General features: G+C 43.6%; 2 protein-coding genes and 1 long non-coding RNA gene across 3 annotated transcripts; 1 reads left to right on the top strand and 2 right to left on the bottom strand.

Annotated features, from left to right (window-relative positions):
* The first annotated feature begins 44,382 nt into the window (after positions 1-44,382).
* On the top strand, positions 44,383-101,241 carry DDAH2 (DDAH family member 2, ADMA-independent). Its single transcript, XM_081934216.1, has 7 exons — positions 44,383-44,775; positions 63,574-63,882; positions 84,432-84,531; positions 88,878-88,951; positions 92,257-92,376; positions 95,557-95,700; positions 98,954-101,241. The coding sequence occupies exons 2-7, from the start codon at positions 63,577-63,579 to the stop codon at positions 99,068-99,070; spliced, it is 861 nt and encodes a 286-aa protein (XP_081790342.1). The 5' UTR covers positions 44,383-44,775; positions 63,574-63,576; the 3' UTR covers positions 99,071-101,241.
* A 2,879-nt stretch (positions 101,242-104,120) lies between these two features.
* Positions 104,121-121,029, bottom strand: LOC309396321 (TNF receptor-associated factor 1-like). The gene is made up of 6 exons (XM_081961364.1): positions 120,913-121,029; positions 114,254-114,323; positions 112,416-112,694; positions 110,816-110,993; positions 108,144-108,292; positions 104,121-105,552 (listed from the first exon to the last, which is right to left on the bottom strand). Exons 1-6 carry the CDS (start codon positions 120,915-120,917, stop codon positions 105,334-105,336), a joined length of 900 nt encoding a protein of 299 aa, XP_081817490.1. The 5' UTR covers positions 120,918-121,029; the 3' UTR covers positions 104,121-105,333.
* LOC309396534 lies at positions 104,121-121,547 on the bottom strand. The gene is made up of 2 exons (XR_014176126.1): positions 121,484-121,547; positions 104,121-104,968 (listed from the first exon to the last, which is right to left on the bottom strand). It is a non-coding gene; the product is annotated as an uncharacterized lncRNA (long non-coding RNA).
* Positions 121,548-140,995: the final 19,448 nt, after the last annotated feature.

A 140,995-nucleotide genomic window follows, 5' to 3' on the forward strand; every position in this document is an offset into this window, starting at 1 on the left:
TGGACTAGATCAGATTAACAGAGTTAGAAGGGACCTTGTAGGTCATCTAATCCAACTCCCCACCCAAGCAGACCCTACACCATTTTTGACAGAACTCACAATTTCCCAGTTTCTTGCCTGGTACCTTAGCCAGTGTATCAAACGGGCTCTTGAAGTGAATTCTATTGAGCACTTAATGCAGGAGTGTTCAAGGGCAAGGAATAGGCTCCAAAAAGTGTGAAGATTGTAGTCACAACAAGGCAGTAGAACCCCTTTTTATGCCTGTTGGTGTATGTAAAAAAAATAAAAATAGGTAAGATTTGATTTCAAATCAAATCTTGCCTTTTTTGACACTTTTCCACTAAATTGTTGCTGTTGTTAGTTGCAAAGTTGTGTCTGACCCATCGCGACCACATGGACAACGTTCCTCCAGGCCTCCCTGTCCTCTACCATCCTCTGGAGTCCATTTAAGTCATGCCTACTGCTTCGGTGACTCCATCCAGCCACCTCATTCTCTGTCTTCCCGTTCTTCTTTTGCCCTCAATTGTTTCCAGCATTCGGCTCTTCTCCAGTGAGTCCTTCCTTCTCATTAGGTGGCCAAAGTATTTGAGTTTCCTCTTCAGGATCTGGCCTTCTAAAGAGCGGTCAGGGTTGATCTCCTCTAGGACTGACAGGTTTGATCACCTTGCAGTCTAAGGGACTTGCAGAAGTCTTCTCCAGCATCAAAGTTCACTAGATACCCCTGATTTAATGGAATTTAAGGAAAATTTTCCTTAGGTTGCATTTCTGCCTAAAAAAAAACCCTTTGGAATGGCACAAACCTGGATTATCAAATTAGTTAACCTGCACTTTATAGTTTTAAAACTTTAAAACAGTCGAAAATAACAAAGAAAAATCCAGAACCTATAAATACAACATTTCAAAAGAAGAATTGGGAGAAGTAACTTCAAAGACCTGAAGAAATCAACCACTTCCGAATAAGCATCAGAATGGATATAAAAGGGAAATCTGTTGGACCTTTTAGTGAAGGAAGTTTGGAAACTTATCTGTGGTCCTGCTTCATGTTCCTGCAAAGACATGGACCTATTCATCTGTGGACAGTGGACAGATTTTTAAATACAGCTATTTATGAATGCCTCAACACTGGAAGTCTTTAAGAAGATGTTGGATAGCCATTTGTCTGAAACGGTATAGGGGTTGGACTAGAAGACCTCCAAGGTGCCTTCGAACTCTGCTATTGTATAGTCCTCAACTTATGGTCTCTTAGTGATCATTTGGAATTTATGGGGGACCACCCCCCCTCCAAAGGTTCATAAGTCCTAGTTCTGAAGTTCTGATAGATGCCCCTCCCCCTAGTCACATGACTGCATTTTGTACGCTAGGCAACCGGCCCGTTTTTTGCAGTGTCTCACAGTCACATGACCAAAATGATGATATTTTTGTGGAAAATTGGCATTTACTTCCAGTTTTGGGCAAAAATACCCCATTAAGTTCACTTAATGCCTACAACATTTTTGTAATCTCTCTGACGTTTGCTTTACTTCTGCCATGTTCGTTTAATAACCACTGCAAAAAAAAGGGGGGTAAAATTGTGAAGTCTGGAAAATGGAAAGAGGATAAAAGTCACCGCGTGAATTGGGTGGCCATATAAAATGAAATTCAATGGTGAAAAAGAGTAAGGTTCTACATTTAGGCAAGAAAAACGAAATGCACAGGTACAGCATAGGTGGTACCTTGCTCAGTAGTAGTAACTGTGAAAGGGATCTTGGAGTCCTACTGGACAACCATTTAAATATGAGCCAGCAATGTGCAGCAGCTGCCAAAAAAGCCAACATAGTTCTAGGCTGCATCAACAGAGGGATAGAATCAAGATCACGTGAAGTGTTGATACCGCTTTATAATGCCTTGGTAAGGCCACACTTGGAATACTGCATTCAGTTTTGGTCGCCACGATGTAGAAAAGATGTGGAGACTCTAGAAAGAGTGCAGAGAAGAGCAAAAAAGAGGATTAGGGGACTGGAGACTAAAACATATGAAGAACAGTTGCAGGAACTGGCTATGTTTAGCTTAAGAGAAAGAAGGACTAGGGGAGACATGATAGCAGTGTTCCAATATCTCAGGGGTTGCCACAAAGAAGAGGGAGTCAAACTATTCTCCAAAGCACCTGAGGGTAGAACAAGAAGCCATGGGTGGAAACTAATCAAGGAGAGAAGAAACCTAGAATTAAGGAGAGATTTCCTGACAGTTAGAACAATTAATCAGTGGAACAGCTTGCCTCCAGAAGTTGTGAATGCCCCAACACTGGAAGTCTTTAAGAAGATGTTGGATAGACAATTGTCTGAAATGGTATAGGGTTTCCTGCCTAGGCAGGGGGTTGGGCTAGAAGACCTCCAAGGTCCCTTCCAACTCTGCTATTGTGTTGTATTGTAACTGCTTTATGACCGTCGCGATTTATGATCATAATGGGCATTATGGCTTTAAAGTGGAGAACTACTTATACTATCTATATTCTTTGACTTACAACAATTCATTCAGTGACCTCTCAAAGTTACAATGGCACTGAAAAAAGTGACCTGACCACTTTTCACCCTCACAACCTTTGTAGCAGCCCCATGGTTCATGCTTATGACCGTTGTTGTGTTCCAGGGTCATGTGACTTTCTGAGTCAATGGGAAAAAGTGATTCAATTAATAACCATGATACTAACTTATCAACAGCAGTGATTCACTTAACAACTGTGGCAAGAAAAGTCGTAAAATGGGGCAAAACTCACTTAACAAATGCCTGACTTAACAACAGAAATTTTGGACTCAATTGTGGTCGTAAGTCGAGGACAACCTGTAATCTGATTTCAAGTTTTATTCAAATCAAATCGAGTCTTTTTTGTTATTGGTTCCTGCATTTTATGCTCCTCGCAGGGTCTAACTCTGAATTTTCAATGATTACTACACCTCCTTTTGTGTTCTGATTTTAATTTGCTTTAGATTAGAGGAATTGGCATTCTCAGTATGAAATCTACAAATCTCTCCTATCGGTGGAAAAAGACATTGGCTTGCAGAACTATTCATTCAGGTGGATTTTAATTAAGGGAAAGATAACAGATGTATAAATAAAAGAAATGCATATACAGGAACAGTGGAGAAATCCCTTTCCAATTCTATAACCATATTGTGCACAGTATTAAATTATTCTGACTATTTCTAATGGGGAGGAAAGGGTGACATAACAGTATTAATTATTCTGATATTAAAGTTGTGAATTAGACACGGTCAAAAGTAATTGCATTTGTGAACAATAGAGGTGTACTGTATTCAAAATATATACTAAATGATAGAGTTTGTCCTTCCAGCCTAGAACTGTCTCCTTGAGTGTGTAGTAGTGTTGGAGGAAATGTCCTTCTGGGTTCAGTTCCAAATGGGGTAAAAGACACTGGAAACACGGAGGCTGCTTGGAAAGAAGGTTTAATGGTGGACAGGATAACATGGCTTGAGTTCCTGAACAGAAAAGGGGGCACATGCTTCCAGATGTTGGGTGAAGAAGAAAAAGAACAGAGATGCTGAAAGTCCCTGGTTTTATGCCCTCTCTGGCCTTTGATCTTGATTTTGCATTCTGATTGGTTGTCAGATTCCCATGGGACCATGTAGGAGCAACTCTGTAGGGTGTGTTTTGAGTCCAAGTTTGGTTGAGCATTGCTTCTTCCCAGGTTCCCTGGGAAGATGGGTAAAGGGCTAATATTATCATGCCTTAATCCCATCACCCTGAAGCTGAAGGAGGGAGATATTTGTTATGTAGAATAGACTGGTTCAGATCTTTTAATGGCCCATTGACAAAGGTGGGGCCTATTAAGAGTGAGTCTGTTTCCTATCTAAACACGTGTTTCTTTATTTCTTATCCAGGGGAATATAATATTCTGCCTTTTCATTACTTCCCAGGATATTTCATTTTTCTACGAGAGGGATGGGCGCTAACTTCCTACAAAGGCCTGGGCCAGTCTATTCTACATGACAAAGATCTACCTCCTTCAGGAAGAGCTATGGTAGGAATCCCAAAGCCCTTTCATTACATCATCTCCTAACAAGGCTCAACCAAACTTGGAACTCAAAAAGCAACCTACAAGCCTGAGACTCAAAACACAACCTATAGAGTTGCCCCAGCATGGCCCCATGGGAGTCTGACAACCAATCAGAATACAAGCTCAAATTCAAAAGCCGAGAGAGGGAATAAAACCAGGGCACTCTCAGCATCTCTTCCCTTTTTGCCCAGGACCTCAAACCATGTGATCCTGTTCATCATTAAACCTTCCCAAACAGCCTCCATGTTTCCAGTGTCTTTCTCCCCACTTGGAAGGGAACCCAGAAGGATATTTCCTCCACTGAGATCAAATACAATACAATACAATACAATAGTAGAGTTGGAAGGGACCCTGGAGGTCTTCTAGTCCAACCTCCTGCCTAGGCAGGAAACCCTATACCGTTTCAGACAGGTGGCTATCCAACATCTTCTTAAAGACTTCCAGTGTTGGGGCATTCACAACTTCTGGAGGCAAGCTGTTCCACTGATTAATTGCTCTGTCAGGAAATTTCTCCTCAGTTCTAAGTTGCTTCTCTCCTTGATTAGTTTCCACCCATTGCTTCTTGTTCTACCCTCAGGTGCCTTGGAGAATAGTTTGACTCCCTCTTCTTTGTGGCAACCCCTGAGATATTGGAACACTGCTATCATGTCTCCCCTAGTCCTTCTTTCTCTTAAGCTAGACATACCCAGTTCTTGCAACCGTTCTTCCAACATGCGTTTCTACAGTTGGGAATCAGCTCATATTTGCGAGCCAGGTTTAAAAGCTCCGGAGATTTGAGATTCACAGAGAATTGATTTGGGCGGGGCAGGCTGTACATGGAGCAGAGATAAACGTTCACATCAGGAGAACTTCAACTGCTGCCTTCAATTCAAGCAATTTACACAGAAATTGTGTTGAAGCTGCCACGCCTGTCGTTGGAGTAACCCTGGGAGCTCATGCAGTGAGCCAAGGAGCAGAACGTATTTTGTGCCTCTCTTCCCCCCCCCCCCCTTTTCAAGCAAGAAAAATAATTCGGTATTCAGACACAAGGGACAGCTAAACAGAGTATCCAAGGGCACCAAATTGCACCCTGCCTGCTGAACGTTATTTTTAAAAGTGGAAAGAGAAACTAGTTCTGCAAAACAACAGCCTTTCGCTTCGTATTTCTTTGCAAGGATCCCTTTGGGATTTCAAGAAATCCCATCAGCCAGGGCTGACACAATATTTTCTGAGCTAAGAACCATTCTCAGTTTTGCAGCAGCTTGCCAAAAAAAAAACAAAAAAAAAACACCTACACACACATTCCCCAAAGAGGTGCAGCCAAGTCAAAAATTAAATTTGGGCTTCATTTCATTTAGAGTATATCTTAATTAGAAATGAATAGAATCAGTGCAGTGACTCTTCTGCTCTTTAGTGGGTTGAGCCTTTCCCCTTTCTGTTACATTAAAAAAAAAATTAGGAACAGATGTTAGAAAGTTCTGTAGGAAGTTAGCACCCACTCCTTTCCTAGAAAAAATGAAATATTTTAGGAAATATTAAAAAGGCAGAATATTATCTTTCCTTGGATGAGAAAAGGAGAAACATGTTTTAAAGACAAAGCAGCTCCCTGCTCCCCCTCCCCTTTGTCAATGGACCATTAAGGCCTAGGTCAGTTTATTCTACACAACAAAGATCTACCTGCTTTGACCAGCTGTCTGCAAGGAATGCAAGTTCTTCCATTCCCCACCATCCAGTCAGAGTTGAAGAAGCTTCTTGGATGAGAAGCGAAACGTCTTCAAAAGAAAAAAAAACAAGAAAGTCCAGTTGCCTCCTGAAAAAACACTTTTGGGACAACCATGACCTAGATGACTGGGAATCTCTACAGACTTCTAACCACGTGCATAGTTTTTCTTCATAATGATCTGTCTTTCAAGTATTCCAATGGCACTCCATTGCCATTATATCTGCATCCATCCCTTTCTGCTCGTCATCTTCTTCTTCTTCTCTTTTCTTCCTTCTTTCCCAGTACTTCTCTAGAGAGCTTGTCTTCACATAATGTGTCCTGTAGGAAATTAGCACCCAACCCCTCTCCTAGAAAATGAAATATTTTAGGAAATATTAAAAGGGAAGAATATTTCCCCCTAAAAGGGAGGCAAAAACTCAGTCCCCCCCCTTTGTCAATGGACCATTAAGGCCTGAGCCAGTCTGTTCTACATAACAAAGATCTACCTCCTTAAGGTAAAGCCATAATAGGAATCCCATAGCCCTTTCACTGCATCATCACCCAGCAACAGCTCAACCAAGCTTGGGACTCAAAAGACAACCTACAGAGTTGCCCCTGCATGGCCCCATTGGAGACTGACAACCAAATCAGAATACAAGCTCAAATTCAAAAGCCGAGAGAGGGCATAAAACCCAGGGACTCTCAGCATCTCTTCCCTTTTTTTCTTCAAGATCTTCAAGGGATGTGATCCTCTTCCCCCTAGGACCTCAAACCATGTGGTCCTGTCTACCATTAAAACCATCTTAGAAAAGAAATACGAATAAAAGAATATAGATTAAACAACCCAGATGACACGCTGCTAAAAGTGGGGGGAAACAGAATAGTATGAATAGACAAATATATGTTCAAAAGATGATATAAATGGAATTATTGCAATGTAAAGCAAAATGAGGAAGAAGGGATTTAAGATTGTTGTTTAAATACAAATAACCATACGGTTTGCCATCCCGAATGCCATCCCGAAAATACACCAGACTGAAGAGGAAAATATGTAAATACAACAGCAGAAGGAGGGAAGGGAGAGAGGAGGAGAGGGAAGAGAGGAGGAGAAGAGAGGAGAGGGAAAGGAGAAAGGGTAAAGGAGAGGAAGGAAGGGACGGGTAGCAAGAGTAGGAGAGTGGGGAGGAAGAGGGAAGCAGTGGGGGAAAGGGAAGAAGAAAAGAGAAAGGAGAGGAGGAAAAGAAGAAAGTAGAGAAGAAGGGAGGGTAGGGGAAAAAGAGGGAGGATTGTTGTAAAACAAGATGGATGTACAGAAAAGCAATCTCAATTATACTATTAAATTTGTAGGGGAAGAACTGAATTGTTATAAATGTTAAAAGCCAACACATAATATTGATAATATCTATAAGAATGTATATTTGTGACTGTATGTATGAGAATAAAAATTAAAAAAAAACTTTTTTCAAATCCCCCACCACCATTATTTTTCCAAGCAGCCTCCATGTTTCCAGTGTCTTTCCCCCCAGTTGGAGCTGAACCCAGGAGGACATTTCTCCCAACAGTCCGAAGTAGGATAATTTACATTTAGTCCTTTGTACTGAGGCAAAGGGGCAACTTTGTAGGCTGTCTTGAGTCCAGGTTTGGTTGAGCATTGCTTCTTCCCAGCTGCCCTGTGGTGAGTTGGGCTAATACTATCATGCCTTAATCCCATCACCCTGGAGCTGAAGGGGGGGGGGAACTCTTTGTTATGTAGAATAGACTGGTTCGGGCATTTTAATGGCCCATTAAGGGAAGTGGGGGCTATTAAGAGTGAGTCTGTTTCTTGCCTAAAAACACGTTTCCCCATTTCTGATCCAGGAAAATATAATATTCTGCCTTTTCAATATTTCCCTGGATATTTCATTTTTCTAGGAGAGGGCTGGGTGCTAATTTCCTATAGTACCTTGTATGAGAACCTTGAGTTGGTTTCTTTGATGATTGATTTGTTTGTTTGGCTTTCTACAGTACTCTCGGAAGTCTTCTCCAACACCAAATTTCAATCCAAACTGTTACGTCCTCGAGGCTACGACGCCATTGACTATCATTGCCGGCCCCTGATTGGTTGAGACGCGAGCAGCAAGCTGGCGGGAGAATGCAGCCATTCTATTGGTTCAGCGTCTGACAGCGCTGGTATAAAAAGGGCTGTCAGCTGTCAAATGCTGCTGTTTGCCGGGTTGAGGTTCGCCTTGCATTTTGCCTTGTTAAACTGTTACCGTAATAAAGGTTGTGTTAGCTTCAACCTGCCTTGCCTCAGTTCCTGCCTGCCTCGTTCTCCCGACAGAACAGAAACCTCAATACTTTCCATATCCTGCTTCTTCAAAATCTTTCACATGCATAGAGTAGTGGGGAGGGAGGCTACCCTTGACCTAAACCTAAACCTTCAGATTTTAGTTGGATGGGAAGACCTATAAATGACTTATAATCTGATTCTGAATGAGTTTGAATGGATCATACATCTTGCATTTTAAGGATTTTGAGTTTCTGCACCCAGTGGTGCCTCCTGGTGCTGTTGTTGAGTTATGGTCTCCTCTGCTGATTACGATGACCTTTTCAAGGTACTTTATACCAAAGACCACAATACAGACAGTCCAGGGATGAAATCCAGCAGGTTCTGGCAGGTTCTGGAGAGCCGATAGCCGAAACTTTGAGAACTGGTAGCAGAAATTTTGAGTCGTCCGGAGAACTGGCAAATGCCACCTCTGGCTGGCCCCACAGTAGGGTAGGAATGGAGATTTTGCAGTATCCTTCCCCTGCCATGCCCACCACCAAGCCACGCCCACAGACCCGGTAGTAAAAAAAAATGAATTTCACCACTGAGGTAGTCCTCAACCTATGACCACAATTCAGCCCAAACATTTCTGTTGCTAAGTGAGAAGTTTGTTAAGTGAGTTTTGCTCCATTTTACGACGTTGCTCGCCACATTTGTTAAGTGAATCACTGCCGTTCTTAAATTAGTAACGCCGTTGTTAAGTGAATCTGATTTCCCACATTGACTTTGCTTTTCGGAAGGTCGCAAAAGGGGATCATGTGATCGCGGGACACTGCAAGCGTCATAATTGTGAGTCAGTTGTCAAGCATCCAAAGGTAAACCATGTTATCATGGGGATGCTGCAATGGTCGTAAGAGTAAAAAATGGTCATGTTACATTTTTCAGTGCTGTTGTAACTTCAAACAGTCACCAAGCGGACTGTTTTGGGACTGTTGTAAGTCAAGAACTACCTGTATTATGTAGTTTAGTTTACTTTATTGTCATTGCACATCGTACAACGAAATTAAATGCCAGCCTCAGTTGTACATTATAACTATAAAAATAAAAACACAAACACACATCCTCCACGTTCTATATCAGTGATACCTATCCACGCGGAGCCATTTGTCAGGGCACATGAGGCGCTGCCCTTTCAGCTGGCCAGCATGCATGCGCGCGCTAGCCAGCTGAGTTCACCCTTTTCAAAAGCCATTTTCGCCCTCCCCTGGCTCCAGAGGCTTTATAGGAGCCTGGGGAGGGTGAAAAGAGCCTCCCCCCCCCCCGGAAGCTCTATGGAGGCTTCATGAGCTTCCCTGAAGCCTCCAGAGCGCAAAAAAATAGCCCTACGGGTAAACCGGAAGTTGGGGAACGGACTTCCTGTTTGCTTGGAGGGTCGTTTTGAGCACTCCGAAGGCTTCAGTGAAGCCTCTTGAAGGTTCCTGTACCCTTCAGAGCGCTTAAAACGACCCTCCGAGCAAACCGGCACTTTCGGTTTGCTCGGAGGGTCATTTTGACTGCTTCAGAGTCTTCAGGGAAGCCTGAAGGCGGGGGAGGCTGTTTTCGCCCTCCCCAGGCTCCTATAAAGCCTCTGGAGCCTGGGGAGGGCGAAAAAAGCATGCAAAAATGGGGGGGGGGGTGTCTTGCCTGTAGTGCGTGCATGCGCGCTGGGGGGTTGCGCATTGCATTATGGGTGCGGCACGCCTGCACACGACCCCCCTGCGCTTCCCCCACTTATGGCACGCGAGCCAAAAAAGGTTCGCCATCGCTGTTCTATATAATTGAAATTGAAAGCCCTATATTGCATTAATATTGCACTATACTGTAGAATTCAATATAGTTACTGCCCTGGGATCACTGGGACACTGCAATCCTCATAAATATTAACCAGTTGTCAAGCATCTGAATTTTAATCATGTGGCCATGGGGATGCTGCAAAAGTTGAAAATGTGAAAAATGGACATAAGTCACTTTTTCCAACGTCGTCATAAATTTGAACGGTCACTAAACGAACTGCTGTAAGTCGAGGACTACCTGTATACCCATATCTTCTTTTATAAGCAATGCCGTCCTGTAGTGAACAGACCGTCACTCTGGATTGTTTCGAATGGTAGTCATAGAATGCAAAATGTAATTAATGAGCTCTTATGATAGAGTGAACCCACGAGGAATTACCACATGGTTGTTGAATATGTGGTTTTGGGTGTGGACTCTGAACAGAGACAAATTAGCCAAAGGATTTCCTCGTGCCGATAAAACATAGGCTTCATTCATTTAAGATTGCATCCTGGGGTGAATGAAAATGTTGTTTTAGACAAGGGCAATACATGGCCTTCTAGATACTTTGGGACTAAAGCTCCCGTCGGATGTCTCTAGCACAGGGGTGTCAAACTGGATTTCTTCCAGGGCCAGCTCAGCATTGTAGTTCTCCTTCGTGGGCTGGCTCGGGGAGGGGTGGTGGGGGAGGAGATGGGACAGATGCTTCCTGCAGCACTTTGCCAGCCAAAATTGGTGCTGCAGGTGGCCGTCCAGGCCAAAAGCGGGCCACAGGGAGCTACACGTGGCCTCCACATGCCCCCTTTTTGCTAGCAGAGGCACCGCAGGCCGGTCATTTGCTATTTCCAGGCCAGTCCCGCAGGCCAGATTTAAGGTCGGATGTGGCCGCGGACCTTGAGTTTGACACCCCTGCTCTAGCAGGATGGGTGATGGGAAATGAAACCTAAGACCATCTGGGAAGCCCCTCAGTCAGGAACAGGTCCATTCATCCAGATGAAAGTGAAACGAGCAGAGGGCAGTGGAAGTGACCACAGACTATAGAGATGGAGGTGCAAGGATGTTGCAGATGATGACACATGTGTCATGATGTTGCATTCCAAATGCATTTGTTGTTGTTTGTTGTTTAGTCGTTAAGTCATATCCAATTCTCCATTACCCCATGGACCACAGCATGCCAGGTCCCCAGACCCTCCGCTGTCTCCTGGAGTCTGCCCAAATCCATGTTCACTGCGTTGATGACACTATCTAACTGTCTAATCCTCTGCAGTCCCTTTCCCCATTTGTCTTCCATGTTTTCCAAGATCAGAGTCTTTCCCAATCAGTCCTCTCATTTCGTTAGGTGTCCAAAGTATTTAACCTGGGAAAAACATTTATCAATTTTACTAATACTTTTTTGTTTAGATTTTGTTAGAAAGATGTAATCTCTCCTGGGTACTTATAAATTCCATTAATAAATTTATGTCTAGATTTATTATAAAGATGTTAGATAACTACAATAACAATAACGAAGTGTTAATGGATAATGTTTAATGATTTTATACGTGTTGGCATTGGTGAAAGCAATTGGGTATAAGCCTGAGGTTTACAGAAGCAGCTAATGAATGCCAGTATGGGGTTGTGTCTTTAAATATAAATGATTCTAGATAAAAGCACGTTTAAACAATTATAGTTAAATGAGAATGGTGGTACATTGATGGTAAAATGCATAAAGATCTTTGATTTAAAAGGTACAACCCAATATGAATGAAGTATAAAGGATGATTGTGGTAGTAACGCACGAAATTTACTTGTAAGCAATCGACATGCTTTCTGGAAGATGTAATGAAGAATGATTTTTTTTGTGTGTTTTTTGTTTAATTAAAACAATAATTAAAAAAAAAAAAAGTATTTGAGCTTCAGCTTCAGGATCTGCCCTTCCAGTGTCAATTTCCTTTAGGATTGACTGATTTGATCTCCTTGCAGTCCTCAGAGACTCTCAAGAGTCTTCTCCAACACCACAATTTGAAAGCATCCAAATGTGTAACAGTGTCATTTATGCATGATGCTTTTTGTCATGAGACATGTGCTGTCACATTGACTTCGTTGTGGTTTATGATGGATGCCGAGTTTGGAACTGTATCACTAATTTCAGATTTGGAAGATGTTCTCCAAGGAGCTAGCAGTCTTCTGAGGTTCCAATTCATCTGACAGGTTTCTCAGTTGCGGCTCACCAGTTTTGTAAACCTTCTGGGGAAGTATGATTAACTCTTCCCTCTTTCAGTGCTGAGTGAATATCCTGCCTTAATCTCAATCTCGTTTAAAAGACTTGGAGAGCTACATTCCACTGTCCATATTACTCTGTATGCACTGATGAGTTAATGTGGTGCTTTCAATGCAGAGGTGATATTCAGCCAGTTCTGACCGGTTCTGGACATTTTGAGTAGTTTGGAGAACCAGCAAATACCACCTCTGACTGGCTCCGCCCCCATCTACTTCCTGCCCCCCCCCCCCCCCCGAGTCCCAGCCAATCCGTGTCCCAGCCAATTGTCTGAGTCTTCTCCTGTTGCCCTGCACAGGAGAACGGAGCGGGAAAATAGGTTAGTGGGGTGGGGAGGGAATGGGGATTTTGCAGTATCCTTCCTCTGGAATGGGGATTTTACAGTATCCTTCTCCTGGAATGGCGTGGGAATGGGGATTTTGCAGTATCCTTCCCCTGGAATGGGGTGGGAATGGGGATTTTGCAGTATTCTTCCCCTGGAATGGGGTGGGAATGGGGATTTTGCAGTATCCTTCCCCTGGAATAGGGTGGGAATGGGGATTTTGCAGTATCCTTCCCCTGGAATGGGGTGGGAATGGGGATTTTGCAGTATCCTTCCCCTGGAATGGGGATTTTACAGTATCCTTCTCCTGGAATGGGGTGGGAATGGGGATTTTGCAGTATCCTTCCCCTGGAATGGGGTGGGAATGGGGATTTTGCAGTATCCTTCCCCTGGAATAGGGTGGGAATGGGGATTTTGCAGTATCCTTCCCCTGGAATGGGGATTTTACAGTATCCTTCTCCTGGAATGGTGTGGGAATGGCGATTTTACAGTATCCTTCCCCTGGAATGGGGTGGGAATGGGGATGTTACAGTATCCTTCCCCTGGAATGGGGTGGGAATGGAGATTTTGCAGTATCCTTCCCCTACCATGCCCACCAAACCACGCCCACCAAGCCATGCCACGCCCACAGTACTTGTAATAATTTTTTTTGAATCCCACCACTGTTGCAATGGTACGAGGAACATGAAACATCTTAGTTCTTACTGAAATCCCAACTTTCCTCACTGTAGACCATGTTAAATGGGGCATTTCAACAACCTCTGGAGGGCCCCGACTTTCTCATCTAGGGAAGTACGGAATTGGGCTTCCCAATCTTGGAGAATTTAAGATGCGTGGACTTCAGCTCCCAGAATTCCCCAGCCATGTGTCTTAAAGTTGCCAAGATTGGGAAGCTCTGCTATAGAAGACTAGTTAGAATTACACTGCAGAAAATCGAAGCCTCCTGGGAGTAACCATCTTGGTTAATAGCTACAGAAAAATATCACATAAAGCAAGGTCAGTCCCTAAGATTAGGTTAGGCAGTGTGAAGTGGTTAACTGAGGCAGTGTGATACGGGATATAAAATGGCTTGTTGTGGCTGTTGTTGCATGTCGACTTCAAAGCTGGAGGAAAGAAGCTTGTGGGAGTTTAAGTATCTAAATTGGTAATGGGAACCTTAAATTATATCTTCAATCAATCAAATCAACAAACAAGCAAACTGCTTGTGGGTATCTTTATGCACGTCTGAGGTGCCGTTTGCTTCTCTGCACCAGGCATCCAAGAATCTTCGGTCCCTCTTAAAATCGAGCAGCTAATTACAAACAGCACTAAAAATGGAAGACAGATGAAGCACAAATTAAACCAGGCTGAGGAGACTTTGGCAAAGAAATCTCTCTTTAGCCAGCACCCAAGAGAAAGAGAAAGCAATGCTGCTGAGGTGCTGTTACATGTTATAAGAGGATTATAAATGTGGGGTGAGGTAACAGATGGGCGCCTGTACAATTTGATAAATAAATAAGTAGATTCGCCCATCCTCATTTCCATCTCCCTTGACACGAAGCTTCTTTGGTCTCCCAGAGCTGTCACATTCGACAATTGTTTAAAGATAGGGTTTTTTTAAGGCTTTCATTTGTTGCTTTGAAACAAATCACTTTCTATTGTAATGCCTATTATAACTAATTAACAGGTTGGGGAAGTAACATTTGAAGGGGAGGGAGGGAGAAAGGAAGAGAAACAAAGAAAGAAAAAGGGGGAGGGGGAGAGAGGATGAGAGAAGGAGTATGAAAGAGACAGGGAGGAAGAAATGACAAGAAGGATAGGGGGAAAGGAAGAGGAGAGAATGAGAGGAAGGGAGAGGAGAGAGGGAGAGAGAGAATCAAAGAAAGAAAAGAAGGGAAGGGAAGGGAAGGAGGAATGAAGAGAGAAGAAAGAAGGAAATGAAAGAAAGAAAAGGAGGGAAAGAAGGGGGGAAGGAAGGAAGAGGAGAGGAGGGGAAGAGAGGAGCACAGGCAGGAAGAAGAAGAAAGGAAGAAGAGGAGGGAAGGAAAGAAGGAAATGAGAGGAAGACAAGGAGGGAAGGAAAGGAAGGAGGAAGAAAGAGGAATGAGAGAGAAATAAAAAAGAAGGGCGGAAGAGAGGAAAGGAAGAAGGGGAAAGGAAGGGAAAGAAGAAAAGAAGGGAGGGAAAGAAAAAAGAGGGAAAGATAGAAAAGAGAAAGGGACGGGGAAAAGGAAACGAAGGAAAGAAAAAGAAAGAAAAAGAGAAAGAAAGAGAAAGAAAGAGAAAGAAAGAGAAAGAAAGGAAGGAATAAGAGGCAAAGAAAAAGCGAAAGGAAAAGAAATGTGTGCCAGGGGAAAGGGTACTCTCAGCACATGGCTCTGAATAATTCAAACGGATGAAACGCCTCAGGGGAGCCAGCGAGCAGCCTTCGCAGGGTCAACCCGAATATGACCCAGGTATGAATTGCGAGCTGCCTCCTGCCATGATGAACGCTCAGCGAAAGCCATTTTATGCAGCGAGGGGTGGGGGGACCAAAGGAAAGCAATGGGATTGCATGGCTGCAGCCTGGGGCCATCTGTATGCTTGTGTCCTGCCTCCCCCTTTCCCTCCCACTCTCAGAAAAACAGCCTGTTGAAAACGAGTGTTGTGTGACTGCAGCCTCCTTGTTTTACAACCTTTTTGGAGAACCGAATTGGATGACTTGGCATAATCCCCACAGTCCTGTCATTTTTGATGAGGCAGGGAGCCGGGTTTGTTGTTGGTAGGAAATAATTCCCTCCTAATAGTCTCCCTACAAATCCGATGGAGGACCGAAATCGGTTGCCGGCGGGGGGCATATTTTTAAGTTATGATTTGACACCTTGCGCTCCTCTCGGGCTTATCCCCTAAATAAGAAAATATCGCCCCAGTGCTATAAATCCCTTATTTCCTTCTAAAAAAAATACGGAAATCGAGGGAAGCCTCAGCACCACAAACCATTTCACTACTCATGAGGAGAACATAAGCATGTAAGACAAGGGTGGGATTGAAAAATTTTAGCAACCGGGGAGGAGGATCCAACGTTGCGACGATACGGACGTGCGGTCTCGATGCTCTGAGACCAAAGCCGATACTTTTGCCACTGGGTGGTCCAATCAGACCTAAACCGTCCCGCAGAGACGGTGAACAGGAAGAATACATCTTGCTGATCTCAGGGACATTGCAAAGTCCCTGATCGATGTAAGAGAAGTTCTTCAAGCCGGTGACAAAGAATCCATCCAAGGCTGATGAACTCGGGGCGACTTCAAAACGGAAGGATACAGAAAGAGAAAGTGTTTCCAGCTGGTGAGGAATTTTTACCGTTTTAAAAGAGACTGCCTATAAAAAACTTAAAATTAATTCAAATTGAAGAACAGAAGAAATAAGTGGTGGAATTAAGCTTTGAATGGTTTTGGACAGTGGGTTATCTTACTTTTTAAATGCTATGTTCATGGATGGAATTTATGCAAGCCTTTTAAAATGAATGGATTAAGTTTTCTTCTTCTATTTTTTTCTTTTCTTTTTTTCTTTTATTATTCTTTGTAACCTATGGAGTAAAATTCTTCTCTTTCATTACTGTGAGTGTTTTTCTAACTCATTCAAGAATCGGACCTTTTTTTAACTTGGAATACAAAAAAGATACAAAAAGAAACAAAGAAAATTGTAACAATAACATTGCTACTCGGAGGCTGGAGGTTTGTGTATTGGAAACGAAACACTTTTACTTTTCTTACTGATTATCCTGGCTTGGTACTCCAAGGTCTCACTGCTTGTTTATAAAGAGTGATAAGAAGAAAAGCACACCGATGTTCCTTTGAAGTATGTCTTTAACCAGAGAAAAGTGAAAATAAAACTTTATTGTGAATTTATGCTTAATCTTGTAAAAGCCTTCCAAGCCAGAGCAGCAGTGTTTGTTAGCTGGAGATAATGGCACAACTTCAACAGCAGAAAGAAACTTTAAGCCTGCAAAAGATATTCTTAGAAATTCAGAAATTATCAAACACATTTGAGAGGACGGAGAAGAAGTTGGAAGACTTAGAGCATCTAACAGTAAAATATGATGAAGACGTTGGAGATGTTTATCAAGTAGAAAAAGTGGAGGTTAGAGTCCTAAAAACTGAAGAGAAAAATGACCACAAAGAAATCCAATCCGCTGATATCTATGGTGATTGGTTTCTGTCTGGAAATGGAAAGAGTGGAATACGGAAAGAGGAATTAAATGGAGGGGAACTCTACCCCAGATGGCAAGACACAGAAGAAGAAAAAACAAAAGAATTTATGGATTTAAAGAGACAAATGTTATTAGCAACATCATTGATAATACTACTGACAATTAAAGATAAGCTGATTAAGGAAACAGAAGAAGGGCCACGAAATTACATGAGAGATTTTATAAGCAAGGAGTTGCTAAGAGGAGTCCATATAAATTTGATTAAGGAGATGATTAGAGGACTGACACCACAAATGGCAGAAGACATGAGACTGTTTTGCTACTGGAAAGATACAGGTTGATAGATGGAAATGTATAATTTAAAACTAGTTAAACTTAATGAAATTTAGTGAAAATAGACATAGTTAAATAAATAATTGATAATGATAATAATGTATACAATGTGTAGTGTTATGATAAGTAATAATTGGATATGAATATTGAATGGAACCCATGAAAGGAAGATTATAAATCCTTTTGGATTATATATAAAGGTTAATAAAAAAGATAGAAGTTAGATTCAGTTAAGTCTTGATTATTAGGTGGGAAATGTTATGATACAGGATATAGTCAAATAAAGGAGGGATAATGATAACAACGTATATATATGTATGGGTACAACATAAGGAAACTGGATGTAAATTGTAAACAGTGATTTGGAAAGGAGGATTAGAAAAATTTGTTACTAAATATTATGGATGTTTAGCTAGAATAGGACATAAGGATTCAGTGTTATTGGAGGATTTTAGAAATAGTAAATGAAATGCCAGTATGTGGTTGTGTATTAAATCTTGGCATATTTTATGATGAAGGACGTTTAAACAATTATAGTCAAATGAAAATGGAGCTATGATGATAATAACATGTATAAATATCTGAGTTAAAATACTTGAGTTAATATTAATTATGGTTGATGACTGTGGAAGAGATGCACGAAAGTCTTTTGTAACCAACTGATACACTTTCTACAGTATGTAAAGAGGGAAGATTCTTTGTGTTGTGTTTGTTTTGAAAATAAAAAAGTATATTAAAAAAAATTAGCAACCAGTTTTCTGCCGGTTGGGCGTGGCCATGGGGGCACGGCCTACTCAGCCTCCTGCATCACAGCAGCGGGGGGCCTTACTCGAGCCTTTGGGAGGGCAAAAACGGCCTCCCCCAGCCTCCGGAGGTCCCCCGAAGGTGGGAAACAGGGCCATTTCCAGACTTCCAGAACTTCTGGGAGGCCTGTTTTTCATCCTGCACTTACCTGGTATGATGAATGGGCCGTGGGAGATTCCTGGGAGGGGCAGGGTGGGGTGAGAGGGGCCAGCCAGTCCTTCCAACTACCGGTTTGGCGAACTAGATGCAAAATTATCATCCGGTTCGCCCGAACTGGTCCAAACCGTCTGAATCCCACCCCTTAATGAAAGACTTGAAATGGTATCATTCCTTGCTGGAGATGAACATTGATGAACACACAAGCCAACTTACTCAAGGGTGTGTTGTGGGAACATTAGCCATGAATTCAGAATAATGGAGTTATTCTGAGGAAGGGACCTTGAAGGTCTTCTACTCCTGCTCAAGCCGGAGACCCTACACCATTTCAGACAAATGTCTGTCTAATCTCTTCTTTAAAACCTCCAGTGTGGGAGCACCCACAATTTCTGAAGACAAGTCATTACACTGACATTATTGTCAGGGTATTCCTCCTTAGTTCTAGGTTGCTTCTCTCCTTAATTTCCATCCATTGCTTCTTCTGCCTCCAGGTACGTTGGAGAATAGGTTAACCTCCTCTTCTCTAGGGCTGCCCCTTAGATATTGCAAGACTTCACATCCAGGGAATTTTCTTTCCACATAATTTATTTCCACTCTTAGATCTGTCTGTGCTCAAAAAGAAGTGGAAAAGATTTTGGTTTTGAATTCTTTGCAAAGTAGACCTCAAGAGCTGGGCTAGGCCTGGGAAGTTTAGATGGGACACCACTGGGAAATCCCGAGGCTGAAGTTTAGACTGGGAAGTTGGAGACAAAAAATCTCAGAATTAAGCAGCAGGAAATCATTTTTGTACCATTGCTAAGAAGGCAATGCAAAAGTACCCCGTGTGATTGCCAAGAACCAAGCACAAATCAAAATGATCTTTTTGTTTGCATTTTGGCACAGTTGCTTAGCATGATTGATTGATTTAACTAACATCCTGCCTTTATTATTTTTATAAATAATTCAGGGCAGTGAACATGCCAAATACTCCCTCCTCCTCCTCCCATTTGCCCCATAAGAACAGCCTTTTGAGGTGGGTTGGGCTGAGTGAGAGGAACTGACCTGAAGTCATCCAGCCAGCTTTCATGTCTAACGCAAGACTAGAACTCATGATCTCCTGGTGATTGGCCCAAAGCCATCCAGCTGGCTTCCATGCCTAAGGCGGGACTAGAACTCATGGTCTCCTGGTGATTGGACCGAAGTCATCCAGCCAGCTTCCATGCCTAAGGCGAGACTAGAACTCATGATCTCCTCGTGATTGGCCCAAAGCCATCCAGCTGGCTTCCATGCCTAAGGCGGGACTAGAACTCATGATCTCCTGGTGATTGGGCCGAAGTCATCCAGCCAGCTTTCATGCCTAAGGCGGGACTAGAACTCTCAGTGTCCTGGTGATTGGGCCAAAGTCATCCAGCTGGCTTCCATGCCTAAGGAGGGACTAGAACTCATGGTCTCCTGGTGATTGGCCCAAAGTCAGCCAGCTGGTTTTCATTACTAAGAATTTTCATCAACCTCAAAGACCTGCTGTGTTTGCTTTGAGGGTTGGTGTTATGTTCTGGGTGAAGAATGGAGGTGAGGCCTGAGTGACTTCTCTTTATTCAATCCTGCCTGTGAGGCAACTGCTGCTCCCTGGCTGACACAGCTCCTTTTATAGGGAAGCTATAAAGCTGCATTCAGTTCTGGTCGCCACGATGTAGAAAAGATGTGGAGACTCTAGAAAGAGTGCAGAGAAGAGCAGCAAAGATGATTAGGGGACTGGAGGCTAAAACATATGAAGAACGGTTGCAGGAACTGAGTATGTTTAGTTTAATGAAAAGAAGGACTAGGGAAGACATGATAGCAGTGTTCCAATATCTCAGGGGTTGCCACAAAGAAGAGGGAGTCAAGCTACTCTCCAAGGCACCTGAGGGTAGAACAAGAAGCAATGGGTGGAAACTAATCAAGGAGAGAAGCAACTTAGAACTGAGGCGAAATTTCCTGACAGTTAGAATAATAAATCAGTGAATGCCTCCAGAAGTTGTGAATGCCCCAACAATGGAAGTCTTTAAGAAAGATGTTGGATAGCTATTTGTCTGAAACGGTATAGGGTTTCCTGCCTAGGCAGGGGGTTGGACTAGAAGACCTCCAAGGTCCCTTCCAACTCTACTATTGTATTGTATTGAAGCTGATCAGCCCACAACCAATCAGGAGAGAGTACCTTCCCTCTCCAACAGAGGACCAGACTGAGAACTTCAACTGACAACTATATGCAATACATAACAGCTGGAATTTAGATTGTGCCATCCCCCACAATAACTTGACATTTTTGAACCCCCAATAAAGGCCCTTCTTTATTAGTCCTTGTCTATACCAGGAAGCCCTCGCCGCCCCGAGTCCTTCGGGAGAGGGTGCGGCTAAGAAATAAATATTTATTATTATTATTATTATTATTATTATTATTATTATTATTATTATTATTATTATTATTATTATCTATGATAATGGTGGAATAACCCAAGATAATACAATACAATAGTAGAGTTGGAAGGGACCTTGGAGGTCTTCTAGTCCAACCCCCTGCCTAGGCAGGACACCCTATACCACTTCAGACAAATGGCTATCCAACATCTTCTTAAAGACTTCCAGTGTTGGGGCATTCACAACTTCTGGAGGCAAGCTGTTCCACTGATTAATTGTTCTAACTGTCAGGAAGTTTCTCCTCAGTTCTAAGTTGCTTCTCTCCTTGATTAGTTTCCACCCATTGCTTCTTGTTCTACCCTCAGGTGCCTTGGAAAATAGTTTGACTCCCTCTTCTTTGTGGCAACCCCTGAGATATTGGAACACTGCTATCATGTCTCCCCTAGTCCTTCTTTCTCTTAAGCTAGACATACCTAGTTCCTGCAACCGTTCTTCATATGTTTTAGTCTCCAGTCCCCTAATCATCTTTGTTGCTCTTCTCTGCACTCTTTCTAGAGTCTCCACATCTTTTTTACATTGTGGCGACCAGAACTGAATGCAGTATTCCAAGTGTGGCCTTACCAAGGCATTATAAAGTGGTATTAACACTTCACGTGATCTTGATTCTATCCCTCTGTTGATGCAGCCTAGGACTGTGTTGGCTTTTTTGGCAGCTGCTGCACACTGCTGGCTCATATTTAAATGATTGTCCACTAGGACTCCAAGATCCCTTTCACAGTTGCTACTATTGAGCATGGTACCACCTATACTGTACCTGTGCATTCCGTTTTTGTTGCCTAAATGTAGAACCTTACTCTTTTCACCATTGAATTTCATTTTATTAGATAGTGCCCAATGTTCAAGTGTTGGCTTTTTTGGCAGCTGCTGCACACTGCTGGCTCATATTTAAATGGTTGTCCACTAGAACTCCAAGATCCCTCTCACGGTTACTACTATTGAGCACGGTACCACCTATACTGTACCTGTGCATTCCGTTTTTGTTGCCTAAATGTAGAACCTTACTCCTTACTAGATTTGGGAGGATATTCTGCTTGTTCCTCATCTCTTAACCCCAAGGCAACCTTTTGACGATGAATAGAGGTTGCTGAAAGACGCTGATGTCGATTTCTGAGAAAATTAAACCGAATATCTGTAAGACTGGATTAAAAGATGTCAGAGTTGGGTGTGGAAGCGTTGTATGTGTGAGAGAGGAAGAAAAATCAACATGACAAAAAAAAAAACAGGGTAAAGGTTAAAGGGGAAAATGTGATCCAAGAGGAATTTGGACATTTATTTATAGCATTTAGTATTGACATTTCCATCCCCAACAGCTTGGAGTGACAGACTGGAAAAAAAATAAATACCGAGATTAAAGAATGACAGAACACACCGAAAGCAGCGTGAATCCTCATGGAACAATCCAATAAGCGTGGATGCAAACTTACCATCTCCCAAATGTTCTCTTCCTGAGCCAGATTTTTGTCATCTCTCTACAGAAGCTCCTCAGGACCAAACAATATGGGGGCCTGGATCTTCCACAGAGAGGACACCTCCTCTATTGCCAAGGCCCCACCAAAAGAAGATGGCACCGCTGGTGCCGCTGCCTGGGAAACCGGTTCGGGGGCATGGCAGGCCTGGGTTGCTGCCGGTTCCAGTGACCCAGGCTGCCAAACCACTACCGGTTCGGCCGAACCAGTCCGAATCGGTAGGAACCTACCATTGGGCCCCACTATGGAGTCCTTGCAAACGACATGCACATGAAATAAAGTGTTAGTATCACTTTATAATGCTTGGTAAGATCAGGGTGGGCTGCTGGGGGTTTGCAGGGGTTTGGGAGTACCTCTAGCTAAGATTCTGTGCAGTTCGGAGAACCCCCAAATCCCACTCTGGCTGGCCCCACCCACCCCACCAGGAGTTCCCATGCGGCCTGTTTTTGATGCAGGTAAGTGCAGGGTGTGTCCGGAGGCTTGGGGAGAGTGAAAAACAGGCCTACTGGAAGTTTGGGAAGGCTGGAAATGAGCCCATTTCTGGCCTCCAAAGGGCCTCCAGAGTTTATGGAGGCCGTTTTAGCACTCCAGAGGCTCAAGGAAAGCCTCTGGAATCTGGAGAGGGCAAAAATGCCACACACCCCACGCCGTGATGTAGGAGGCTGAGTAGACCACGCTGACTATGGCCACACTGACCCAGCAACCGGGCAGAGAACCCCTTACTAAAAATTTTGAAGCTCACCCCTGAGTAAGATTATACTTGGAGTATTGCATCCACCTTTGGTCATCAAGATGCAAAAAAATGATGTTGGGATTCTAGAAAGAACAGCAACAAAGATGATTAGGGACTGGGGGCTAAAGCATATGAAGAAGAGTTGCAGGAATTGTGTATGTCTAGTACAGTGGTTCTCAACCTTCCCAATGCCGCGACCCTTTAATACAGTTCCTCACGTTGTGGTGACCCCCAACCATAAAATTGGTGTCTTGGTTCCTAAGACCATCAAAAATATGTGTTTTCCGATGGTCTTAGGCGACCCCTGTGAAAGGGTCATTCGGCCCCCCAAAGGGGTCCCGACCCACAGGTTGAGAACCACTGGTCTAGTATAATGAAGAGAAGAAGTAGGGGTGACATCATAGCAGTGTTCCGATATTTGAGAGGCTGCCACAAAGAAGAGGGGGTCAATCTATTCTCCAAAGCAACTGAGGGTAGAACAAGAAGCAATGGGTGGAAACTAATTAAGGACAGAACTAAGGAGAAATCTGATCGGATCCACAACCCACAAGTTCGGAGAATGAATGTTCACCCTCATCCTACCCCCGAGCTACAGATATTCGCCACTATTGCTAAAGAGAAGTCTCACAACAATGAGGACCAGTGAAACGGCTTGCCTCCAGAAGTTGTGGATGCTTCATCACTGGAGGTTTTTAAGAAGAGATTTGATAGACACATGTTTTGTTTGTTTGTTTTGTTTTTATTGGATTTATATGCCGCCCTTCTCCCAAAGGACTCAGGGCGGCGTACAACATTAAAAAACACACATCCCGAAAGTTAAAAAGAAATTAAATACATATCCAAAAAAACAAACCCAATTTATAGGACAATACATTTAAAAAATGAGTTAAAATTAACAGGCCAGACCGGCTTGCTGGAAAAGCCAACTTTTTAGGGCGCGTCGGAAGGACCGGAGGTCAGGGATTGTGCGAAATGGCATTGGGTCTCCTGCTTAAGCAAGGGGTTGGACTAGAAGACCTCCAAGATCCTTTCCAACTCTGTTATTCTGTTAAATGCAGGAACCTTAACAGGGACACGAATGGACGGATTCATTTTGGAGCAGGTGATGTCAGAGACAACCTGGCCCAGAGCCATCCATGCACATGGACAGGCTCATTTCTTTCTCTGGGCAACCCCCACTCCCTCACCAATTTTGGTTTTTTTTTCCATTCCCCACCTACCCACTTGGGACTCCCAATTCCTTCCATTTGATCTTTTAGACACCAATGAGCTGTGCATTCATAATCCATGGGCACCATTGTTTTCACTCGTCACTACAGCAACTTTCCAGGTGGTTGCATTGTTGACCTAAGTTAAAGTATAACTTATTAGCCAACTGTAACAAATAAATCTTTGATTGATGGTTGTGCCCAAAAACATGGAAGAAAAAAGGCGGGGAAGGAAGGAAAATAAATAAACAAACAAGCAGGCAGGCATTTCACATCCTTTGTGTTCTTGTGGTGGTTTCTATACCATCCCCCTCTGTCTATGTGTATGTCTATGACATGTCTACTATATCTATCCTCTCATCTCTCTCTCGTCTGTCTGTCTCTCATCTCTCTTTCTTTCTCTCAGATCTCTTTCTCTCAGATCTCTACTCTCTGATCTCTCTCTCCTGCCTTTCTCTCTCTCTCATCTCTCTCTTTCTCTCTCATCCTTCTTTCGCTCAGATTCTATTTATACGCCGCCCTGAGTCCTTTTGGAGAAGGGCGGCATATAAATCCAAATAAACCTAAACCTAAACCTATTCTCTTTCTCTCTCTTTCTCTCTCTTTCTCTCTCTTTCTCTCTCTTTCTCTCTCTCCTGTCTTTCTCTCTCACTCATCTCTTTCTTTCTTTCTCTCATCTTTCTCTCAGATCTCTATTCTCTTTCTCTCTCTTACTCTCTGTTTCTCTCTCTCATCTTTCTCTGTGTCTCTCTCATCTCTCTCTCTCTCTCACGTCTCTTACTCTCTTTCTCTCTTTCGCATCTCTTTCTCTCTCTCTCTCTTCCATCTCCCACCCTCTTTCTCTTTCTGTCTCACCCTATATTTTCTCTCTCTCTCTCTCTCATCTATCATCTCCTTCAAGTCAGTGTTGACTCCTGATGACTGCTGGATGGAACCCTGCAGTTTCTTGGAAAGATTTCAGAAGTGGTTTGCCATTGTCTCCTTTCCAAGGTTGAGGAAGAAGGGCGGGACCCAAAGCAGGCTTTGTGCATAAGATGGGACTAGAACGCACAGTCTCCCAGTTTCTAGCCTGATGCCTCCATCACCACACCAGTTGTACACCACTACTACAGATATTCTGTATCTGATAGGGCAAGTCTGTTTTCACTCAGCAGTGGCTTGCTTTGTTGGCAACATCAACTCAGTAGGCATTAAGATGCTTGGTTCTATTTCCTGTCTGAGATTCCAATCTCAGATTTATGGGCAAGCAATTAAACAGATCAACTTTGGGCTTGCCAAACTTCAAACAAGCTTCAAACCAGCAAGGGTACCTAATCAAGCCCAGTAATTTTGTATTACACCCTACCCCACATCCACTTATCCATATCTACACAGCAGAAGGCAATTATAGTTACAAAGTGCAAACGGAGGCTAGGAATGTGTTACACAAGACAGGAGATATCAGCCCATGTTTTGGAAGAACGTGGAACTTGGAGACAGCAAATAGGGTTGAAGAAGTCATATCACACCTACAGAAAGGGGAGGGAGTGAAAAGAAATATATAGATGCATGCAGATGGCTTGAACAGATATTTTGTCAATATAAACATGAAAATACAAACTGACGGATAAGTCCGCTGCCTCCTTCCTTGGAGCCCAAACAAACTCTGGAAGTCAACCAGGAACACCCACCATTCTCTGGTTTCCACAGAGACTCACTTGGCAAAGTAGGTAAGATTGTGATACTTTATTGGAATGTGGGGTTTTTCCAACAATATAAACAGAGAAATGTAAGAGTTCCATAGAGACAATTAAAATATTGCTGTGTGTGTGTGTGTGTGTGTGTGTGTGTTTGTCAGTGGTGGGATTCAAAAATGTTTACTACCAGTTCTGTGGGTGTTGCTTTGTGAGTGTGGCGTTGTTTTGTGGGTGTTGCTTTGTGCAAACTCCCCATTCTTCCCCACCCCACTAACCTGCTTTCCAGCTCCGTTCTCCTGTTCAGGGCAACAGAAGAAGATCAGCTGGGAGGCAGCGGGGCGGGGCTAGCCTATTTGCTGGTTCTCTGAACTACTCAAAATTTCCGCTACCGGTTCTCCAGAGCTTGTCAGAACTGGCTGAATACCACCCTATGGGGTGTGTGTGTGTGTGTGTGCGTGCGTGCGTGCGTGCGTGTGTGTGTGTGTGTGAGAGAGAGAGAGAGAGAGAGAGAGAGAGAGAGAGAGAGAGAGAAGAGAGAGAGAGAATATGTCAAGCACAGGAAATCAGGAGTTCAGGCAGTTCAAATGAGTATAAAGGTTTATTACAAGCTTATGCTCTCTACAATAATCTGAACTACTAATGGTCAAGGCAAAGAGTCAGTGGAATTCCAGGTGGGCTGGACTTAGTTCTCTTGTGGACCTAAAGAGACTCGAGACTGATGACGTGTTTAACCCCTCCCTCAGGCTCTTCTTGGTTATCTCCTACACACAGAGAGAGCTGAATCTAGATTTAGGGTACAAACCTATATGCATTTATTTAGAAGTGTGATGGAATGTAGCCTGGATTCCCAGGAAGGAGGGGCTGCATTCCAGAGGAACAAAAAGATAGTGAAGTTGGGAGAAAAAGAGTGGAGGCAACTCTTTTTGATTATTCAAGCTTCCTCCAAATTGGCGCTGTACATTAGCAGTAGTTTAAACTTTTCGGCAAACATATGTGGGAGGAATCACTGGGAAAGGTGATGAGGACTTTGGCCAGGACTTTGTTGGAGAGGAATTACCTTTAACCTAAATAAAAGGGATTTTATCGGGATGAGGAGTCGGCTTCGTGCTTTTGGGAAGCCTAGGTCAGAACACAACTTATGGCAACAATTGAACCCCAAATTTCCATTGCTAAGCAAGACAGTTGGTAACTGAGTTTTGTCCCGCTTCATGACCTTTCTTGCCACCATTGTGAATCCCTGCAGTTGTTAAATTAGTAACACGATTGTTAAGTGGATTTGGCTTCCCCATAGACTTTGCATGTCAGAAGGTTGTGAAAGGTGATCACATGATCCCGGACCACTGCAATCATCATAAATTTAACCCAGTTTTCAAGCGTCTGAATTTTGATCATGAAGATGCGGCAACGGTCACAAGTGTGAAAAATGGTCATAAGTCACTTTTTGCAGTGCCATTATAACTTTGTACGGTCACTAAATGAATGATTATCTGCTGAGGACAGCCTGTATTGAAAAAGGAACTCCTTATTTTAAAAGGAACATAAATAACTGTAACGCGGAATATGAGAAGCATGATCCAAAGGAAGCTGGACATGGTCAAATCAGAAATGGTGTGTACTAAATTGGATGCTTCAAGAATCAGTGAACTTAAGTGAACTGAATGGGTCCTCTTTAAATCAAATGATCATATGACATTCCAGCACATGAGAGCACATGGAGGAATGAAGAGACGGAAGAAGAACATTGCTAAGTAGATTTCCGGCTATAACCCAACAAATGACAGGATTGTATCTATCAGAATTAGAGGATAGCAATAGCAATAACACTTAGACTTATATACCGCTTCACGGTGCTTTACAGCCTTCTCTAAGCAATTTTACGGAGTCAGCATGTTTTCCCCAACAATCTGGCTCCTCATTTAATGACCTCGGAAGGGTGGAAAGCTGAGTCAACACAGCCCATCAGGATCGAACTGCTGTGAGCCTGCGATACTGCATTCTAACCACTGCGCCACCAAGGCGCAGTAAATATCAATGTTGAACAGTAAGACTTTGATTTAGAAGACAGGATATCCATTCAAGATTAATTTATATTAAATGAGAATGAGATTTTATGCACTGACATGCGGTAAGGTATGTAAAATGGATGAGGCTTGTCAGGATACATTTGCCAAGCAAGGGGCTTTGTCTAGTCTTTGGGATAAAATGTGTTATTGCTTGAAATTCATACTTGTCTGTTATTTCCAAAAAAAACCCTGAATTGAGGTTCATCAAATTGAGAATTTGTTGTACAGATGTTTGAATCACCCATAGTTGTAATGAAAAATTCTGGGAGAAATCAAAACAGGTACCAAACACAATATCAAGAATAGAATAGAATAGAATAGAATAACAGAGTTGGAAGGGACCTTGGAGGTCTTCTAGTCCAACCCCCTGCTTAGGCAGGAAACCCTATACCACTTCAGACAAATGGATATCCAACATCTTCTTAAAAACTTCCAGTGTTGGGGCAGTCACAACTTCAGGAGGCAAGTTGTGATTAATTGTTCTAACTGTCAGGAAATTTCTCTTTAGTTCTAAGTTGTTTCTCTCCTTGATTAGTTTCCATCCATTGCTTCTTGTCCTACCCTCAGGTACTTTGGAGAATAGCCTGACTCCCTCTTCTTTGTGGCAACCCAGATGAAGGCAGTGGAACCCAGAATAAATTCTAAGTATCACACATCTTAGAGGTTTTTTTAAAAAAATAAAGGAAGCAGATATGCCAGAGAGATCTGACTTAAAGATGCAGTCAGGGTATAAATCAGTGTAAGGAACAGATAATGACATTTAATTTATGCAAGAACTAGAGAAAGAGATAAGAGATGTCATGAAAGTAGTAGAAATGGTCCCAAAATTTCAAAGAGCAAAAAATGAAATGGCTTTCAGATACCGCTTTGATAGACAAAGAAAGATGGAGAATGAAAGTCTTGGGCAGCAAAAAGAAAATTCACTTAGTGAATTTCAATACCAAGCAAGAAAGGAGAAGGAAAGATAATACAATAATAATACAATAGTAGAGTTGGAAGGGACCTTGGAGGTCTTCTAGTCCAACCCCCTGCCTAGGCAGGAAATCCTATACCGTTTCAGACAGATGGCTATCCAACATCTTCTTAAAGACTCAGTCAACATGTTAATCAACCAAAGAAAATGACAGGAAAAAGGGAAAATGAGAGCTGCTTACAGATCAGAGGAATCATAGGAAAATTTACAACTTAGGAAGGAATATGCAAGAATAATAAAAGCAGTAACCTACCTCCTAGACTAGAGACATATGAGGTTAAATAAAGTTATAAAATCTGAGGAACATTTTAGAGAGAAAAAATAATCAGGAAATAAGAAAGCACTGGGACAGATGAAATATCTACTGAACAATTTAAAACTGCAGAAGAAGAGGCAATTAAAGTACTAATCGTTATTTGCCAACAATTACAGAACAAGACTGTGAGGTGCAGAGATTGGAAAAAAGGTTTTGTGCAGCAATAAGGATCCAAAGGGGAAAAGGTGATTTGGAACAAATCAAACTCAAGAACGACATAGAAAGAACAATCCAAGCCAAATTTTGGGTTCGTTATTTGCTTACATGTGGTAAACAGAATCTTACTAGACTAAATCCTTATTACTCTCACTCCAATGGATATACCTTGGGAGATTCTAGGCAGTGGCTATCCTAAATCTCTTCCTGTCTCCTATCAAGTTCTGGGTTGTGCTATCTCTTGCCTCATCCCCCCTCCCCTCTCCTTGGAATGTTCTCCCTCCTATCTGGGAAACTGCAGTCCATCATACCACCTTCTCTTCCATAGGCACCATCCCTCCCACGTACATGGGAATGTATATTGCACATCCTTAAATGAAACATTTATTTTGCTTTTACTGAGTTGGGCCAGGAAAAGATCCAGATCTGGATTGCTGCCTAGCCCTAATTTATAGGTCAGTCTTTTGAAGACAGCAAAGTTTACATTCTGGACAGTTTTCACTGTCAGGAAATTTCTCCTCAGTTCTAGGTTGCTTCTCTTCTTGATTAGTTTCCACATATTGCTTCTTGTCTTGCCTTCAGGTGCTTTGGAGAATAGATTGATTCCCTCTTCATCCTGGACCACAGCCCACTAGGAGCCAGGAAGTGCAAGCAAGCGAAGATTCATTTGCACTTGTGTAGGATCAAGGTAGCACATGAAACTATGCCCCACCCCCAGTCTGTGGAAAAATGGTTTTCCATGGAACCAGTCTCTGGTGCTCAAAAGGTTGAGGGCCGCTGCTGTAAAACACACATATATGGGGGGGTGGGGGGTCAACCTATTTTCCCAAAGCACCTGAAGATCCAGGCAGGGAATAATAGATGGAAACTGATCAAGGAGAGATTCAACCTAGAACTAAGGAGGAATTTTCTGACAGTGAGAACAATCAACCAATGGAACAGTTTGCCTTTGGAAGTTGTGGGGGCTTCATCACTTGAGACTTTCAAGAAGAGACTAGACTGTCATTTGTCAGAAATGGTGTAGGGCAGGGGTGGGTTCCTGCCAGTTCTAACCTCTTCTATAGAAGAGGTTCCACAAATCTACAGTGCCGTTTAGAACTGGTTCCAGCTCCCTCCCCCCACCCGTCCACACATCATCAAGATGAAGAGCGAGAGGAGAAATTCTGGGAGTTGAAGTCCACAAGTCTTAAAGCTGTCAAGTTTGAACACCCCTGGGAGTTTTTTTCTAAAGGGTTAGGGGTGCATGGGTCTTGTAACTTGACAGCTTTAAGACTTGCACGCTTCAAATGCCAGAGTTCCTGAGCCAACATAATTGGAGGAGGAATTCTGGGAGTTGAAGTCCACAAGTCTTAAAGTTGTCAAGTTTGAACACCCCTGGGGGTTTTTTCTCTAAAGGGTTAGGGGTAGCTTTAAAACTTGCGTGCTTCAAATGCCAGAGTTTCTGAGCCAACATTTTGGTTGCTAAGCAAGAGCGTTGTTAAGTGAGTTTCACCACATTTTACAAGTTGACCACACCCACCCAGTCACATGACTGCCAAGCCACACCCACCTGGTCACATGACCAGCAAGCCACTCCCACCCAGTCACATGGCTGGCAAGCCACTTCCACAAAGCAGGCCACACCTACAGAAGAGATTCTAAAAATTTTTGAAACCCACCACTGGTGTAGGGTCTCCTGCTTGGTGATGGTGGTGGTGGTGGACTAGACTCGGGTCTCCAACCTTGGCAACTTTAAGACTTATGGACTTCAACTCCCAGAGTTCCTCACCTCAGCTTTGCTGGCTGAGGAATTCTGGGAGTTGAAGTCCACAAGTCTTAAAGTTACCAAGGTTGGAGACTCCTGGACTAGATGACCTATAAGGTCTCTTCCATTATTCTGTTATTAATTTGGGCATGTGATCGTGAGGATGATGAATGATTATCCTGGGCCAGTGGACAGTTGAGAAGACAACAGATTAAGTGAAATGACAGGATCAGAAAAATTACCAGAGCATCACTGGAACCATTATGGACCAAACTAAACACTGCTGAGAGGGACATGCAATTACAAGAATGTCCTACTCAACCTGATACAGGTAGTCCTCAATTTACAACAGTTTACTTAGTGACCGTTCCAAGTTACAACGGCATCGAAAAAAGTGACTTATGACCATTTTTCACAGTTACGACCATTGCAGCATCCCCGTGGTCACATGATCAAAGTTCAGTTGTTTGTTGACTGTTTTATACTTATGACCATTGCAGTGCATTGTAGGGTCACAGGATCACCTTTTGCAACCTTCTGACAAGCAAAGTCGATGGGGAGGGCAGATTCACTTAACAACCGTGCTACTAATTCAACAGCTACAGTGATTCACTTAACAACGGTGGCAAGAAAAGTTGTAAAATGGGGCAAAAAACTCCCTTAACAATTTTCTCACTTAGCAACATACATTTTGGGCTCAACTGTGATCGCAAGTCAAGGATACCTGTAGTCAGGGGTGGGATTCAGCTGGTTTGGACTAGTTCGGGCAAACCGGATGCTAATTTAATATCTGGTTCGCTGAACCAGTAGTTGCAAGGACTGGCTGGCCCCTCCTCTCCCAGGAGTCTCCACATGGCTTGTTTTGGATGCCAGATAAGTGCAGGGCCTGTGCAGAGGCTCTAGGAGGGTGAAAAACAGGCCTCCCAGAAGTTCCAGAAATCTGGAAACGGGCCTATTTTTGGGCCTCCGGAGGCTGGGGGAGGCCATTTTCGCCCTCCCAGAAGCTCGAGGAAAGCCTCTGGAGCCTGGGGCGGGCAAAAATGCTCCCCGCCCTGGCCATGGTGCAAGAGGCTGAGTAGGCTAGCCCACCATGACCACGCCCACCCAGCAACCGGGCAGAGAACCCGTTGCTAAAATTTTTGAATCCCACCCCTGCCTGTAGTAGCACCATTAGCCCCTTTATTCCTTCTGTGCCAGTTTATTCATGAGGAGGCAAACCACACTCCTTCTGCCCTTCCCCCACCGCCTAATAGCTGACAGCCCAAGGGGGTCTTTCGATAAGACCCCTGCCAGAAAGAGTGTCACTGATTAATTAAGCATTCCAAGCCTTATTATGTACATCAAGGTCAAAGAACTAAAAGACAGCTGAAAATGGAGAAAAGATAAAGAAAGACGAATGGAAGAATGATTGCTGAAGTGGCTGACTTTAGTTAGCCGTTCTGGGAAGACACCGAGAATGCAGCTAGGCGCTGATAGAGAAACTCTCAACGGCTTCGATCCTAGTCTCTGAAATAAATCAAAATTATACCACATCCAGCTCCATCGGTCCCTAGTTTGCTATATAATTCCCAGCTCGGATTTCATGGCTTAGGGATTCTCCTCGTTGCGAGGCTTTCAGCGGACGGTGGGAACAAAGACAAGAAGCCAAATGTGAAAGGCCCCCTCCTCTTTCTCAAGCCTAGCGAAGAAGGAAATCTTACCCTCACCCCTCTCAATTGGGTCTTCAGAATTTGATTTCCCAGGGGTTCAAACGTCCTGCTGCTTTTACCTGGGTTGACAGATTCAATTTTATTGACAAGCTGGGGTCCCCCCACCACCACCTCTTTCATTGCTTGAGCCCCAGACGTGACAAAAGCCCTCTGTGGTTTGGAAGATTAAACACACACACACACACACACACACACACACACACACACACACCAGGTTTTCCTGAATGTGGAAAGCTTTGTAAGCCCAAGAGACCTGTGAAGCCACACAGCCCAAAGAGATGATGGAATATTATACAGCTCTTATACAGTAAATCCCTTCCCTAGTTTAGCCCTAGATTTATTGCATGCAAATGCGTGCATGGTTACTTCCAATCCAGACTTTTGCTAAGGGTTTTTAAAAAAAATTATTGTCTTTCATAATCAATAAAAAGGTAATGGGTGGAATGTCTATGGAGATTCTCAGTTCTCCAGGTGAAGGATGTCCCAAAGGTATTTTTTTTTCAAGAGACATCTGGATTTCTTGGTTTTTCTTTGAAGATGTTTCTCTTCTCTTCCAAGAGGAAGCAAAATGTCTTCAAAGAAAAAACCAGAAAGTCCAGTTGCCTATTGAAAAAAGCACCTTTGAGTAACGGGTGGAAGCTTGTTATAGAGACAGCCAACCTAAAATGTTAAGGTAATGATGATTTAATAGCTGACCAGCTGGTGTAAGGCTGTAAACTGAGATAATGAAATGAGAATGAGCCAGCAGGGTTACTGTCACTTTAAGAGGCTGTCTATATAAGAGAGGCCCTGTGAGGGCGACTCTCCCCCTCCCCTGTGTGCTTCTGTGTTATAGTTGAAGATTGATTGATTGCCTGGTTTTGCCGTGTGTGTGTGTGTGTGTGTGTGTGTGTCAGAGGTGGGTTGCTGCTGGTTCAGCCCGGATCAGTAGTAGCAGCAGCGGGAGGCTCCACCCACCTGCCCAGATGCTTCTGTGCATGTGCAGGATCACGCCTGAACTGGTAGTAAAGAAATTGGCAACCCAAACCCAGAGGTTTGAAAGATAAAACCTCTGTGTACTGTATTTTGCTCCTGGGTTGTCTCAAAATAGTAGTCACACTGTGCACACTCTGACATAGAAATTAGGAGAAATTTCTTGGCAGTGAGAATAATTAATCAATGGAATAGCTTGCCTCCCAAGGTGCATCATCATTGGAGTTTTTCAAAAATAAACTGGACAACCATTTGACCCAGATGGTATATAAGAACTCCTGCATAGAGCAGGGGGTTGGACTAGAAGACCTCTGAGGTCTCTTTCAGCCCTATGATTTTATGTTCTGTGAATTTTATAGACCGATCCAGTCCTAACATCTATTTGCACACCCTCGGTTTTCCAGTGCTGATTGCTCCATATATCGTCTCTTCCACTGAAGACAGGTGCTATGTAGGAAGAAAATGACAGGCAGTCCTCGACTTATGACCAGAATTGAGCCCAACATTTCTACTGTTAAGTGAGAGATTTGTTAAGCAGATTTTGCCCCATTTTATAACCTTTCTTGCCACAGTTGTTAAGCAAATCACTGCAGTTGATAAGTTTGGAATCGGATTGTTCGGCGAATCTGCCTTCCCAATCAACTTTGCCATAGGCACCGCCATCTTGTTTTTTGCTTGCACAGAAGTAATTTTTTTGCTACTGTGCATGCATGTGTTGTGCGCATCAAGTGTGCAAGCGCGCGAAGCACGTGCCTGAGCAAACCGGCAGTAACAGAAGCCGGAACACGCCCCTGCTTTGAACGGTTATTAAATGAACTGTCAAGGCTACCTGTATACCGTGGCGCAGTGGTGAGAGGGCAGTACTGCAGGCTACTTCTGCTGACTGCCAGCTGCCTGCAATTTGGCAGTTCGGATCTCACCAGGTTCAAGGTTGACTCAGCCTTCCATCCTTCCGAGGTGGGTAAAATGCAGACCCAGATTGTTGGGGGCAATAGGCCGACTCTGTAAACCACTTAGAGAGGGCTGTAAAGCACTATGAAGTGGTATATAAGTCTAAGTGCTATTGTTACTAAGGATGGATGGCTGCTCATCAAGGATAGGAATAGGGCACAAAACTTTGTGTGCAGACAACTTTGTAGGGGAAAGTTCTGAGTGTGTCTGCTTTCTCCTGGTTGAAGCCAGCAAACCCAAAAATCACGCTGGAGATGGATCGGTTATGTTAACAACCAATCTGGAAGACTTTAGCCGAGTTCTTATCTTCTCTAGTAATTCAGCTCACTCGCTCAAGTCCATGAACTGAACTGAGGCCATCCTTGACGTACACCCATCCATTCCATTCATTTAGTGACCGGAGTTACAACGGCACTGAATAAAGTGAGTTATATTTTTCACGCTTACGATGGTTACATGGTCACGTGATCGAAATTCAGAGGCTTGGCAACTGGCATGTATTTATGACAGTTGCACTGTCCCGGGGTCCTTTTGCGACCTCCTGAGAAGCAAAGTCAACAGGGGAAGCTAGATTCCCTGAACAACCCTGCTACTAGCCTAACAGCTGCAGTGATTCACTTAACAACAGTGGCAAGGAAGGCCGTCAAGTGGGGCAAAACTCATTTAACAACTGTCCTGTTTAGCAATGGAAATTTTGGCCTCAACTGTGGTCATAAGTCAAGGACTATCTATATTGTTCTTTGTTGCAAAGTCGTGTCTGACCCATCGTGACCCCGTGGACAACGTCCCTCCAGGCCTTCCTATACTCTACCATCCCCTGGAGTCCATTTAAGCTCACGCCGACTGCTTCGGTGACTCCATCCAGCCACCTCATTCTCTGTCATCCCCTTCTTCTTTTATCCCCCATCTTTCCCAGCATCAGGCTCTTCTCCAGTGAGTCTATAGTTCAAAAATTTACATCAAGGAAATTCAGATTTGGGACTATGTCATTCTGAGGCAGCAAGCAATACACACATCTGTGTTTTTTTTCAAACCAACTGCTAATACTTCTTTTCTCTGCTTTCTGTTCCATCACTATTTATATTGGTGGAAATAGTAAACAGAGCTATTGTGGCAGTAGAATATGGATTTTGCCCCTTGTGTTCTGAAGTTTTACGGTATTAATGCTGCACACAAACCTAGTCTGAATGGAAGGCAAATATATTTCCTGCTAGAATTCTCCCACATAGTGCCTATCCTTCTATTTCACAATATGGGCATCTGGGTGCATGTGATTTGGCATAGTTTGGTACTGTGCTGCAGTTAATTCTGTACAAATCTTGGGTGATCAGCATCTGGATTTGGTTTTCCTTCAGCTAATCAGAGAACTTGGTATCACAGATGCTTTGACTGTACAATGTGACGATGATGACAATTATACTGGTATGTTAATAATAATAATACCCTTTCCAAGATAGCAATGGCAGTTGTGAAAATATAGGTCTTCTTGGAGGGGAGAATACAATACGGTATCGAGCAGAAAAATTAAGATGTTATCCCATCTCACATCTGTTTCCTACTGAATTATCCTAACGCTGCAATTTATGTCTTTGCAGTTCTACGCAACGTGGTCAGAGGTGAATGAACTAGCGAGAGTCATTAGACAATGAGATGAGCAGCATATATAAATTTAATAAATAAATAAATAAGTAAATAAACAAAAAAACCAATAGCTCAATCAATCAGAATAGAGCTGGAAGGGACCTTGGAGGTCGTCTAGTCCAACCCCCTGCTCAAGCAGGAGACCCAATAACATTTCAGACTAGTGACTAGTGACAATCTCTTCTTAAAAATCCTTCAATGATGGAACACCTACAACTTGTTCCACTGATGAATTGTTTTCAGTGTTAGGTAGTTTTTCCTTAATTTCAGGTTGCTTCTCTCCTTGATTAGTTTCCATCCATTATTTCTTGTCCTGCCTTTTGTGCTTTGGAAAATAAATTGACCCCTCTCTACTTTGTGGCAGTCCCTCAGATACTGGAAAACTGCTATCATGTCAACCCTAGTCCTTTTTCCCCCCTAGACTAGCCAAACCCAAATCCTGCAAACCGTTCTTCGTATGTTTTAGTCTCCAGGCCCTTAATCATCTTAGTTGCTCTTCTCTGCACTTTTTCCAAAGTCTCAACATATTTTTTGTAATGTAGTGACCAAACTGGATTTGGTGTTCCAGGTGTGGTCTTACCAAGCTTACCAAACGCTAGTGGAACAAACACTCCAGGCTGTTGTTAAAAAAAAAAAAGACTTTCCAGAACTCCAATACCTATGTCTCCAAAATACAAATGGCAAAAACAACGATAACATTAAAATTCACTCCAATAGATGAGGCAGCAGGGTATATCAAATAAAGAATGACAGATAGGGATGAATATTTGAACTTCATTGGTGTGAAGTTCCGTACTGCATATGCGAACGCTGCTTCTCATCTGAATTATTGTATGATTGTTCCTCATATTAATTTTATTTGTATCCTGCCTTCATTATTTTTACAAGTAGCTCATGATGGCAAACATATCCAACACACCTTCCTCCTCCTTTTTCCTCACTACAACAACTTTGTACGGTGTTAGCAATGTCTGTCCCAGGAAGAAATGCCCAATTCTGCATATAGTATCTTGCACCCACATGTCTCTGCTAAAGACCTTTTATAGCTGAAAACTAAGAACAGTCAAGTAATGGCAGGCTATCATTATTAGATTGATTTATTGATTGATATTAGCCATCCAGTTCCAACAGATGTGTATTTTTTTTAATCGGGCATTGTCAGATAGAAAAAGCGCTTAAGATTTATATATGGCTTCATAGTTCTTTCCAGCCCCTTTAAGCAGTCAGCATTTTGCCCCCGACAATCTGGGTCCTCATTTTATCGACCTTGGAAAGATGGAGGGCTGAGTCAACCTTGAGCCGGTGAAGATCGAACTGCTGGCAGTTGGCAGAATTAGCCTGCAATACTGCATTCTAACTACTGTGCCACCACGGCTCAGTCCTATTTCCCAAACCCCCAATATGACCTAAAAGTCAATTGCAGAAAATACAACTTTAGCAACAGATTGGTCAATGCCTGGAATGCTCTACCTGACTCCATTGTTACATCCCCAAACCCCCACAGCTTCAATCCTAAACTGTCTACCGTGGACCTCACCTGATTCCTAAGAGGTCCTTAAAGGGGGAGTGCATAAGCGCACCAGCGTGCCTACCATCCCTGTCTTACTGTCCCCATTTATCTGCATCTACTTCCTTTGTTTACATTTATGTTCATACTTATACCTTGTACAAGTTTGACAAACAAACAAATAAAAATAAAATAAAGTCTCATACAAATGAGATCACAGTTAAGATAGTATTAAATCATAGTTTACTGAAATCAAGTCATTCCAGTCTGGTTGACATATGTTAACTAAATGTTAAAATACGAATGATCAATCTCGGTATCTAAATCACACATTACATTCAGCTCCAACTCAACAAACCACACTTTAAGACTTAGTCAGGGGTGGGATTCAGTCGGTTCGGACCAATTTGGGCGAACCAGATGCTAATTTTACTTCTGGATCACTGAACTGGTAGTTGCAAGGACTGGCTGGCCCTGCCCACCCCTCCCTCCCCGCCCTGGAGTCTCCACATGGCCCGTTTTGGATGCCAGGTAAGTGCAGGGCCCGCACGGAGGCTCTGGGAGGGTGAGAAACGGGCCTCCTGGAAGTTCCGGAAGTCCAGAAACAGGCCTGTTGTGATGGTTGTGATGGTAGCTACACCCTGTTAACACGTGTCACAGGTGAATGCCCCGATGTATCAGTGGTGGGATTCAGCCAGTTTGCACCTATTCGGGAGAACCGATTGTTAACTTTCTAAGCAGTTCGGAGAACCGGTTGTCGGAAGAAATTTTATTTTGTTTATTTCCACTTTACAGGGCTAATCCTGTAAGGAAGGCAGGAAGGAAACATTCTGGTGTTGTTTCTAGCCTAATCTTTGTTGTCCTGCTTACAGGAACTGCCTCTCTGGTTACCCCTTATTACATTGTAACAGCTAAGACGAAGCGCTCATCGACGTGAGTGATGTTGAGTTGGCCACGCCCACCCAGTCACATGACCACCAAGCCACACCTAGCCAGTTGGTCATTAGGGCAGAGAACGGTTGTTAAATTATTTGAATCCCACCACTGCTATGTATGTCCCTGTGTAGCAGATTCCATCTGTTCTCATGTAAACAGAGCCCGAGCAACTGAGTTATGCATGTGGTTGTCTGTAGCCTAGAAATAAATTATATTACAGAGACTGACTCCAGGTGTAACAGATTATCTGTGGGAACAGATGTCCATTGCCCTTAAAAATAGAGCATTTAATTTCCATCAGTTACATACAGAAATGAAATGTTAAGTTGCGGTACATGGCTTGTTACTCAGCTCACAAATGAGAGACTTTTGAGAATGTAAGTAGTCCCGGACTTACAACCATCCGTTTAGTGGCTGTTCAAAGTTACAATGACACTGAAAAAACCTGACTTGTGACCGTTTTTCACACTTACGGCTTTGCAGCATCACGTGATTAAAATTGGGAGGCTTGGCACCTAGCTGATACCGTGTTACCCTGAAAATAAGACGCAACTGGAAAATAAGTCCTAGCATGATTTTTCAGGATGCTCATAATATAAACCCTACCCACATATAAGCCCCAGTTAAGAGCGTCAGCCAGACAGATTCATTTAGTATCTACCCTTATTTTCCCTGAAAATAAGACCTAACCAGAAAATAAACCCGAATACGTCTTTTGGAGCAAAAATTAATATAAGACCCAATCTTATTTTCAGGGAAACATGGATATTTATGATGGTTGCAATATCCAGAAATCATGTGATCAACTCTTATGACCTTCTGACAAGCAAAATCAATGGGGAAGCCAGCTTCACTTAACAATCATGTTACTAACTTAAACAACTGCAGTGACACCCCAAGAAAATAAAAATTAAGAGCTGGAAGAGACACCTACAACAACAGAAAAAGAAAGGAAGAGAGGAGAGGAAATGGGAGGACGAGGAGGGAAGGAAGATAGAGGTGAGGAGAGGAAGATGGAAGGGAGAAGGAGAGAATGAGAGAGGGCAGGAAGGGGAAGAGAGGAGTAGGGGAGAAGAAAGGGAAGAAGGAAGGGAAAGGAGAGAGGAAGGAAGAAAGTAGAGAAGGGAGGGAGGGAGAAAACAAAGGGAAAAGAAGATAGTGTCAAAACAGGCGAGGGATGGTAAACAAAGCAACCCAAATGGTATATTATAAATAAATGGAATGACAAATGTATAAGAACAACGAATGTAAAAAAAGAATAATAACTATGTGAATGTATACCTTTAATTGTATATAGAAAAGAAAAAATAAAACACTTTAAAAATAAACAATTGCAGTGATTCATTTAATAACGGTGGCAAGAAAAGTTGTAAAAATCTTCCTCCTTCTATTTTCCTCACAACAACAACCCTGCGCAGTATCAGCAATGAGAGAATCGTTGATCCCAGGAAAAAATGCTCATTTTTGCATCTGGTATCTTGTACTTGGGATTCTGCTTACAGATCTTTGGCAAAACTCAGTTAACAACCTAACAACAGAACTCTTTGGCCTCAACTGTCGTGATGGCCAAATATGGCTTTTTCAGGCTCGTGCCTTGGTGTGCATTTTTTCCAATGAGACAAAACGAGACAGGAAGATCACTTTATTACAATTTATCCGAATATTCAGACAAAAGGAATTCCTCTCATTCAATGAGGGAATCCTGATCTTTAGCTTACATCCCCTTTTATAGTTAACATAACAAAGAAGTCTGAAAGAGGAAGGTTGATTGGACAGGATAATACAATACAATACAATAGTAGAGTTGGAAGGGACCTTGGAGGTCTTCTAGTCCAACCCCCTGTCTAGGCAGGAAATCCTATACCGTTTCAGACAAATGGCTATGCAACATCTTCTTAAAGACTTCCAGTGTTGGGGCATTCACAACTTCTGGAGGCATTTTCTGTTCCACTGATTAATTGCTCTGTCAGGAAATTTCTCCTCAGTTCTAAGTTGCTTCTCTCCTTGATTAGTTTCCACCCATTGCTTCTTGTTCTACCCTCAGGTGCCTTGGAGAATAGTTTGACTCCCTCTTCTTTGTGGCAACCCCTGAGATATTGGAACACTGCTATCATGTCTCTCCTAGTCCTTCTTTCTCTTAAGCTAAACATATCCAGTTCCTGCAACCATTCTTCATATGTTTTAGTCTCCAGTCCCCTAATCCTCTTTGTTGCTCTTCTCTGCACTCTTTCTAGAGTCTCCAAAACTGAATGCAGTATTCCAAGTGTGGCCTTACCAAGGCATTATAAAGTGGTATTAACACTTCACGTAATAGCATACATGTTGATTAAAATGAGGTCTGAAGGGTCATAAATTGTAAGGAGAAAGGTTGTTTAGGGTTCACAAGAGATAATAAGCCAGACCCCAATTTGTACTAACAAACTTTTCTTATCAGGAGCTAGTCTCCAGCTTGTTTATCAGTTTAGGAATGTTAAAAGTTAATAAATCTTGAGCATCACTTTAAAAGAAAGAATGTAAATCAGATTAAAATGCAAGCTAGCTATGTTAGTTAACAAATAACAAAACCCATGTTTATCTGCCCCTCAGTGGTCATAACTTAAGGATTACCTGCATCAGTATCATGTATTGTCTTCAAGACAAATACAGGTAGTCCTCGACTTGCGACTACAATTGAGTCCAAAATTTCTGCTGTTAAGTGAGTACATTTGTCAAGTGGGTTTTGCCCCATTTTATGACTTTTCTCGCCACCGTTCTTAAGTGAACCCTTGCAATTGATAAGTTAGTAGCCTGGTTGTTAAGTGAATCTGGCTTCTCCATTCCCCATTGACTTTGCTTGTCAGAAGGTCACAAAAAGGATTACATGTCCTTGGGACACAGCAGTGGTCATAAATCTGAACCAATTGCCAAGCGTCTAAATATTGGCCACATGATCATGCAGAGGTTGCAACTGTGAAAAACGGTCATAAGTCACATTTTTCAGTGCTGTTGTAACTTTGAATGGTTACTAAATGAACTGTTGTAAGTCGAGGACTAGCTGTAGTCTTCTATGGAGCACAGAATTTTGATTGTAAGTTATTGTGGTCTTAAGTCTAGGCCTGATCGGACTTGATTCCACAACTGCTTTTACAACGGTCATAAAGGTGGTCACCACAGTCACTAAACAAATCACATAGTTGGTAAGCGAATCTACCTACATTAGGACTGCCTAAATACAATGTTCAAGGTGGGCCATAAGGAAAGGGGAAAAAATGTCCGTTGCATCCTGAGATTGTTTAAGTGAGGTGCGCTAAACCTCAAGGTTTCTGTATGCCTTTATTTATGTCTCTATATATTTATTTATATAATAGATTTAATACAATACAATAATACAATAGCAGAGTTGGAAGGGACCTTGGAGGTCTTCTAGTCCAGCCCCCTGCCTAGGCAGGAAACCCTATACCGTTTCAGACATATGGCTATCCAACATCATCTTAAAGACTTCCAGTGTTGGGGCATTCACAACTTCTGGAGGCAAGCTGTTCCACTGATTAATTGTTCTAACTGTCAGGAAGTTTCTCCTCAGTTCTAAGTTGCTTCTCTCCTTGATTAGTTTCCACCCATTGCTTCTTGTTCTACCCTCAGGTGCCTTGGAAAATAGTTTGAATAAAGAAACTATACAATAAAGGAATTTGGTTTAGATGGTTATTGCCAGAAGGAATGTTGATCTTTTGGGAGGGAAACAGGATAAGAATTAATACAGTGCAGGAGGCGGAAGCCTTCATTAAAAAGAATTTTCCTCTCCTAGAGGACGAACATAGCGAAGGTAGTGGAAGGGACACTAAGGTGCAAGATAAGAAGGAGGGGGGGGCTGAGGCTTCCTCTGGGGACAGGGATGAAGGAGCATTATCGAAAAGGCTCAGATCACAAAAATAAAAGTATTTGAAATAATAGCAATTGGTGATACTCTATGAATGAACACATGGTTGACAATATAGAATAAGACCTTGTTTTCTGCTTATCTTTTATATTTTGTTTTTAAGATTGTAAAAATTGTGAGTTTTGGATGGGTTTCTATCACTAGTGTGGGAGCTGCCAAATTTTTTTGTATCCCCTTACCTTTTCCCATATATGTATAAAAACCAATAATTTTTTTTCAAAAAAAAAATAGTTTGACTCCCTCTTCTTTGTGGCAACCCCTGAGATATTGGAACACTGCTATCATGTCTCCCCTAGTCCTTCTTTCTCTTAAGCTAAACATACTCAGTTCCTGCAACCATTCTTCATATGTTTTAGTCTCCAGTTCCCTAATCATCTTTATTGCTCTTCTCTGCACTCTTTCTAGAGTCTCCACATCTTTTCTACATCGTGGCGACCAGAACTGAATGCAGTATTCCAAGTGTGGCCTTACCAAGGCATTATAAAGTGGTATTAACACTTCTCGTGATCTTGATTCTATCCCTCTGTTGATGCAGCCTAGAACTGTGTTGGCTTTTTTTGGCAGCTGCTGCACACTGCTGGCTCATATTTAAATGGTTGTCCACTAGGACTCCAAGATCCCTTTCACAGTTACTACTACTGAGAAAGGTATCACCTATGCTGTACCTGTGCATTTCCTTTTTGTTGCCTAAATGTAGAACCTTACTCTTTTCACCATTGAATTTCATTTTATATGGCCACCCAATTCACGCGGTGACTTTTATCCTCTTTCCATTTTCCAGACTTCATAACCTTCTCCTTTCCCCTGAACTTCAGCCTTAAGCCAGGCTTTGGGCAAGCCCAATGCCCCTAGACTGTGTTGTGTCTCTTATGTCATATAATATATGTAGGTATGTGTGTATGTGCATAATTTATATATATATATATAATTCAGATCAATGCCTCGTTGCTGGGTGGGCATGGCCGTGATGTATGTGGCCTAGTCCCTCCTGCACCTCGGGGGGTGGGGTGGGGAGGGTGTTTTCGCCCTCCCTGAACCTTCGCGTGGGCCCTGCCTTTACCTGGCATCCAAAACAGGCTGCAAATATGGTTTTCTGCCTGCATGGTCTTCTGTGATAAGCCGAAGGACAGAAAGAGGGAGTAGTGACCTTCCTCCCATATTTAGGCATACCAGGGGTTGTAACACAAATATATATATAGATATATAGATATATAGATATATAGATATATAGATATATAGATATATAGATATATAGATATATAGATATATAGATATATAGATATATATATAGATATATAGATAGATATAGATATAGATAGATAGATATAGATATAGATAGATAGATAGATAGATAGATAGATAGATAGATAGATAGATAGATAGATAGATAGATAGATAGATAGATAGATAGATAGATAGATAGTGTGCCTATACATATAGGTTGGGTAGGGGCACAAGATTCACATGTATACATTCGAACCAGACTGTATTGTTTCTGTGTCAGATAATATATGTGGGTATATACATGTTTATTTATTATTATTTATTTATTTATCTTGTCATGTTTATGTAGTGTACATTGGAAGTGATGACCCTTTTGGAGAGCTGTATGCCACGAAATTTCATTTTAACGCTTGCCGATTAGTGTACGTTTAAAGTACCCAATAAAGTTATTCTAGGGCTAAGTCAACTCGCTCTTTCTCCGTTTCTCAAGGGATCTTCCGTCAAGAGCTCCCGTCCCATTGCACCGCTTCGTTCGGACGGCCCTTTTTTTTTCATTTTCTTTTTCAAGCCCCGATGCGGGCTAGAAACTTTTTTTCATTTTATTTTTAAGAATCCTGTTTTTGCCGGCCCCGCTTCCTAGGAGACCCCGAGCCTCGCGACCCCACCCGAGGACGATCCCTCCCTCCCTCCCACACTTCTCCCAGACGCCGAACAGATGCCTTCTTTTCGGGGGGGGGACCGCTCCCGCCGCTCTCTCCCCTTCCGCGAAGGGAAAACGCCTTTTCTCGCTTTTCCCACGTCGCGAGAGGCGTCCATTCTTGGACCGACGCCTGGAAGTGGGAGTGAGGTGGGTGTTTTGCTTTGGAACCAGCCCTGTGGGGAAAAGGGAGGGACTTGCCGGAGCCCCACTCCCTCCCGCCCCCCAGCCTCCAGACAATGAGCTTCCGACCCACCGACCCCCCCTCTCCCTCCCGCGCGCGTCCAGAGTCCCCCCCCCGCTCCGCCTGCTTTGAGAAAGAGGAGTGTGGGGGGAGGGAAAGGGGGCTGAGCGTCGGGGTTGATCCCGCCCTCCCTCCTGGCCGGCCGTTCCCCGCTGCCCAGCTTCCGTCAGGCTGCTGAAGGGACGGGCGGGCGGCGAGTGGCAAAGAGAAGGGTGCTCCGGTCCGGATAGAAAGAAGGATCGGAGCTCCGGAAGGCGTGGGAATCCTCCTTACTCTCCTCGATCCCTTTCTCTGGAGTCGCCGGCGAGGAGAAGAAGGAGGGGAAAAAAAGGAGAGGAGAGACGGGACTTTCCAGTGAATGGACTCGCCGAAGGAGCGGTAAGGGAGCGGGGGGAGTGGCGGGGCTGGTCGGCGGGGTCCTGCGGGAGGGGAAGGATGAGTGGCGCGGGAGGGACGATGTAAGGAGTGGGAGTGGAGTGAGTGGAGCTCGTGGGTGGGGCAGGGATCTCCGACTCCGCGGCTCTTTCTTTTTCCCCCAGGCGAGCAGGTCGGCTTGGAGAAGGGTTGATTTCCCCTGGTCCGGGCTGGGGAGAGAGGTGATCTTCTTGGATCTCCTCGGGGAGAGATTTGGGGCGATGGGGAGACGCGCAGCGGGGCGAGTCTTGCAACGGCTTAAGAGGGGGGGCTGCTTCACTCCGGGGAGGGAGGAATTGCTACGAACAGCCCTTGGTTGCATAAAAAGAGGCATATCGAATCAAAATCACTCCCAAGTAGGAGTTACCGCTGTACAAAGCCTTAGTATAAGAACACACCTGGAATCCTGGATCCAGTTTTGGGGACACCACGTTATCAAACACAGACAAAAAAGATGTTGAGACTTTGGAAAAAGTGCCAGAGAAGAGCAACTAAGATGATTTAAAGGCCTGGAGACTAAAACATATGAAGAACGGTTGCAGGATTTGGGTTTGGCCAGTCTAGAGAAAAGAAGGACTAGGGGTGACATGATAGCAGTGTTCCAGTATTTGAGAGGTTGCCACAAAGAAGGAGGGGTTAATTTATTTTCCAAAGCACCAGAAGGCGGGAGAAGAAACAATGGATGGAAACTAATCAAGGAGAGAAGCAACCTGGAATTGAGGAGAAGCTTCCTAACAGTGAGGGACAACCAGTGGAACAGCTTTGCCTTCAGAGGTTGTGGGTGCTTCATCATGGGAGGTGTTTAAGAAGAGACTGGACAGTCACTTGTCTGAAATGGTATAGGGTTTCCTGCTTGAGCAGGGGGTTGGACTAGAACACCTCCAAGGTCCCTTTGGTGGGTGATTAACCAGCAGAATTAACCAGCTAATTAACCAATTAACCAGTGGAGTAGCTTGCCTCTAGAAGTTGTGGGTGCTTCATCACTGGACTTTTCAAAAAGAGACTAGACACCCACCTGTCTGAAATGGTACAGGGTCTCCTGCTTGAGTAGGGGACTAGAAGACCTCCAAGATCCCCTCCAGCTCCATTCTGATTGATTGGTTTTAAGAAAAAGGAGTGAGCTGGAGATATCAGCCCTGGTGGGATGGAGGTTACAGGCTCTTGAGTCTTGAAGGTCTTGTTTGGTCTGCTTGGCAGAAAAAGAGTGCATTTGTTTCTAGGACAGGAGAGGGGAGATTGAGCTGAGTGGTGGGGACAGGAGAGGAGTTAGAGGACTACTCAAGTGGGACAATGTCTTTTTCATCAGGGATGCATCAGAAGAAGCCCAACAGAGGTTCAGGGGTAATAACAGAATAACAGAGTTGGAGGTCTTCTAGTCCAACCATCTGTGTAAGCAGGAAACCCTATACCGTTTCAGACAAATGGCTATCCAACATCTTCTTAAAGACTTCCAGTGTTGGGGCATTCACAACTTCTGGAGGCAAGCTGTTCCACTGATTAATTGTTCTAACTATCAGGAAATTTCTCCTCAATTCTAAGTTGCTTCTCTCCTTGATTAGTTTCCACCCATTGCTTCTTGTCCTACCTGAGGTGCTTTGGAGAATAGTTTGACTCCCTCTTCTTTGTGGCAGCCCCTGAGATATCGCAACACTGCTATCATGTCTCCCCTCGTCCTTCTTTTCATTAAACTAGACGTACCCAATTCACAAATTAGGGTGTTGGTTCCTTGGCCTCTTTTCTCTTCTGGTCCTAACTAGGCCTTTTCCACTAGTGTTCTCCAAATACCTTGGATCTCAGCTGTCATTTTCCCAGCCAAGGTTGGGAGGGGGTGCGTGATGAAAATTGTGGTTCAGTATCTTTGAAGTCAACCAAGGAAGAGCTGTTCTAGCAGTTGTCCATCCAACCCTCAATCCATTAGGACTCTGAAATCGTCCAAGCACAAAACTAGTATTATTATTTGGGGAAGGACTTGCTGGATTTCTTTGAGGAAGGAAGAACTTGGAGATACATTTGCCGGGTATGAGGATGTCCCAGAATTGTGGTGGGTCTCTTGAATGTCCAACCTAGAAGAGGACAAAAAGGAGGAGACTGTAGCTGAGATGGGCAACAGATTGTTGTTTTGTGGTTAATCCCCCTAAAGAAGTTAGTAAAGTGGAACAAATCATGGCTAGGATCAGGTAAAAGAAGCAAACATACTTGGTGAGATGGTCCAAAAGCTAGCTTGATGGCCAGAGTGTTTAAGAGACTTAATGCTCTTCAGAGGGTCCCAGATTTAATTTCCATCGTCATCAGAAACAGCAAGAAAAGTTAGTGGCCGAGTTCACTACATCTGCCAAGATGAAGCTGGACACAAACCATTGTAAAAGGGTGAAGCTGGCCTTCTATAATGTGGATTCCAGTTTCCAGTGATTCTTTTCTTGGCTGCGAGGGTGAACTTTTTCACTTCAAGGGTGTATCCTGTCATCTTAGCTACAGAGGCTGCTTTCTGGAGCGGAAAGCATTAAGGCAGTCTGCTCTTGATTATAGGATGTGCTGCATCTTTTGTTTCAGTACTATTCACTGGAGTCGTGGAATGGTATGAAGTTGATTTTAATTTCCCGTGCATTTGGTACCATGACTGAGTTTCTATCATGGAAGCCACATCCTTCTTAACAGAAGGGTTTTCGGATGGTGGTAATGGGACATCTGGGTTAATGGTAATAAAGAGGCCTTTGAAATTTCACTAGTAGTCTGTTGTGGGATTTAGTTATAGGGAATTGATCTCGCTGCCATTCCTATTTTGGCATGATTGCATTGTTCGCTTCGGTGTTGGAAGAAAAAGTGGCAAATATTAAGACGAACCTGAACGGCTCTGTGCAAACTGAATTGTCACCAAGAGAGCTGTTCGCCCCCCCCCCCCGGCCCAACCTGATGCCAATCCAGTAGCATCGGACTGTAACTCTGACCACTTGAGTCAGCAGGTTGGTAATCCTATTGTCTGGAGATAAAAAGAGGCCATGGATGGATCCAGATTTTAGCCCCCACTCAGCATAGGAACTCGCTGGATGGGCTTTGAAAAGGGATCTCTCGGTTCACTGTATCTCGTACATTCATAATGAGGTTAAAATGTGGGGTGGGAAAACCTACAAAGATGATGAAGGATAAACACGCCATAAATCAGTGCCTTGGTTTGGGCTCAACGGAACCTTTGAAGTTGGCCTCTGCAGTGAAGTCTTGATTGTTGAATTAAAATGCCGAAGTGGATGCATGTAAGATCTTATATGTGTTTTGAGTGCAATTCCTCCCTCCCTCCCTCCTTTCTTTCTTTCTGTCTGTCTTTCTGTCTTTCTTTTCCCTCCCTTTCTTTCTTTCTTTCTTTCTTTCTTTCTTTCTTTCTTTCTCTCTTTTTTCACTCTTTTCATTTTCTCTCTTTTCTTTCTTTTCTCTCTTTTTCTTTTTCTTTCTCTCTCTTTTCTTTCTTTCTCTTTCTTGTTTTCTTTCTCTTTTTTCTTTCTCTTTCTCTCGCTTTTCTTTCTCTTTTCATTCTCTCTCTATTCTTCCTTCCTTCCTTCCTTCCTTCATTTCTTCTTTCCTTCCCACCTCTCGCCCCCTCCCTTTTCCCTCCCTCCCTCCCTCCCCCCTCCCTCCCTCCCTCCCTCCCTCCCTCTTTCTTTCTTTCTTTCTTTCTTTCTTTCTTTCTTTCTTTCTTTCTTTCTTTCTTTCTTTCTTTCTTTCTTTCTTTCTTTCCTCTTAAACATGCAGTGTCCAAAGTTGATTATTTCTCATCCCACATGGCCAATCTGCTTCCTTTCCCATGACCAAACCAGACCAAAAGGAAGGAAAGAATTCCCTGGCTATGAATTTCATCGTTTTTTCTTTGCAGAGAGGGAAGAAATTGGACTGTGGATTGAAAACAACATGGAGTAAAGGAAAGGAAAGGAAAGAAACAATACATATCTTTTTTCCTTGACAAGGTTTATGCTCTGCCTAGAGGACTTTTTCTCATTTCATTTCAGCTCTGTAGCCTTTTGCTCCTCCTGATTGCATCTGTGTTTTATGATTCCTGTTGGGATAGAAGTGAATCTTCATTTGTATGTCCAGCGCGGCTGGCCTGGAATCACCTCGTGGTTGATTAGAAAAACTGCTTCTTGATAAACTTACCTGACTGTTCCGCATTAGGTGATAAAAGAGTCCAATTGTAACATCAGCAGTATATAATGGCAACCAGCCTATTGGTACCTCTGGAGCATGAAGGTTAAATGGGTGATTTACATGGGACGTGAGAATAAGCTCTGAGCTCTTTCCCACTCAAAGTGGTTTGGACTAAAAGAGGCTTATGGATAAGACAGAGCTCATATGCTCTTGCTGGGTCACTGACTTGCCTTCTTATGTTCCTTATCAACAAAGAGAAGACTAAGGGTCTGTCTCCCAAAGAGCCCTTTGGGCGTGCACTTCACCATTCTTCTATGCCAGAGATGGGAAACGATGAGCCCTTCATAACTTGTGGACTTCAACTCCCAGAATTCCTGAGACAAGCATGGTTGCCTCAGGAATTCTGGGAGTTGAAGTCTGCAAATTAAACAAGGGCCATCGTTCCCCACCCCTGTTCTATGCTTATGCTTTCCCCATAAGAGAAGGAAGGGGCTGCGTTTTCCCAAAGGAAATTGGGAAGACCTGCCAAAGAAGTGTATTCAGTTCATATCTGCAAAAATGCCTGGAAATAAGAAACATTTCTGCTAAAAGGAGAATTAGTTGAAGGGAGTCTTGAAAAGAAGAGTGTTTAAGGACCTCCTAAATCTTAGAGTCGCAAAAACATGGGGCCATCACTGAGAAAACCCTGCAGAGTCCATAATATTGGTACAGTTCTGACCTAGGCTTCCCAAGAGCATGAAGCAAACTCCTGGTCCCGAAAAACACCCCTTTTATTAATTTACTGTGTATATTGCTCATTGACATCCAGTAAAGTCTTTCCAGGGAGGATTTACAGTCACAGACCTTATCTGGCTTGGAGAGCTGCCAGGCTGAAAACTTGATTAGGAGTCTATGAGAGTCACGAATCAATTAAGTGAACTGTCTCCTGCAAACTCCACTCCCCTTTCGCTCCTCTTTTATTTCCTCTGGGAGGGGCCATTCATCGTCCACCTGTGGCCTTACTCCCAAGTTGACCCCTGTTCTTTAGTTGTTCCCTTCATCTGACAACTCTGCGCGTGCGCACACTGGGAAGAGGCTCCAGCTGTTCTTCTGCCTCACTGATGTCTGACTTTGAAGGCAGCTGACAACTGGTATACGGCTCTGGTCCCCTCTCTGCCTCCGATGCAGAGCCCTCATCAGAGCCTTCCCCAGACTCCAGGACTGGCCCATGTTCCTCCCCAACCTCCTCACTGTCCAAATCTGCTGCCAGCTTTGCTGGCTGCTGGCGGGCCACAACAGGTACAATCTTAATTACTGGCACTGGAGAAGGAGCCCTGAAGTTGGTTTCTAACGCGCAGACAAGATTGGAAGGCAATTCTTGTCACAGGGGGATGTTTTTTCTGTTTCTGTGTAATGTATATAACTTGGAATCACACCAAGGAGAGAAAAACCAGGGCTGAACAGAGCTGGCTCTGATGTTCTCCTGGCATCAAGATGACTCCACTCATCTTAAAAATCCTGACCAGAGATCTTTTTCTTGCCATTGGGGATTAAACCTGTAACCTGGTCATCTGCGCATCCAACCTAGAAGGCATTTTCTGACAGTGAGAACAATTTATCATTGGAATAGCTTATCTCCTGCAGCTGTGGGTGCTTCATCAATGGAGGTTCTCAAAAATAGGCTGGACAATCATTTGAACGGGATGGTGTAAGGTTTCCTGCCTTGAGCTGGAGGTTGAAGACTAGAAGGCCTCTGAGGCAGCTGTGGGATTCAGCCAGTTCGGACCGGTTCGCTCCAACGATCAGGTGGGCCTGCCTGCCCCTGCGCGTTACTTACCTATATCCACTCAGCTGATTCGCGCAGCAGAGCAGAATGCTGTGCCTCAGCTGTGTTACTCCCCAAGAAGTAACGTGGAAGGTAAGTTTTATTGAAACTGTGCACACACATGTAGCATGCATCAGGTGCGTTGCATGTGTGGCGCATGCGTGCGTGCAGCACGCGATCACCAAACTGGTTGTTAACCGGTTGTTAAACCAGCAGGATCCCACCACTGCTCTGAGACCTCTTCCAGCCCCATATGATTCTACATCCTATGGGTTATGGTTTCTTTCCCCAATCTTGGTTGAATGGATAACAGCTGGATAAACTCAGTGGGAGGAAGTTTCTCCTTCACCTTCTACCTCCTTTATAAGCCACAAGATTGCTTAACATTCTCGGCACTTGCCTGACAGTTCTCCTATCCCAGACATGCATGAGATTCTCTGAGAGATGTGGGGCCATTTTGGGGGGTCTCTTGTTCCCAAACATCCATGTTTATCTTACATTCTACAGAGACTGGGGGTTCTCTGTGTTTGAGTTTGCTCATCCTGTTGTCTTCTTTACTTCTGGATCTTCTCTGTCTCCCTCTTCCTCCGACAATAAACTTTAAAGAGAAATATATATGGCAATTCCCCCCCCCCCCGCCCTTAGTAGTACATCCTGGCTGCTCCCTTTAGCCAGAATTCTTTCTGCTCCATGAGGCCCAGTTTCCTTTTCTAAATAGTCCAGTTGCACAGGGACCACCCATGCTGACCCATGCTGACCTCCGTTGGTGACTTCCATAGTTCAGCTTGCATGAGGAAAATGTGTGTTGCTTTGCAAGAGTGGGCGGTGTGCAGGCCTGTGGAGATGTCAAGATTCCTGGGCCGAAAGGTTTTTGCCTTTGCAATGAATCGGTTCTTTTGCCAAAAGAGCTGAGTTGCAAAGCAAGTTCTTTTTGTGACTGTGTTTTGTCTGGAGGGGACTCACGAGACCGAGATAAGGGCCATTAGCCTTAGGAGGCCATTTCTGGGGCTGCGTCTGCCTCTAATCTCCCACATGAACTGAAAACATACTTTTTTAAAAAAAACCTATCTGTATATCAAGGCATTTGGGGGAGAATCAATTCTCCCCCCCCCCTTTAACTTTGAGCCTTATGTGGCTTTAGGCATTTTTTTTTGTCTTATTTCGCTGCTACGTTGCCGCTTTCTGATTTATTTTTTTAGATCAATTTGTACGGCTTCTCCCATTGCAATAGGGACTCTGGGCAGCTATTACAGGGTTAAAAACTCAAATGCAATGAAACAACTGCTAAGTATACATCAGGGTAACCAAGTCCTTATTCATCTTGCAGACCCCATTAGCATCCTAACTCCCCCAAGTTTGGGAAAACAGCCACATTTTGAAGACTTTTATGAAAAGCCAGCAAGGTTGAAGCCAACTAGAGGCATGCGATGTTCCAGAGAGCAGGCATCTACACAAAGGTCCTGATCAGATGACATTCCCTGATGAATGGGATCTGGACCATTCCTCTTTGATTGGATCTAACCTTTCTGTTGTTGTGGCCTGCCAGTGGAGCTGGCAGCAGATTCGGACAGTGAGGAGGTTGGGGAGGAACGTGGGCCAGTCCTGGAGTCTGGGAAAAGTTCTGATGAGGGCTCTGTGTCGGAGGCAGAGAGGATGGCCAGAACCGTATGCCAGTTATCAGCTGCCTTCAGAGTCAGACATCAGTGAGGCAGACGAACAGCTGGAGCCTGTTCCCAGTGTGCGCACGTGCAGAGTTGTCAGATGAAGGGAACAGCTAAAAAACAGGGGTCAACTTGGGAGTAAGGCCACAGGTGGCCGATGAACCTAGTGATTCTCTTCAAGTGTGGTTACTGATCCTGGTTTAGTGTGGCCTTTGACCCCAGCCCCTTGTGGAGCCTTGTTGGGAGATTTATTATTTATTTACTTATTTAATAGATTTGTATGCCATCATCCATCTGTGACAATTTCCTAGAATCAGGCCCTCTTTGAGATGCCGAGGTAGAACATGTTTGAACCTTAGGTCAAAATCTTCATCTGATTTCATCCCAGCATTGTCTGGACTTGTTACAAGCTTATCCCAAACTTGTTTCTTAAACTCAATTCAACCGTTCTTTTTGTTTGTTTGTTTGTTTTCATTGGGGATTTTCTGGTGGAGCATCATGTTTGAACCTTAGATCAAAATCTTCCATCAACCTTAGTTCAAAATCCTTTGTGCTCTCCCGAGTTTAGTTTTTTGCTTGCACCAAGAATTCCACAGTGCAATCCTGAGCTATATGTATTTTCTTCTGCTGGTAGAGATGTACTTTTCTGGCCCTTCTCTTTGATCCATTACTTGATTGGTGTCCAGGTAGTCCTTGACCTATGACCGATTGCTAAAATGACTGTTCCAAGTTACAACGGATTCCCCCCCCCCAATTATGAACTGGTTCCAAAGTTCTGACTGCATTTTGGGTGCTCAGAAACCAGACCACGTTTATGGCAGCTTACAGTAGCATGTGGTCACAAGATCATGATTTATGATGTTTTTGCAGAACATTGATGTCTATCATCATTATTTAACTACTCCATATTCCCTTGCGGGGTGGAGTCCAGGCAACTGAGTGGAGCTAGCAGAGTGTTTAATGGCCGGATGCCCTTCATGTTGCCAATGCGGAGCTTTGTTCAGCAGATATATTCTCATTGTGCCCAGAGAGAGAAATACGTGCCGCTACCTAGGATCGAACTCACAAATGGATGTTTATGACCACTGAAAAAAGGTTGCAAAGTCAGTTTAGCCATGCGATGGCCCACGTACCATGGATCCCTAGGACTAGGCTTCTTTATGGTTGTAAATTGAGGACTGTCTGAACTAGATAGCGAAGGAGGCATGGTTACAGCGTTACAAGCTCTCTTGGGGGTGGGTCTTGCTGAAAATGGGTGCAACTACTTTGGAGTGAATTTGGTTCCTCTGTACAGGTCCCTTCCACTGGGGTCAGCTTGTAAACATGGCATTTCTGCTCTGCACTATAAAACAGAATTCCCACTGAACAGAAACATGCAAAGATTCAACTGTGTGTTGAAATTCATGCTGGCACCTTTGCTATGTTTCTAAAATTAGAAAATCTAGGCGCTTGGGCAAAGCTACAGATGGCATAACACAGGGGTTCCCAACCTCCGGTCCATGGACCGATCCTGGACCGCAGCATGCCAGAAACCGAGTCATGCAAACAAATGAAGACCCACCCATGGGATGCAGGCAGCACACAACGGTCCCTCCGGTCTGCGGAAATTTTTTTCCCCCATGGAACCAGTCTCTGGTTGAGGCCACTGCCATAACAGGACCATGGCTTTCTCAGCTAGCATTTTATCCCTGCCTTTGAAAAAGGTTATTCCATCGTCCTTCCAAAGCAGCTGTGTGAATACACCAACTATGGTTTGTTAAACCCGGCTTAGTGAAAATCCTGCCGATTCTAGTCTACAGGTGAAACTCGAAAAATTAGAATATTGTGCAAAAGTTCATTTAATTCAGTAATGCAACTTAAAAGGTGAAATTAATATATGATATATTAATATATTAATATATGAGATAAGACTCATTACGTGCAAAGCAAGATAGTTCAAGCCGTGATTTGTCATAATTGTGATTATTATGGCTTACAGCTCATGAAAACCCCAAATCCACAATCTCAGAAAATTAGAATATTACATGCAATCAATAAAACAAGGATTGTACATAGAACAATATCGGACTTCCCGCCTTTGCGCGTGCAGGGGGCAAACCAGCGGTAACAAAATGTAGAGCTCACCGCTGGCAGGGATGGTTTTCGCTCCCAATTAATCTTGTTTTGCAAACCAATAAAAGTCAGGGCTATTGCTTGCATTGAAAACAGAAAAAAAATCCCTCTTATTTTAACTAGGTATTAATCATTCAATTAATCTCACTGCATAAAAGTTCAGATGGATAAAGCATGCTTTGGGTTTTTTGAAAGAAACAATTCTTGTCACTTAAAAAATGGGCACAAATATATATATATATATATATCAAGCTGCTCTCCTCTTTTTACGAGACACGTGTCATCTTTTAAAACAGACGTGCTTCTAGTTATTTTTATGGGGACAGAAATATATATATATATATCAAGCCGTCTCTTTTTAATAGGTATCTTTTAAATGGGTCAAAAGGTTTTTTTTTTAAACCTGCACAATTGTCTGGATTTGACTCGTGACCAGCCTCGTAAAAGCATTTTGATACAATACAATACAATATAATACAATAGCAGAGTTGGAAGGGACCTTGGAGGTCTTTTAATCCAACCCCCTGCCTAGGCAGGAAACCCTATACCGTTTCAAACAGATGACTATCCAACATCTTCTTAAAGACTTCCAGTGTTGGGGCATTCACAACTTCTGGAGGCAAGTGTTCCACTCATTAATTGTTCTAACTGTCAGGAAATTTCTCCTCAGTTCTAAGTTGCTTCTCTCCTTGACTAGTTTCCACCCATTGCTTCTTGTTCTACACTCAGGTGCCTTGGAGAATAGCTTGACTCCCTCTTCTTTGTGGCAACCCCTGAGATATTGGAGCACTGCTATCACGTCTCCCCTAGTCCTTCTTTCTATTAAACTAGACATACCCAATTCCTGCAACCGTTCTTCATATGTTTTAGTCTCCAGTCCCCTAATCATCCTTGTTGCTCTTCTCTGCACTCTTTCTAGAGTCTCCACATCTTTTCTACATCGTGGTGACCAAACCTGAATGCCTTTTGCAAGTGTAGCACTCTCCATGTGCAACGCTGCGTTTGAGGGATAATTTTCACAGCTTTCCCTCATTTGGGGGTGGTGGGAGGGAGCTGTCTGTCGGCAGCCGCCACGCCTCGTAGGAAGCAGCACATATTTTGCCTGCTAACAAAGCATTCTGATTTCTGAGTGGTTGAACAAAAGAGAGCTTGTCCTACCGAAGCCTGAGAAACGGCTCCCTCTTCGCAATTCTCCGTTAGCATTAATACTGGCAAAGACTTATTTATTTTTCCCTTGTTGACCTAACCCTAACACAGCAAATAGGAGAATTTATGGCTGATCCTTGTCCTTTTGCTTGGCTAAATATGCAGTGGGTGTCAAATATGCTTGCGCTTATGGAATGTTAGGTCAGCAACAAGGCCTTTCTTAACCGAGCAATCAGTGCGAGCTAGAAACGGAGAGACCCTGTGTTCGAATCCCTCCTTTGGGCACAAAGACAGTAGGGCAGAGGTGTCAAACACGCGATGTATCGCGACTTTCCCCCTACCCCTTTTGTTAAACTGGGAGGTGGGCGTGGCCAGTGTGTGACGCACCTGGCCCGCGGGCCATGAGTTTGACACCCCTGCAGTAGGGTGAACCTTGGGCCAGCCACTTTCTCTCAGCCTCAGGAATGAGGCAATGGCAAACCACTTCTAAAAAGCCTTGCCAAGAAAACTTGTCCAGGTAGCCTCCAAGAATCGGACAGCATTGGACAGAAGGAAGAACAAGCAAAGCTACAATTCAATGGAGATTCTCAGCCATCCAAGTCAGGGTTGTCCCAAAGGGGCTTTTTTCAAGAGGCAACAGGACTTTCTTGGGGCTTTTTTTTATTTGAAGACATTTCGCTTCTCATCCAAGAAGCTTCTTCAGCTCTGTCTGGATGGTAGGGAATGGAGGGATCCTTCCATTCTCCACCATCCAGTCAGAGCTGAAGAAGCTTCTTGGATGAGAAGCGAAATGTCTTCAAATAAAAAAGAAAACAACAACAACAAAGTCCAGTTGCCTCTTTAAAAAAAGCACCTTTTTGGGGACAACCTGAGGTACAGCAATTGCACCCAGGTACTTCTTGATTTACAACCGCAATTGGGCCTAAAGTTTCTGTTGCTAACCAAGACAGTTGTCAACCTCATTTTATGACCTTTTTTTGCCACCATTGTTAAGTGAATCACTGCAGTTGTTAAGTTGGTAACTTTTAAGTTCTGAGGTAATGAAGTACGAGGAGGCTGCTGAACGTTTAACCCTTTTATTCGTAACAGTAACTTTACAGAACAGAGCAACAACCCCCCCCCCCCGGCTGACAGCTATTTATACTGATAGCTGTCAGTCGGGGTAACCAATGGGGTAACCAGAATTCTCCCGCCGGATGGAAGGGCCAATCAGGGAAGACCCGGACAGCGCCACCTGCTGGTGGACAGTCTCGGTACACAACAGTAACCACAGTTGTTACCGTGTTACCGTGACTCTGGCTTCCCAACCGACTTTGCTTGTCATGGTGATCACATGACCCTGGGACACTGCAACTGCCCTAAATATGAGCCAGCTGCAAGTGTCCTAATTTTGACCATGGGGATGCTTCAACAGTTATAAGTCACATTGTTTTCAGTCCGTAGTTGCTTCGAACTTGGAAATTTGATCAGCTGTTGCAGTGATAGCTAACCTTTTTGCTGTTGCGTGCCATTGCATCCTTAATGCAATACAAGCGCGACCACCCCCGTGCTCCCCCACCCCCCTACCCGTGCGCCCTGCTACCCCTTGCCCGTTTTTGGTTTCCAGATTGGTGCAGGAGGCTTTCCAGGCCCAAAAGGGGACATGGGGGACCTCGTGTGGCATCCCTGCATCCTGTTTTGGGCCTGGAAGGCCCCCTGCACCAACCAGGAAACCAGAATTGGGCGTTGGGGGGGGGGAAGTGGCACGCGAGACCCCAGAAAGCAATGCCAGTGCCCCCTGTGCATGTGCACACAGACCTGAAGACCAGCTGACTGGCGGGAAGCTCATGTGCATGCACTCTGGGACTGGGCTGGGTCAACAAATGGGTTGTCCACAGAGAGGGCTCTGCATGCCACCTGTGGCACATGTGGGCCATAGGTTCGCCATCACGGATCTATTGCCTTTCACACAAGGAAAGTCAAAGGAGAAATTCCCAGCAGCTAAGATTTCAACTCGTCTTCCACAAGATAGTCCCAAAGCTGCTTTTTTTTCCAGGAGGCAACTGGACTTTCTTTGTTTTTTCCTTGAAGACGTTTCGCTTCCCATCCAAGAAGCTCTGAAGAAGCTTCTTGGATGAGAAGCGAAACGTCTTCAAAGAAAACAAACAAACAAGAAAGTCCAGTTACCTCCTGAAAAAAAGCAGCTTTGGGACACCCGTGACCCGGATAATGGAGAATCTCCATAGGCATTTAGCAATACTTCCACAAGATACTTTCACGCTACCATCATTTCCATTTCCCTGGTTGTGATTCTGATCGCAAATGAATCCGATTCTGGTAATAGCAATAGCACTTAGACTTGTATATCGCTTCACAGTGATTTACAGCCCGCTCTAAACGGCTTACAGAGTCAACATGTTGCCCCCAACAATCTGGGTCCTCATTTTACCCACCTCGGAAGGATGGAAGGCTGAGTCAACCTTGAGCCTGGTGAGAGTCGATCTGCCAAATTGCTGGCAGCCGGTGATCAGTGGAAGTAGCCTGCAGTACTGCACTCTAACCACTGCACCACTACGGCTTTTATAGTGTATCTGACAACAATCAAAGCTGTTTTGACTGTTTTGGGATATGGTATGTCCAAGCAGGGTTGAAATTCTCTGGAGTTCATTTGTTATAGACCGCTTGGAACAGTCTGTTCTAGGATGCTTGGTTTGATCCCACGTCTTCCATCTGCCTCCCCCTCCCAACCCCTCATTTCAACGACAGCAAATGCCCAATAATGGAAACTCCCTTGCTGTCGAAGGGTTTGGGGGTTGAGGGCTCACCTCTTGCCCCCTTCCTTTACAGGCTGCCTTTTGTGCTTTACTCTTAGCTCATAGTAAGAGTCGCCTAGCTTTTCAAAAACAAAAGAATTGAATCAAGAGTTTCCAGTGTTTTCTTGGTTTGGCTGAATGAAAGAAAAGAGGAGGAACACGTAAGCTACAAACTATGCTTTTAGGACTGCATGTGAATGAAATTGCAAGGAGAAAGTTTAAAAGAACACAGTGGAGAACAATGTTGAGAACTGCTAATATTGAAGACAATCTGTCCCCTTTTCCTATTCAAGGATATTTAAAATCAAGGAGATGTTAATCAAACTAAATTCAAGGCTCCATCTATCAGTGCCGTAAGACCTTTCATTCCATATCTTGTTTAAAAATTAATTTTAATTAACTTTCAGGCAGTTCGGGAATATAGGGATTAAAAGAGTGTGTACGTTAATTGGACGGTTGACACCGAGAAGCAATTAACTTAATCCATTGATTAACTCAGGGAAACGTGGAAGGATTAGCCAACTTGAGTTGTATCTTCAGTGAATGAATCTGACCTCTTTTGAAGCTGCCGGAGAAAATTAGCTGAGCAGAAATTTGCTCTCAGGAATAAGAAATTAATTCAAAAATGTGGGTGAACATGAAGTAAACTGGGCAATTCCTTTTGCTTAGTGTTCAAATGAGTTTCCTTTGGTTCAAGAGGCTGGAGAGAATGTATAATTGCAGGATTATAAAGGTGGGATTTGTGTAAATGCGAGCGTGTAATTAAACTGTAGTCACCCCTTCCCATTTCTTGAAATATTTACGATATGGCCTTGATGTATGATGAAATGGCTATAGAATCAGGATAGATACGGTGTTTTCCCCAAAATAGGACAGGGTCTTATTTTCTTTTCACCCCCCCCCCCCCAAAATGTGCTTGGCCTTATTTTCGGGTAGGTCTTATTATTTTTGAGGTGCAGGAGGTGGTGAGTGTGGCTACCTCATGGCTCTTGCTGTGTTGCAATAATTTCAGGGAGGGCTTATTTTTTGGGGTGGGCTTATTTTAGTGCATGCGCTCAAAAGCCCGATTGGGCTTATTATCCAGGGAGGTCTTATTTTCAGGGAAACAGGATATGAAATAACATTATTGAATGGCACGCTTGGCTGTTTTGCAAAACTGAGGGAATGAACGAACGAACGAACAAAGAAACGAATGAATGAATGAATGAACAAACACCCCAGAAATGAACACAACTCATCAGGTGGTCTTCTACAAAATGAGGATCTTTAGAGAAGACAACAGCGCAGTCGGGGATGGGGTGTTGGGTGGAGGTGGTCTATGCATACATTACTGGGACATCTTGATTGATTGGTTGCTTGTGATCCTGTTAGTGCACTTGAGTGGGCAGTTGCCATAGAAAGCTCATCCTAGATGAGCTAATTAATTCCTTGCCAGGTGAGGCTTTCTTTTCCTGGGGGGCTGGGAGGGGGGGTTGGCTGGTTGTGCTGATTCCCTGCAGCTAGGATCACCACGATACCAAAAAGATGTCGAGGCTTGAGAAAGCCCGCAAAGAAGAGCAAGAGATGTTTAGAGGACTGGAGACTGTGACATGATGAATGGTTGAAGGAACTCGGTATGTCTAGTTTAACTAAGAGAAGGACTAGGGGTGACATAGAATGGAATAGAGTTCTTTATTGGCCAAGTGTGATTGGACACACGAGGAATTTGTCTTTGGTGCATAAGCTCCGTGTACATAATAGATATAAATCATGATAATTATCATGATTTTATCATGATAAATCATGAACATAGTCATCATAAATATATTCATTGTGAATCATGAGATACAACACTTAGTGATAGTCATAGGACCCTAAATGAGCAGCCAAAATCATACTAGGAAACTAAATAAAACAATATAAACCATAAAGTTACAAGCAACAAGGTTATAGTCATAAGGAGAAAAGGAGATAGGTAATAGGAAGGGTGAGAAGAAGAATAGTAATACAGTAAATGGTTTGACAAAGGGATGTGGTGGCTCAGTGGCTAAGGCAATGAGCTAGTCAATCAGAGAGGTTGGCAGTTCGGCTGTTTGAATCCCTAGTGCCCGGTAATGGAGTGAGCTCCCGTTACTTGTCCCAGCTTCTGCCAACCTAGCAGTTTGAAAGCATGTAAAAATGCAAGTAGAAAAATAGGAACCACCTTTGGTGGGAAGGTAATAGCATTCTGTGCACCTTTGGCATTTAGTCATGCCGGCCACATGACCAGGGAGACGTCTTTGGACAGCGCTGGCTCTTCGGCTTTGAAACAGAGATGAACACCGCCCCCGAGAGTCGGGAACGACTAGCACATAGGTGCGAGGGGAACCTTTACTTTTAACAAAGAGTATTGAGCTCTGTCCCAAGGAGAGGCAGACCTTTGCAACGTATTTACTGTGACAACAGTCATCAGACCAGTTTTGAATAACCTGCACAAATTGTTCCAGTCCTACTAGACTAGAGGATGACAGGAGTATTTTTGGGTTGTGGAAGTCGTGCTTGTGGACCCCCTGAGATTTGTACCGAGCCTCCCAAGGTTGCCTGGCATTGCCTGCCTGCTGTGTCTTGGAATGTGTTCGTCTAAGTTGTCATTTTTAAAAAATGGATGGGATATTTGGCTGACATTTTTTTTTTTGTCTTTGGAAGAAAACTGAGTTTCTCCAACAGTGGAATGGTTAAGGCCTGACGCCAGTTCTCTAGCCGAGGGTTTCTCAGATCTCAGTAACTTTAAGATGCGTAGACTTCAACTCCCAGAATTATCCAGCCAGCATGACGGCATGAGTTGAAGTCCACACATCGTAAGGTCCACACATCCTAATGTTGTTGAGGATGGGAGAAACCCTGAGCTAGCTTTCTGTCTGATCAATTGGATGATGTCCATAAGTTGGCAGTCTCTCTCCCTCGGACAGCTCCTTGATCCTTTATTGGCTTCTTTTGCAAATAGGAATCGAATTGGTTGGATAGGTGCAATCTTCTGGTCTTTAGTGATTGGCCTTTTGAAGGAGCCTCTCAGGAAGTGTATAACGGCTGAGAGTATTGATCTGGAGCTGAATGAGCTATAAACCTCCCCCTTCCTGAAGACATCTGCTGAAGGAGATGGAGAAAGCAATTGCATTCTTCTCAACTTTGCTATCCCACACCCTTTGCCCGGTGGGAGATGAGCACATCTCTCCCAGCTCTTGAGAAATGTCCTAGCTTCTAGAGCAGGGGTTGACAACACTCAAAGAGCCACAAAGGGGCTAACCGGAAGCCCCCCATTCAATTCTGGAGCTGACCAGAAGTCCAGTTCCCCATAGAGTCTCCTCCTAGCACGGCATCCTTTTTCCTCTACCTGTCCTAACCGAAAGCCCTATCAATTGAGGAGATGACTGGCAACAGGGAGCCGCAGCAGAGGGATGAAAGAGCCACATGAGGCTCTATAGCCACAGATTGCTGACCCCTGTCCTAGAGAATGGGCCAAGTCCATTTCGCCGAAAATATATCAGTGTTGTCACATAGCTCAAGTACATGGGAAGATGCTGGAACTCAGTTCTTGGGAAATCTTGAGAAATGTATAAGTCCTAAACTTGAAGTAAAGTTTCTTGAGTAAATGTCTTAGGATTGGAAGACCTTGGCTTCAAACACTGGATTTCTGTGGCTTATCAGAATACAGATAATCCTTGATTTACGAGCCCAATTGAGGTCCACATTTCTGTTGCTAAGCAAGACAGTTGTTAAGTGAGTACTGCCTCAATTTACGACCTTTATTACCGCAGCTGTTAAGTGAATCACTGCAGCTGTTAAGTTAGTAACATGGTTGCTAAGGGAATCTTCGTTTCCCCATCGACTTTGCTTGTCGGAAGGTCGCAAAAGGGGATCACGTGACTCCGTGGGACACTGCGACCGTCATAAATGTGAGTCAGTTGTTAAGCATCCGAATGTCAATCATATGACCACGGGGATGCTTCAACGGTCAAAAGAGTGAAAAATGGTCATAAGTTACTTTTTTCAGTGCTGTTGTAACAGTCACTAAGCGAACAGTTGTAAGCCGAGGACTGCCCCTATTATGCAGTTCACATCAATCTGGGCATGTACAGGTAGTCCTTGATTTATGACCACAACTGAGCCCAAAATTTATCTTGTTAAGTGAGACATTGATTAGGTCACTCAATGAAGAATTGTAAGTTGGGGACAAGCTGTAGCAAATACAAGAAAAGACAGAGCGAAAGAAAGAAGGATTTCCACTTATTTTTAGAAAGAGTGGCCCCACCTATTGTTTGGTTCAGCTCCGTCCGTTAGTATTTCTCAAAAAATATTACTGGGAGAATATTCTTGCATCCAGAAAATATAGTTGCCTTCCCAGTAGATTTAGGCTCTCTGCTGGCGTGAGTCATCTATGAAATCTTGCATTAATCTTGCAATTTTTCCACTTGACTTGACAAAAATTAAACTCTTTGTGGCCAACAATAGAGCTTCCTACTGTTTTAGGTGCAGAATTGCCGTATTTTTCGGAGTATAAGGTGCACCCCCCCCAAAAGAGGGTGAAAATCTGGGTGCGTCTTATACTGAATAAAGCATTTTTGGACTCCCGAAACCCTGCCTCCTTCACAAAAATGGGGCATGCAGAGAGTTTGGGAGGACCGCAAATTGCTCCTGGGGGCTTGGGAGGGCAAAAATGAGCGAAAAAATGGGTCATTTTTTGCTCATTTTTGCCCCCCTCCCAGTCCCCAGGAGCACACTACAAGCATCCTAAAGGCTATGCATGCCCTTTTTTGGCAAAAAACTGCCCGTTTTTTGCTCATTTTTGCCCCCACCAACCCCCAGGAGCACTTTGCAGGCCTCTCAAACTCTCTGCATGCCCCATTTTTCACAAAAAAATGAGGCATGCAGAGAGTTTGGGAAGTCCAATAAACAAACAAACAAACAAACAAGTCAGCAGAGTGCAAAAACTTTTTAAAAAAAATTTACCTCTTCAAAATCTTGGTGTGTCTTATACTCTGAAAAATACGGGAAGTCATTGCTGGTCACTGCAGAAGATCTGTTGATGCGGAACTTCTCTCTGATTGAAAAATGGGGCCCATTTCATCCTAATGGTTGTATTTCTTCTGTCTTCCTGCAGAACATGGCCAGCGTCTCCTCCTTTGGCAAGTACACCCACGCCATCGTCCGCTGCATTCCTTCCTCCTTTGCCACAGCGGAGACCACAGCGGATGGATCTGACAGTGGGGCTGATCCGGTGGACCTAGCCAAGGCTCACCGACAGTACGGGGTCTACACTGGCATACTGCGCCAAAAGCTAGGGCTGCAAGTCATTGAACTGCCGGCAGACGAGGGCTTCCCCTATGCCACACTGGTGGGGGATCTGGCAGTCATCCAGGGAGATACTGTGCTCCTCACTCGGCCATGGATGCCCACGCGGCGAGACGAGGTAACATTTATACATGGCTAATGTGAAGTTTAAATCTGTAAAGGATGTTGGTTCTCTTGCAAATACACTGTTTTTCTTTGAGAATGCAGCTGCACAGCAGCTTGGAGGCCGTTGTGAAGTGTTATTAGCAACCAGACAAAAGGTCTTGTACAAATTTGGTTGGGAATATAAATGTTTCACTTAGGTTTATGAAGCAGGCATTCGATTAACTCTTGCCCCTGGAGGGTTTCATTTTAAATTTACTTCTTTCAATTATTTTAACCTTGATCAAATAAACCAACTTTATACTCTTTCCTTTTCCTTCTAACAATTTGTATTAAGGATTTGGATTGCAATAGTAAAAACGGATACAAATTAAATTTAAATAAAGAGAAGAGATTAGAAAGAAGAAAGAGGGCAAGAAAGAAGGAATAGAATAGAATAGAATAGAATAGAAATAATTCTTTATTAGCCAAGTATGATTGGACACACAAGGAATTTGTCTTCGGTGCATAAGCTCTCACTGTACATAAAAGTTATAAGTGATAAATCACGATCCTCGTCAACATAAAACTACATTCATCATGAATCATAAGATACAACACTTAGTGATAGTCATAGGATACTAAATAAGCAATCAACATAAATTATATGAAGAAACTAAATAAAACAATATAAATCATAAAGGTATAAGCAACAAAGTTATAAAAAAGGAGATTGGTAATAGTTTGACAGTGTTGTGACAATTAGTTTAGCAGAGTGATGGCATTCAGGAAAAAACTGTCCTTGTGTCTAGTTCTTCTGGTGTGCAGTGCCCTATAGCGTCGTTTTGAGTGTAAAGGTTGAAAAAATTCATGTCCAGGATGTGAAGAGTCTGTAGATATTCCCACAGCTCCTTTTTGACTCGTGCAGTATACAGGTCCTCAATGGAAGGCAGGTTGTTAGCAATATATAATGTATCTTGAATACAGATTAAAAATATATGAAGAAGTGACTTTCAGTCTCTATTACAGGACAGAATTTTTAGTAATGCTTCACTTTCATTAGAAATAAGATTTCATAGTTAAGTTTGTAAACTCTTCATAAAGCTCGTAAACTCTTCCTAAAGTTAGAAACAGTTATCTCTTCATCTCACATGCCATCCTTTATCTATAAGCATAAAAGATCAACTTTTAAAGTATTTAAAGTATAATTAAATTCACTTCTTTCAATTATTTTAACCTTGACCAAATAAACCAACTTTATACTCTTTCCTTTTCCTTCTAACAATGTTAACCTTTAGTTTAGTGGTTTTCAACCTTCCCAATGCCCTTTAATACAGTTCCTCATGTTGTGGTGACCCCCAACCATAAAATTTGTGTCTCGGTTCCTAAGACCATCAAAAATATGTGTTTTCCGATGGTCTTAGGCAACCCCTGTGAAAGGGTCATTCGACCCCCAAAGGGGTCCCAACCCACAGGTTGAGAACCACTGCTTTAATTGATGCAGTATTGTCATAGAAACCAGCAGGATTTTGTTCTTGAAAAACCTTACAGCTGGATAATTCGTGGTTGCTAAACTTAGGAACACAGGGGGAAAAATGTGTCAGCAAAACTAAGACCTGATTTAACTTATTAAATTATCCCAACTATTTTTTTTATCAGTAGCAAACTTTGTTTTCTTTAAAAAAAATATCAAAGTAAGCAAACACTAGTAAAGGAACTGCTGTGCATATTTTGCAACGTTGGCTTTACTGATGTTGCCTTTTTAATATTTCCCCCTAGGAAATTGCGATCACATCCATGCAATGCATTTTGTGATTTTTTTTTTCATCTCAGGAGAGATGGAAATAGTCACCTCTGACTTAATTGTTTCTCAGTTCGCCTCCATTGTGAGCAAATGCATCTATACTCGGGCTTACCTGTTGTGAAAAGAACCATCACACCTGGTTAAGACTCTTTCGTGACTTTTCCTTGACCCTGTAGTTTAAGGGATCATATAAGACAAGTTGTATATAGAAAATGTCTTGCAGGTCCTCAATGGTGCATATAGTGAACTCATGTACAGTGTGAATTGTGTTACTGGTGTTACTAGCAAAGTAAAGATATAGGTTCCCCTCGCACATATGTGCTAGTCTTTCCCGACTTTAGGGGGTGGTGCTCATCTCCATTTCAAAGCCAAAGAGCCAGTGCTGTCTGAAGACGTCTCTATGGTCATGCAGACGGCATGACTAAACACCGAAGGTGCATGGAACGCTGTTACCTTCTCACCAAAAGTGGTTCCTAATTTTCTACTTGCATTTTTACATGCTTTTGAACTGCTAGGTTGGCAGAGGCTGGGACAAGTAATGGGAACTCACTCCCTTATGCGGCACTAGGGATTTGAACCACCGAACTGCCAACCTTTCTGATCGACAAGCTCAGCCCCTAAGCGTCCCTGTTACTACCAAAATGATCCCTACTAGGCTGGGACAAGTTTTACTACTGTAGTAACTTATAGTAGTTATGCATATACCCACATGACACAGAATAACAACACTGGGATGGTATAAGGCTCCCGTCTTGAGCATGGGATTGGACTAGAACAGGAGTCCCCAAACTTTCGTACCTCAGGGACCACTAATTCATAATTTTAAATCCCATGGACCACTAAAATTATCTAATGACTGGCTGGGTGGACGTGGCTAAGTGGTCATGTGACTGGATGGGCGTGGCCAACTTGATGTCACTCATGTTGAGGGGCGCCTGGCCAGCCTCTACTCACCCCTCCCCTTCGAGCCACTCCTTGCCTGCCCACTCGGGCTCCTTAGGGCCTCAATAGGATGCAGTTGTTGGAACTAAGCAGCCACCACGAGAAAGAGTTGGCAAAACAGCTCAGTTCAAATTGGATCTGACCAAGAAGGAGGCTCAGCAGAAGCACTCACTGAGGACTACGAGCATAGGCTTTCCAAGCAGAGGGAAGACTGGTGAGAGTGCGAAAGGCCAGGTATCGGCCCCTGGAAGTTCACTGGGCTGAGATGGTCAGCCAGTTCCAGGCCATGATGCAGTCCTCCTGGAACAAGGACCTCCAGCTCTTTGCCACCTGCAGTGCTTCCCTCCAGCCTTCACCCAAAGCCCCACACCAGCAGGTTGAAGCAGATCCCAAGTTGGAATTTCTGCCCCCTTCCGACCCGCATAAAAAGACCCCGAAGTGGGAGACTTTCTGCAGCAACACAAGCATTAATTGCATGTATCCAGCCCAGGGGCCGTAGTTTGAGGACTCCTGATTTATTGCAATATAAAAAATGCAATGTAATTTCTCTGCGGACCACCAAAAATTTCTTGCAGACCACCAGTTGTTGACCGCTGGACTAGAAGACCTTCAAGGTCCCTTTCAGCCCTATGATTCTATGGTTTAATCTACTCCAAGGATATTAGCAAGAATTGTTGGTGTGTGTGTGTGTGTGTGTTACCAACCAGTGTAACCACTGATAATTTTATCTACTAGTTTGGCCTTGGAGAAATGTAGGCTGGGAATCTGGAGAGAACCACCCTGGAGAAGGTTGAACTAGCTGGCGATGTCAGAAGAAGGTCCCATCTGTTCTGCTGGAGGAGGATCTGGGATTAATTGCACCCTTGTGTTTCTGCAGTGCAGTTCGGTTGCCTTGGCAATTGGGATCCTGTCTCGCCCTCCCTTCCCGGCCCATCCTCCTCCTCCTCCTTCTCCTCCAGTGCCGCTTATAGGTGTCTGCGGATGCCCAACCCACCAAGATTACATTGCACAAGTTCCATATCATCCTTGTCTCTTAAAGCTGAGGGCCACAGAGGAGTGGGTTTGGTCTGAAAGGAAAGGGGATTTCTTTTCACAGAGTACATAGTGGGAAACCTTAATACCACCTTTTCCTTCAGTGGGAGCTCCGTGTGAAGAGCTCCGAGACGGGTACCACTTCATACAAGAAACGTGATGCTTGTAAACATTATGCTTCCTTTTGTTCTCTAAATGGCTTTTCATGTTGAACAGCCCTAACCAGGCACGGAATAAAATGCCCTCCTCCGTCAACAAGAAGTATTTCTTGAAAATGCTTCTGAATCTCATGTCAAAACCAAAATGTCAAAATGGCCCAATAAGCACATTTTAGAAAAAAAAAAATACAGCTGCCAATCCATCCAACCATCCGTTTCCCTGTCAATCCATCCATCCCTCTGTCTCAGTGATTCTCAACTTTAGCCACTTTTAAGATATTTGAATAGGGGGGCATGGTGGCTCAGTGGCTAAGATGCTAAGCTTGTTGACCAGAAAGGTCGGCAGTTTGGCAGTTCGAATCCCTAGCCCCGCGTAACGGAGTGAGCTCCCGTTACTTGTCCCAGCTTCTGCCAACCTAGCAGTTCGAAAGCATGTAAAAAAGCAAGTAGAAAAATAGGAACCACCTTTGGTGGGAAGGTAACAGCGCTCCGTGCGCCTTTGGCGTTTAGTCATGCCGGCCACTTGACCATGGAGACGTCTTCGGCTTTGAAACGGAGATGAGCACTGCCCCCTAGAGTTGGGAATGACTAGCACATATTTGTGTGGGGAACCTTTACCTTTTAAGATATTTGAACTTGAATTCCCAGAATCCCCCAAACAGCATGGGGAATTCTGGGAGTTGAGATCCATATATCTTCAAGTTGCTAAGATTAAGAAACAGTGCTGTAGCTGGACACCAACTGGACATCTATCCAGCTATCTGCTGCTTCCATCAATCCTACCACCTATAACATCTTCCAGTTGGAATCCTAGCTGATTTGGCCACTTTGTGCATACAGGAAGTCCTCAACTTACAACAGTTCACTTAGGTTTAGGGTTGGGGTTAGGGTTACCCCATGCTTCCACCCACGATTTACATTCGGATGCTTGACAACTGACTCAGATTTGTGATGGTTGCAGTGTCCTGGGGGGGTCATGTGACCATCATTTTGCAACCTTCTGACCACCGAAGTCAATGGGGAAACCAGATTTACTTAACAACTGTGTTACTAATTGAACAACTGCAGTGATTCATTTAACAAATGTGATGAGAAAAGTCGTAAAATGGGGGCAAAACTCACTTAACAGATTTCTCATTTAATGACATACGTAAATGTTGGGCTCAATCGTGGTCGTAACTTGAGGACTACCTGTACATAATCATGTCCAGGAAGAGGATAGGTGTATGTCATCATTTGTACATCCAGAGTGATGTAAGAATGCTGTGGGTGCCAGGGTTCCAAGTAATACATCCATAGCAAAGAGAACTCCGAGGCAGTCAAATTCCTCAAAGAACAATTTATTAGGAAATAACATATTGGCGCAAGCTGATGAAAACCAACTCTGAATATTCCCGCGGTTTTCACCTGATTAAAAGGGAAAGTTTGTCCCTTTCTGAAAAGAATCGGGCACATGGTCCAATCAGGATACTGTCCAGTTGCTAAGTGACTTCAGTCCCCTCCTTCCGAGCAGGAATGTCCTTGGTTCCCACGAGAAAGAGTTTTGTTTTGGCTACAACACTCCAATTATCTCTGCTCTCCTCTCCACTTTCCCTCTTCTCTGGTGTGTCAGCACTGAAGTCTCAAAATGGCCTCAGTCAAGCCAGCTTCAGGGTTGACAGTGGGATTTCAAGATTGTAAGTCCTCTTGAAACAGGTTGTCCTTACTCTAAAACTCTCCCATCTTTTGGGGAGAGTAATATTATTGGAGCTTGTCCTGAGGAGTCCCACACAAAAACCACCAGGAGAAACCTGTCCATTCCTCAAATAGGAGGTCAGTTAAGAATAGCTGCAGCAAAAGACCAATTTTGTTGTATTTCTTTTGTACAATGACAATAAAGGCTATACCCGTGAGGGCGAACCTATGGCACATGTGTCAGCCTCTGCTTTGCTGCTTGCTTTCGGCTGCCATTGAAACGGGGAGTGGGGGGGATGACATGGTATTTGGGAGGGGAAGCTTCAGCACAGGAGTGAATTAAGAAGGGAGTGGTTTTCTCACCATCTACTGCGTATGCTGCAGATAGTGGAATTGCCACCAAGGCCAACTGTCCGGCATACCAACCTGATGATGGGTTTTGAAGATGCAGCCCACGTGACACCTGTGGGGTGGTCGGATTGGACTGGGGGATGGGGTTACTAGGGGGAGGGAGTTGGGTCACATATTGATATCGATGATTACGCGCGCTTTTGCCTCAGATCTTGCTTTGCCTAGCTGCTATCTACTCATAACCAGTAAAAGTACTCTTAATTCTGAAATATGGAGTTGAGTGGTTTCTTTCTTGGTTACTGATGGAGGCTGCCCTGACATGCGTGCCAGAAGTGGCACGCAGAGCCATCTCTCTGGGCATGCGAGACATTGCTCATTGCTCTTCTGGGTTCCGGCTGGCTCTTCATGCACATGGGAGCAACAGAAACCAGAAAAGCAGCCGCCAGGGCACATGCGCATGCTGGGAAGATGATCTTCCGGTTTCTGGTGCATGCATGCGCACTGGCCACCTAGTCTTCCGATTTCTGGCATGCATGCATGCATGTACAAAGACCAGCTGGCCGATGTGCATGTGCATGCCAAAAACTGGAAGATCATCTTCCCAACACGCGCATGTGCTCTTCCAGTGTTCGGCACACACTTGCTTCCATTTTAGTACTCGGTGCCGAAAAGATTCGCCAACTCTGGGCTATACTATAAAAGAGCCACTTATGGACGCAAGTGGTCATTTTCTTCCCTGCCCTAGCTCCCCTCTCCTAGGCTTCATCCCCTCTCCCCCCCACCACTATCCCCACCCTTGTGCTTCTGTAACATTTCAGGAAAGAAAAGCGGGATACTTGGTTGGATACTTCCTTGGATATTTTGATTTGATTTATTATTTCACGTGCTATTTCTGTAGCTGCCCATCTCAACCAATGGCTGTGGTCGGCTTATGGTTCCAAACCCATAAAAACAATTTAAAACCACAAGGACATTTAAAACAATGAAAAACATCCGAAATAATGCAAGCAGCCAAAGAGAATTAAACCAGCCTAGAGTAAAGCCAAGAAATGGGACTCGGCTACCCAGCCAAGTTTTTTTTTAAAGCTTTGGGAAAGGCCAGGAGGGTTGAGGATTTGCAGCCTTCCTTTTCCATTTTGGTTTAAGATTCACTTAAATTGTTACACAACCTTAAAAGCAGCGATACGCCAAGAGGAATGCCAGCTGCTGGATCAGTGCCCATAAGCATTGTGTAGAGTGCCGTGCCCCTCCCGGGAAATGGATTTAAGTGCAGTGCGTTCGGACCAACGAAGAAGCTTTCCCTCCATCCCAGATTTCACAAACCTGTTTTCCCAGATTGCATATGTAGGATTGCTTCAAAAATGCATGTGTCATATCTGGGTCTACATTGTATATGCCAGGGATGGGCTGCTGGGGGTTTGCACAGGTTCAGGCGATCCTCTAGCTAGGATTCTGCCCAGTTTGGCGAACCCCCAAATGCCACCCCTGGCTGGCCATGCCCATTCCACCCTGCCCTTCCAAGGAGTCTTCACACGGCCTGTTCATTATGCCAGCTAAGTGTATGGCCCATGAGGCGGCTCAGGGAGGGTGGGAAACGGGCCTACCAGGGGTTCCGGAAGTCCGAAAACGAGCCTGTTTCTGGCTTCCGGAGGGCTTCCGCCGTGATGCAGGAGGCCAACTAGGCCACGCCCACCATGGCCACACCCACCCAACAACAGGGAAGCGAACCCATTGCTGCAATTTTTGAAGCGCACCCCTGGATACACCCCCAAAGAACGTATTATCCTTTTGGGTAGTAGGTCCCAGAATTGATTTATTCTTTTGGGAGGGGGGTATCTTTAATTCTTACTGATTTTTTGTGCTTTTCTGTCTTCTGTGATCAAGAGATTCTCAATTAAGTGCGTCTGCATTGGAGATCCAAAACGCCCAGATGCCTACAACTCGTGATCCAAACCCCACCTCCATATTGATGTATACACAAAAGGCGGCTGGGCTTTGATCACATCGTTGTGAACGCCATCTTGATTTTTGCAAATGGCAATAAATGTGGCCTGGTTGCTGAGTGCTTGAAGACGTATTTGTATGTGGGGGGAAACAACCATCAGAACTTCGAAACTGGGTTCAAAATACTCCCCTCTCCCCAAGTAGGTCTATTGGAACGTCAAAGGATTGTAAGTCAAGGACTATATGTCTAGCAGATGTGTGGACTTCGACTCCCAGAATTCCCCAGCTAGCCATGTTGGCTGTGGAATTCTGGTAGTTGAAGTCCACACATGTTAAGTTGCCAAGGCTGAAAAATAGGAATCATGGGAGTTTTTGTAGAGCCAGAATGGTAGGGCCCAACCTATTTTGGGTCCCAGTTTCCACTTTGGGACCCTTGCAACTCTGAAAAGGTTTGTGTGTTTTAAAGCAAACACTCATTTTCAAATATTGTTTGAAAACTGAAATTTCCTGGACCGTTAAGCATAAGCGCACCAGCGTGCCTAACATCCCTGTCCTACTGTCCCCGTTTATTTGTACCCATTTCATGTATTCTTATTCATGTTTATTTGTATTCCTGTTATCTTGTACATAAGTGACAAACTAAATAAAGAAAATGAATAAATAACGGATTGAAGTGGAAAAAAACAAAAGGAAGGCCAACGTCTGCAGCGAAGGAAACTCACTGATGTTTTCAAAAGCAGAAGCGCATCCAATCCATGAAAATTAAATTAAAAAGTGCTTATGTGGGGGAGAAAGAGATGAGTCATTGATAAAATTAGAACAGCCCCGGCATCTCTTTTTTTTTTTTTTTCAAAAAGTTTTATTGGTTTTTTTAAAAACATTTATGTGGAAAAGGGTAGGTGGAATTACAAATTTTGGCAGTTGCAAATGCGGCAGACGCCCCCTCCCTCCAAACTCCTAGATTACATCAAAATATCAAATCTTAATACATAATAAAAAGTCAGCATCTTAATTCTAGAAAGAATAATTTTCAATCAATTTATATAATTATAATATATAGTCTAGTTATAAATTCATTTTTACTTTCGGTCTGTTTATAACATTGTGATTTTCTTATTTATTTTTGTGATCTGAGCTTTCTTGGTGTTGCCCCTTCACCCCCCGCTGGCAGAGCTCCGGCCCCTCCCGTGTCCTGCGTGACCGTTGTGGTGTCTTCTGTTTTTTCTAGGTTGGCTTTATTTTTTTCCATAAAGGCCTGTGCCTCTATGGGAGTATTAATTCTGATTCTTGTCTCCTCCCAGAATATCAGCATACCTTCAGGCATCAACCATCTAAACCACACCCCCTTCTGGTATAATTTATTCGCCAATTGCGAATAATTTTTCCTTTTTTCCCTAATTTTTTTGGGAATCTGCTTTAGAATGGTTATCTCCCTGTCACAGTATGTCAATGTTTGCCCCCTTTGCACACCCAGAATTTCATCTCTTGTGGTTTTCCTAAGGAATTTAATGTGAACCTCCCTGGGTACATTATGTGTTCTGGCATATGCTGAATTCACTCTATAAGCTAGGTCTATCTCCCATTCCATCTGCTGTTTATCTTTGTGTATGTATTCAGCTAGAATATTAGTCATAATGTCCCTTATATTTTCCCCATCTGCTTCTATTACATTTTGAAATCTAAGATAAAAGGACATTCTCTCAAACTCTATTTTCATTTGTTGGATGTCAAGTTCTTTGTTCCCCTTCTGTAAAGCCTCTACTCCCCCCCTCGCCTCCGCCACCCCACCCTCCACAAGGTCCAGTCTCTGTGAGTTCTTAAAGATTTGAGCTTGGTTCTGTTTAATTTCATCTTTCATTTCCCTTAACTGTTTCTTAATTTCCTCCTGGCCCTGTAGAATTTGTTGAAGCATTTGTTGAAAGTCTATCTCTGTAGTCTTGGGTTGCATCAGTTCTGTTATCTTTGACTGTGTAGCTGGGCTAGACGTTGCAGACGTTGGGGCAGAAGTAGCAAATCCAGGCTTTCCAGGAGGTGGTCTTTTTGGAGACATGGTTTTTAAAGCAAGGAAATCAGTCAAAATAGAGACTGGGCAGCTGGAGAAGTAGAGCAGGCAGGCGAGTCCAGAAGGCAGAGGATCCAAACAGATGGGGATTTCTTTAGTCAGTCTAGCAATAGATGAAAATTTTTTCCCCAAAGAGTTCAGAAAAGAACAATCCACAAGAGATTCCTCTGGGTGTCTCGGAGACAAAGACCGGAAGCCTGAATTTTAAAGGTGGAGTCAGGTTTCACAGTTCATGAAGACAACGGAAGTGTGCCATCTTGCCCTGCCAGCTTTGGGCTCAGAGGCATAATAAAGTTTTAAAAGTTCAGAAAGTTCTCAGTTCACCCATAGATTCTGGAGCTAAGTCCAATGAAAGTCACTTTTATGAGGGTGAGGCATCATTAGTTGGCTCTCCCCCCTCCTCCTTCCCCTGAGGGCGAAAGCAAAATCTTCTCAAGCCGCTTGTCCAAGGGAGGGGGGGGAAATCCCCCTCCCTCTAGCCGCACCTCTAGCAAAAGTCCGAAAGTTTAACTTTTTTTTTTAAAAAGATGCTGAAAAGTCCATAAATTCAAGATAGAGGGAATGGAGAAGGGAAGCCTCTCACCACATTGCCGCTGCTTCGTTCAATAGCGCGTTCTCCGATCGGCATGGGGCGAGGCGCGCGCGCACGGGCGCCCTCCGAGACTGCTCCCCGGTGCCTAGAACGAAGCGGAGAAGCCCCCGCCAGCCGCCGCCGACGCCAGGACCCTCCGCGAGCCGTTCCCTCGGCAGGACACCTCTCCGGGGCGTCCTGTGCCCCCCCAGAAGCGGGGGAAGCCCACCGGGAGAGCGGGAGCAGGCAAAGGCTTGCCTGTCGCCGTAGCCGCCGGAACCGGAAGTCCAGCCCCGGCATCTCTGTGGCATGAAGATGCAACAAAAGAATAATGGATCAAGTTAAAGGTCATTCATGTGATCGCATTTTTTTCCCCTTAGAGGTGGATTGGAACTTCTAAGTTCATGCATTATATTATATTATATAGATGATAGATAGATAGATAGATAGATAGATAGATAGATAGATAGATAGATAGATAGATAGATAGATAGATAGATAGATGATAGATAGATAGATAGATAGATGATAGATAGATAGATAGATAGATAGATAGATAGATAGATAGATAGATAGATAGAAGGGCTTAGAAAAACAGCATCCAAAATCACACAAGATTCTAGCATTTTTGCCTTATTCAGGGACGAGATTCAGTCTGGAATGGGATATTATTTTGAAAGGAGGGAGAAAAGCTTCTTCTCTGTCAAAGGTCTGAATCACCAGTAGGCCGTTTCATCAGCAAGACTATCAGTAGGACAGGGGTGTCAAACTTGATTTCACTGAGGGCCGCATCAGGGTTGTGTTTGACCTCGGGGGGCCGGAGTGGGCATGGCCAGCTTGACATCACTTGTGTCGGGGGTGCCTATGGCGGCCCAAGCACTTTGCAAGCGAAAATGGGCTCCCGAGCTCCGTTTTCAGCTGCGACAGCCTCCTGCAGCCCTCTGCCAGTAAAAACAGAGCTCACAAGGGCTGCATTCGGCCCTCCCAAGCTCCGTTTTCGCTGGCAGAGGCTCCACGGGCCGGTCCTTTGCTGTTTCCTGGGTGGCCCCATGAGCCAGATGTAAGCACCCGATGGGCCAGATCTGGCCCCTGAGTTTGACACCCCTAATATATGGGGTGTCAGCATGGCTGGCGGCAGAGAATAATGAGAGTTTTGGTTCAGTCAGATCTGGAGGACTACAAATTCCCCATTCCTGCCCTAACCCTTTTCTTTTCTTCACCCTCCGGATGGAAATAAACAATATACAAAACCATTAATTCCTTTCCATCCTCTCTTGTCTCATTTGTCCCCTATCGTTCTTCAGGTTATTCTATACAAGTGATGTACGCTTTCTAGAAATGTTAAAATGTAGTATCTTTGGGGTGGTGATTACTGATTCTTTGGTTGTACCATTATCTTCCTGCTACAGTATAAAGAAACATAATACAGGTAGTCCTTGCAACGGTTCATGTAGTGACCGTTCAAAGTCACAACGTCACTGAGAAAAGTGACTTACGACGTTTTTCACACTTAACAACCTTTTCAGCACCCCCAGGGTCATGTGATCAAAATCCAGACACTTGGCAATTGACCTACATTCATCCCACTGCATCCTGGGATCCATTTGATCCCCTTATGCGACCATCTGAAAGTCAACGAGGAAGCCAGATTCACTTAGCAACTGCAGTTACTAATTGCACAAGGGCAGGGAGGCGAGAAAGGTCATAAAATGGGGCAAAACTCATTTAACAAATGTCTGACTTAGCAACAGACATTTTTTGGCTCAATTATGTTCGATCACCTGTAGTGATTGCTGACTTCTAGAAATCTAATAAGAAATGTGGCTATGGTCCAACTAATTCAAATTAAATTGGAGCTGAGATACCTGCTAGATCTCTCCCCATGGCATAGTCCAGGGGTGGGTTCCTGCCAGTTCTAACCTCGTCTATAGAAGAGGTTCCACAAATCTACCGTGCCGTTTAGAACCGGTTCCAGCTCCGTCCCCCTGCCCGTCCGCACATCATCAAGATGAAGAGTGAAAGGAGGAATTCTGGGAGTTGAAGTCCATAAGTCTTAAAGCTGTCAAGTTTGAACACCCCTGGGGTTTTTCTTTTCTAAAGGGTTAGGGGTGCAAGGGTCTTGTAACTTGACAGCTTTAAGACTTACACACTTCAATGCCAGAGTTTCTGAGCCAATGTTTTGGTTGCTAAGCAAGAGCCTTGTTAAGTGAGTTTCACCACATTTTACAAGTTGGCCACTCCCACCCAGTCACATGGCCGGCAAGCCACTCCCACAAAGCAGGCCACACCTACAGAAGAGGTTCTAAAATTTTTTGAAACCCACCACTGGCATAGTCCATGTTATGATTTACTTAATGTATAAAAAAAGAATGTGGATGAGGCTCTGGGAGGACAGTTCTTAAATGTGGTGGCAAAGAATGTTCTTTCTGTGCCACCTCAGAAAGTCCAAACTGCCCAAAGAGCTGCTGATTCTGTTCTACAGAGGAATGATTGAGTCTGTCATCATCAGCACCTCTATAACTGTCTGGTTTGGCTCTGCAACCAAAAAAAGACAGACGTCAACTGATAGTTAGAACTGCAGAAAAAAACCCAGTTGCTACAAAGCTGCCTTCCATTGAGGACCTGTACACTGCACGAGTCAAAAAGAGGGCCGTGAAAATATTTACCGACCCCCTCGCATCCTGGACATAAATTATTTCAACTTCTACCCTCAAAATGACGCTATAGGGCACTGCATACCAGAACAACTAGACACAAGGACAGTTTTCCGCCCCATGCCATCACTCTGCTAAAAAACTAATTCCCACAACAGTGTCCAACTATTTAGTAAGGCTGTTACTATTATTCCTTTCCGGTAGACTCGAGGGAGGGGCAACTCCTGGGATATTCTCACAGCCTGATTGGTCCAGAAGACTGAGGGAAATCTCTTTTTAACCTCCTCCTTTCCCTGTGGTTCCCAGTTGTTCTCAGTCTTTTGGTCCAAGCACTGTTTGAGTTCCCAGAGTGAGTAAAAATTGAAATTGATTAGATGTATATATTGGCTATTCTAAATTCCAAATCGTCTGAGCTGCTACTTGCAGAGACGGGGAGAGCAAATTGGCTCTGCTCTCTTCCTGTATTCTTCGGGAGCGCTGACCGATCCCTGGAACTGCGGGGGTGTCAGGCTCTCTTTTTCGCAGCTCCGCGGGAAGGGCTGCTGGCCAGAGGCAACGATCAGGCTGTAGGCTATTAATTCAATTCTGCAAGCCACACCTGGTCGCAACTTTACTTTACTTTACTTTATTTTAAATTTCTAGACCGCCCCCTCTCCCGAAAGGGACTCGGGGCGGTGTACAGTCAAATTAAAACACAAGGAATACATAAGAATAAATATATAAATACACAGATCCTTAAATACTTAGATGAGGAGGGTATAAAAACTGTATCTTAAAGTAAAGCGATTAAAAAACAGTATTTAAAAATAACCCCTAAAAATACCCCAAAAAGTTAAAGTTAAAATAATGACCTAGAAATTCCCAATTAAAAATATCTGCCAGGAGGTAAGATAAGACTATGAATGGGCCAAGCCGGCTAGTCGAAACAGGTGAGTCTTTAGTTTTTGACGGAAGAAGCGGAAGTCGGTGGTGGTTCTGATGTCGGGGGGGAGGTCATTCCAGAGGGTTAGGCCCATCACAGAGAAGGCTCTACTCCTAGGCGCCGCCCGTTGGCATTGCTTGGTGGACGGCACCAGGAGGAGTCCCTCCCTGTGAGAGCGAATTGGTCGCAGGGATTTATGCGGTAGGATGCGATCCCGACGAGCCATGGCAAGCCTTTTCGAGCCGCGGCTGAAGTAAAAAAAGCTGTTTGCAGCGCGCGGAGCCTTCTGTTGGCCATTTTGGAGGCCAGAATCTGCTCATTCAGCTTCTCCCCCCAGGGGATTCAGTCCCTCTTCCCCTTCTATCTCTTCCGTTGGAGCACGCAGGCAATTTGGAAATTTCCCCTTCCCCTCCTGTCTCTCCTCATGGCTCAAGGGAGGTGGTTGAGGACCCATTGGAGGGTTCGTCTAAGGGATTCCTTCCTGCCTGCACCATAGCTCCATAAGGCCCTGATCTGGGACACTCTGAGGATGAGTTTGAGGATCTGGAATTACTCCCTGAGAGCATTAAGAGGCTTATTTCCTCTGCCATTTCAAATGGGGTTGCCTCTGCAGTTTCCTTGAGGGATCAGCAATCTTATAGGGAGCATAGACCCCAGGGGCCTCCTCTGGCCAAAAACTCTTCTGATCTTAGACTTCAGTCTGCGAGGCCCCCTTCTCCCTCAGGGGAGGGAGGGCTCAACTTGGGACCTGCCGCTTGTACTTAGGGCCCTGACGGGGGCTCCCTTTGAGCCCTTGCGCATAGTTCACCTTAGGTTTCTATCTCTCAAGGTGGCGCTCCTTGTCGCTGTGACTTCGGCCAGGCGCATCTCCGAGTTAGGGGCTCTGGCATCTAAGGATGACCTCTGCCAGTTTCACCTGAGGTTGGATCCTACATTTCTCCCTAAAGTCAATTTGCCCTTCCATCGAGCGCAGGAGGTCATCCTCCCCAATTTTTGTCTGACTCCCTTCCATGAGAGGGAGCGATTTTGGCACAGGCTGGATGTGCTTTGCGCATTTATCTCCGATGCACGTCTTCCTTCCGTAGATCTGAGGTCCCTCTTCATTTCATTCCAACAGGGCTCCCTAGGAGCCAGAGTTTCCTCAGCCACCATTGGCAGGTGGTTATGACAGGAGATCTCTATGGCCTACGAGTCCTCGGGCCGGCCTCCCCCCTCGGGGATCATGGCCCATTCCATATGGAGTGCCGCTACTACAGCAGCGTGGGCCACGAGGGTTCCGTTCGAAGACATTTGCCGGGCGGCCACTTGGGCCTCCCCGACTCCGTTTATTCGCCACTACTGGCTGGATGCCTTTGCATCGGCTGAGGCGTCCTTTGGCCATAGGGTCCTACAGCAGGTAGTGGCTGCCCCTCCCCCCCGAGTCTTAGTTTCCCTCCCAGGGACTGAGCTTGGGTACGTCCCAGAAGTCGCCCCTCCCTTGAGTCTACCAGAAAAAGAACGTTGGTCCTTACCTGAACGTTTCTTTTCGGTGGACGAGATGAAGGGGTGACATCCCACCCCTATTAAGACATAGTTGGTAGTCAGTTGGGGTGAGGGGCTGGGGGGAAGTTGTTCCCTTGTCTGTTGTCTGTTTGTTTGACAGTATGCTTCGGCTCATGCGGCTTCGAGGAACTGGGAACCACAGGGAAAGAAGGAGGTTAAAAAGAGATTTCCCTCAGTCTTCTGGACCAATCAGGCTGTGAGAATATCCCAGGAGTTGCCCCTCCCTCTTGTCCACCGAAAAGAAACGTTCAGATAAGGACCAACGTTCTTTCTCTTCTTTGCTAGTACCTATCTCTTTCCACTTATGTCTATAACCATGTTGCTTGTATCTTTCAAATTTATATTGTTTTACTTGTTTCCTAGTATAATTGATTGCTTATTAGTAGCCTATGACTATCACCAAGTGTGGTATCTTATGATTCTTTTTTTATTAAAAGTTTTTTTTTATTTTAAATTTTCAAAACAAACACAACACAAAGAATCCTCCTTCTTTACACACTGTACAAAGTATATCAGTTGGTTACAAAAAGCTTTCGTCCGTCTCTCCCACTGTCGTCACAAAATTCTTATTAACTCAAGTATTTTAAATCAGATATTTTTATACATATTGCCATCATCATACCTCCATTTTCATTTGACTATAATTGTTTAAATGTTCTTCATCATAAAATGTACCGAGATTTAAAACCTGACCACATACTGGCATTTTATTTGTTATTTCTAATATCCTCCAATAACACTGGATCCTTATGGCCTATTCTGACTACACATCAATAATATTTAGTAACAAAATTTTCTAATCCTCCTTTCCAAATCACTGTTTACAATTTACATCCAATTTCCTTATGTTGTGTACACACACACACACACACACACATACATACATACATACATACATATTGTATTTGTGCTGATAAATAAATAAAGGGAGACTAGTATAGATCCATTTCAAGCTATTTAGCTCTCATCAGCTAGCCATACCCTTACTGGGATTTGAACCTGAATATAAAAAGGCAACATTAAAAATAAAAATATGGTTTTCTGCCTGGATGGTTTTCTGTGATGAGCTGAAGGACAGAAAGAGGGAGTAGTGAGCTTCCTCCCATATTTGGGCATACCAGGGGTTGTAACACAAATACACACACACACACACACACACATTGTTATCATTATCCCTCCTTCATTTAACTCTATCCATTATCATAGCATTTCCCCCCCAATAATCAAAACTTAGCTAAATTCAACTTAGTTCTTTATATATTAACCTTTATATATAACAAAATAATTTCTCATCTTCCTTTCATGAGTACCATTCAATATTCATATCCAATTACTACTTGTCATAGCAATAAATATGTATACATTATTATCATTATTAGTTGTTTATTTAACCATATCTATTGTCACTAAATTTCACTAAATTTAACTAGTTTTAGATTATACACTTTCATCTATCAACCTGTATCTTTCCAGTAGCAAAACCATCTCATGTCTTCTGCCATTTGTGGTATCAGTCCTCTAATCATCTCAATCAAATTTGCATGGACTCCTCTTTGCAACTCATTGCTTATTGAGTCTCTCATGTAATTTCGATGGCCTTCTTCTGTTTCCTTGATCAGCTTATCTTTAATTGTCAGTGGTGTTATCAATGATGTTGCTAATAAAATTTCTCTCTTTAACTCCATAAATTCTTTTGTTTTTTCTTCTTCTGTATCTTGCCATCTGGGGCAGAGTTCCCCTCCATTTAATTCCTCTTTCCGTATTCCACTCTTTCCATTTCCAGACATAAACCAATCACCATAGATATCAATGGATTTGATTTCTTTGTGGTCATTTATCTCTTCGGTTTTTAGGACTCTAACCTCTACTTTTTCCACTTGATAAACATCTCCAACTTCTTCATCATATTTTACTGTTAGATGCTCTAGATTTTCCAACTTCTTATCCATCCTCTCAAATGTGTTTGATAATTTCTGAATTTCAAACATTATCTTTGCAAACTTAAAGCTTCTTTCTGCTGTTGAAGTTGTGCCATAATTTCCAGCTGACAAATACAGCTGCTCTGGCTTGAAGGATTTTTACAAGGTTAAACATAAATTCACAGTAAAATCTTCTTTTCACTTTCTCTGGTTAGAGATATTGTTCAAAAGGACACCTGTGTAAACAATTCATCTTTGGTTCTTATCACACTCTATAAACAAACTGTGAGACTTTGAATTGCCAAGCCAGACTGTTCAGTGAGGAAAGTGAAAGTGCTTTGTTCCCAATACACAAGCCTCCAGCCTCTGAGCAGCAGCACTAACTTTCCCTCTGTTGTTAGAATTATCTTTGTTTCCTTCTTTTCTTTTTTCTTTTATATTCCAAGTTAAAAAAATCAAAATCAAATTCTTGAGTAAAATAGAGGAGAAAAAGAGGAAAACACACGTAGTAATGAGGAAGGAGAATTTTAGTCCATAGGTTGCAAAAATAATAATAAAAAAAGGATAGAAGAAGAAAAATTAATCCATTCATTTTAAAAGGCTTGCATAAATTCCATCCATAAAAATAGCATTTAAGAGCAAGATAACACACTGACCAAAACCATTCAAAGCTTAATTCTGCCGCTTATTTCTTCTGTTTTCAGATTTAAATTAATGTTAAGTTTTTTGTAGGCAGTCTCTTTTAAAGCGGTAAAAATTCCTCACCAGCTGTAAACACTTTCTCTTTCCGTTTCCTTCTGTTCAGAGCCGTCCCAACTTCATCAGCCATGGGGCTGTGCTTTTATCACCAGCTAGAAGATCTTCTCCTAGGTCAGCGATGGTGAACCTTTTTTGGCTCGCGTGCCATAAGTGGGGGGAGTGCAAGGGGGGGCATGTGCTGGCGTGCCGCACCCATAATGCAATGCGCGACACCCCCCCCAGAGCGCATGTGCACACTACAGGTGCGACACCTCATTTTTTGCATGCTTTTTTCGTCCTCCCTAGGCTCCAGAGGTTTCATAGGAGCCAGGGGAGGGCGAAAACAGCCTCCCCCGCCCTCCCAGAAGCCCTCCGGAGGCTTCAGGGACCTTCAGGATGCTTCCCTGAAGCCTCTGGAGCAGTCAAAACGAACCTCCGAGCAAACCGGAAGTCTGTTCCCAAACTTCCGGTTTGCCCGTAGGGCTGTTTTTTTGTGCTCCGGAGGCTTCAGGGAAGCTCATGAAGCCTCCGGAGGGCCTACGGCAGGGCGGGGGAGGCTCTTTTCGCCCTCCCCAGGCTCCTATGAAACCTCTGGAGCCTGGGGAGGGCAAAATATGGCTTTAAAAAAGGGTGAACTCAGCTGGCCAGCACACGCATGCACGCTGGCCAGCTGACAGGGCCTGACAAATGGCTCCGCGTGCCACCTGTGGCATGCGTGCCATAGGTTCGCCATCACTGTCTTAGGTTGATCAGGGACTTTGCAGTGTCCCTGAGATCAGCAGGACGTAGTCTTCCCATTCGCCGCCTCCGCAGGACGGTTTAGGTCCGATTGGACCACCCAGCGATAAAAGTTTCGGCAGCGATCTCAGAGCATTGAGATCGCATGTCCGTCTCATAGCGACGTTGGCTCCTCCTCCATGATTCTTGATGAATGTATTCTATTTTATTTTTCTTTATGTACACTGACAGCATATGCACCAAAGACAAATTCCTTGTGTGTCCAATCACACTTGGCCACTAAAGTATTATATTCTATTTTATTTGGGGTACTTTTCCTTGACATAGACTCAGAGATAGTCTGATTAATAGTAGTATCTGATTAATATAGTATCTGTATGCTACTAAAACTCTCATTGTTAGTATGCAACGACCAGTTACCTGAAATGGTACATCATAATATAACAATTTTTGATCTTCAGACCGATCATATTGATATAGTTGTGGCTGCCACTGTCAGCTGTGGCCATATTATTGGGGTCTGTGACAATTCGCCACAGCCAGCTCACTACAACAAACTCACCACGGCCAACTCGCCATTGCCAATCACCATGGCCAACTTGCCTCAGCCAGTTCACCACAGCCAACTCACCACAGCCAACGCCATGGGACAACTGAAGGACAAGAGTTAAGACTAATATCAAATAAATGATGGAATAGAATCACTAAAGAAAGGATGCAAAAGGAGGGACAGAATAAAATGCGAATGACAAAAAATAAAATATTTTAAAATGTATTTTAAATAATTCAATAGAATTCTTAAATTGTCTCATGGGGAGTTGCCCCACGGTGAGTTGGCCGTGGTGAGTTATCTTGTGGTGAGTTGGCCATGGCGAGTTGGCTTTGTCCCATTCTGTATTATTACGATTTCTGGCACTCCCTGCCAGCTTCCCATGAACGAGTCAATTATAGTTTGTCAGAGTTTGTTGCAGAAAAATCAAACCCAGGAAGCACACACAGATGACTGATTCAGCTGGATTCATTAACTTCTTTATATACATAATAACAGATGGAATAAATATACAATACCAATAGTAGATTCTTTCAACATGGTAAAAGTTACAAGCAGAACACAAGCAGGAGAGAACAGTTTTATCTCAGAGTTCAGAGCAGACAGAGTAGTTTCAGTTTCGATTCTCAGCACAGACTCATATCCTTTTAAGCTCCCATTGGCTGACTTAGTTGCTATGCCTATTCATTGGCTGACCCTGTTACCATGTCTCTCTCAGTCATGAATATTCTAACATAGTTTGCCACTATAATTCTTCCATCATGCTGCACTGTCTTTCTCTCAAACGATGACCGAACGGGCCATTGGTTGTCTAGTAATATCTAAGGTGCAGGAATCCATTTGATGGAAGCCCCTGTTGAAGATTTGTCTGAAGGGGTATTAAGAATGAGGACACCTGAGGAAAGTTGAGGTTAAGCGTTCCAGCCATAACAGCTGTCTCTGTCTTTCTCCCTTCCTCCCCATTTCCTGTCTGTCATTTTTACAGATCAGCTGTGTCAAAAAGGTCTTGGAGGAGCTAAAACTTCGTGTCGTGGAAGTTACAGATGAGGGAGCCACCCTGGATGGAAGCGATGTGCTCTTTACAGGTAAGTTGGCCCACTGTCATTTTGCTCTTTTTCCTATAAGAAATTAAAAAGTACAGTATTATAATAATAGGGCTGGAAGGGACCCTGCTTAAGCAGGAGACTCTATACCCGTGATGGCCGAGCCCTCTCTGCGGGCATGCAAGCCTTCGCCCCAGCTCAGCTCCACTGCGCATGTATGCGCGCCTCCTGCCGGCCAGCTGATTTTTGGGTATCTGCCATGCATGCGCAGGGGGGCAGGATGCATGCAGGAGTCGCGCATGCAAGCGGGTGTGTGTGTGTCACACGCACATGCACGGGGGAGCATTGGAGGGGGGGTTGGTCCATTTTTGGTCCCAGAAGTCTTCAGGGAGGCCTGCTAGGCCCAAAATGTGGGGGGGGGGGTTTGTGCGCAGATGCACGGGGGGCAGGGTGTATGTGGGGGGGGGGTTTGTCATGCGCACATTGCATTATGGGTGTTGGCACGTGTGCGTGCTGTTGGCATGCAATGACAAAAAGGTTAGCTATCGTTGCCCTATACCAGTGGTCGGCAAGCCGCGGCTCGCGAGCCAAATGTGGCTCTTTACACATTTTAATGTGGCTCTTCTGTGTGCCGGGCGCCCGCACCCCTCCCTCCTCTCGGGCTTCGGAGGGAAGCTTCTGCGAGTGACAAGTCTCCCAGGCTGTAATTTGCCGAGCTGTACGCGCGCGCCTGTTTTCCACGGCGTGGAGCAGCGGCGAGATTCTGCGCGGCGAGCGATGATTCCGGGGGCCATCAGTGGGGGGGCAGGGTCCCCCTCGCGTTCCTCATCTTCCCGGATGGCCCCTGGAATCATCGCTCGCTGCGCAGAATCTCGCCGCTGCTCCACGCCGTGGAAAACAGGCGCGTGCGCACAGCTTGGAAAATTACAGCCTGGGAGACTTGTTGTCAATCGCCCGGGCTTTTGCAGAAGCTTCCCTCCGAAGCGTTCCGAGGGAGGGCTGTAAACTTCCCTCCGAAGTCTTGGGATGTTCTGAGGAGCCCCCCAAGGCAAAACGCCGCTGCCAGGTAGTTAAAAGTACGTCTCTGATTCGTCTCTGTCAGTCTCTCTCTGATTCCCTCCCTCACTCCCTCTCTCTGTTCCTCTCTCTGTCTGTCTCATTCACACACACACACACACACACACTGTGGTCACCTTGTTGAGTGTTCCAATCACATTTGAAACACACTCAACAAGGTGACCACAGTGTGTGTGTGTGTGTGTGTGTGAATGAGACAGACAGACAGAGAGGAACAGAGAGAGGGAGTGAGGGAGGGAATCAGAGAGAGACTGACAGACACACACACACACACACACACATACACACACAGAGGGGGAGGGAGGGGGAGGGAGGGAGAGAAAGACAGACAGAGAGAGAGACACACACAGAGTGAGTGATTAAGTGAATGAGTGAGAGACAGACACACCCACATACACAGAGTGACAGAGAGAGAGGAAGGGAGGGGAGAGAGAGAGAGGGAGAGACAGACACACACACACACACACACACACAGAGTGAGAGACAGACACACACACACACAGAGTGACAGAGATGGGGGAAGGAGGAGAGAGAGAGAGAGATACAGAGAGAGAGACAGACAGATAGACACCCAGAGAAAATGACAGAGGGAGACAGAGAGGGAGGGAGGGAGAGAGAGACAAAGAGCCAGAGAGAGAGAGAGAAAGAAAAAGAAAAAAAGAAAGTGGGAGAGAGAGATGAAATTGAAAACAACAACATACAAACCTGACTTACTCAAACTATCCAAGGAAATGCAAGGCCAATGTTCACATTAGTGGTTGTGACTTTGTCAGTCATTGTCAGGATGTAATTTTCTCTACATTGTAAGGCAAATTTTACGGAATTTAACGTTATCGATAAATAATATCATTCTAAAGTTTTTGTTTTATTAGTTGTGTTATTTGTATCCTCCCGACCTATGTGGATACTTGCATGCAGAATATTCTCAATAAAAACTTATTGAAACTAAAAACAGTGTACCATCCTATGTATTTTCGGTTTTAAAAATGCGGCTCTCCAAATAAATTTCAATCGTGGTTTTGGCGAGATTTGGCTCAGTTGAAAAAAAAGGTTGCCCACCACTGTCCTATACTATTCGGAGACAAATAAAGAGCCCTTGAAGAAAGATCCAAAATAGCTTGATATTTTAAAGCAGAAGTGAGCAATTATTTGAGATTCAGAAGCTGCCTTTTGTTTTGGGGGAAAATATTCATTATTTATTCATTCATTCGATTTATTTAATTTCATAGAATGCGGTGAGTCATTCAAATCTGGTGATTTCTGGGATTTCTTGATGTTCTCTGAGCTTAACAATTTTCTTCCAGGTGTTTCTTTTACCAGGTTTGTGCAATGTTAACGAAGCATTTGCAGGAAAACCAACCAGAGAATACCAAAGTGCTGGCAGTTTAATCCTCAGCTGCATATATATTCTTTCCTATTGAAATTTGATAAATGTATATCGGGTGAAATGCTCTGAAGTCTGTTACCGATTTGCTTCGCTCGAACCGGTAGTTTAAAAAGGATTTAAAAAGTTTTTTTAAAAGTTTCCATGATCACGCAGCACAGCTGATTGTCACACAGCTGATCGTCGGAACTTTTTAAAACTTTTTTTTAAGCATTTTTAAGCTACAGGTTCAGGTGAACCGGTAGCATTTCACCACTGATGTATATGGATAGGGTTTGGCTTGCCTAGTCTTTTTTTTAAAAGTTGGATGGGTAGCTCTTAAAAATGTTAAACTGCATTAGTTTTTCTGGGGTCCCTTCCTAAACAAAGATGGGAACTAACACTACTGAATGTTGACAGTGTAAGAAAGCATTTCAGAGATCATGGGGAAAAAAGGGCTGAAGGCCACGTGAAGCCATGGGGCTGCGTTTCAAGGTGTTGATTACCATCTTCAAAGCGCTCCATGGCACAGGACCTAGTTACCTGCGGGATCGCATCCTACCCCATACATCCCTGCGACCAATTCGCTCTCACAGGGAGGGACTCCTCCGGGTGCCGTCCACCAAGCAATGCCAATGGGCGGCGCCTAGGAGTAGAGCCTTCTCTGTGATGGGCCCAACCCTCTGGAATGACCTCCCCCCCGATATCAGAACTACTACCGACCTCCGCTCCTTCCGACAGAAACTTAAGACTCACCTGTTCCAATTAGCTGGCCTGGCCCATTTATAGTCCCATTTTTACCTCCTGGCAAATATTTTACCCTGGGATAGTTTTTAGGGGTGTTTTTTAATGTATTTTTAAATTTTTAAAATTTTAAATCTAACTTTAACTATTGTACAGTAAACTATTGCTACCTCCTCCAGCCACATCTATATTTATTTTATATTTATATTATGTATATTTACTGTTTTTAATATGACTGTACACCGCCCCGAGTCCCTTCTGGGAGGGGGGCGGTCTAGAAATCAAATAAAAGTTAAAAAGTTAAAGTGCAAATTAACTCACCCTAATATTAACGGCTGGGTGACCTTGGGCCAGTCATTTTCTCTCAACCCTAAGAAGGAGGCAATGGCAAACCCCTTCTGAAAAACTTTGCCAAGAAAACTGCAAGGACTGGTTCTAGCAGTCTCTAAGAATCAGATGTGATTGAACAGAAGGACCCACATAAACACCATGTTTTAGGATTGAACACTTACAAATCCTTCTGATGGTGATGCTATCTATCCCACTTTTTTCTAGCTTACCAAGGAGTAGGTTGCGTCTACCCTGTCAAATGCCTTGCTGAAGTCTAAGTGTATTATGTCCACAGCATTTTGCTGGTCTACTAATTTAGTCACTATGTCAAAGAATGAAATAAGATTGGTTTGCCATGATCTGTTTTTAACAAACCTGTGCTAACTTCTAGTTATTAGTTTACTCGTTTCTAAATGTTCGCAGATCTGTTTTTTGATGGTCTTTTCCAGAAGTCCTCTTTCTTATATATGACCATAATACCTGTTAAGACTTTTCTTCCAGTGAAATGTGATGCTTAGTTTTGGTCAGATTTGAGCTGCACAGGTAGTTCTTCACTTACAACGGTTCATTTAGTGACCGTCCAAAGTTACAAGGGTACTGAAAAAAGTGACTTACGCCCTTTTTTACACAGTTAACAACCCCTTGTAGCATCCCCCATGATTGTGTGATCAAAATTCAGATGCTTGGCAACCAGCTCATACTTACGACCATTGTTGTGTCCCAAGGTCATGGGGCAAAACTCAACCAATGTCTCACTTAGCAAGAGAAATGTTGGGCTCAATTGTGGACATAAGTCAAGGACTAGGCTTCTTCAGTCTGGGGAGAGCTTCTTAAGGGCTGATGATCCTGTTCTCCCTTCTTTTCTCTTCCACAGGTAGAGAGTTCTTTGTGGGTATTTCCAAATGGACCAATCACAGAGGAGCAGAGATGGTAGCTGATGCTTTTAGAGTGAGTTGACTTTCTTCGAATGGGCCATCCACATAATCCAAAGATATATTTATACATGGATGCTGGTATACCCCGGATACTAGTCTCAGTTTTTCTTCTCCTGTAGATCTACGTTCTATATTGAACAGGGCCAATTTTGAGAGTATCAGGGGAAAAACCTGATTGTGAGCATAGTTGTACTTAATAACAATTCAACAGACAGCACATCACAAAACTCTCACTTTTAGAATTCAGAGGTTTATTAGAATTTAAAGCATAGCAAACATAGTGTTAAGTAATTAAGCTCCCTGTTAGGAGAGTGAGTATGCAGAGAAGCGTAATAAGAGTGATATGGAATAACACGCACAAACCAGCATACAGAGACACTGAATAGTATAAAATATAGTAGTTTACTATGTAGAAATATAGAGGTATTCAGAGTCCGGTTAACAGTCCAAGTCATACACGGTTCAGTAATTCAGTTGTCAAAATAGTCAGTCTAACACACAAAGTATAGCTAAACAGTAGCAAACCACAATACCTCAAAATACACCGACCAGCTTCTAACAAAACAGAGAGCTAACAGCCATTCTGGCTCCCTCTTATAGCTGCTTGAGGTAACAAACCAATTACATCTCTTAAGCATTTAAAGTAACAGTAAAATAATCATAGCTTATATACATTGCCAAGCCAAGCCTAGGGTTACATTCCTAACACATAGACCACTTATATTAATCACTGTTCTGACCTAGGCTTCCCCAGCAGCCAAAAACGACTCCTCATCCCGATAAAACCCAGCCCACAGTCTTTCAAGATAGTTCACAATTACTGATCTTTATCAGGCTTGGAGAGTTTGGTTTGGTTTGGTTTATTTGGATTTATATGCCGCCCTTCTCCAAAAGGCGTACAACATTAAAAAACACACATCCCAAAAGTTAAAAAATATTAAATCCATATCCAAAAAAGCAAACCGCATTTTAAAAAAACAATACATTTAAAATAAGTTAAAATTAAAATTAACAGGCCAGGCCGGCTTGCTGGAAAAGCCAACTTTTTAGGGCGCATCGGAAGGACTGGACGTCGGGGATTATGCGAAGCTCCGGGGGCAGCTCATTCCAGAGGGAAGGCGCTCCCACAGAGAAGGCTCTCCCCCTGGGGGTCACCAGCCGACACTGCCTGGCCGACGGCACCCTGAGGAGGCCAACTCTGTGGGATCGTACTGGACGGTGGGAGGCTACTGGTGGCAGTAGGTGGTCTCGCAGGTACCCTGGGCCTAAGCCATGGAGTGCTTTAAAGGTCATAATTAATACCTTGAATCGCACCCGGAAAACAACCGGCAACCAGTGCAGGCCGCCTAAAAGGGGTGTAACATGGGAGCACCTAGGTACCCCCATGACAACCCGCGCGGCCGCATTCTGGACCAGCTGAAGCCTCCGGGTGCTCTTCAAGGGCAGCCCCATGTATAGAGCATTGCAGTAGTCCAGGCGAGAAAGGACGAGGGCATGAGTGACTGTGCACAGAGCATCCCGATCCAGGAAGGGGCGCAACTGACGTACCAGGCGAACCTGATAAAAGGTCCCCTGGTCACGGCCGTCAGGTGTTCTTCTAAACTAAGCCGCGTATCCAGGAGGACTCCCAGATTGCGAGCCTTTTCTGTTGCCAAGCCGATATCTTTCAGACACCACAATACTTGGCAAGAATGCAGGAATGAACTAATTGCCTCCTGCAAACAGTCCCCCCCTTTCAATCCTTTTTTATTCCCTATCGGAGGGGCCATTCACCATCCAGTTGTGGCCTTACTCCCAAGTCGACCCTTGTTCCTTAGCTGTTCCCTTCATCCCCAACCTCCTCACTGTCCGAATCTGCTGCCAGCTCCCTTGGCCGCTGGCGGACCACAAGAATCACATTGCAATGAGGGTCAATTGGACAAGCAGTCAAAAGGGATGGCTTGAGGCCAATTGTCAACTTCCCATTATTCAACATTTCATTATATACCTTAAACCCCCCCCCAAATCACATGACTTTGGGGATTCTTCCTGCCTGTCCTAGTAACAGGGCCAGTTGTCCATTCCTCCAACCGAAATGTTGCAACCCAGTTATTTTTTACACGTACTTTTAAGTGCACACTTCCTTTTGCCCACAACATTTTGCATGCCAAGCAGCTGCCAGTGCTGCAAAGCACCATTTTGACGTACTTAAAGTTCACAATTTCAGCACCCAGATTGACACTGATTTTAATTCAGACCCTTCGGCCCTTAATATACACGATAGTGCAGGTGAGTAGGCCCTTATTTTAAAAAAAGCAAAGGTGTACATTTAAACATTTTCCCTTACAAGAGAATAACATGATGTAGAAACAATAACGATAGTAAAAAAAAACATTATATCTCAAAGATACCCGAAAGATACTTTCTTGGTTTTTGCCCCCTTGAAAACGTTTCGCTTTTCATCCAAAAAAACGTCTTCGGTTCTTGTATGAGAAGTGGAATGTTTTTTTTAAAAAAACCAAGAAACTTCAGTTGCCTTTTGGAAAATACCTTTGAGACCTGCATGATCGAGAATTTCCCATACATTACTTTTCCAAACTGGGATTTTTTTTCACTTTAGGGGGAATTCCCTCCCACCACCACCACCATCAAAGAACTCCTATGAAGATGCTCAGGGTAGAGGATTCTGAGACATAAACAGGCTTTCTCAACCCAATAATCCATTGCAGAGTGCAGTCCTTTTTAACGCAACCAAGTTAATTGAGAATAATAGGGATGCTAGTCCCAAATGGGTGGGAGGCAGATGACATATACCTCACAAGGACTGCAAAACTTTGCCGTTAGCTTTGAATGCTTTAGAATGGAGAACTTCAGGAATACAGTCCAGTGTATACAGCTAGACCAGTGATGGCTAACCTTTTTGCCATCGCATGCCATAAGTGGGGGGAGCACAGGGGGGGTCGTGCGTGCGTGTGCCCACACTCCAGGGCATGTGCACGCTCCCCCGGCTTTAGGCATGCGATGGCACAGTGGACCTGTTTTTCACCCTCCCCAGGCTCCAGACCCTTTCTAGGAGCCTGGGGAGGGCGAAGAAGGCCTCCCCTCCCCCCGAGGCCCTCCAGAGACCGAAAACGGCCCGTTTGCCAACTTCCGGTCGGAGTGAAAGGTCCGGTTTTTTGCTCTTCCCCAGGGTCCAGAGCCTTTCTAGGAACCTGGGGAAGGTGAAAAAGGCCTAATGGGGTAAAATCATGTACTAGATAGGAGGTATGAAAGAGAAGAGGTGTTCTGCAGAGGCCCCTGAACCTTTGCAGAAGCTCAAGCAATTTTCTCTTCCTGAAGGATTTTGCTGTGTCTACCGTTCCTGTCTCGGGCACGTTGCATCTCCGCAGCTTCTGCAGCATGGCGGGACCGGACACCGTTGTCATTGGCAGCAGTGAAGTGGCCAAGAAAGCCATGAAGGTAATTCCTGGAAACTCCCAAGATCTTTTCCTTAAAGAGCCCTCAGGTTCTTAGGTCGATCCTCTCCTAGGGAAGAACCCTTCTTCCATTCATCCCACTCCCCAAAACGACCTCGTCCAATAGCCATCAATGCTGGCAATTGTAGAGGACAAGGAATTTCTTGCAGGTAAGTCATCCTCTTCGGAAGAGAAACAGAGCAAGCCAGCAGAGGGAGTCGCTGCTCCATTTCATGCCCAAAGAAATGCAGTACTGCTAGTCCTCGACTTAGGACCAGTTGCTTAGCAACCTTTTGAAGTTACAATGGACCCCCCAAAAAAGATATAATCCAGATTCAAAGTTCGGGTGGCCATCCCTAATCCCCACAGTCACATGATCACATTTTGGGTGCTAGGCAACCGGTTAAACATTTACACGGTGGCGCAGTGGTTAGAGTGCAGTACTGCAGGCTACTTCTCCTGACTGCTGACTACCAGAAATTTGGCAGTTCGAATCTCACCAGGCTCAAGGTTGACTCAGCCTTCCATCCTTCCAAGGTGGATAAAATGAGGACCCAGATTGTTGGGGGCAAATATGCTGACTCTGTAAAACCGCTTAGAGAGGGCTGTAAAAGCACCGCGAAGCGGTATATCATTTTAAGTGCTATTGCTACAGCTACCTGCAGTCACAGGATGGTGATTTAGGTTATTTTTTGGTGAGGAACTGCTACACCCAAAAGAAAAAAAAAATGCCCATTGCAGACAATGGGTTCGTTTAAAGATTGCTCGGGGGGGGGGGGGGGGGGACCGAGTCAGCTCTATGATGACCTGCTTAACAACTGACACAACGTATAACCATAAATCCTGCTTCAATTACGGTTGTAAGTTGAGGCCTACCTGTAAGGTCCACAGAAAATTCTGTCCTATATCTGACAGGCAAGGGGGGGGGAGCTTTTTTGGGGGGTGAGGTTATGGGTTTATTTTCAAAGTTACGGCCGTATATTCCAACACAAAGCAGACTAGCCACTTTGCTTGTTTCTTGGACGCTTCGGAGGTTGGCTAAATAAAGCTTAAGACCAGCATGACTTTCCTAGAATAGCTGTTCCAGTTTCTCAAGCAAAGGCCTGTCAGTGATAATCATCTCCAGCACCCATTATTCAAGAGATATACTGACAGGAAGATTTAATTTTGTTTTCGCAATTAGTTAGTATTCACAGCCTCGCTCTCCACGAATTTCTCCCTATCGGAGACTGCTTTGGGTTTTATTGTTTGATTTAAAAAAAAGAACAGGCCGAAGCTTTTTATAAATAATAGTTTCCAAATATATTTGCTGAGGGTACATTCTGCAGAATAATCTTTCTTCAGGGGGAGATTGGCTTGTCCTCACGGGCCTGAATTGACCACTGATCTGGTTCTTTTACATACACGTAGTCCTCAATGTTGGATGTGATGGCTCAATGGCTAAGACGCTGAGCTTGTCGACCAGAAAGGTTAGCAGTTCGGAGGTTCGAATCCCTAGCACTTCGTAACGGAGTGAGCTCCCGTGACTTGTCCCAGCTTCTGCCAACCTAGCAGTTCGAAAGCACGTAAAAATGCAAGTAGAAAAATAGGAACTACCTTTGGTGGGAAGGTAACAGCGTTCCGTGCACCTTCGGTGTTTAGTCATGCCAGCCACATGACCACGGATATGTCTTCGGACAGCGCTGGCTCTTCGGTTTTAAAACAGAGATGAACACCGCCCCCGAGAGTCAGGAACAACTAACACATTTGTGCGAGGGGAACCTTTACCTTTACCTAATCCTCAGTGTATGGCCACCATTGAGCCCCAAATTTCCATTGCTAAGCGAGATAGCTGTTAAGTGAGTTTTGCCCCAATTTACCTTTTTTGATAAGGTTGTTGAGTGACTCACTGCAGTTGTTAAATAGTAACACGGTTGTTAAAGGGAACCTGGCTTCCCCATTGACTTTGCTTGTCGGAAGGTCGCCAATGAGGATCACGTGACTCTGACCGTCATAAATATGAGCCAGTTGCCAAGCATCCAAATTTTGATCACAAGACCATGGGGATGCGGCAACTGTTGTACGTGTGAAAAATGCTTGTAAGTCACTTTTTTCAATGCCGTTGTAACTTTGAACAGTCACTAAATGAACTGTCGTAAGTCAAGTACTACCTGGGTCTGATTTAAGAAGGCAGTTTTGCCCAGTTTCCCTGAGAATTCAAACTGTATAAGAAAAAGGAAAGCCGGAAATGAACCAAAGGTGCTTTTTTTTTTTTTCAAGAGGCAACTGGACTTTCTGGGTTTTCTTTGAAGACGTTTTCGCTTCTCATCCAAGAAGCTTCTTCAACTCTTCTTCAAAGAGAAGCTTTTCTCCTTCAAAGAAAAACCAGAAAGTCCTGTTGCCTCTTGAAAAAAAGCACCTTTGGGACAACCATGATCTGCATGGCTGAGAATCTCCATAGACCAGGCATGTCCAAAGTGCGGCCCGAGAGCCAAATGTGGCCCTTTTTCAAATTTCAAGCAGCCCGCAGCCTCTTCTCCCCACTGGAATTATTTGTTTAGTCTTTCATAAAATACCGTATTTTTCGAAGTATAAAGATGCATCTTTTTCCCCTCAAAAAAGAGGCTAAAAATCTGGGTGCATCTTATACACTGAATACAGCATTTTTTGCCTCCCAAAACTCTGCCCCCTTCACCAAAATGGCTGTGCAGAGCCTGTAGAAGGCTTTCAGAGAGCTCTTGGGGGCTGCGGAGGGCATAAATGAGCAAAAAATTGCTCAACTTTGCCCCCCCTAGCCCCCAGGAGCACTCTAGAAGCCTCTTAAAGGCTATTCATGCCCTTTAAAAAAAAGGCCCATTTTCGTGGGAGAGTGCCAAAACTTTTTTTTTAATTTGCCTCTTCAAAATCTTGGTGCATCTTATACTCCGAAAAATACGGTAGTCAGTTCGCATTTAATGTTAAGGGTTCAAAGAATGTCAGGCTGAATGATCGGCCCCACACATTTTCACCTCACCAAATCTGACCCTCCTTGCAAAAAGTTTGGACACCCCTGCCACAGACATTCGGAAACGAACCAGTTCAAGAAAGAGTGGCATGAGGATGGATAGTGGAGACAAAACGAAAATTACGTTTTCGAGGCAATCTTGATTAGAGCTGTAGATGAGTTGAATTCCTCTAACTACTCCCCTTCTTTTTTCTTCTGAAGACCATGGAACAATTAACTGATCACCACTACGAAACACTGACAGTTCCTGATGACCCCGCTGCTAATTGTATCTATGCTCGTCTGGGGCAGAAGAGTAGCGTTCTTTTGCATCGCAGCACTGAAGAATATCCAAACAGTGTGCAAGTAAGGCGAAGGGGAGACTTGGGTCTTATGGAAGGATGGGGTGGAGGCTTTTGGGAGGCTATCTGCAGCATTTGATTGACAGATCGATTGTTTATGCGCCATCAAGTTGTTTTGAATCTTAATGACCACAGAGGTGGACCTTCTCCAGAATTATTTGGCCCTTCAGGACTTCCAAAGGTCCATCCGTCACCACTGCTGGTCGTCCTCTTTCTTTCACTTTTTCCATAATTACCAATTTCTAAAAAGTTGGCCAGGTACAGAGACAAAGATGACCTTGAGTTTCTAAGAAGAATGCTATTATGGCTACATATCACCCAACTCCGTATAATCCCTCCTCCCATTTTCCTTTACTCAAGGAAAGCTCTTCTAGTCTCACTTTAGGTGATGACTTTGGGCCAGACACTCTGTCAGGGTTCCAAATAGCATCCAAAATTAAATCAGAATCCAAGGCAAAGGATTCCTCTAAGTTCCAATCTATTAAAAGAGCCATGTTGGGAAAACTGGAATCTGGAAGTTTCCAGGTTTTCCCACCCAGTTGGAAGTTCAAGATCCTGCCCCCGCAAGTCCATCACATGGTCCAATCTTCCACTGCCACACTGGCAGCTTCCACCCATCCATTTCCGGCCAGGTACAGAGACAAAGATGACCTTGAGTTTCTAAGAAGGATGCTATTATGGCTACATATCACCCAACTCCATATAATCCCCCCTCCCATTTTCCCATGGTAGAAAATGAATAGTAGAAAGTGTGGCAGGCCTGAAGTCCAAAAGGAAAGATGGCTTGCAGACCTGACACACACACACACTCAGCCCAACCCACCTTACGGGATTGTTGTTGTGGGTAACATAGGAGGAGGAAGGAGTATTAGGAATGTTCTCTGCCTTGAGTTATTTATAAAAATGATAAAGGCAGGCTAAAAAACCCACTAGCTGTCAGAACGTACATGAAAATTACTTAATCGCATAATGCTTGGACAGGCTGAACTATAGTTTCAACAGGGAAACTATGAGCACCCTAGACTAAGCTAAATCCAAAAATTCTAGGAAATTCCTCAGACAAATCATCCACCCCAGAGATAAACCACATTTAAACACTATTCATAAAAGGCAATAAAAAGCTAAGAAAAGAACAAAAATTGTACATTGCCAGGAGTCATTGCCAGGAGATGAGTGGTTCAGAAATGTGATGACGATAGACAGACAGACGTAGAGGGAGGGAGAGAGGAGGGGAGAGGACTGGAGCACATCCCTTCTAGCAACCAACATCCAGATAAGCAGGGATTAATAGCAGACAAACAATGAAGTAGAAAATACTATTCAAGAAACTACTAAGGAGAAAACTATAACCCCACCAACACTCGCAGGGCAAGCGACTCAGAGGTGGGTTGCTCCCGGATCGGCGAACCGGTAGTAGCGGCAGCGAGAGGCTCCGCCCACCCGCCCGGACACTTCCGCGCATACACACACAAGCGAACCGCTGGTAAAAAAAAACAACGGAAACTCACCACTGAAGCTACTGTATATAAACCAGAGGGCAAAGTGGTACACTCTGTTGCTGATCATGTTCCCTAGTCATGGAATGAAACCTCTGCAAGCAAACAACCAAATTCAGAGAGCACCAAGCCCCCCCCCCCCTCAGTTCAATCCTGAGCTACCAATAATTCCCTTCTATTGGGACACATTTTGAAATATCAGGAAGGTTCTTATGCTGTGCCTCCTCAAATACCAGCGTATACTCAGAAAGCTCCCTGGGAGCCCATCCCACTTGGTTAAGACGTTAAAATTAAATAGGAAACTGGCAGAGTGAAAATGAGATGCGCTAGAGGCATTGGTATGATCCCTGCAGTCAAGCCCCAGGCAGCCTGCCAAGATCAAGCAAGCAAGAAGCGCAGATCTCTATAAGGCCTCTTAATCTTGGTCTGGAAAAGGTGTAAAAAAATGACATAGTTTATTTGAGGGCACAGGCTTCCATGAACTGCAAGTCACCTCATCCAACCCACTGTTTGTTGAGGTCTGGTGAAATAACCCGAGACCTTTTAATGTAAGTGAGTTCAGCAATCTCTTGATCCATTTTGATGTTTCAGCAGAATTCTGGGAGTTTCACACATCTTCAAGTAGCCAAGAGAACAGAATAACAGAGTTGGAAGTGACATTGGAGGTCTTCTAGTCCAACCTCCTGGTTGAACAGGGAACCCTAGACCAGTGTTGGCGAACCTTTTCGGTACTGAGTGTGTGAGGGCGCATGAGGGGAGCACCGAAAACCGGAAGAGCAGCTCCCTGGCGCGCACGTTGCGGAAGTGCTGGAAAACAGAAGAGCAGTTCCCTGGCGCGCATGTGCACACCAGGAAGCTGAGCTTCCGCTTTCCGATGTGCACATACTGGTCACCCGGTCTTCCAGTTTCTGGTGCACATGCACGGGTGAAAAACAGCTGGCCGGCATGCATGTGTATGCCAAAAACCGGAACCTCAGCTTCTTGGCGCTCTTGTGCGTGCGAAAACCAATTGGCCGGCACGCATGTGTGCGCCGGAAACAGGAAGCTCAGCTTCCCAGCATGTGCATGCACGCCAGGGAGCGGCTCTTCCGGTTTCTACCACTCTTGTGTGCTCGAAGACCAACTGGCCGGCGTGCTGGAACCCGGAAGAGCAACGGGCAACGGCTGGCGTGTCTGGAGAAATGGCTCTGCATACCACGTGCCATAGGTTGGCCATCACAGGTATAGAGTCTCCTGCTTGAGCAGAGGGTTGGACTAGAAGACCTCCGACCTTCCAACAGGGGTGAATTCCAGCTGCTGCTACTGCCAGTTCGCTCAGGGACGTGTGTGTGTTTTATGCGTGCTATGCACAGCATGAAAAAAATTGCTTCGCATGCGCAGAAGCGGTTCGGGGGCGTGGCAGGCTAAGTGACTACCTGCTCACCCAAACCAGTCTGAACTGGTAGGAACCCACCTCTCCCTTCCAACTCTATTATTCCGCATTCTGTACCCCCAAAGACGCTGCTGGGATGGCAGAGAACATCTCAGAAGCTAATTTATGTTTTGTAACTGTGGTGGCGGCCATTTTATGAGCGGGAATGTCTCTGAAATCAGTTGCGTTGTGAGTGCGTTGTGAGAAAGTTTTGAGATTGCTACATCTCAAAATGTCAAGTGTGGCTCCAGTTCAGAAAATATGGTCTGTTCCTGCTTAAAAGAGCCGAGTTAGGAGGGGTTGAATTTGTAAAGAGAAATAACACGTTTCTGTTTTGCTTGTGTTCTCAGCCTTTTCAGAAGCTTCCAGATTACACCCTGATCCCTGCGGCGTGCACAGAAGTAGCCAAACTTGGTGGGACTCTCACTTCCTGCTCTCTTCTCATCAACAAGAAGCTGGAGATCTAGTGCCTATAGATCCACACAAAAATACAGGTTCCCCCAGTTCCTGGAGCCCTTTCCTTGTTTTCTTTGCGCAGAGCAATGTAGCTTTTTCCCCCCTCTCCAATTCCTTACGGAGCAGAGTGCCACCCTAATTCCCACCTCGGCTAATTAGCTGACATTTAAGTTTGGCATCTGTTTCTCTCTTAATTTACATTGGACCTTCTCTCCCTCACCAAGTCCTACCTCTCTTTACTTTCTCTCTTTACCTTTGTTTATGTTACCCTTTAGAACAGGGGTGTCAAACTCAAGCCCTGGGGGCCAGATCCAGCCCGCGGGGTGCTTAGATCTGGCCCACTGGGCTGCCCTGGAAACAGCGAAGGATCGGCCCGCGGTGCCTCTGCCAGCAAAAAGGGAGCTTGGGAGGGCTGTGTGCTCTGTTTTCGCTGGCAGAGGGTTGCTGGAGCCCATCACAGGTGAAAATGGAGCTCTGGAGCCCGTTTTCACTGACAGAGCTCTCAGGCCGCCACAGGCGCCCCTGACACGAGTGACATCATGCTGGCCACGCCCCCTGGCCACGCGCCCCAGCCCCCCCCCAAGGTCAAACACAGCCTTGATGCGGCTCTAAATGAAATTGAGTTAGACACCCCTGCTTTAGAAATATTTTTGTACCCCGGCATAGATAAGGGTTTATATCTCTTGCTCCCCAAACTTAATAAAAGCCACATCAGGAAGCTTGGCCCTTCTGCGGTTCGTCAGTAACTCCGATTTTAATAAGGTTCTCAATAGGCTTAACAGTGGTGCTTTCTTCTTCTTCTTTTTCCTTTGTCAATGAGAGGATTTTGTGGGACAAGATTATTGCAATAGATCCTGAGATATAGTTGTGGGCAGCCTTTTTGGGAAGATCCTTAGGAGCTTCCATTGTGAAGTCTGCATCCAAAATGGTGGCCAAAATAGGACCTTTGTTTTTCTCTCTTTCTATATCATTATATTAGTTTTGGAGAAGAGAGGTATTTGTGTAGCCAAGGTCTGCTTGCGATTGTTATTGCAAATGAGCCTTTGGCAGACAAATCATCTTCCATTGTTAGAGAACTGGATAATTCTAATACTATTGGTATTACAGGTTAGGAGCAGGGGTGGGTTTAGCAACTGGTTCTCTCCCCGATTGCTGGGTGGGCGTGGCCATGGTGGCTGTGGCCTACACGGCCTCCTGCACCATGGAGGGGGGGACCTTTTCACCCTCCTCAGGCTCCGGAGGCTTTCTTTGAGCTCTGGGAGGGGAAAAATGGCCTCCCCCTGGCTCTGGACTGGAGGCTGGAAACTTCCGGAACTTCAGGGAGGCCCCGTTTTTTTCAACCTCCCAGAGCCTCCACGCGGTCCCTGCACTTACCTGGCATCCAAAACGGGCCGCGTGGAGACTCCTGGGAGGGGCAGAGTGGGCGGGGCCAGCCAGTTCTTGCAACTACCAGTTTGATGAACCCAGATGCAAAGTTCGGTTCACCCGAACCGGCTGAATCCCACACCCGATTAGGAGGCATCCCTAACCAGTAATGGTGGAAATCTAACACTTCCTATGTCCTGGCAGAAATCTCAGTGGTGATAAAGGTCCACATGGCCTTCATGCCTCTGAAATGTTCTCAAAAACTTCACAAGCAGCAATAGAGGAGAATATCTGCAGCTCAGGGTTGAACTGAGGAATGTTTGGTATTCTCTGAGCTTGGTTGTTTCTTGCAGACGTTTCATTACCCCAGCAGGTTACGTCATCAGTTGGGTAAAAGAAACGTCTGCAAGCAGACAACCAAGCTCAGAGAACAGCAAGGACTCCACAACTTCGTAAATGGTATCTTATATCTCTGCTTAGCCTGCTGTATAGCATGGTGCTTTTAATTTCGGGATTCTTGAGAGTGTAGAGTGATTCTCCACTGTTTTCCCAGCTCACAACAGTTTTCCTTCATGCCACTTGTGTGAAAACTCACAAAACTAAAGTCATCAACCGAGGAGACATTTCCTTCAATGGCACCACGTTGTGTATTTGTGTAACGTGGATAAGGGGCCCTTGTAGCAATGTTCTTGAGAACAATTCTGCTGGTGATCAGTTCTAGGAGCCTAGACGATTCACTCACCGCCTCTTTTAACCTTCTGTGGCATCAGTTTTTTTTAAAAAAGTAAAAATAAATAAAAGACTGCCAACAACTCGATTTCTTAATGGGTCTCTCTTCTTTGGTTTCCTCCTTGGATTTTTAGTTCACCCTACCATCGTCCAAATGAGGAGCTTCCATTTTAACAACATTCTTTTATACAATTAATCCTTGTCGTACGTCCACAAATGAGCCCAACGTTTCAGTTGCTAAGCAAGATGTTTGTTAAGTGGATTTTGTCCCGTTTTTCGACCTTTCTCGAAGTGAATCTGGCTTCCTCATTGACTTTGCTTGTCGGAAGGTTGCGAAATGTGATCACAGGACCCAGGACACTGCAACAGTCACAGATACATGCCAGTTGCCAAGTGTCTGGATTTTGATCACATGACCATGGGTATGCTAAAATGGTAATTGTGAAAAATCGTCATTTTTTTTTCAGTGCAGTTACTAAATGAATGATTGTAAGTCAAGGACTACCTCAATAAGGTTCCCCCCCCCCTGTTTTCTGTCTAATAAATCACGGTGTCCCCTAACCCTTCGAAGAACAAAATAAAAGGTGAGGGATATTGGACCAGCCCCACGGAGGAGGGTGTGTTACACAAAATCCAATTGTCACAACTCCCTTACTTCCATTTTGAACACTTGACAGGGTCTTCCTCAAACTATTAGCTGGAAAATGGCTTTGGGAGCTGTTTGCAGTATATAATAGGGTATTTTCTGACCGGAACTTTTCTGACAGTGAGAACAATCAACCAATGGAACAGCTTTGCCTTCGGAAGTTGTGGGAGCTTCATCACTGGAGACTTTCAAGAAGAGACTGGACTGTCATTTGTCAGAAATGATGTAGGGTCTTCTGCTTGAGTGGGGGGTTGGACTAGATGACCAAAGTCCCTTCCGTTAATCTGCTAAATCTGTTAATCTGTTAAATTTTCAGAGTTGATATATGAAGAGAGCTAATAATCTGAATTGAGAAAATGTACGCATGAGGTAGGCCTAATGAGGAAGTGCTATATCGACTTGAAAGTCAGTAAAATAGGAATGGAAACAGAAATAGGGGAGGGGGGATTTCTTTTTGTAAAGTTTCCTTTTCAGTTGAGGGTTATTTTATGATTCAAGTTCATCTTCTGTTCAAGTTAGAATATATGATATCAAATATTTATTGCCAAACTTGGCTTTTCATGTACTACTTCTTTTTTTTTTTTGTACTGGGTGGGAAGGAAGAACAAAGTTCTCACTTTGTAAAGATTAGAGGAAAATTTCAAGTGGGTAAAGAAATCGAAACTTCCATCTGTAGGATGCCTGGATGGTAATCAGTGATCCAATATTATAAGAATGTTTAATCCAATTTGTGTTTTTTTCTTGGAATACCTTCATTGCTACAGCCACTTTCTTTTAGAAAGAGAAATAAAACTCCTTACACCAACTGCCAGTTCATTTCCAACTACAAGTGGTCCTCAACTTACAACAGTTTGTTTAGTGACCATTCAAAGTGATAGCGGCACTGAACAAAGTGACTTATGATTGGTTTTTACACCTACGACCATTGCAGCATCCCCATGCTCACGCAATCAAAATTCAGATGCCTTGGCAACTGGTTCATATTTATGACGCTAGCTGTGTCCCAGGGTTATGTGATTGACTTTGTTAACTTCTGACAAACAGTCACCGTGCAAGCCAGATTCACTTAACATCTGTGCCACTAATTCAACAACTGAAGTGATTCACTTAACAACTGTGGCAAGAAAGGTTCGTTAAATGGGACAAAATTCACTTAGCAACTGTCTCGCTGTAAATTATAACCATCTCTGCTGCCATTAATTGTCAGGGGAAGATATTTCACCCTGAACTAGATGAGGTCTTAGATCGCGGCTTTTCCAAACAGCATTATCTTTGAGGTGCGAAAAAAGAAATAAAATCCCGGAAAACATATTCTAATTAAAAACAAGCTTTAATACAAAAATAAGAAATGAAGAAATAAAACAAATCTATCTAATTGTTACATTTTGGCAGAAGCAATTTGTCTACCTGCTTCCTGGCAGACGGACAAAGATCAAAAAGGAAAGAGAAGTCTCTGGAATGTGTGAAGAGCAGGCGCAGTACATCATTGTCAGATAAGACCTTATGACCTGCGCAGTAACTCTTTCAGTAATTATTCAGTTGAGCTATTCAGTTCAAGCTAGCAAACAATTTAACGCAGTGACAAGCAGCATAAAGTTTAGACTCAATTGTGGTCGAGGACTACATATAAAAAGGTAAAGGTTTCCCTGTCCAGTCGTGTCCATCTCTACGGAATGCTGCTCCTCTTCGTTTCTTGGCCGAGGGAGCCAGCGTTGTCCAAAGAAAATTTCTGTGGTCATATAGCCAGCATGGCTGTGCACCAAAGACCCACGGAACTCTCTTACCTTCCCACCTATTCATCTACTTGCATTTGCATGCTCTCGTATGTGTAGTATTTCCATGTGAAATACGGTAAAGGAAACAGATTTTTAACCGTTAACACCACCACAACTTGTGTCCCAATCTTCAAGATCTGCCTTGTTGTCCCTTTGCCATTGATTTGTCTCACAACAGCATGGGTTCAGCTAAGAGGTAGCATTCACTTACCTTCTCTACCAGTTCGCAAATGTGAGCCTGCCAGCTCAGCCTTCTGCGCATGTGCTTTTCTACAAAAAGGGCCTAAATGGGATGCCGTAGAGCCGGGGCGGGTGGGCAGGGCCACCCGCGATTTCCGCTACCAGTTTGGGTGAAGTGGTACAAACTGGCAGAATGTCACCTCTGGTTCAGCTGTCTTCAAAGCCACCCCAGATCTTCAGAACGTGGTTTCCATTGCAGAGAAAAATCTGACTTGGCTGGGTTTAAAAAGTCGAAGCCATCTTTTTAATGGTTGCATCCAGACTCTGCTGGTTGGCGCATAAAGAAAGCGATCAGAAAATAACCAATAAGAAAAAAATAATATAATAAATATAGGTAGTCCTCGATTTACAACAGTTCATTTAGTGAACATTTGAAGTTACAACACCACTGAAAAAAAGTAGCTTAAGACCGTTTTTCACACTTACAACCGTTGCAGTATCCCCTTGGTCATGTGATCAAAATTAAGACGCTTGACAACTGACTTATATTTATGATGGTTGCCGTGTTCCGGGATCAGGTGATTCCTCTTTTGCGACCTTCTGACAAGCAAAGTCAATGGGGAAGCCAGATTCACTTCACACCGGTGTTACTGGCTTAACACCTGCAGTGATTCACTTAACAGTGGTGGCAAGAAAGGTCGTAAAATGGGACAAAGCTCGCGTAACAAATGCCTCGCTTAACAACATACATTTTGAGCTCACTTGTGGTTGTAAGTTGAGGACTGCCTGTAATAACAAAAAATAATAAAAACCAAGCCAATACATAATAAGAAATAAGACAAATATATTTAATGATCAACAAAACATCAATAGGTCCACCTCTTCTGCCAAGGATGTGAAGAAGAAATAGTTTTACCTTTCCAAGCACTGGAAATGGATTTGTATCTATAAACTAGAAATAGGTTTATATCTCCTTTTCACTCTTAACATAATATTTTGGATTCTGCATATCCATCCGGCTCAGAGGAGGTATTCAGCCAGTTCTGACGGTTCCGGAGAACCGGTAGCGGAAATTTTGAGTAGTTCGGAGAACCGGCAAATAGGCTGGCCCCGCCCTCGCTGCCTCCCAGCTGATCTTTTGTTGCCCTGAACAGGAGAACGGAGCTGGAAAGCAGGTTAGTGGGGTGGGGAGGGAAAGGGGATTTTGCAGTATCCTTCCCCTGCCACGCCCACCAAGCCACGCCCACAGAACCGGTAGTAAAAAAAATTTGAATCCCGCCACTGATCTTGTTGTGGTATGCAGATCTTAGAATAAATTAATGGATTCAAATTTGCATTAGGAACACAGACTTCAGGGAGTCCTTCAACCTCTCTGGGCTATTGTATGGGTAATAGAGAAGGGGTTGAGTAAGCTCCACAGAGTTTCCTCAATTGTCGCCTTGTTGAGTAGAGATCGGAAAAAATAAATGCAGTGGTAGTTCTCTTTCTTTTGACAGACTTTCTGGAGCATCCCATCATGTCGGAGCAACTGGGGCTGGTAATTTGGTCTTCACATCTGAGATGAAGGTTGCCCATTAGTTTAAGCCTTTGTGTCAATCACAGCCTGAATGGCTAACATGTCATTATGAAGGTAGCCAGCCCCTGGTTCGTGGAGTGAGTTCAAGGGGTAGAATTCGGGGAGGCCGCTGGCCACGTTGGTTTCGTTGATCGGCCGCTGGAATGAAGACGAGGACTCCAAGGAACGGAAGGCGGTGGAAACGTGACAGTTGTTGACTTGATCCAACAAAGTGAAGGTCACCTAAGTTTTAAAGGAGGAAGAAATTAATTATATTGTATTTTGCGTATTATATGATGCGCACCAATTTACGTGCACTAAACTAGATAGCATTGGGTCTGGGGCCACGTATCTCCTTGTCTGTCGGCCAGACTACTTTTGGGGTGTTTCAAGACCATGACTTGTAACCTGGACTAGCTTAGGCAGTCAAGAATGTGGGGTGTGATTTTTGGGGAGAAGGTCCAGCTCTAGAACCCAGCATTTCAGGGTACCTGGGAGGTTCAACTGTCTTCGTACTAACACTTACTACATAAAGCTACCAGCTGAGGTCCCAAAAGTGCTTTTTCAGGAGGCAACTGGACTTTGTTTTTTTTCCTCTGGAAGACGTTTTGCTTCTCATCCAAGAAGCTTCTTCAACTCTGACTGGATGGTGGGCAATGGAAGGATTTATATTCCTTGCAGACAGCTGGTCATTTGCATCCTTTTAGAGAAAAACCAGAAAATCCAGTTGCCTCCTGAAAAAGCACCTTTGGGACAACCATGACCTGCATGACGGAGAATCTGCAGACTTCTACCAGCTAAGGCCATCCATTGGCACGGGCTCAAGCATAATCGGTACAGATAGGCCTCACCCTTTCTTGCCACAGTTCTTAAGTGAATCACTGCAGTTCTTAAGCTATTCACACAGTTGTTAAGTGAACCTGGCTTCCCCATTGATTTTGCATATAAAAAGGTCGCCAAAGGTGATCGTATGACCCCGAGACACTGCAACCGTCATAAATACGAGTCAGTTGCCAAGTGTCTGAATTTGGATCACGTGACCATGGGGATGCTGCGACGATTGTAAGTGTGAAAAATGGCCATAAGTCACTTTTTTCAGTGCCACTGTAACTTCAAGGGGTTCCCTCAATGAACTATTGTAAAAGTCAAGGATTTCCTGTGTGCTCACAACAAGTGTATGTTTCTGCCTTGGCTCTTGAAGAGACGCTATCAGAATTTAGAGCCAGGGTGGATTTGATTTAAATCAAGTCGATTTAAATCACTAGGAAAAAGGCTTGATTTAAATCAACTCGATTTAAATCAGTGTTTCTCAACCTTGGCCACTTGAAGATGTCCGGACTTCAACTCCCAGAATTCCCCAGCCGGCTGGGGAATTCTGGGAGTTGAAGTCCAGACATCTTCAAGTAGCCAAGTTTGAGAAACACTGATTCAAAGCATAATTTTTAAAGAGCAACTGTCGTCTCTGTCCCGCAACGGCTCCTCCTCTCACCCGCAGTCTCATTCACTTTAATGGGGCGGCTGCAGAGGTGGGTTCCTACTGGTTTGGCCGAGTAGGTAATAACTTGGCCGGGGACTCCCTCCCCCCCGAACCGGATTTATCTGCTGTGCCGTAGGTGCCGCCATTTTGCACAGAAGCAATTTTTTTACTGGACGGTTGGTGATGCAGCCCTGACACAATAAGGTGAGGGGCGTGGCAGGCAGCAGGTGAGTGGATGCCCGATAGCAGGTGCTGCCATGATGGATCTGAATTGACAGGTGCTCTTTAATATTACATTCATAAGCTGCTTAGAAGGTTTCACTTTCATTTTTACTGCTTGCCCTTCCTCTTCACACTTAGAGCCTGGTGGTACAGAGGTATTTCTCTTCAAACAGCCGTACAGTTTGTAGTGTACATAGATTTGCGAAACAATGGGATAAAGGAATATTCCTGAACTTTATTTTATGATTTATCTCATGGTTATCTCAGCTTGCAGAGCTTAGATCCTTTGAATGAGTTTACCAAAAATGTAAATATTGCAGAATATACAGCCTCGTGCTACGTAACTAAGCTCCATTTCATGCCGAATAAACTAAATTATTAACGTATCTTAAATAGAAAACTATCTTTAGATAGATTTTTTTTTACTCCAAAAAGCATTTTGTTAAAATAAATAGGATATTAAAAAATCTGACTTAAATTTTAAAGTTTTTTTTTTTAATTTTTAAACAAAATCATCGATTTTTATCCACCCTGCTTAGAGCTGTGGAGGTCTGGATGTAAATCTAATTCTAGCAAGGCAGAGTGGATGTGGGCTTTTGCACCTGATTACGATGGTAAAGGTTCCCCTTGCACATATGTGCTAGTCGTTCCTGACTCTAGGGGGCGGTGCTCATCTCCGTTTCAATGCCAAAGAGCCAGCACTGTCCGAAGACGTCTCCGTGGTCATGTGGTTGGCATGACTAAACTCCGAAGGCGCACGGAACTCTGTTACCTTCCCACCAAAGTGGTCCCTATTTTTCTACTTGCATTTTTTACGTGCTTTTGAACTGCTAGGTTGGCAGAAGCTGGGACAAGTAACAGGCGCTCACTCCGTTATGCGGTGCTAGGGATTCGAGCCTCCGAACTGCTAACCTTTCTGATCGACAAGCTTAGCATCTTAGTCACTGAGCCACCATGTCCCTTTTTTGGGGGATGGCACTCTCCCAAAAAGAGTTGGTATGCACTTTGAGAATCCCCTTGAACCTGTAGCTGCCGCTTGGGAGAACAGGTGGCAGCCACAGCCTGGAGAATTGAGGGAGGGAAGGAGCTTCCTATGCCATGCCCCCTTACCACCAGTTCAGAAGCTCCATCATACCTTATGTTGGAAAGGCCATTTCAGCTGGAAATCGTATTCTCCCTTCATCACAACTAGGAAGAGCGAAAGGTGAGTTCCAGTACCGGCCCCATCTCCGTTCAGGAAAAGCTTCAGGCAGAGCTTGTAGCCATAGCGGCTGGTATAAAATGCTGGAGGAGCACGAAGGAGAGGAAAACGCGAGATGCAAAGAGGAGCGAGAACAATAATGCCGATGGGTCCTTTCGCTAGACTCGACTGCAGCATAAACTTCCTGAAGGAAATGGGAACCTTCAGAGTTAATTTCTGTGGGTGCCTTCACAAGAAGGATTTGCCTTCTCCATAAAATGGCAGCTGGGACAATAGCATTTTGGCCATGGACAAAACTGAAGGCTCTAGGATGCCCTCTACTATTCCAGGGGATATTCTGTGGGTCCCAGATGTAACTTTGCAAATAAACACAATAATAGGAACAAGCACTTTTGCTTCCCAGCATCTGTCTTCCTTCCTTCCTTCCTTCCTTCCTTCCTTCCTTCCTTCCTTCCTTCCTTCCTTCCTTCCTTCCTTCCTTCCTTCTTTCCTATCTTCCTTTCTTCCTTCCCTCCCTCTTTCCCTTCCTTTCCCTTCTTCTTTTCTCTTTCCTTCCTTCCCTTCCCTTCACTTCTTCTACATCTTTTCTCTCCCTTCCTTCTTCCTTCTTTCCTTCTTTCCTTCCCCCTTCTCCATCTTTTCACCTTCCTTCCTTCCTCCCCCACCCCTTCTTCCCCATCTTTTCTCTTTCTTTCTTTCTTTCTTTCTTTCTTTCTTTCTTTCTTTCTTTCTTTTTCTTTCTTTCCTTCCTTCCTCCCTCTTCCCTTTTCCCCATCTTTTCTCTTTCCTTCCTCCCTTCCTCCCTTCTCCATCTTTTCCCCTTCCTTCCTCCCCCCATCCCTTCTTCCCCATCTTTTCTCTTTCTTTCTTTCCTTCCTTCCTCTCCCTTCCCTTCTTCCCCATCTTTTCTCTTTCCTTCCTTCCTTCCTTCTTCCCTTCCTTCCTTCTTTCCGCCCTTCTTCCCTTCCCTTCTCCATCTTTTCTCTTTCCTTCCTTCTTTCCTTCCTTCCCCCTTCCCTTCTTCTCCATCTTTTCTTTCCTTTCTTCCTCCCTCCCTCCCTTCCCTTTACCATCTTTTCTCTTTCCTTTCTTCTATCTTTCTTTCTTCCCTTCCTTCCCTTCCCTTCTTCTCCATCTTTTCTCCTTCCTTCCTTCCTTCCTTCCTTCCTTCCTTCCTTCCTTCCTTCTCCCTTTCCTTCCTTCCTTCCTTCCTAGGCTCTTCAACCCCGGTGGCAGCAACAAAGGGTCTGACAGCGTCCCATAGTGCCTACTTCTGAATGGGGCCACGCATTTGCAAGTTTTATAGTCTCAGCAGGAAGCCCATGCTGGATCTTCCTGTGTGTCCCCATAGTGCAAGCCCACAGAAATGATACTGTGGTCAGAAAGTCAACCACAAAGCCGGCATCTGAAAGGTGCATTTAACTGGACTGTTTTTTTTCTTGAGGAGGAGGAAGAAGAAAACATTTCACTTCTCATCCAAAAAGCCTCATCAGTTCTGATGGCATGGGGGATGGAAGGATAGGTACTGACAGTGGAGACTGGATGGCGAGGAGATGGAAGGAAAGAATAAAATAGAGCTGGAAGGGACCTTGGAGGTCTTCTAGTCCAACCCCCTGCTCAAGCGGGAGACCCTGTATCATTTCAGACAAGTGGCTGTCTGGTCTCTTATTAAAAACCTCCAGTTTCGCCTTAATTCCAGATTGCTTCTCTCCTTGATTAGTTTGCATCCATTGTTTCTTGTCTCGCCCTCTGCTTCTGATAGGATTGCAGGTGAGGGGAATGGAAGGAGTAGCATTGCAAAGAAATATAATCCTTCCACTTCTCTCTCCCCCCACATCCTCCTATCAGAATTATCTTTCCATCCCCTGCCGTCAGTCTCAATGGCCGGTACCAGTGGTGGAATTCAAAATCTTTTACTACCATTTATGTGGGCATGGCTTGGTGGGCGTGGCATGGCTTGGTGGGCGTGGCAGGGGAAAATCTCTATTTCCTCCTGATCAGCTGGGACTCGGGAGGCAGAGAATAGATGGCGGCGGGGCCAGCCAGAGGTGGTGTTTACTGGTTCTCTGAACTACTGAAAATTTCCGCTATCGGTTCTCCAGAACTGATCAGAACCTGCTGAATGCCACCTCTGGCCGGTACCTATCCTTGCATCCCCCTGCCATCATTTTAGGGTTTTTTAATCTATTGTGTCTGTTTTAGGGATTTTAAAAAATTATATTTATTCAGCTTTGTACAGTTCTTTTAATTGCATTTTAACCTCCTCCAAACTGTACATATTTAATTTTTTATTGTATTTTTGTGATATTCTCTATGGACTGTACACCGCCCCGAGTCCCTTCTGGGAGAGGGGGCGGTCTAGAAGCACAAATAAATTGAAATTGAATTGAATCAGAACTGATGAAGCTTCTTGGATGAGAAGTGAAACGTCTTTTCCTTCCTCAAGAAAAAACAACAACCACCCAGTTGACTTTTGAAGAAAAAAGCACCTTTGAGACTACGATGACCTGCATGATGGAGAATCTCCACAGCCACCAAGCAGGGATTTTTGTTCTAGCAAGCCAATTTCCCCCTTTCCATTCACGTCCCTCTTTTTGGTCACTCACGGGGGGAATAAAGGGCAGGCCGTTTGCCGGTTTGAGCTTCCCGCATTCGAAGCCCCACTCTGGGGATCTTCCAAAGGAAACACCCATCGTAGCTGGTATGTTCCAGAGCCTGGATCCGGGACACCAAGCTGCTGATCATCACATCTTTCAGAGCCAAGAGTGAATCTTGCTGTTCTACCTGGAAGGAAAACATGGAAACTTTTAAGAAAAATACGGATACCTTCAATTAGATTCAGTAACCTGACATTGTATTACTTCACAGAGACAAGTGAACGATAATAACAATGGAAGAGAAAAAGTATAAAGCGGTGATGGCGAAGATATGGCAAATGTGCCAGAGGTGGCACACAACACCCTCTCTGTGGGCACATGAGCCGTCACCCCAGTTCAGTTCCATGGTGCATGTGTGGGCGCCTCCCACCGGCCAACTGGTTTTCAGGTGCAGGATGGGTGCGGGGTGCATGTGGGGAGGGGAGCAGGGTGCATGTGGGGAGCACACACACATGTGGGGAGCCATACATGCATGCGGGCAACATGCATGCGGGCAGCATGCATGCATGCAGGGTGGGGTGCGTGCCCAGGGGCCGCACACACATTGCATTGGGGGGGGGGGTTCGGGTGTGTGCACGCTTTGGACACCTTATCTACAAGACAAAAGACCTTCCGCTCCAGGGTGATAGGATTAGCCCTCACTCAAGATCCAAACCAGGACAAAGCCATTAAGCCATCATAGGAATTGCCCAATGCCTCTTCATGACTATCACCCAGCAAGAGTCAACCAAGCCTGGGACTCAAGACAACCTACAAAGGTACACCTGCATGGCCCCATGGCAGTGGTGGGATTCAATTTTTTTTACTAGCGGTTCTGTGGGCGTGGCTTGGTGGGCGTGGCTTGGTGGGCGTGGCAGGGAAAAATATGTAAAATCCCCATTCCCTCCCCATCAGCTGGGACTCAGGAGGCAGAGAATAGATGGGGGCGGGGCCAGTCAGAGGTGGTATCTACCGGTTCTCCAGAACTGGTCAGAACCTGCTGAATACCACCTCTTCCCCATAGGAGTCTGACAACCAATCAGGATACATTTCTTGCCACAGGAACAGAAAGCAAGTTCAAAGCCCAACAGAGGGTATAATTCTCTCTCCCTCTCTCACCCATGTGCTCTTTTTTTGCCCGGGACCTCAAACCACGTGGTCCTGTCCACCATTAAACCACCTTTCCAAGCAAGTTCCATGTTTCCAGTGTCTTTCTCCCCACTTGGAACTGACCCCAGATGGACATTTCTTCCAACAAAGGCAAATGAGAAGAAGATCATGGCTTCAAAATCTAAGGGGCTGGTTGGGACAAAACTCAGCAGACCTTTTTCGTGCGGCTGTTGATAAAAATGGGATCGCCAACATGAGCTCCAACGTCCCATGATGGATATGGCACAAAAGAAGAAAGTAATTTGTGGACTTAAACTCCCAGAATTCCTGAGATAGTCATGGCTGGCTCAGGAATTCTGGGAGTTGAAGTCCACAAGTTATAAAAGGGCCAATCATTCCCCACCTCCACTCTATAAGTTCTCATGGGAGACATGAGGTCTTTCCAAAAGGCGCCTCTTACTTTCTCCTCCAGGCAGATGATCCTGGCCAGAGCTTCTCCAATTCGGACGTCAGGGGCCACTTCTTTTCTGCCCAGCTCCCGGCTCAGAACTGAGACAATGTTCTCCAAGGTCTTCTGGCGGGTTTCCAGCTCAGCCACCTGCTGCCTGATTTTCAGGTCAGGCCTTATCTGCTCCAGCAGATGGTCCAGGGGGAAGTCCAGGCCCACAAACTGGGGCAGGGTGTTACAAAGCAGCGGGTGCTGAGATGGCACGATTCCTTCCACTTGTCCACCAGGCATCTGTTAAGAATGGAAGTCAATCAACAAACACAAGTCATGTAGAGTTGGCCCAGCCAACTTGAGTTCCAGCCTATTCATGCCCATAATAAGCTAGTACAGGGAGTCAGTGGTGGAATTCAATTTTTTTTCTGCTGGTTCTTTGGGCGTGGCTTGGTGGGCGTGGTGTGGCATGGTGGGTGTGGCTTAGTGGGTCTGACAGGGGGAAGGATACTGCAAAATCCCCATTCCCACCCCGCTCCTGGGGGGAGGATACTGCAAAATCTCCATTCCCACCCTGCTCTGGGGCCAGCCAGAGGTGGCATTTGCCAGTTCTCCGAACTACTCAAAATTTCTGCTACCGGTTCTCCAGAACCTGTCAGAACCTGTCGGATTTCACCCCTGCAGAGGCAGTCCTTAACCTACGACCACAATTGAGTCAGAAACTTCTTCTGCTGAGTGAGATACAGGCAGTCTTCAACTTACGACCACAACTGAGCCCAAAATGTATCTCGCTAAGGGAGAAATTTGTTAAGCCAGTTCTGTCCCATTTTCTTGCCACATTTGATAGGTGAATCTCTGCAGTTGTTAAATTAGTCACCCCGTTGTTAAGCAAATCTGGCTTCCCCCATTGACTTTGCTTGTCAGAAGGTCGCAAAAGGGGATCACATCTCTCTCTCTCACACACACACACACACACACACACACACACACACACACACACACACTGGGACACAGTAACTGCTCAGGACTGAGCTCTGAGGGAAGACAAGGAGATAGTTTTGCTTGAAGTGCTTTAATCACAACTAGAACGGTAACACCAAGAACACTTGCTGTCTGACAGCTCTTTTATACACCGAGCTGTCAGACAATTAGCCAATGGGGCGCCTCGGATTTTCCCGCCAGTCAGACAGCACGCCGGAGCCAATAGGAGTGCTTCACGGATGACAGGCAGCGCACGGTCGTAGGCACGAGAACTTAGCAGCAACCGTCATAAGTATGGATCCATTGTCAAGGATCCGAATTTAGAGCATGTGAACATGGGGACGCTGCCATGGTCATAAGTCACTTTTTTCAGTGCTGTTGTAACTTTGAACGGTCCCTAAATGAAACTGTTGTTTAAAATGTAGGAATAATAATTGGAGTTGAACTATCGATGCAAAATGAGGTTGCATGTATGGATTCAATATTTAGAATATCTTGTTTATAATTAAGGAATAATAATTACAGTTGAAAAAATGACATTTAATAATAATGTACTTATGTTTATCTAATGAACAATTTGTGATTCGATATATAATTGTAAGTGGTGAGCATGGAAAGGACGCACAAAATCTTGCAACCAAACGACACGCTATATGAAAGGGAAAAAGGTTGTATGTGTTTTATGTTATTTGTTTGTTTAAAAATAAAATAAAAATGTAAAATAAAAAAGTCACTTTTTTCAGTGCTGTTGTAACTTTGAACGGTCCCTAAATGAACGGTTGTAAGTCAAGGATTTTTACACACACACACACGCGCGCGCGCGCACACACACACACACACATCACAATAATTATAAAACATGACAACGGAAAACCCACCTTGTCAAAATGGATGAGTGGCTCAATTTCCTTCTCTTTTAAATATTCAGAAGAGGTCGTTCTGCTGCAGCTGGGAAGCAAAACAAATTGTTCAAACAAAAGATAAGCTACCAAGATCAAAACATCTAAGTCATGGTCTCCTCTGGGGCACGCCCTGAAAGGGAAAGTTGGACTTCAAAGAAGCAGGATGGGAAGAATATTGACACCTCTGAACTTTGCCACAGGTCGTCCTGTAGCAATTTATGTTGCTAGGTGGGAAATTTGTGAATTCTGCCCCGTTTTACGACCTTTCTCGGCCCATTGGTTAAGGGAATCACTGCCGTTCTTAAATTAGTAACCCGGTTGCTAAATGAATCTGGTTTTCCCAGACTGGTTTTTGGTTCTGGTTTTTGACTTTGCTTGGCAGAAGATCACAAAAGGAGGTCACGTGACCCCGGGAAACTGCAACCGTCATAAATGTGAGTCAGTTGTCAACCATCCGAATGGAAATCATGTGACCATGGGGATACCGCAATGATTATGTGTGAAAAATGGTCATAAGTCACTTTTTTTCAGTGCTGTTGTAAATTAGAATGGTCACTAAATAGAATAGAATATCAGAGTTGGAAGGGACCTTGAAGGTCTTCTAGTCCAACCCACTGCTTAGGCAGGAAACCCTACACCATTTCAGATAAATGGCTATCCAACATCTTCTTAAAGACTTCCACTGTTGGAGCATTCCCAACTTCTGGAGGCAACTTCTGTTCCACTGATTAATTGTTCTAACTGTCAGGACATTTCTCCTTAGTTCTAGGTTGCTTCTCTCCTTGATTAGTTTCCATCTATTACTTCTTGTCCTACCTTCAGGTACTTTGGAGAATAGTTTAAATCCCACTTCTTTGTGGCAGCCCCTGAGATGAACTGAACTGTTGTAAGTTAAGGACTACCTGTATTGGACTCCTCACTATGGACAGCCTCAATAAATAAATAAATAAATAAATAAGAACAAGAAAGAGAAAGAAAGAAAGAAAGAAAGAAAGAAAGAAAGAAAGAAAGAAAGAAACCAACCAACCAACCAACCAACCAACCAACCAACCAATGTATCATTAAATAAATCACATTGCTTTCATCCATTTTTTTCTATATCACAATCCCCCCCCCCCCCAAGTTTTAATGTTGGATTTCTCCATAAAATCAACAGCATGGGAAAAAGGATTGCATCTGTTTTTATTAGACATTCCGTTCCATAGCTGTGTAACTGATACAATTGTTTCCTGGGATACTACAGTTCTATTGTATTTAGATCCTAATGCTCTCCATCAGCCAAAGGTGCTATTTATGGATATACTAAAGATGCCTAAATTGGAAAATTAATATCAAACGTGGAATCCCACTATTTAATAATAAACAATAGCTAAGCTTGAGGATATAACTGCAGATTCAGAAAACTTAAATCCTCTCTCAATAATTGGTAATTGCATTTTCTGTAAAAACATTCTCAGAACTGAAGAACCCCATAAGTTTTTCTAAAATTTCCAACTCATTGCAAGAGTGACATGGGCAGTACCTAAATTTGCTAAAATAATCTTTCTTTCTTTCTTTCTTTCTTTCTTTCTTTCTTTCTTTCTTTCTTTCTTTTTTCTTTCTTTCTTTTTCTTCTTTTACTTCCTCCCTCTTCTTTCTTTCTTTTTCTTTCTTTCTTTCTTTCCTTCCCTTTTCTTCTTTTACTTTCTCCCTCCCTTCCTCCCTCTTCTTTCTTTTTCTTTCTTTCCTTTCTTCTTTTTTCTCCTCTCTTCCTCCCTCCTTTCTTTCTGTCTTTCTTTCTATCTTTCCTTCAACCTTCTGTCTTTCTTTTTCTCTCTCTCTTTCTTCTTTTTTCTCCTCCCTCCTTTCTTTCTCTTTCTTTCTTTCTTTCTTTCTTTCTTTCTTTCTTTCTTTCTTTCTCCCCCCCAAATTTATCTAAATTTTATAAGATAATATCTTTTCCGTTCTTTCTTTCCTCCCACCCTCTTTCTTTCTTTTTTTTCTCCTTCCCTCCCTTCTCATTCCCTCCTTTCTCTTTCTTTCTTCCTTTTCTTCCTTCCATCTTTCTTTCTTTCCTCCCTCCCTCTTTCTTTCTTTCTCTCTTTCCTTCCTTTCTTCTTTTTTCTCCTTCCTTTCTCCCTCCCTCCTTTTCCTTGCTTTCTTGCTCCTCCCTCCCTCCCTCACAACAGAAGTTCTGGCCCCAATTGGGTTCCTATATTGTGGACTACCCATACAGACCCAATAATTTCATCAATACCTTTAAAATGACCATCTGAGCAGTACTGCACAGCTCTAACTCTCTCCTTGAATGAGGTGAATTTTCTTCTATTTATTAAGATAACAGCCCCAGTCTCCTGGATTTCCCCAAGGTGTTTGCCTATCACATAATCATATGCCCCTATTCTTTCCCTTCCCCTGACGCCTCAGACATTTTCCCACTCATTAGGTCACTAGATGGTACCACATTTGGGGGTGAGGGGAAATTTTTCAGCTGTCAGAACCAGACTTCTCAGGGAAACCCCAGGGGTAAAATGTGTGGTGAGTTCTTAAAAAGATATTAGCGGGGCGTTTTTGGATTTTGGAAGGAAGAATTAAGAATCTGATACACAAAGTGGCTCAGGGCTTTATGGAGATTCTCAACCATCCAGGTTATGGTTGTCCCAAAGCTGCTTTTTCCAAAGGGCAACTGGAATTTCTTGGGGTTTTTTTCATTGAAAACGTTTCACTTCTGAACTGAAGAAACTTCTTGGGTGAGAAGTGAAATGTTTTCAAAGAAACATTAGTTTCTCCTAGAAACTAATCAAGGAGAGAAGCAACTTAGAACTGAGGAGAAATTTCCTGACAGTTAGAACAGCTTGCCTCCAGAAGTTGTGAATGCCCCAACACTGGAAGTCTTTAAGAAGATGTTGGATAGCCATCTGTCTGAAACGGCATAGGGTTTCCTGCCTAGGCAGGGGGTTGGACTAGAAGACCTCCAAGGTCCCTTCCAACTCTGCTATTGTATTGTATTGTACTGTAAAAAAAACCAAGAAAGTCCAGTTGCCTTTTGGAAAAAAAAATAGCACTTTGGGGACAAGGTGGCCCAGAGGGTCTTCTCAGAGGTCAGGGCAAAAGACAATCATTTCTAAAGTTGTAGGAGCAAATGAGGACCTCTCAAAAACACTTGTAGCTTCTCCTCAATCCATACAACAACATCACTTCATTTGGGCTGAAGCCTGCCGGGAAGAACCAAGCTGCCTTTTTGAGGCTCCTGGTTGGCTCATTTATGAGACTCTGGGAGGCTCAGTTTGAAAGAAATCAGTCTTCTGTTCTTCTATAAGACGTTAAGTGGGTAGGGCCTGATTGTCACTGAACCCCAGCCTGAGTTGACTATCCTCCACTTGGTAGCGGGGAACTGGATGAAGAATGCCAGGGAATCTTGAGGGCTCTGGTCTCAAGACATTAGAAGGGTTTGGAGAAGATTGAATTATCTGTCAACACCTTTTATTGAATTATAAAGCGTTATAAAACACAGAATACAAAGTAAATAGGAAAGCAGTGGGGGTGAGGAAGGGAAAGAGAAGTGAGGAAAGATAAGAAAGAGGAAAAAAAAGAATAAGAAGCACTGACTTCCACTCTCTCTGTTACAGTAAAATAAGGAATCAAGATCAAATCACAGCTTTTTGCTTTTTCATAATAGTATGAACAAGTCGTTTCTATGAAGATCTATCAGTCTAATCGGTAAAACCCAGTCAGATGTTCATTCTTTTCCACCTCAAGCATGAAGTTCAGAAGCGGTTTCCATGTGGAAACTAAAGTTCTTTTTTTTAATCGAAGAAGGCAATTTTGCCACTTCAGCCCACTCCTGAAGAAGATTTAGAGTTGTGTTGCATCTACTTGGTACTTGAGGTGGAAGAATTCAAGAAGTCCCAGAACTTGAGGCTCATCCAGAAAACCGTCACAGGAGGAGAATTGATCTGGCAAACTGTTTCTGCATTCTTGCCAAGTAACTCATTTACTCATTCACTCACAATGACACAGACACACCAGGGCAATTAGTCTAGTGCCAAATTGGCGAACCTATGGCACGCATGCCACAGATGGCATATGAAGTCCTCTCTCCGGGCACGTGAGGTGTCACCCCAGCTCAGCTCCGCTGGCCAGCTGATTTTTGGGTCCCTGCGGCACATGGGGGAGATGCACGCGCATTCACGGGGTGTGCAGTGCGGCCCCCCTGTGCTCCCTTTTGGTCCAGGATTCTCCACGGAGCCCATTTTGGATGCCAGGTAAGTGCAGGGCCCACGTGGATACTCTGGGAGGGCAAACAATGGACCTCCTGCAAGTTCCGGAATTGAGCCTGTTTCTGGCCTTCCGGAGCCCAGGAGAAGTGATTTTCGCCCTCTTGGAGTTATGAGGGAAGCCTCCGGAGCCTGGGAAGGGTGAAAACGCACACCCTTGTCATGGTGCAAGAGGCCAAGTAGGCCACCCCCACCATGGCCATGGCCGCCCAGCAATTGGGCAGAGAACCGGTTGCTAAATTTTTTGAGCAGCGGGAGCAGAGGGAGCACGGGGGGGGGGTCACATGCACATGCGCAGGGGAGCTTGGCGCATTGCATTGTGTGTGTGGGCACACGAGGACAAAAAGGTTAGCCATCACTGGTCTAGTGGTTAAGACACCTGGCTGGAAAGCAAAAGACTGTGAGTTCCAGCCCCGCCTTAGGCATGAAAGCCAGCTGGGTGACTTAGGCCCAGTCTCTCTCTCTCTCTCAGTCCATGGTATGGGAAAAATAGTGAGAGGAAAGTGTGTTGGAAATGTTTGCCACCTTGAGTTGTTTGTAAAAATAATACAGGCGGGATATGAATAATCTAAATAAATAAATAGATAAATAAAGCACAAAATCATTCATTGATCTTATCCTGAAGCTGAATTTGTTTCAGTAAATTTTCCCCTAAAACATTTTAAATGTGTAAACTATGCTAACATGCCTCAAGGCCTCTGAGATATAATATTCACAGAGATGTTCTCGATTAACATGCCACACGAAGACTCTAATTTTCTGATCACTCATCTTTGCACCCAAAATGGCACGAGTTTGAAATTATTTACGTATACGAAAGCCAAAAAACAACAACATCCTAATAGAATCTGTCTCACATCTCCTGTGGCTTGAGCAGGCAACAAAGCCTTTCTTTCTACCCTGTGAATTAGTTCACCAGTGAAGGAACATCTGGGTCATGAGAAACAATTCTTTTGTGAATGGCTATTATTGTTAAGGCAGCTTTCGTTCTTTGTTTTTATTATTTTATTTTATTTCCTGGTTTCTTTACTATAAGCCCACATGTATACTTTATATATAGATAGAATTACACCAGCAGTAGTTAATACACACTTATGACTAAGTGCAGGAGATCAGTTAAAATAACATATTACAATAAATTAGAGAGCATCTCTAAAATAAAAGCTCCATGTCTACATCTACTAATTATATATCAATCTGTCTGTCTGTCTGTCTGTCTGTCTGTCTGTCTGTCTGTCTGTCTGTCTGTCTGTCTATCTATCTATCTATCTATCTATCTATCTATCTATCTATCATCTATCTATCTATCTATCTATCTATCTGTCGATTTATCATATAGCTATCATATAGCTATCATGTCTGTCTGTCTGTCTGTCTGTCTGTCTGTCTATCTATCTATCTATCTATCTATCTATCTATCTATCTATCTATCTATCTATCTATCTATCTATCTATCAATCTACCTATCATCTATCTATCTTCTCTATCATTATCTATCAGATATCTATCTGCCATCTATCATCATCTACACAGTATAGCTACCTATCCCATCCCAAGTTTGGGGCTGCTTCCAATCAAGATAAAAGCCATATAAAAATATTAAAACTATAAACATTAAAAGCAAACAAGTAAATAAAATCCTTTAGAAGGCCAACATACTGGGGAAACTCAATGTAGTCTCACTATATTTAAAATAACAGGAATGTTTTTTTTATTTTAAAGCAACTTCTCAAGGGTCAACAACAACAAAGCCTTTTTGATGTTCTTTTAAACTTTAAGGCTTCCAGTTCCAAATATAATCAGGTCAGGGGCCATGTGTCAGTTTTTAATGTGCCACAATGAAATTTACTGTCCCCTGTTATTCTTAGGAAGTAAGGGCACACTGGTGTTTCAGTAAAGGTACCAAATTAGACATTTGCTTGTATATTTTTTTAAAAAATCTGCAGATCTAAATGCATTGCTATGAGGCACCACTTTTCATTCATCCCAATTCAATACCTCCTTTAGTCTGAAAACTATACTCATCACTTATGGGTAGGTACGTAGAGAAAGAAAGAAAAAGGATTCTGCAGGTGCACAAATATTCTTTATCTCACGCAAAGTTTGGCAACTTTAAAACTTCTGGATTTCATCTCCCAGAATTCTGAGAGTTGAAGTCCACGCATCTTAAAGTTGCCAAGTTTGGAGATCCTTCTTCTAGACTTGAGTCCCAGTAATGTAACATATTCTAGGTTTAAGTATCCCTGCTCCTAGAACAGCTGATATCCACTCTCCTTCTTTGGTCATCTCTTTAATATAAATTTTATTAAAATGTTATAGACACCCACCCACCCCAAATCGCATTTCAAAAAAATCATTTTGACCATCCCAGAGACATACCTCATTTTTGGCTGCTCAGGCCTTCAATTGTTCAACATCTCTCTTTCTGAAGTTTTATAAGTTTCCAGGCAAAGTCAAGACTAACCTTTTCCTCTCTTAAAAAAATGCAGTCAGAATAAAAAGTGGGAGGTTTAAGACTGCCTACCAGTGGAAGCTGCAATGGGTGGGGGAATTCCAACTTTGGGGCAGAGGAAGTCAGTTTTCGAATGATAAAATTCTTTAAACTCAAAACTGAAAATAAAAGCTCATTTAGGCATAACGTTTGTTCAGCTATTGCCAGATCACATAGCTTTCATGTGGAGGTCACACTTTCCTAATTTGGACAGGAATAAACAGTGACATACAGAAAGCCTCTGTATTGTCCCAATTTTTTTAAAAAATGTTTTTGGTTCTTCATGATCTCAGGATGATCATTTCAGAGGTGATATTCGCAGGTTCTGGAGAACCGATAGTGGAAATTTTGAGAAGTTCGGAGAACCAGTAAATACCACCTCTGGCTGGCCGCGCCCCCATCTATTCTCTGCCTCCCGAGTCCCAGCTGATCGGGAGGAAATGGGGATTTTGCAGTAACCTTCTCCTGCCACGCCCACCAAGCCACGCCCACAGAACCGGTAGTAAAAAAAATTGAATCCCACCATTGGATCCTTTGTCTGGCAGACCAGCTTGTTGGATCCTTACATATCCATCTTTGTGTCATCAGTGATGACATATAGCCATCCTGCTTTCTGTCACCAGTTTTTTTTTACTGTGTTTGATTTCTCCAAACTCCAACTCTATCGACTTGTCCTTGGAGAGGTAGTCTTTGACTTACCACAATTGAGTCCATCATTTCTGTTGCTAAGTAAGACAGTGAAGTGGGCTTTTGCCTCATTTTTACCTTTCTTTGCCAGGGCTGCTGAGTGAGTCACTGCAGTCGTTAAATAGTAACATGGTTCTTAAGTGAACCTGGCTTCCTCATTGCTCCTCAAGTGATAACATGACTACAGGACCCTGCAACCATCATAAATATGTGCCAGTTGCCAAGTATCTAAATTTTGATCCGGTGTCCCTGAGGATGCTGTAACTGTCATAAGCGTTAAAAAAATTGTCATGTCGTTTTTTCCAGTGCTGTTGTGATTTTGAATGGTCACTAAATGAACGCTTGTAAGTCAGGGACTACTTGTATTATGTACCTGGAATGTCTAAGGCAAGGGTGTCAAACTCAAGGGCCACAGGGTCACCCTGGAAACAGCGAGGGACTGGCCCGCGGTGCCTCTGCTAGCGACAACAGAACTTTTTGCTGGCAGAGGGTTGCAGGAGGCCACTGCAGCTCGGGAACTGTTCTGACCTAGGCTTCCCAAGATCATGAAGCAAGCTCATCATCCCAGTAAAACCTCTTTTATTTAGGTTAAAGGGAATTCCTCTCCAGCAAAGTCTTGGCAAACAGTCTTTCGTGAGATTTCACAACTACAGACCTTTATCGGGCTTGGAGAGCTGCCAGGCCGATATCTTCCAAACGCCATGCTGTAGCACCAATTACTTGGCAAGAAATCAGGAACAGATCTTCAGCCTAATGAATTGAACTAATTGTCTCCTGCAAATTCCACTCCTCTTTCCCTCCTCTTTATTCTCTATGGGAGGGGCCATTCACCTTCCACCTGTGCCTTTACTCCCAAGTCAGCCCTTGTTCCTTTACTGTTCCCTTCTCCTTGCAGCTCTGTGAATCTGCACATGGGGAACAGGCTCCAGCTGTTCTTCTGCCCCACTGATATCTAACTCCGAAGGCAGCTGATAACTGCTGGGCAGCCCTGGCCCACTATCTGCCTCTGACGCAAAGCCTTCATCAAGAGCCTTCCCCAGACTTCAGGACTGGCCCGTGTTCCTCCCCAAGCTCCTCACTATCTAAGTCTTCCACCAGCTTCTCTGGCGGCCCACAACAGGAGCCCATTTTCGCTGGCACAGTGCTCAAACCACCACAGGCACCCCTGACACAAGTGACGTCAAGCTGGCCACACCCACACAGTTGGCCACACCCACCCCAGCCCCCTGAAGGCATACACAAACCGGAGGCATCTCTCAATGAAATTGAGTTTGACACTCTTGATCTAAGCTGTAAAGTTCACTATCAGTGCTTCCAGGTAGCAGTCTAATTTTACTTCAGCTATGAAGTCAATGATTTGATGCTTCTCCTGGTCCAAGGTCTCCAACCCTTTTTTCCATGTATCATAATTCAAAGGCATCCGTTTTTCTTTGTCCAACCTTTCTGGCGGTTGATGTTTTGCAGCCCAAATATGACAACTGAGAAACCATGGCTCTGAGAGTAATTGTCGTTGGGATGGCTCTGCATTTTAACCCTTTGTCTACACCTGTCTTATCTCGCACCTAGTAACATATATTTTGTTTAATACATGGATACTAGGATACTAGAGTAACTGAGATTTAATTTAACTACATCAATAGGCAGTACCAACCCTAATGCAAGTCGATGGTAAAGAAGTTGAAGTACAGCTAGTCCTTGACTTTTGACCACGATGAAGCCAATCCATCATGGTCTTAAGTCATGATAGTTTGAATGTGAGCAAGCTGATTTTATCTTTTCTGCAACGGTTATTAAGAGAACACTATGGTCATTAAGCAACCCAATGGTTTGCTATGGGGATGGTTAAGTCATCATCCTTGGGAATGCTTGAGACTGGGAAGAAAAGGCTGTGATTACAGGTTCCTTGACTTATGACTAGCTGCTTAGCAACCATTGAAAGTTACAACAGACCTATATACAATACAACGGCAGAGTTGGAAGGGACCTTGGAGGTCTTCTAGTCCAACCCCCTGCCTAGGCAGGAAACCCTATACCGTTCCAGACAAATGGCTATCCAACATCTTCTTAAAGACTTCCAGTGTTGGGGCATTCACAACTTCTGGAGGCAACTTCTGTTCCACTGATTAATTGTTCTAACTGTCAGGAAATTTCTCCTCAGTTCTAAGTTGCTTCTCTCCTTGATTAGTTTCCACCCATTGCTTCTTGTTCTGCCCTCAGATGCCTTGAAGAATAGTTTGACTCCCTCTTCTTTGTGGCAACCTCTGAGATATTGGAACAATGCTATCATGTCTCCCCTAGTCCTTCTTTCTCTTAAACTAGACATACCCAGTTCCTGCAACCGTTCTTCATATGTTTTAGTCTCCAGTCCCCTGATCATCTTTGTTGCTCTTCTCTGCACTCTTTCTAGAGTCTCCACATCTTTTCTACATCGTGGCGACCAGAACTGAATGCAGTATTCCAAGTGTGGCCTTACCAAGGCATTATGAAGCGGTATTAACACTTGGGGCTATTAAGGACTGGGATTGAAGTACCAATGGTCACTTCCATCCCCACCCACAGTCAGATGACGGAACATCAGTGTTTGGCAAGATGGCGGCATTTATGGCTGTTTGCGGCCTCCTGCAGTGACGTGACCACATTTACAATAGTTTTGCCAAAAACTGGAACTTAGGTCTGGTTTTCAGCAAAATCATGGCCGTAGCAAACTATTGTGTTGCTTAATAAGCATAGTGTTCACTTAATGACCGCTGCAGAAAAGATTGTAAAGTCAGTTCGCATTACACACATTACAACTGTCATGACGTATGACTATGATGGGCAGATTCCATTAAGGTCATAAGATGAGAACTACCTCTACTTCAATTTCTTCACCATCTAATTGCATTATCTTGGCACTTCCTGTTGATAAGTTAAATCTCAGTTATTCTAGTGGCTCCCATATTCTGTTTCCCCATTGTCGATAGTAGTGGGCATGATAAGGAGACAACAGAGCTCAGCAAGCCTAACATCTGAAGGCTTTGGATGACCTTCTTTCCCATCCAAGTGATCTTTGGCTGACTCACGGTGAATGTCATGATAGCAGTGTTCCAATATCTCAGGGGCTGCCACAAAGAAGAGGGAGTCAAGCTATTCTCCAAAGCACCTGAGGGCAAAACAAGAAGCAGTGGGTGGAAACTAATCAAGGAGAGAAGCAACCTGGATTAGAACTAAGGAGAAATTTCCCAACAGTTAGAACCATTAATCAGTGGAATGACTTGCCTCCAGAAGTTGTGAATGCTTCAACACTGGAGGTTTATAAGAAGACAGTCTGAAATGGTTTAGGGCTTCCGGCCTGAGTGGGAGTTGGACTAGAAGACCTCCAAGGTCCTTTCCAACTCTGTTATTCTGTTCTGTTCTGTTGAGTGTGGCTCCCTGATCATCTCAGAGCCAAGGAAAGCCCAAAAGTTCCACCACAACTATTTTTTTTCCTTCTGCTTGTGCAATTTTTCAAAATAATGCCCTCCCAATGTTAGGGAACTTGCAATTCTATCTGTTGGAAGGAGCAGCTAGAAGTTCTAAGTCAATAAGAACTGGAAGGTTACTAATTCTCCACTGTTGCTTTCTGTAATGATTAGACATTCTCTTCCTTCTAATATAAGTGCGAGATGAAGTCACAAATCCTGCAACTCAGTATCTCTTTTCACTAACAGCCCTGTTCATTGGAAAATACCTTGGAGAGCACATTCCCCAGCATGTTTACTCAGAACCCCAGTGTTCCCAGAGCAAATGACTCCCATTGTTCTTGTAACACTGGGAGCAGCAAAAATCCCCTTTCTTCCACATCGGACAGAACGGAAATGAAGTAAGTGCCCAGGGGCCCCCATCTCTGCCCACATTCTCAAAGTATTAACCATGGTGGTCTATATAGATAAATACATGAGAAGGTTAGGATAGATAAATAGAGCATTCCCCCATGGTAGATAAAAAGGCAAACAATTCTATTGTCTGTCTGCCTGCCTGCCTGCCTGCCTGCCTACCTACCTACCTACTTACCTACTACAGTAGCAGTAGTAGTTAATTTGCACTTATAACTAAGTGCAGGACATAGATTAAAACAACATATTATAATAAATTAGACAGCATCTCTAAAATAAAAGCTCCATGTCTACATCTGTCTGTCTGTCTGTCTGTCTGTCTGTCTGTCTGTCTGTCTGTCTGTCTGTCTGTCTGTCTATCTTATCATCTATCTATCTATCTATCTATCTATCTATCTATCTATCTATCTATCTATCTATCTATCTATCTCTATCATCTCTCTCTATGTTTCTTGATGATAGACCTATTCTCCAAAGCACCAGGGCAGAATGGGACAATTCACTGCCGCCAACTCATCCTGGCCGACCAGCTGCTTTGAATTGCCCTTTATAATTTATAAGTTTATAATGTCAGCATATTACCCCCAAGAATCTGGGTCCTCATTTTACCAACCTTGGAAGTATGGAATGCTGAGTCAACCTTGAGCCGGTGAAGATCGAGCTTCTGGTTGTGGGTGGAGTTAACTTGCAATACGGCATTCTAACCAGAGGTGGTATTCAGCAGGTTCTGACCAGTTCTGGAGAACCGGTGGCGGAAATTTTGAGTAGTTCGGAGAACAGGTAAATAGCACCTCTGACTGGCCCCGCCCCCATCTATTCTCCGCCTCCCGAGTCCCAGCTGATTGGGGGAGAATGGGGATTTTGCGGTAACCTTCCCCTGCCACGCCCACCAAGCCACGCCCACAGAACCGCTAGTAAAAAAAATTGAATGCCACCACTGATTCTAATCATTGTGCTACCCCGTCTCAGTTCTAAGCCAAAGGCATACTTTTTAAAAGTTAGGATTCCCCGATAAAGAGAAAAGGACAGGATTTTTTAAAAAAAAATATCCTGGCACTTCTTGCTTTCCTCCAGGGTTTGTAGTCCTTTAGGGAGATTCTTGTCAGTTTCACCAATGTTTTAAAGGAAGTCCCAGAAGAGTGTTTTTCAAGCTTGATGACTTAAAGCTGTGTGACAAATGAAGGCGAATATTCGTGTCCCAGGATAATATTGCAGGATCCAATCTGGGTCGGTCACCGGGACCAGAGGTTTAGTCTTCCGAGCTTCCAGACTCGTGCTGGAGGCCATTCTCAGGGAGCGTCTCTCTCTCACCAAGAGTTTTCTCTTTCTCACCAGGATGGTGAGAGAGAAGTTCCCTGAAGATGGGCTCCAGCACAAGTCCAAAAACTCGGAAGACTAAACCTCTAGTCCCAGTAACCAATCCAGACTGGATCATAAAGATGTGTGACCTTCAACTCCCAGAATTCTCCAGACAGCACGTCAAGAGCCTCCACAAAAAAGCCTGAGGGAATGGGGAAACAGACTGATCACACACAAAGCAGGTTATGTAGCTCTCTCTCTCTCTCTATTTCTTCTTCCACCCTCTTGTTTTCTCTTTTTCCTTCCTTCCAGCCTTCCTTCCCTTCCTCCCTTGTCTCTTGATCCATTTTCTGCTTCTCCCTCCCTTTTTCTTTCTTTCTTTCTTTCTTTCTTTCTTTCTTTCTTTCTTTCTTTTCCTCTCTCTCTCTCTTTCTTCTTCCACCCTCTTGTTTTCTCTTTCTCCTTCCTTCCTTCCTTCCTTCCTTCCATCCATCCTTCCTTCCCTTCCTCCCTCATCTCTTGTTCCATTTTCTGCTTCTCCCTCTTTCTTTCTTTCTTTCTTTCTTTCTTTCTTTCTTTCTTTCTTTCTTTTCCTCTCTCTTTCTTTTCCTCTCTCTTTCTTTCTCTCTCTCTCTCTCTTTTTCTTTCTCTCTCCCCCCCCCCTCTCTCTTCCCATCCCCTTTCTGAGCTTTGGTTGCCCAGAGCTAAACTGGAAGCAAGTCAACACCAAATTCAGCCAACATCATGAGATCACAGGAGTCACAACTGCTTTTGAACTCCAAGAGTCCTTATGCAGCAATGCCCCAAATTCCCCATTATTTCCACCCCTCTCTTTCCTCTGTTGTTTTCTTCCTATGCCACTTTAGGTCAGGGAATGTCTGTGCTCTTGAATGCTGGAAAGTACCTTCATTTTAGAGCCCACTGCAGTCTCATGACCCTGGGTGACAGACAAGGCATTTTTTTTAAAAAAAAAATTAAGAATATGGGTTGGATTAAATCCCAAAACTAAAAAATTAGTCTAAAGAAAAATATTTTAACCATCACATGCATACACTGTATTAAGCTTGCAGCTGGACTATTGGATTGGATCATGGAGATCCAGATTCAATTCCTATTGAAATTGATTTGGGGGACCTCCCTCACAGAGTCACTATGAAGATAAGATGGGGTGTTCCCCCTCCCCCAATAGAATAATTATATAAATGACGTTTGACCTGGGGAATTCATCCAGGGACCACAATCAAGAGGAAACATATCACTATATTCATTACAATATACTCATTGGAGTGGGTGGCTAGATTTAAGGTAACAAAAAGGAGGAGGAGGAGAAGGTGGTGGTGGTGGAGGAGGAGGACTGCATCCAGTTTTGCTCACCACAATATAAAAAAGGTTGAGATTCTAGAAAGAGTGCAGAGAAGAGCAACAAAGATGATTAGGGGACTGGAGACTAAAACATATGAAGAACGGTTGCAGGAACTGGGTATGTCTAGTTTAATGAAAAGAAGGACTAGGGGAGACATGATAGCAGTGTTCCAATATCTCAGGGGCTGCCACAAAGAAGAGGGAGTCAAACTATTCTCCAAAGCACTTGAGGGTAGGACAAGAAGCAATGGGTGGAAACTAATCAAGGAGAGAAGCAACCTAGAACTAAGGATAAATTTTCTGACAGTGAGAACAATCAACCAGTGGAACAGCTTTGCCTTCAGAAGTTGGGGAGCTTCATCACTTGAGACTTTCAAGAAGAGATTGGACTGCCATTTGTCAGAAATGGTGCAGGGTCTCCTGCACGGACAGGGGGTTGGGCTGGATGACCTACAAGGCCCCTTCCAACTCTGTTAATCTGTATAGTATTCTCATACATTTCAAATTCACTGTTGATGTGTGGATAACTTGTTACTTGATTGTATTATACAGCAATGTATGATATACTTTGGTGTATGTTGCAACATTAGATATATTCTGACTTTATGGCGCTTGACTTGTGATTTTTGTCCCCCAACCTTTTATTGTTTGCATTCTGAATTCTCTGGGACACAATCACAAACTCACTCCTTTATCTACAATCGCACCAAGGTGATTATGGTGAGCACGGAAATAAGGCTGTCCATTCCTCAGGAATAATAGAGAGATCCAGGACATAAAATACCATGATGTAGTATGGTAGATACGAGATTGTGACACCACCCACAATTCTGCATGGCATCTTATTGATCCCTGCATGCACCTGCATTAATGGCCTTTTATGTCTAAGTAACAACAGGACCCTTCCTTTGCTATTTTGGAATGATTTAAAATTCATTTTATGCAAAGTGTCTCCATATTAACATTAAAGTAATTTCCTGTCACAGCTGTAGCGCCCCAGAAGTTAAATTTTGAAAGGAAAATGAGAAATGAATCATCATTCTAACACACAGTTCTAGGCTGCATCAACAGAGGATAGAATCAAGATCACGTGAAGTGTTAATACCACTTTATAATGCCTTGGTAAGGTCACACTTGGAAAACTGCATTCAGTTTTGGTCGCCACGATGTAGAAAAGATGTGGAGACTCTAAAAAGAGTGCAGAGAAGAGCAACAAAGAGGATTAGGGGACTGGAGGCTAAAACATATGAGGAACGGTTGCAGGAACTAGCTATGTCTAGTTTAATGAAAAGAAGGACTAGGGGAGACATGATAGCAGTCTTCCAATATCTCAGGGGTTGCCACAAAGAAGAGGGAGTCAAGCTATTCTCCGAGGCACCTGAGGGCAGAACAAGAAGCAATGGGTGGAAACTAATCAAGGAGAGAAGCAACCTAGAACTAAGGAGAAACTTCCTAACAGTTAGAACAATTAATCAGTGGAACAGCTTGCCTCCAGAAGTTGTGAATGCCCCAACACTGGAAGTCTTTAAGAAGATGTTGGATAGCCATTTGTCTGAAGTTATGTAGGGTTTCCTGCCTAAGCAGGGGGTTGGACTAGAAGACCTCCAAGGTCCCTTCCAACTGATATTCTCTTCTGTTCTCTTCTCTTCTGTTCTCTTCTCTTCTGTTCTCTTCTCTTCTGTTCTCTTCTCTTCTCTTCTCTTCTCTTCTCTTCTCTTCTCTTCTCTTCTCTTCTCTTCTCTTCTCTTCTATTCTATTCTATTCTATTCTATTCTATTCTATTAACACCTACCTATGAATCCATGAATTTAGACACACTGTTTCCTTGGGAGTTGGGCTGTGTATAAATAGAATACAGGTAGTCTTCGACTTATAACAGTTCATGTGGCGACTGTTCAAAGATACAGCATCACTGAAAAAAGCGACTTATGACATCCTTTCACACTTACGACCATTTCAGCATCCTCATGATCACATCATCAAAATTCAGATGTTCGGCAACTGACTCCTATTTATGATGGTTGCAATGTCCTGGGGTCATGTGATCACCTTTTGCGAACTTCTGACAATGGGGGAAACCAGATTCGCTTAACAGCAAATTTACAAATTTACCGACCGCAGTGATTCACTTAACAAATGTGGCATGAATAGTCGTAAAATGCAGCAACGCTCAGTTAACAAATCTTTCACTTAGTGACAGAAATTTTAGGCTCAGCTGTGGTCGTAAGTTGAGGACTACCTGCACAATAAACTAACAAACAAATAATTGCTAGGCTGCAACAACAGAGGGACAGCATGAAGATCACAGGAAGTGAGAATGCCGATCTATACTGAACTGGGTGAGGCCACGCTCAAAATACTGCATCCGGTTCTGGTTGCCACAATACAAAAAACAAACGAACACTGGGACTGTAGAAAGAGTGCAGAGAAGAGCAACAAAGATAATAAGAGGTTTGGAGGTTAAATCGTATGATGAACAGATAACAGAATACAGAATAACAGAGTTGGAAGGGACCTTGTAGGTCATCTAGTCCAACCCCTCTGCTCAAGCAGGAGACCTGCCTACACCATTTCTGACAAGTGTCTGTCCAGTCCCTTCTTGAAAATTTCCAGTGATGAAGGAGACACAACTTCTGGAGGCAAGCTGTTCCACTGGTTAATTGTTCTCACTGCTAGGAAGTTTCTCCTTCATTCCAGGTGGCTTCCCTCCTTGTTCAGTTTCCATCCATCATTCCTTGTCTGGCCTTCAGGTGCTTTGGAAAATACTTTGATCCCTTCTTCTCTGTGGAAGCCCCTCAGATACTGGAGCACTGCTATCATGTCTCCCCTGGTCTTTTTCTTCACTAGACTAGCCACGCCCAGTTCCTGCAACCGTTCTTCATATCTTTTAGTCTCCAGTCCCTCTCATTGTCTTTGGCCTCTTGTACTCCAGAGATGCGTGATATGGCTTCTCCAGGGGTGGGTTGCTGCTGGCATTACTGCCGGTTCGGTACGTGCAAAAATTTTGCACACCAGACGCATGCTCTGTGTGCATGCACATTTGCACATAAATAGCGCATGCGCAAAACGTTAACAAATGGGGGGGGAAGTACATTTGTGCAATGAACGAAAACCAAGAGGGCGCTGCCTTACGAGAACCAGTTCGGGGGCGTGGCAGGCCTGCGTCGCTGCCGGTTCCAGTGACTGCCAAACCACTATCGGTTCGGCTGAACCGGTCAGAACCAGTCCGAACCTGGGCTTCTCCTCAAACTCCTTGAAGAGCTGAGGCCAATCTCTCTCCCTCATGAGGACCATAGGCAGCTTTGCACCCTCAAATTCTCCTGCAATTCCTGCGGTTCATCATCTGCCTTTTTTGAAGGTCCAAGGCAGGCCGGTTGAATGGAGACTCTGTCAAGTCTGGTAGGAGGAACTGGGTATATTTAGCCTAAAGTGAAATAATAGTGACATGGTAGCTGTCTTCCAATATTTGAAGGGCTGTCACAGGGAAGAAGCGGATCAATTTATTCTCCAAAAACATCTGAGGGCAGGACAGGAAGCTTGTCGCTGGAAATTTTCAAGAAAATATTGGACAGCCATCTATCCAGATTGGAATAAGGACTCCTGCCTTTAGCCGAGGATTGAATTAGAAGACCTCCAAGCCCCATGATTCTAACAAAACAAACAAACAGAACACACGGTTGTTGTTTATTGGTTGGAGAGGGCGGGCTCTGCCTGAGGCAATCTACATTGTGATTGGTTGCTAAGTGTAAAAGGGGAGTTTCCCTTTTTCCTGTCTTTTTCTTCTGTATCTTCTTGTGTACTCTGTGATTTACCTCAGGGTGTAGTGATGTGCCTGACTATCTTGTTTGTTATACTGTATGTGTGTGAGTGTGCGCGCGCATGCATACATACATACATATCTCAGTGTGTATATACCCTGTTGCCCTGAAAATAAGACCTCCCTTGATAATAAGCCCAATCAGGCTTTTGATTGCATGTACTAAAATAAGCCCTATTGCAACACAGCAGCAGCCATGAGGGGACCACGCTCGCCACCTCCTGCACCTCAAAAATAATAAGACCTCCCCGAAAATAATGTCAAGCGCTTATTTCGGGGGTCAAAAGAAAATAAGACCCTGCCTTATTCTCAGGAAAACATGGTACATACACACACGTGTGTGTGTGTATGTTTATATGTCTGTGTGTATGTGTGTACATATACAGGCATACATATATGTGTGTATATACATATACATATATACATACGTCTGTTTGTGTGTGTGTGTGTGTGTGTGTGTGTGTGTGTGTGTGTGTGTGTAAAACTACAGTTCATGTCAGCATCGCTGACTCCTTTTGGACATTTGCTGCACCTTTCCCTCCATTGGCATCTTTAGGTTTTAGCAATTATATTTGAAATTAAATCCATTGCAATGATTTGGCAATTCCTATCATATACAGTTTCCGGCCATAAATTGGAGCAGAATGGACCATCAAAAAGGTGGCTAAGGGAAAAAAACAACAACCCCAAGACTTTAAAAAAGTACTGAAAATCTTACGTGGACTTTCTGTTCAAAAAGAAAAGACTGAATTGAATAATTTATGGATTTGGGGATTAAAAAAAGAGGGAGGAAAAAAGAATAAGATGACAGCTGCTCAATAACCTTTCTAGTTTCTATCTTTTTCTTACATTGCCTTTAATTCAGAAATTAAACAAATTCTGTATTAAAGGAAGCCCCTATTCAGAAATTCTAATAAAAGTAAAAAAAAGAAAGAAAGAAAGGCTGTATATTTGCTGTCTCTTTTTATTTAAGGAAATAATTTCGTCCCCCCTCCTACCCCTTCCTCCAAAAGCTTCACAATGTGTAAGAGATCCAAAAGGGTGCTCAGGAAGGAAATTATGATATAACATTAAAAAGTTTCCTGCCAGCCCACATTCAAATGGCTTCTCTATTCTGTCAGTTGAAGGGACATCCAAAACTTGCCCATTTCCCCCTTCCCCAAAATGTTTTCTGAGTCCCTTAGGTGGTTCCTGCAAGATTTTTGTTTCACGGGCTACATCTGGACGGAAATTTGCAAGACAATTTCATTATGAGTACATAGGATAGAGTTTATAAATGCAGATATCTTCCCACTCAGATAGCGTGTTTGAAGATGCATCTTGTTTCAATGGGAAAGAACAACGCAGGGACAATTAGAGATAATCTTCCAGTTTCGACATGGCTTTGAGGCCGTTTCAACTCCAGATGTGTTTGCTGGCAAGTTTGTTTATTCATTCATTTATTACAGGTTGTCCACGACTTATGACCTTTCTTTTAGTGACCGTTGGAGTCACAACAGCACTGAAAAAAGTAATGTTGGAAGAAATGTCCTTCTGGGTTTGGCTCCAAGTGGGGAAAAAGACACTGGAGACATGGAGGCTGCTTGGAAAGATGGTTTTAATGGTGGACAGAACTACATGGCTTGAGTCCTGAACAGAAAAGGTGATCACATGCTTCAATGTTGGTGGAGAAGAAAAGGGAAGAGAAGAGAGGAGAAGAGGGGCTTGCAGGGCTTTTTATAATCTGTTCTGCCCCACCTATCTGTTTCCTGTTCCTGTGTAAGAAATGTATTCTGATTGGTTGCCAGACTCCCATGGGCCCATGCAAGGGCAACCCTCTAGGCTGAGTTTTGAATCCAGGTTTGATTGAGTTCAGATGCCATGTGGTCAGTTGAGTAAAGGCTTATATTATCATGCCTTCATTCCCATCCCCCTGGAGCTGAAGAGGAGAACTCTTTATTATGTAAAGTGGACTAGCTTGGCCTTCTTAATGGCCCATTGACAAAGTGGGGATGGACAGGAAGCTGCAGGAATTTACTTTGTGTTTAAAATGTGTTTCTCCCTTTTTCACATTCAGGAAAATATAATATTCTGCCTTTTCAATATTTCCTAGGATATTTCATTTTTCTGGGAGAAGGCTGGGTGATAACTTCCTACAGTAACATGACTCTTTTTCACACTTGCGACTGTTGTAGTATCCCCGTGGTCACATGGTTAAAATTCAGATTCTTGGCAACTTGTGTCCGCTGCTCTATCCCAAGGTCATGTGATCCCCTAGTGTAGGGGTGTCAAACTCAAGGCCCATGGGCTTCACCCGTCCTTTGGGGTGCTTAGAACCGGCCCACGGGGCTGCCCTGGAAACAACGAAGGAACAGCCTGCGGTGCCTCTCCCAGCGAAAATGGAGTTTGGGTGTGCCACACGCTCCGCCCTGAGTCCCTGGCAGAGGGCTGCAGGAGGCCGTTGTGGCTGAAAATGGGGTCTGGGGTTCCACGCGATCATTGGAAGTTTTCCCCTCCTTTTTAAAGCATTTTTTTCCTGCAGGTTCAAGCGAGTAGGCAGGAAAAAAATGCTTTAAAAAGTGGGGGGGAAAGCTTCTGAGCATCATGCGGATAAACTGTGAGCCATGCGATCGCCGGAAGCTTTTAAAAAAACCTTTTAAAGCATTTTTTCCGTGACAATACGCCTGAGCCGGCAGAAAAAAAAATGCTTTAAAAAGTGAAAAAAAGTTGGCCACGCCCACCCAGTCACATGACCCTCCCCACCAAGCTATGCCCACAGAAACGGTGGGCAAAATAATTAGATTTCACCACTGCCCAAGTATCATTAAACTACACCGGTGTGGATAATTTGCACTATATAGTGTGCTTATGAATCCATGCTAGAGTGTTAATTCAGTCAAACATACGGTAGTTAAATGCATCATTGGTTAAATATTATTCAAGAATAGTCAATTACTAAGTAATCAATTTGGAGAACATGAGCTAAATTATTCTGTGCGAGGCTCAGGGCCTCTATTTTTATACTTTTATCTTAAACCAGAAAAAGAGGAAAATCAGTGTTTCTCAGCCTTGGTAACTTTCAGACTTCAGCTCCCAGAATTCCTATTCTACTCTATTCTATTCTATTCTATTCTATTCTATTCTATTCTATTCTATTCTATTCTATTCTATTCTATTCTATTCTATTCTATTCTATTCTATTTTTATATTATATCATATCGTATTAATTGTATTGTATTGTATTGTATTGTATTGTATTGTATTGTATTGTATTGTATTGCATTGCATTACATTACATTACATTACATTACTATATTATTATATTATATTATATTATATTATATTATATTATATTATATTATATTATATTATATTATATTATATTATATTATATTATATTATATTATATTATATTATATTATATTATATTATATTATATTATATTATATTATTATATTATATTATATTATATTATATTATATTATATTATATTATATTATATTATATTATATTATATTATATTATATTATATTATATTATATTATATTATATTATATTATATTATATTATTATAATTCTTAGAAGAAATGGAGGTAGTGACAAATTTTATTTTCCTGGGCTCCAGGATCACCGCAGATGGGGACTACAGCCAATAAATTAAGAGACTCTTGCTCCTGGGAAGGAAAGCTATGGCAAAATCTAGGCACATACTAAAAAGCAGAGACACCACCCTGCCAACAAAAGTGTGTATAGTCAAGGCTATGGTTTTCCCAGCTGCAATGTATGGCTGTGAAAGTTGGACCATAAGGAAGGCTGAGCGCCAAAGAACTGAGGCCTTTGAACTCTGGTGCTGGAGAAGACTCCTGCGAGTCCCTTGGACTGCAAGGTGATCAAACCGGTCAGTCCTAGAGGAGATCAACCCTGACTGCTCTTCAGAAGGCCAGATTCTGAAGAGGAAACTCAAATACTTTGGCCACCTAATGAGAAGGAAGGACTCACTGGAGAAGAGCCTAATGCTGGGAAAGATTGCGGGCAAAAGAAGAAGGGGACGACAGAGAATGAGGTGGCTGGATGGAGTCACTGAAACAGTAGGTGTGAGCTTAAATGGACTCAAGGGGAGGATAGGAAGGTCTGGAGGAAGATTGTCCATGGGGTCGTGATGAATCGGACACAACTTCGTGACTAACAGCAACAATATTAGATGAGATGAGAAGATGCATTGTGTTGGATTGTGTTGGGTTGTGTGGAGTTGTGTTGTGTTGGTTGTGTTGTGTTTGTTATGTTATATTACATTATTACTTTATTAAAAGCTCAAGCTTAATATGCTACTTTTATTACTGTTTTATTACTTTTCCGAATATAGTCCAAATATACCTTCCTCCTCCCTCCCTTTACCTTCACAAGAATTAGGAAATGTGTTATTTGATGCACTTTCTCGGGATACTGTTGTGGATTGGACTGTGATTTATACAATACAATACAATAGCAGAGTTGGAAGGGACCTTGGAGGTCTTCTAGTCCAACCCCCTTCCTAGGCAGGAAACCCTATACTGTTTCAGACAAATGGCTATCCAACATCTTCTTAAAGACTTCCAGTGTTGGGGCATTCACAACTTCTGGAGGCAACTTCTGTTCCACTGATTAATTGTTCTGTCAGGAAATTTCTCCTCAGTTCTAAGTTGCTTCTCTCCTTGATTAGTTTCCACCCATTGCTTCTTGTTCTACCCTCAGGTGCCTTGGAGAATAGTTTGACTCCCTCTTCTTTGTGGCAACCCCTGAGATATTGGAACACTTTTATTTCTTTTATCTGACTTGATTGCGGCACTCCTGTTCCTCACGGCTATTCCTTGCAGCCATTATACATACTGCATTGGTGACTACGGTAACATTGGTGACTACGGTAAAGCCCATAACAGTATACAATATAGAACAGAAGAAGAAAAGCTAGACATTCAAATTGGAATGAACATGAAGCAGGGAAAATACAATTATCCCCGTGAACAAAGATTATTGAAGTATTTTGCTTTCCACATTCAGTAATGACCAGCTCTGGGGACCTATCCTGCCTATATAACTCGGAGAGGCATTTGCTTGCTAGTTATTCTTTGATTACCTGCCATAAATCATTGTCAGTTCTTGGCAACCGCATAGATTTTCTCCACTAGCAGCTGCTAAATATATATACATCCGAGCCTTGAAAAGCTATAAATGGCTAATTTCTGCATATTAATTTCTGCATATTCCCTCCAGCGATCAGAATCGTGCAAGACATGGTATTTGATGTGACAATCTTTAAAAAAAATGAAAGGTGGACTTTGAGGAAGTAGGAAAGGAAGAGCCTCGGTGGCTTTGAACTTCATGTTGGAGAAGACTTCTGAGAATACTGTGGACAGCCCAGAAAACAAACTGATGGCCCATCAAACAAATCCACCCGGTGTTGTCCCTCAAGACACAAATTATCCCACTTCAGATCCATTATGCAAAGACCAGCTCTCTGGAAAAGGCACTGATGCTGGGGATGATGGAAGGATGGGGAAGAAAAGGGCAACCACAGCAAGATGGATGACCTCGGCTACAGTGGCATTGGGGGCATTCTTGGAAAATCTAAAACACCAGGGCAGATAATTATGGAGAAAAATCTATCTATGTGGTTGATAAAAGTCAACACAGACTTGATGGCACCTAATCCATCAGAAGCATGTCAACTGCACTCTAGGCAGGGGTGAAATCAAGCAGGTTCTGACAGGTTCTGGAGAACCGGTAGCAGAAATTTTGAGTAGTTCGGAGAACTGGCAAATGCCACCTCTGGCTGGCCCAGAATGAGGAGGGAATGGAGATTTTGGAGTATCCTTCCCCTGGAGTGGGATGGGAATATTTTAGAGTCTGGATACAAGTGCAATTCTGCTTATTTCAACCAATTTTCATGATACCCAGTCCTAAATGGTTCTACAAAATATCATTATCAAATGTGGTAATAAAATCGAAGCCTGTAGTCAAATCCAACATAGACACTAAGGAACTCTATTGAGCTTTTAAATCTTAAAGAATAGAATAGAATAGAGCAGAAAATAAAATAGAATAGAATAGAGAATAGAATAGAAAATAGAATAGAATAGAAAATAGAGAAGAGAATAGAGAATAGAATAAAATAGAAAATAGAATGGAAAATAGAATAGGACAGAAAATAGAATAGAATAGAATAGAAAATAGAATAGAATAGAAAATGGAGATAGAATAGAATAGAGAATAGAATAGAATAGGATAGAAAATAGAATAGGATAGAATAGAATAGAATTGAAAATAAAAAAGAAAATAGAATAGAATAGAATACAAAATGGAGATAGAATAGAATATGATAGGATAGAAAATAGAATAGAATAGAAAATAGAATAGAATAGAGAATAGAATAGAATAGAATAACAGAGTTAGAAGGGACCTTGGAAGTCTTCTAGTCCAACCCCCTGTTTAGGCCGGAAACCCTATACAGAAATACAAAAAATCCTTGACTTATGATCACAATTGAGCCCAAAATTTCTGTTGCTAAGAGAGAGAGACAGCTGTGAAGTGAGTTTTGCCTCATTTCATGACCTTTCTCATCACAGTTACAATAATACAATAATATCATAGCAGAGTTGAAAGGGACCTTGGAGGTCTCCTGGTCCAACCCCCTGCCTAGGCAGTAAACCCTATAGTACCATTTCAGACAAATGGCTATCCAACATGAATATAGGTGAATTTAAAATATGCCATTTGATATGAAAAGCAGGTGATGACTATGGAAGAGATGCATGGAAATACTGTAAAACCAACTGGCACACTTTCTACAATTTGTAATGGAAGATGGGTTTTTTAAATTTTTAATTTTATGTTTGTTTGTCCTTGTTCAAAAACAAATAAAAATTGTTTTTTAAAAAATCTTTGTTGTTAAGTGAATCACTGCAGTTGTTGAATTCGTGACACAGATGTTAAATGAATCTGTCTTCTCCATTGACTTTGCTTGTCAGAAGGTCACAAAAGGTGATCTCATGATCCCAGGGCACTGCAACTGTCATAAATTCATGCCAGTTGCCAAGCATCTGAATTTTGATCACATGACCATAGGGATGCTGCAATGGGCGTGTAAACAATGGTAATAAGTCACTTTTCTCCTTACCGTTGTAACTTTGAACCATTACTAAACAAAAGGTTGTAAGTCGAGGATTGCCTGTAATAAAATCTAACCCTCCAATCAAATCCTAGATAGCAACCTAGACAACAGCGCAACATTGAGAAAAGCTTTGATAAAAATAGAAAAGTAGTTAAATTATAAGGAGGAGGAGGAGGAGGAGGCAAGTTCCTTATTACAGTAAGGGCTTCTGAAATACTGTGATTAAGGTTATTTAGATTTAATAGGCAATAAGTTAAAAGAGTCAAGGAACTTATGGAGTTTTAAAAAACTCTTAAGAAATAGCTGAAATGAGTAAATTGACATTTGAGATTGGAGAACAGGAAGATAAACAATTTTATAAGATATGGGATTTATTTTATCAGTGGTTAGATAAAAAACATGGAAATGAAACATGTTAGAGAATGCTATAAATACAAGAATAATAGAATGATACTGAATATAACATAAAGATATATTATTATTGGATAGATTTAGGATGATGTAATGAATTGTTTTAATATAAATGAATCCAATACCTAGAATATCTTGTTTAAAATGAAGGAATAATAGTGATAATCAAATAAATGTGGCACAATGATAATAATGAAAACAAATATATTTGATTTACAATAATACAATACAATACAATACAATAGTAGAGTTGGAAGGGACCTTGGAGGTCTTCTAGTCCAACCCCCTGCCTAGGCAGGAAACCCTATACCGTTTCAGACAAATAGCTATCCAACATCTTTGATAATATGTATAAATTATTTTATACATATTTATATTTATATAAATATATATAAATTGTAAGTGATGACTACGGAAAGGAAGCACAAAAACCTTGTAACCAATCGACACACTGTATGTAATTGAAGATGGCTTTATGTTTTGTTTGTCTATGTCCAGTAGTAGTCAACCTGGTCCCTATCGGTCACTAGTGGGCGTCCCAGCTTTCATGGTGGGCGGTAGGGGTTTGCTGTAACTCTGCTTTATAAATTTTATAAAGTAAAGTTACTTCCCTACTTTATAAATCACCATTATTGTGGAACCGGTGGGCGGTTAGAAAATGTTACTACTAAAAGAGATATGAAAGTGGGCGGTAGGTATAAAAAGGTTGACTATCCCTGGTCTATGTCTGTCCAAAAATAAAAACTTTTTTTTAAAAAAAGAAATAGTACAAAAATACTAGGACATTGAGGGAAATACCAGGTGGAAGCCACTCATCATCAGTCAAGAAGTGTCCTAAGTTTGTCTGGAAAGCTAGACTGATGTCAAATAAAGTACGATAGAATTGCAGAGGAAGGGCAGCTGTGGGGAAGGCACATCAGCCAATTGCCACAAGAGGGCACTGTGTAGCTAACAGGACATCATGCGCTTGCCCTGCCAAATGTCCCAAAGGTGCTTTTTTCAGGAAGCAACTGGACTTTCTTGGGTTTTTTTTCCTTTTGAAGACGTTTCACTTCTCATCCAAGAAGCTTTTTCAGCTCTGAAAATGACAATGGGTGATGGAAGGAATTATGGGGAATGGAAGGGCTTCCTGCCTATGCAGGGGGTTGGACTAGAAGACCTCCCAGGTCCCTTCCAACTCTCCTATTCTGTCCTGTTCTGTATTTCCCCACTGCCCTGTCAGAGCTGAAGAAGCTTCTTGGATGAGAAGCGAAACGTCTTCAAAAGAAAAAATAAGAGAGTTCCGGTTCCGGCGGCGGCGGCGACGGGCAGCTCTTTGCCCGCTCCGGCTCCCCGGTGGGCTTCCCCACTCCTTGGGGGGCACAGGACACCCCGCAGAGGGGTCCTGCCGGAGGGGCGGCATCGCGGAGGTCTCC

The sequence above is a fragment of the Natrix helvetica genome (assembly GCF_964273705.1).
Source record: "Natrix helvetica genome assembly, chromosome: 1".
Classification (NCBI taxonomy): domain Eukaryota; kingdom Metazoa; phylum Chordata; class Lepidosauria; order Squamata; family Natricidae; genus Natrix; species Natrix helvetica.

Excerpts from the sequence above, each read along its gene's own strand:
- DDAH2 (XM_081934216.1), top strand. The coding sequence starts at position 63,577 with ATGGCCAGCGTCTCCTCCTTTGGCAAGTACACCCACGCCATCGTCCGC. Across the intron at positions 84,532-88,877 it reads AAGCGATGTGCTCTTTACAG|GTAGAGAGTTCTTTGTGGGT; the intron begins GTAAGTTGGCCC and ends TCTCTTCCACAG. Across the intron at positions 92,377-95,556 it reads TGGCCAAGAAAGCCATGAAG|ACCATGGAACAATTAACTGA; the intron begins GTAATTCCTGGA and ends TTTCTTCTGAAG.
- LOC309396321 (XM_081961364.1), bottom strand. Across the intron at positions 108,293-110,815 it reads GCCTGCCCTTTATTCCCCCC|CATTTTATACCAGCCGCTAT; the intron begins GTGAGTGACCAA and ends GTGCTCCTCCAG. Across the intron at positions 105,553-108,143 it reads AATGGCCTTTCCAACATAAG|GTGACCTTCACTTTGTTGGA; the intron begins GTATGATGGAGC and ends TTTAAAACTTAG.